The sequence below is a fragment of the Erigeron canadensis genome, chromosome 3 (genome assembly GCF_010389155.1).
Source record: "Erigeron canadensis isolate Cc75 chromosome 3, C_canadensis_v1, whole genome shotgun sequence".
Lineage (NCBI taxonomy): Eukaryota > Viridiplantae > Streptophyta > Magnoliopsida > Asterales > Asteraceae > Erigeron > Erigeron canadensis.
Genome location: NC_057763.1, coordinates 40,232,921 through 40,376,731, shown reverse-complemented (window position 1 = coordinate 40,376,731; position 143,811 = coordinate 40,232,921). Strand labels below are relative to the sequence as shown.

At 32.7% G+C, this 143,811-nt stretch overlaps 19 protein-coding genes and 1 long non-coding RNA gene across 25 annotated transcripts; 10 read left to right on the top strand and 10 right to left on the bottom strand.

Annotated features, from left to right (window-relative positions):
• The first annotated feature begins 820 nt into the window (after positions 1-820).
• On the top strand, positions 821-1,756 carry LOC122592136. The gene is made up of 2 exons (XM_043764344.1): positions 821-1,087; positions 1,136-1,756. The coding sequence occupies exons 1-2, from the start codon at positions 821-823 to the stop codon at positions 1,754-1,756; spliced, it is 888 nt and encodes a 295-aa protein (XP_043620279.1).
• A 13,570-nt stretch (positions 1,757-15,326) lies between these two features.
• On the bottom strand, positions 15,327-18,402 carry LOC122592441 (probable purine permease 11). Of its 3 annotated transcripts, XM_043764667.1 has the most exons (4): positions 18,244-18,400; positions 16,272-17,345; positions 15,738-15,825; positions 15,327-15,643 (listed from the first exon to the last, which is right to left on the bottom strand). In XM_043764667.1, the coding sequence occupies exons 1-3, from the start codon at positions 18,251-18,253 to the stop codon at positions 15,785-15,787; spliced, it is 1,125 nt and encodes a 374-aa protein (XP_043620602.1). In that variant the 5' UTR covers positions 18,254-18,400; the 3' UTR covers positions 15,327-15,643; positions 15,738-15,784. The 3 variants fall into 3 exon arrangements, with proteins under 3 accessions (XP_043620602.1, XP_043620603.1, XP_043620601.1); XM_043764668.1 differs by having other exon boundaries at positions 15,327-15,819; positions 18,244-18,402; XM_043764666.1 differs by having other exon boundaries at positions 15,327-15,825; positions 18,244-18,399.
• A 5,477-nt stretch (positions 18,403-23,879) lies between these two features.
• LOC122594404 (putative invertase inhibitor) lies at positions 23,880-24,654 on the bottom strand. Its single transcript, XM_043766867.1, has one exon. It carries the CDS (start codon positions 24,631-24,633, stop codon positions 24,082-24,084), a length of 552 nt encoding a protein of 183 aa, XP_043622802.1. The 5' UTR covers positions 24,634-24,654; the 3' UTR covers positions 23,880-24,081.
• Positions 24,655-26,037: 1,383 nt separating this feature from the next.
• On the top strand, positions 26,038-31,360 carry LOC122590956 (protein TRIGALACTOSYLDIACYLGLYCEROL 4, chloroplastic). Its single transcript, XM_043763131.1, has 5 exons — positions 26,038-26,432; positions 26,914-27,160; positions 28,565-28,949; positions 29,671-29,927; positions 30,790-31,360. The coding sequence occupies exons 1-5, from the start codon at positions 26,152-26,154 to the stop codon at positions 30,985-30,987; spliced, it is 1,368 nt and encodes a 455-aa protein (XP_043619066.1). The 5' UTR covers positions 26,038-26,151; the 3' UTR covers positions 30,988-31,360.
• A 791-nt stretch (positions 31,361-32,151) lies between these two features.
• LOC122590955 (myosin-binding protein 1-like) lies at positions 32,152-35,144 on the bottom strand. Its single transcript, XM_043763130.1, has 3 exons — positions 34,961-35,144; positions 33,680-34,670; positions 32,152-33,183 (listed from the first exon to the last, which is right to left on the bottom strand). Exons 2-3 carry the CDS (start codon positions 34,623-34,625, stop codon positions 32,504-32,506), a joined length of 1,626 nt encoding a protein of 541 aa, XP_043619065.1. The 5' UTR covers positions 34,626-34,670; positions 34,961-35,144; the 3' UTR covers positions 32,152-32,503.
• Positions 35,145-36,400: 1,256 nt separating this feature from the next.
• On the top strand, positions 36,401-39,230 carry LOC122594110. 2 transcript variants are annotated; one of them, XM_043766584.1, is made up of 3 exons: positions 36,414-36,463; positions 36,551-36,664; positions 38,574-39,230. In XM_043766584.1, the coding sequence occupies exons 2-3, from the start codon at positions 36,580-36,582 to the stop codon at positions 39,170-39,172; spliced, it is 684 nt and encodes a 227-aa protein (XP_043622519.1). In that variant the 5' UTR covers positions 36,414-36,463; positions 36,551-36,579; the 3' UTR covers positions 39,173-39,230. The 2 variants fall into 2 exon arrangements, with proteins under 2 accessions (XP_043622518.1, XP_043622519.1); XM_043766583.1 differs by having other exon boundaries at positions 36,401-36,664.
• Positions 39,231-39,693: 463 nt separating this feature from the next.
• Positions 39,694-44,912, bottom strand: LOC122592798 (E3 ubiquitin-protein ligase RLIM-like). Its single transcript, XM_043765110.1, has 6 exons — positions 44,673-44,912; positions 42,229-42,981; positions 41,199-41,372; positions 40,941-41,086; positions 40,718-40,828; positions 39,694-39,991 (listed from the first exon to the last, which is right to left on the bottom strand). Exons 1-6 carry the CDS (start codon positions 44,802-44,804, stop codon positions 39,907-39,909), a joined length of 1,401 nt encoding a protein of 466 aa, XP_043621045.1. The 5' UTR covers positions 44,805-44,912; the 3' UTR covers positions 39,694-39,906.
• A 1,393-nt stretch (positions 44,913-46,305) lies between these two features.
• LOC122592279 (ATP synthase subunit delta', mitochondrial-like) lies at positions 46,306-49,038 on the top strand. Its single transcript, XM_043764468.1, has 2 exons — positions 46,306-46,688; positions 48,459-49,038. Exons 1-2 carry the CDS (start codon positions 46,413-46,415, stop codon positions 48,801-48,803), a joined length of 621 nt encoding a protein of 206 aa, XP_043620403.1. The 5' UTR covers positions 46,306-46,412; the 3' UTR covers positions 48,804-49,038.
• Positions 49,039-55,471: 6,433 nt separating this feature from the next.
• On the top strand, positions 55,472-57,059 carry LOC122594283 (FCS-Like Zinc finger 3-like). Its single transcript, XM_043766755.1, has 2 exons — positions 55,472-55,707; positions 56,655-57,059. The coding sequence occupies exons 1-2, from the start codon at positions 55,592-55,594 to the stop codon at positions 56,824-56,826; spliced, it is 288 nt and encodes a 95-aa protein (XP_043622690.1). The 5' UTR covers positions 55,472-55,591; the 3' UTR covers positions 56,827-57,059.
• Positions 57,060-57,534: 475 nt separating this feature from the next.
• Positions 57,535-60,241, top strand: LOC122594407. The gene is made up of 3 exons (XM_043766870.1): positions 57,535-58,566; positions 59,146-59,380; positions 59,758-60,241. Exons 1-3 carry the CDS (start codon positions 57,539-57,541, stop codon positions 59,974-59,976), a joined length of 1,482 nt encoding a protein of 493 aa, XP_043622805.1. The 5' UTR covers positions 57,535-57,538; the 3' UTR covers positions 59,977-60,241.
• A 561-nt stretch (positions 60,242-60,802) lies between these two features.
• On the bottom strand, positions 60,803-62,333 carry LOC122593787 (protein ELC-like). The gene has a single exon (XM_043766236.1). The coding sequence runs from the start codon at positions 62,268-62,270 to the stop codon at positions 61,152-61,154; it is 1,119 nt and encodes a 372-aa protein (XP_043622171.1). The 5' UTR covers positions 62,271-62,333; the 3' UTR covers positions 60,803-61,151.
• Positions 62,334-75,922: 13,589 nt separating this feature from the next.
• Positions 75,923-76,240, top strand: LOC122592135 (prostatic spermine-binding protein-like). The gene has a single exon (XM_043764343.1). It carries the CDS (start codon positions 75,923-75,925, stop codon positions 76,238-76,240), a length of 318 nt encoding a protein of 105 aa, XP_043620278.1.
• Positions 76,241-78,165: 1,925 nt separating this feature from the next.
• On the bottom strand, positions 78,166-79,689 carry LOC122594515. 2 transcript variants are annotated; one of them, XM_043766962.1, is made up of 3 exons: positions 79,544-79,689; positions 79,350-79,429; positions 78,166-79,103 (listed from the first exon to the last, which is right to left on the bottom strand). In XM_043766962.1, exon 3 carries the CDS (start codon positions 79,062-79,064, stop codon positions 78,285-78,287), a length of 780 nt encoding a protein of 259 aa, XP_043622897.1. In that variant the 5' UTR covers positions 79,065-79,103; positions 79,350-79,429; positions 79,544-79,689; the 3' UTR covers positions 78,166-78,284. The 2 variants fall into 2 exon arrangements, 1 of the variants encoding a protein (XP_043622897.1); XR_006323023.1 differs by having other exon boundaries at positions 79,091-79,103; positions 79,329-79,429.
• Positions 79,690-80,066: 377 nt separating this feature from the next.
• On the top strand, positions 80,067-81,731 carry LOC122594685. Its single transcript, XM_043767109.1, has 2 exons — positions 80,067-80,196; positions 80,806-81,731. Exon 2 carries the CDS (start codon positions 80,817-80,819, stop codon positions 81,663-81,665), a length of 849 nt encoding a protein of 282 aa, XP_043623044.1. The 5' UTR covers positions 80,067-80,196; positions 80,806-80,816; the 3' UTR covers positions 81,666-81,731.
• A 7,738-nt stretch (positions 81,732-89,469) lies between these two features.
• Positions 89,470-93,078, bottom strand: LOC122591286 (ELMO domain-containing protein C-like). Of its 2 annotated transcripts, none has more exons than XM_043763527.1 (10): positions 92,859-93,078; positions 92,598-92,756; positions 91,537-91,646; positions 91,197-91,265; positions 90,977-91,092; positions 90,844-90,898; positions 90,561-90,681; positions 90,412-90,459; positions 90,185-90,279; positions 89,470-89,800 (listed from the first exon to the last, which is right to left on the bottom strand). In XM_043763527.1, exons 2-10 carry the CDS (start codon positions 92,704-92,706, stop codon positions 89,699-89,701), a joined length of 825 nt encoding a protein of 274 aa, XP_043619462.1. In that variant the 5' UTR covers positions 92,707-92,756; positions 92,859-93,078; the 3' UTR covers positions 89,470-89,698. The 2 variants fall into 2 exon arrangements, with proteins under 2 accessions (XP_043619462.1, XP_043619461.1); XM_043763526.1 differs by having other exon boundaries at positions 92,863-93,078.
• Positions 93,079-104,895: 11,817 nt separating this feature from the next.
• LOC122590515 (mavicyanin-like) lies at positions 104,896-105,751 on the bottom strand. The gene is made up of 2 exons (XM_043762713.1): positions 105,565-105,751; positions 104,896-105,288 (listed from the first exon to the last, which is right to left on the bottom strand). The coding sequence occupies exons 1-2, from the start codon at positions 105,719-105,721 to the stop codon at positions 104,897-104,899; spliced, it is 549 nt and encodes a 182-aa protein (XP_043618648.1). The 5' UTR covers positions 105,722-105,751; the 3' UTR covers position 104,896.
• A 7,355-nt stretch (positions 105,752-113,106) lies between these two features.
• On the bottom strand, positions 113,107-117,542 carry LOC122594094. Its single transcript, XR_006322925.1, has 3 exons — positions 117,340-117,542; positions 114,098-114,240; positions 113,107-113,462 (listed from the first exon to the last, which is right to left on the bottom strand). It is a non-coding gene; the product is annotated as an uncharacterized LOC122594094 (long non-coding RNA).
• Positions 114,060-115,544, top strand: LOC122594093 (flavanone 3-dioxygenase 3-like). Its single transcript, XM_043766569.1, has 3 exons — positions 114,060-114,305; positions 114,615-114,862; positions 114,977-115,544. Exons 1-3 carry the CDS (start codon positions 114,060-114,062, stop codon positions 115,542-115,544), a joined length of 1,062 nt encoding a protein of 353 aa, XP_043622504.1.
• Positions 117,543-122,003: 4,461 nt separating the features above from the next.
• LOC122591018 (RGG repeats nuclear RNA binding protein A-like) lies at positions 122,004-126,255 on the bottom strand. The gene is made up of 7 exons (XM_043763204.1): positions 125,787-126,255; positions 124,669-124,984; positions 124,452-124,517; positions 123,931-124,063; positions 123,103-123,261; positions 122,926-122,982; positions 122,004-122,494 (listed from the first exon to the last, which is right to left on the bottom strand). The coding sequence occupies exons 1-7, from the start codon at positions 125,971-125,973 to the stop codon at positions 122,300-122,302; spliced, it is 1,113 nt and encodes a 370-aa protein (XP_043619139.1). The 5' UTR covers positions 125,974-126,255; the 3' UTR covers positions 122,004-122,299.
• Positions 126,256-138,467: 12,212 nt separating this feature from the next.
• On the top strand, positions 138,468-143,069 carry LOC122592399 (oxysterol-binding protein-related protein 3A-like). Its single transcript, XM_043764614.1, has 10 exons — positions 138,468-138,721; positions 139,134-139,227; positions 139,358-139,474; positions 139,567-139,639; positions 140,154-140,272; positions 140,375-140,496; positions 140,761-140,937; positions 141,762-141,906; positions 142,015-142,193; positions 142,712-143,069. The coding sequence occupies exons 1-10, from the start codon at positions 138,648-138,650 to the stop codon at positions 142,956-142,958; spliced, it is 1,347 nt and encodes a 448-aa protein (XP_043620549.1). The 5' UTR covers positions 138,468-138,647; the 3' UTR covers positions 142,959-143,069.
• The last annotated feature ends 742 nt before the right edge of the window (positions 143,070-143,811 follow it).

The window sequence follows — 143,811 nt, the reverse complement described above, 5'->3', positions numbered from 1 at the left end:
AGTTGGGGCTATAATTAAGGGCTTGGGGCTAGAGCTTGAGGTTGGGGCTAGGGGCTGGGGCTTTTTTTTCAACTCTCTTCCTACGAGCTTTTATTTTAAAGACCTTTTGGGGCTTTTATTTTAAAGACCTTTTGAGGCTTTTAGGATTTTTTTGGAGTTGGGGCTTTTGATTTCTTATGTATTACCAAACAGAGCTATAATTTTTAAAAGAGCTTATTTTTAAAAGCTAAAGACTTTTAAGCTCTTAAAAACTTCTAAAATCCCCTTGCCAAACAGACCCTATATTTGACCAGTCTTCAATACTAATCCAATCACTTAATCCGTATTTATCTTTACTTGTACGAAAATCAAATAAACATATATCTACCAAATATAAGCATCACCATTACCACAGATTCACATGATACAAATCACACATCCTATATTTGACCAGTCTTCAAAGGGTAAAAGTTAATTAATGTCTTTATTATCCATAAAAGAGTCAAAATCTAATACATATACATTAATGATACAAACATCCTTATTATTATTATAGAAAAAATATATTAAAAAAAATAAAAAGGTAGGACAGACAGAGTAATTACACTACACTATACCCACTCTCAACCTCCTCCATGTTTTCTTCTTTCTTTTATATATCTCCCTTTTTTCATCAAACCAGAAATTTATAAAATTAATTCCGTACTTACATATATAGTTTCTCTTTCAACAATCTGTTTTCATCCTCAATTACAAAACAAAAAAAACTCTTTTGTCTCGCTATAATCACAATCACTTGCAAAACATATACATATACATACAAACCTATAGATAGATATAGATGAGGTGTAAGCAACACTACACCGATCTCAGTAGCATCGTCGGCGTCTGCGCTTCTTGTCTCCGTCAACGCCTCTTTTCGCTCATCGCCGCTCAGTCACAATTACAATCACAATCTCAAACCCTAGAAGATAAGATACAGAATTCCGATACACATCCGCCTTTTCCTCGCTCGGTTTCTCCGTATATCACTCGCCGCAAATCCGATTATTCCGTTAATAACTCAACTGTATGTGTACCTGATCACCGATTTTTTAGCACTCCACAGGTAGGTCCCACCGCTAATAGTTATAATTATAATAATACTAGTAAGAAGGAGAAGAAGAAGAAGAAGAAACAGCATAGTTTTATCAGGCTTTCGTTGATAACGAATTTATTTCGATCCAAAAAACGAAGCGAGTACTTGGATCCGGATCCGAATTCCGATCCTAGGGTTTCAGCTTCGGTTTTGAATTCTAGAGAAACGGCCACGTCAGCAATGTCTTCGCCGGCGTGGTTTACAAACATTAGGTCCAGTACTAATCAGAAGAAACAGCCGGTCGCTGGAGGTGACGTCATGCGGAAGCTCTACTATCCGGATCGAGGCATGTCGCCGGCGAGACACTCCGATTGCGGCGGTGCAGAAGACGAATTATACGACGGATGCAGTGGTTACGAATCGAGCGACTCACGAAAACAAACGCCGTGGAGAACGCCGGCGCATCCGTTGGGACGGCGAGCCGGCGCCGGCAGTGTATCTGGTTTGAATTTCTGCTTAAGTCCGTTAGTTAGAGCTAGTCCTTGCCGGTTATGGGGCCAGAAAGGAATTCCGGTAGTGGCGGTGGACGGCGGAGATATGAGATCTCCGGTGAAGCCTCATCTGGCTAGCACGAAATCATTCTGTGCTAATAGATCACGGAAACTTGCTGATTTTGGAAGATTTGACGCCAACCGTTGACTGACTGAATGAATACAATTTGAGTTTTATGAATGTTGAATGTACCATTTTGCCCTCTGGTACTGTTTTTCTTTCTTTTATATAGTAAAAGTGGTTGGTTGGCCGGGTAGGAGTATTAAATACAGGGAAGAAAAATCATATTGGAAAATTCTTGTATTTGTGGTTTGTAATTACGAATATGGAAATGAGTATAGATTGTAATTACAAGCGTGCCATCGTTTCGTTTAGAAAATATATAAGTCGACTGCCGGGGCAGAATGGCAGCTCATGGTTTGTTTAGTGTCCCTTTCTTCTTTTAAATGATGGGAGTATTATTATATCTATCCACTAATTTTTTTTATTTTAGATGAAGTTTTGATATACATACATAAAATACGTAATGTGGGATTGTGGGGTGAAGAATCAATATTTCAAACCCATTTGGGTACACGGTCATTTCTAATTAACATATTGTTTTTGTATGAACTGTGGAGCAAAGAGCCAATAATCTGTATGTTTAGTTAAGAATGGTTTTATGGCATTCTGTGTGGTAGATATGATGTCACTGGCATTCACTAATTCACCAACATTGATAGATATATAATTATTTCATTTAATTTTCTAAGTACGGTTTTTAAAATTTTGAATTGAGAATGATAAAGTAGTACATAAAATTAGATGACTGAAAATTAACATATGCGAACACTTGTCATCGAATATATGTATAGCAAGCATAGCATGTTAATTTACACACAAGATGTATGAAGATTGAATATATGATATTGTTCTTTTATGGATTCAAAATATTGTTCTTTTATCTATACTATATTATTAAATAAAATTCACTATTGATTTTTAACATTTAACTTAAAATATCAAGATAAATTTAGTAATTTTAAGTTTTAACAATATACACGTTTTAATGCATGATAGACCATACATCATAACTACATTACATCAATAACTTTCACTACTCATCGGCACCACCACCACCAATCTCTGCCGCCACCATCGCCGATACCGCCGCCCGTCACCGCCACCACCACCACGGCACCACCGTCACCGCCGCCATCTACATCTCCGTTGCAACACGCGAATACTTGTGGATTCAAATGTATCATTTTATTTGTATACAGTATATCATCATTAACTCTGATTTACTATTATAACCTATGACACTTCCAAATACAAGACAGTTGCATCTATTATGTGAATGTGACTTGTAAGGCCGGTTATTGTAAGAAAGAGAGTCCTAGAGTTTCTAACTTGCTAGCTCAACGCCATATCATTAAAGACTCTCTTCAAGACTATCCCTACTTATAATTTTATAAAGACATCTTTCTGGAAATCTTTCACCACATCATCAATTATTTATAATTTATCTCACAAAATACATATATATATACATCACACATATAAAATAAAATAAAAAATACCCCACATCTCATGTGTCCTCCAACTTCTCTAGGACGACTCTTGTTTGAAGACGCACCTTCAGGATGCTCGCTGTCTATAGTGTCTTGCGTCCAAGTGGTCAAGAACTCTCGCTGAATACTCTTATAAAAACTGGCCTAACTGATCATCTGATTTTCAAAACAAAAGTGTGATTTGATATATTAACCGGGAGTATGTACCACGCAATGTCTCAAATGTACCAAAATAGATAACTTTAAAGTACCCCCTCAAGTATGAATTGTCTCAAAATAAGTTTTATTTATAATGCACGTATTTAAACTTGATACTAGTCAAATTTGTCATGTTGTTTCACTATGAGGGACAACACGTTTTAAATTTTTTTATACAATGCATGTCTATGGCTTTCAAAAGTGAACCAAACTTTATTAATGATATGAATATCAACTTTATTAGACTGAAAGGAGTGGTAAAGACTTTTGCCGACTCTCGTCCCTTGTCACCCAAAGTCCCTCCCCCCCCCCCCCCCCCCCCACACCACCCCTCTTGCCCGACTTGTGTTTTGCCCGACTTCCACAGCTCGCCCCTTTGTGTTCCAAAGTCAGCCAAAGTCACCCTGAACACCACCCCACCTCGCCGACTTCTCCTAAATCCACCCATTTTTACCTTTTTTACATACAACACTTCCCTATCCCACATGCCACGTGGCACAAGTCGCCCCACTCTCCAAAATCCACTCATTTCCACCTTTTTTAAGGGACAACTCTTCTTACACCACATGGCGCAAGTCGCCCCTCCCTCCCTTTCTTCCCACTCCTCTTAGTCTTAGTATGTAAGGAGGGGGTCAAAGAGGCTTCTCACATGGGACTTCTACTATGTGGCGGAGGCTTCCCCCATTAGTTGTCCCTTTTTTTAGTGAGACAACTTTTTGGGGTACTAGCTAACATTCGTACTTCTTTCCTAGACTTCTTCTGTCTCATTACAGGAATGTGGATAGGCCCTGAATCAGTCTGTTCGAAGCTACTTATTGTTAGGCTCTCGCACTCAAAGAAAAACACTACTGAAAAGGGTTTAACCCCTTTAAAGCAACCCCCCCCCCTTTTTTTAAATTACTAAATTATATAAATAAATAAAAAAACACAATTTTATTGATTTTTCACACATCACACAACACATCACAACTAAACAATTATTTCAAATATCACACAACACAAGTGAACAATTATTCCAAATATAATACAACTAAACAACTAAATGATTAATTTTTTCTAAACTTCGGATTGCTTCGTATCAATTCCCACTCCTCCACGTGATGAAAACTGTTTCGAGATACCGCATTGTACTCGACCAAAGTCCTTGCAACCATTGCATGTGTTAGTCGGTGCGACCTTAATTCACACAGTAGAACATCATATCGAATTCGTGAATGTCTCTGCGCATTCGGTGCCATTTAGCGGCCATCCCATCTGAATCTCGAAATGTCGATGGTTGGTTTTCATAAGCGAGAAAAAGATGGGTCACTTTCGACCAGAGCGTACGTTCCTTTTGATAATTTTTGCACAACGGGTCGTGTGACACCTCGACCCAAGCTCGTGCCAAACTTATTTCTTCGGACCGAGTCCAAGCCATTTGATTATAGAGAGGTAAAATGAGTGAATTTGAAAAATATAGAGAGAAAAATGGAAGATAAAAGTATAAAAATGAGGAGTAAGTATCGAGTATTTAAAAAAGTTTAATTTAAAAAAACAAAAGAAAAACAAAAAACAAAAGCCTCAAACGGCTAGTTAATGAATCAAATTTTAGAAAACCGTGTGGCTACAAGGCGATGAATATTGATCGGCATTCAATTTTTTTGGCCAAAACAGTCACTCGGGGCGGTGTAGCGGGCGGCGGCGAGCCAAAAGCCCCCCAATCCATACAATCTTACATTTACATTAAATCAAGAAGATAGTTTTGTCAGAGTAATTACTTTTTGGAGTTTTTAGCCAAAATGGTGTGTTTAGGAAAAATAATTACCAAATTGGTGTGTTTTAAATTTTTTTTTACCAAATTAGTGTTGTTCAAATAAATATTTGTCAAAATAGTGTTTTTATAAGTTTTGACTTCTTGACCACCTTTCTTTTTTTCTTTTTCATTCTCTCTCACACACAATCTCACAATCTCTATATCTATTGATATAGTGTTATGGGGTTTTATCATATATCCCCCTTCTAAATATCAAAATAACATCTCTCTCTCTCTCTCTCTCTCTCTCTATATATATATATATATATATATAATTTTTTATCTCAAAGCGCATACGTGACATGGTTCTTTACTCGCCACATCATCTTTTTCCTACGTGTCGTTTTTATGTTAGTTTATCTAAGAAGATGAGACGTGTACATGGGTCTCTTTCTAAGCTCTTATTTTATCATGTTATTTTATATATTTATAATATATATTTTTATTCTTTTCTCAACTATTTTTTATTTTCAATAAGATGTAACCTGATTATACATTTTACCTATATTCTCACTCCATTAACATCAGATGTAGGTGTCTCCTTAACAGGTTTCACTTAAAAATGTAACAACTTTGTCCGGAATCATCACCGGTTATATGTTTATGTTACAAAAATTTCATTAAGAATTATAACTGTTCTTCAAAGATAGTTAGTTTTTATATTTATTTATTTATCAAAAAAATTTGTCCCCTCATGCAACGCACGGACTAAAAACCTAGTTTAATTATATATACCCAGTTCATATCTTAAAACTCTCAAATTAATCCATTTGATTTATAATATCATTAAACTCTTAGAGACTATAAATTATTATTTACCGATGATTATTGTATCCATTTGATAATTAAAAACTGTTTGCAAGGTGTTAATGTTCAAACTAAATTGGAACATATACTGAAATTTCATTAATAATTATCATGTATATGAATGAACACGCTCCTACGTACAGAAATACAAAGACGGCAATAAATCTTATTAATGCATCATTGATACAAGCCATCGACGATATCCCTAATCTTAGAAAACCTTTAGGTATGTATATCAGATTGTAGATCTAATATTTGTTTATGTGTATTCTCGTATAATCGAAAACAATCCGTTACCACTTAAAAGGTTCCTTTCCTTATTTATTCGGGCATGTTCATTTTTCAAATACAAAATATTATGACTAGAAAATATGGAATTTCATGTTCAAGATATACAAATATAACTCTATAAAGATTGTGTGTGTGAGAGAATAATGAATAAGAGAGAAAGGAAGAATAAGCTAAGTTTATATAGCGAGAATACAAAACCTGTCCAAGACACACTCTTAGCAAATATTTTTTTTTTAAATACACTACTTTGGTAAATATTTTTTAAAACATACCATTTTAGTAATTATCTTTTATAAACACACCATTTTGGCTAAAAACACTTACTTTTTGTAGGTCACAAGTTAAAATATTCAAATCAAATATAAATGATTAGTCTAAATAATAAATCAACCTAATAATCAACTTACCTCGTGAAAATTGACGAATCTAGCAAATAGCAATTACGAACAATAAAACTCAAAGAATCATCTCGAATAAAACTCAAAGTAAAAGTTAGCAAATACGAACAATAACGTTACATAATCTTGTCCAAGATGATATAAATATCTAATCTTGTCATTACATAATTCAAGCACATTTGTTTCCAAGAATCAACAAATATACCATCTAATACTATCTTATAAAGTATTTTGTCTTTTTCTTTTTTAAGAAAAGATAATTTGAACTACCCAAAATGTCCCTATTATTTGTTAACTAATTTAAACATCTATACCTTAATATACCTACCTATGATAACCTTAAATCTGAACCACTCATTTTTTTCTCTTATCCATAAATCATTTTAATCTTCTAATTCATTCAAAATCTTTTATCTCAAAAACCGTATATCGATAAATTATAAAAATTGTATGGGTGTTCTTAAAATTTCATGCTCTTTCATTAGACATGTCATTCGATATACTTTCGACGAATTTTTAAATCCGAGGGCAGAGCCCGTACGACTAAGACATTTGGCTATCATACTCTATAACTTGACCGTCACCCCTAGGTATCATCTCACCGCCACAACGCACGAACACTATCTCTCATATACATGAATACTATAAGAATGGGGTAGCTTGAAAAATGAAAACAACTTGTTCGATAATATCTATATAATGATATTTTTCTATGCATACCATATAATTGTCCATTCTATTATAAAAAATATTATCTGTATATATAAGTAATAAATGTTAATTCAATCTTAGAGATTTATATATGTCAGCCACACATGAACCGGTGAACCGGTAATCTTAATGCATTTTGTATGGAGCTTTTTATAAAAGGTTTTATGAATTTTTTTTTATTATTTCATAAAGTTTTTGCACAAGATTTTATGTCATTGAAGCGAATAGCTTTTGAACAATAGGTTAAAAAATTTCTAAGTTTTTGTAAGAATTTGACATTGTTTCTATATATTCTTTGTTTCTTAATTAAAAAATAGTTTAAAGACTTTTTTTTAGATTTAACTATTGGAGCGATAACTTGTTGAAAACTTTTTAAAAACACTTTTAATCAATAACTTGACCATTAAAGATGCTCTTAGGGTGTTTGGTATGAAAACGGAGAAAAATGTATGATTCATGATCCCCTTACTTTACAATTTAGAAAGAATGATAAGAATGAAAATTTTTTATTTTGAACTTTTGATTAAATTTATCTATTAATCTTACTTATATTTTTAATAATAAAGTAATTAACTATAAAAAAATGTTATTTCTTTAATTACTTTTATCAAATTTTTTTGTAATTTTGTTATATATATTTTTTCAAAATTTTTATTCTTTTTTTATTATACTTTTATTATCTATTATGTTTTTACTTATTATTAGTCGCTCATATACGTTGTGTCAAAATAATTAGTATGGAGAAATATTTAATTAGAATGTATACATAATGGTGTATTCATGAATTTTAATTTTTTCAGAGATTGGAACTTAATGTTAAAAAAGAAAAGTATTTACAAACAAAAGCTTAGTTGAAATTGGAGTGGTGACCATCCGCATAAAGCATTGCCTCATCCCTCAGCCACCGTGTATATATGTCTTGTTTCACCCTTTTTTTTTTTTTGAACTACTCTTATAACGAACATATATTATTTTTTGTAATTCAAGTGTGAGTGATTAAAAGTTTCATTTTTCCTTTAAGTAATTTTAACGCTAATTTTCTTTTTGAACAGGCGACAGGTTATATAAAGGCATACATAAATGTCTATCTGACAATAGAAAGTTAGAATCAGAAGATATCATAAATATATTTATTTGTGTAGCTAGGAACTTATCATGCTAAACGTACTTTGCATTTTTAAATTTTGATGTGCAAATTTATTATGATTCTTTACAAAATAGGCCAAACTTAGTTTATCTGATTGATTTGTCTTTTCTGTCTAAAATTAACAAGTAAAGCTTTACTCGTTTATATGATTAAATTAAATATATATTTTAAACTATAACAATATATATATATATCGACTAATTTGGTAAAGTTAAAAATATATATTCCAAATTTGATGGTGCTATATGAAATTCAATTTTTCTCTCTTTTATATTTAACTTTTGATCAAGCAACATTAAAATTTTAAGCATACTTGTATACTTATTGAATTAATCATATAATTTTTTTTTATGTCACATAAATTTATTTATTTGATCTCTTAAAGTCAATAAATCCTACACCTGACCTCAATATCTTATGGAAGTGCGTAGACTGCGTAGCCAAACTTTAAGTTCGTGTAACGATCGCTAACCGACTTTCCATATTGACTTGATGGTCCAAATAGGTTAGCTCTAAATTTCATTGTATTTAAAGATTAATAATTGTCCCTCTTTGATACTGACCGAAAGAGTAGAACTTTTCAGTCTTTCGTCGTTTTCTCTTGAACTACTACTTAAAAAGCAATTCAATGGCAGTACTAAATGTAGTTTGTGTAAAAAGTTAAAAACTAAAGATCAAAGGAGACACCCTATCTAGAGGTGCAAATACCAGTTAACCGATTCCGGTTATTTTTTTTTTTAACCGATTTCGGTTATTTAAAAAAAAAAACCGTTTACGGTTAACCGGTACCAGTTAATAACCGGTTTGGGTTTTAAAAACCTATAACCGGTGTAATCGGTTTCGGTTAATAATAACCGGTTAACCTAATAGGTTATTTTTTTAACCGCCCACTATCAATAATATATAAGCCAAAAGGGGTTTTCTTTTTCAACATAAAACAAGTTGTTCCGTCCGGATCTACCCACAAACACCACTGATAACACCACTTCTCTTCATCATCATCTACCCCTCATGACCGCCACATATATCGATGTATATATATATATATAACTGGGCGGTTAGTGGAACACAGATACACACAAAGGCACACAACCACACAGTACGTAATATTTTTGATGATCTTGAATAGGTGATTTAGTGGAGGATCTTGAAGAGGTGATCAGTTGGTTCTTTCTCCGGTCTCCGATGCTTTTTTCTTTCTTTCCAGATGTATGTGACTTCATTTTTCTTTTTATATCTCGATGTATATATATATCACCCACTAAGTGGTGAGTGGTAAGTATAAAATAGAAAACAATCCCAATTATATATAATTAATCGATTAACCGGTTAAAACTAAAAATAAAAACCAATTATCGGTTAACCGATTAGGAATCGGTTTTTGGTTTTGAAAGTGCAAATCGATTACTAACCGGCGGTTTTTCCTAACCTATAATCGGTTTGTACTGTATCGGTTACGATTATAGGTTAACTTTCGAATCGGTTCGGTTAACCGATTATAGGGTCCCTATCTTCAAAAGGAGGGATTTCTCAAATTATTTTTCTCAACTTGAGTTAAATTTAAAACCGCATTGAATACAGATCATTTCATCCCGTAAAGATTATGATGTCAATAAAATACTTTCATTTAATACGTTACATGATTCAGACAACTATAAAGATCGAATTCTTGTCTCTCAACTTTACATATGAATGTAAGTTATAAGAGGATAATATATAATTATAAGAAAAGGCTTTTTCAAAAATCATTTTAACTAATTAACATTTTATCTTAAAATAACTTGTATTTCTACGAAAATGAAATATAATCTATAGGACACATGCGATATACTTAGAGTTATTTTATAAAGCTTTTGAAATATTAATTTTAATAATATAAGTTCAGTGATTAAGAAGTACTATGAACATAGATGTTCAGAACTCTCCCATGACCGCTATCAAAAATTGAAAAGCAATATTTTCATACATAACAGGTCCGGCTCCGAGAATTTATAAACGGGTAGGACGAGTCAGAAAAAAAACCTCCAAGTTGGACGAAGTTATACGCAACGATTTATATTGTAAAAACCATTTGTATAAAATGACGAAAAAATTTATAGTATACTAAAAAACATAACAAACGTTAATCTTCAAATTATATGACATGTGAAAAAAAATTCAAGAATTAAGATGAAAAAGGAGATTTAACAAATACCATATGATATTACTTTATAGTTTTAAGAGAATTATTAAGATAAATTACAAAAATATATATCATTTTACAAATTATATTTAACCTTATACATTGTAGACATCATATTAAAAAAATAGAATAATATAATACTCTTATTTAATATTATTACTTTATTGAAGAGTACTTTAGGTCTACAAGAATATTAGAATAGCTTGCGGGTTGCGGCCTACATTTCATGATTGAAAAATATAACTTTATTTATCCATAAAAGATATGTAAGTGTTTTTTTTTATGTTAGTTAAATTATATGGTTTAAATTTTGGTTAATTGTTAGGATTTGTAATGTGCTAAGTTAATTACACACACATATATATATATATTTAAATATACACAAAAAATAAAACAAATTGTGCCCGTTAAAAAATCGGGCCTTGACCCGTCGTCCACCATGTCCATCCCCATAACCGGCCATGATACATAGGCCTAAAGATTTCTTATATATACTAAGTTGTAATTAATATACAACGAACATTATTAGCAAGACACCACAAGTCCACACCGCAAACGTAGTATAGGGAATGTGAAACATTGACAGTCTTGTCTCTACCTAGGTGTAGAGAAACCGTTTCCATAAAAATCCCCGGCTAAAACGTGAAAATAACAGTAGAGTATAAAGAGTTGTGATGGACTGGTTATAACATCCTTTTTAATTTATAACTCTATTGAGAAAAGAAAGACATTATATTTCAATAACTTTTTGAATACCATGTACATAGTGTATTGAAATAAAAATTAAATAAAATTACAATGCATGTTAAATTCATATCAAAAATGGAAAAATAGTAATAAAAAGTTGACGAGTCTTTAAACTAAATACATTATACATTTTGAACAAAATATCATTAAACAAAAAAGGAAATTTTAAGACTCGTATTAGAGAAGGTTCAAGATCACCTTACCCTCTAGCATTGGACTTAGAAGTGATCGACACATGGAATCCATTTAGTAAGTACCAAATTTATAAGCAATTTGATGGTCTCCTAACACCCATAAATATTGCATTATTTATTTGGAGAAAAATGATTGTTGATGCATCATGCATGTTCACAAAATCAATTGGTTTCCTTTTGGACATTCTTTGAACTTAAACTTTGATTACCCCACCAATATCATTTGTTCATATTGTCTAATACTTACAAAGTCAACTTTCACGATAATGAACATATTCACTCTTGTTTCTTAAGCTGGAATTGATACCAACATTTATGCCTTTTCAAATTTTACAAACCTAAATAAACTTGATTATAATGTCACTCATTTGAAGTATGAAAGTTGTCTATTAGTTTCAAATAAAATGATAAATCAACATAACTTATATGTCTAATAATAAACCTTAAAGTCTTAAACCTTAAGAAGTTTATACGTGTATTCCATTAAGTCTCTTATTAATCTTATTTTTAAATCTTTCCGTATGTCTCATATTTAGTTGATGTTAGTAACGAATTTGAGTGCAACTTACATATCTAAAATTATTAAAGATAGATAGGTAATTTATAATAATGATCTTAAATTTCTTTTCCAGATGAGTTTGTTTTATAAAAATCAAAAGAAAAGAAAATGATAGAGATAAATTTGAGTCCAATTGTCAATGAGATTGATGGTCAATTAGTAAAATTTTTGACCTTAGGGTATTTTAGCAAAATTCAAAATTTATTTTTTATTTTACCTTTTTAGCAACTAAGGAGCTTGAATAAAAAGAAAATAAAGTTAACTAAGGTAAAACTTTTACCTGAAAATTTGAGTCTAATTATCGCTTTAGTTGGAAGTCTTTTTCAAGTATTTTATAGACAGTGTTGGGGGATGGCTCAATGTTTTCTCCACTATGAATGTCAACACATAAAGCCACTTTCTTGTACTCTTCATCCTACTAATTAAGATGTTGAAAACTTTTATTATGATTTTGAAATATGGTTGACATTTTCTGTAGACAATAACAACATATTGATATCTTTGAGGTTGATGTTCGGATTATTTGACAAGATCTAAAAAGTATAAATACTCAATGAAACAAGAAAAGAACCAACATTTCTCCTATGTTAAAAAAAAGGTAAATATCACTCGAATCATCATAAACTCGGTGGAAAACAATTTCATCGTGCCATGAAATACAACATATGACATTCGTGACACCTCTCATGTCTTATCTTCGACTGGTGTTACAGAACGATATATCATCTGCAATACATATATATCTTATAAAGGACGATATTACAATTATTTTTTTCTAATATTAACGTCACCTATTTAAGTCTTATTTTTAAAAATAACTCAGGGGCCATCTACGCGATAATGACAATCCAAGTTTATTGCAATTAAATTTGACCAAACAAAAATGATGTACACATAGTTATGATTTTCTATTTTACAGGATAAAAATATCTGTAATTTTAACTTTTCATTAAAAGAAAAAAATCAATTCGAAATATGTGTAAGTTAGTATATTGTCAAATTTACCGTTGCAAACTTGCAATTGATATTAAATAATAATAATGTATTTATATAAACAATTTGTACTATACCACTATACTACTTATTAAAATAACACTCCTCCATGTTAAAAGTTATATAGAGAAAAAATTGTTTAAAATGTCATCCTTTATCTATACTATGTAATATTCACCTAACAGCTTTAAAATATTTTCATACACTATCCTCTTAACATTAATGATTAATTTACATTATCAATTCTTTATCTTTTAAAATATCTCTATTAACCCTTTAAATTAATTACTTTTATATCAACTATCTACACCACTCGATGTCGTCTCCACTACTAACAGTCGCTCCCACTACCGCACCCTCGTCGTCACGACCACCGCCACATTTCGCGGATACGGTGCTAGTTTTTATGTAAATAACAATGTACACAGTAACAAAACTTATTAATTAATTAGTCCATAGTCGATAAATCTGAAAAAGGGAAACAAGAAGACAATAAAGTGAATGTGATTAGTGATAAACTGATAGATTTTTTTTATAATGAACAATTACACGAGCTCAAAAATGACTTTACACGAGCCCAAAAATGACTAACGCCCAATACGAAACTATCTGTTTTCTTAAATGAGGCCCAATAACAAACTAACCCTGTATGGCTGTACAGATAACTAGACAAGTGGTATGCTCCAAAATCATATCAAAGAATGAAAGAATCAAAGATTGCAAAGTTTTATCACTTATCAACATTGTCTATGTAAATTCTCATAAATATTCGATTTAATCATAGCAATAATCATAAAATGTATTTATATTTGACTTTAATCAGTTGGTTAATCAAATAATGATAAAATCTGCCCAACAAGACCCTGTCGAATTGATATCAAGTCTACTAGTTTTCTTTGGGTGTCAAATAGAACATACTCAACCAGGATTGGATGGTTAAAATTAGGGGTAAGTACGGTTCGGTTTAGGTAGGCTTTTGACTAAAACAAAAAAACCAAACCGTTATAATTCGGTTTTTAAAAACTAAAACCATTGGGTTTCAGTTTTTTCAGTTCGGTTTTTAACCACTTGTGGTTTGGGTCAAATTGAACTTGAAAAATTTACAGTACAAGTATAATTACACCATAATTAATTTCAACAAGTTTTAACAAAAACACTACAACAATGACAACAAATCCATAAAAGTAAGTTGTGCAAACTTCAAACAAGTTTTATATATAACCATTTATATCTTTTACGTGCTATTTAATTGTACATTTATTAAAGCAAATCAATCTTGTTGTGTATTTACACTTAAAACATATAAATGATCTTATTATATACACCTAAAAATGCAAATATATTAACATACTTACCAAAATAAATAATAAAATGATATAAATATAAAATAAAGTAAACAATATATACTTTTGGTTTGGTTCGGTTTTTACGGTTCGGTTTTTCATTCGAAACCAAAACCGAACCAAAACTTTCGGTTTTTAGAAAACCAAAACCAATGTTTTTTGGTTTTTTCAGTTTTCGTTTTTTTCGGTTTGGTTTTCATGGTTTTTTCGGTGTCTAGTTTCAATCTTTAATTGTAATCTTTGAACTCTTTGTGTAATCGGTAGCTCGTGGCTAGTCACTTCCTTCTAATAAATAAAACTGAATTTAAGCAAATACAATGAGCTGGTTTTAACGTGAGGGCTATGTTCAGTCTTTTTTTTAATAATCATCTCTTTGCTTGACCACCTGAGTATGTCGTTTTGACTGTTCACGTATATGTGGATTTGCGCGGGTTTAAATCTCAGACTGAATAGATGATTGGTATGTGAAATCGTTTTGGGTTCTTGAGTATCAACATTTTTTGTATTTGTTTCAATTTTGTTTGGATTACTTCAATCTATACTTTACGCTGTTGCTTTTAGGCTTTAGTAAACTAGATCAACGTTGCTCTGATGTCTTCTAAACGGATCACACTTGTTATGAGCTTTTCTATCTCCATCCATCCAAGTTACTTCCAGTTGAAATGTTATAATGAGGGAAAAATGGTTTAACTTGGCCTCAATACTGGCGAGATCCGGCCTTAACATATTCGCCTAGTCAAACTATTTGGTCTAGTAGACTGGTACAATAAATTTAATACTCGTATCAAAATTGACTTCACAATTTACACAAGAGTTCGTTCTATTCGTCTGTGACAGAAGAAGATTTCTATGGTTCCTTTTTACAATTTCATTACAATTCTCCATTTGTAACCATTATAGTTTATATAATATACTTATACATCTTATCAAATACGGAGCATATAAAATCCAAATTACAACAATAGCAACACTCTTTTTCCCACGACAGCATTACCTGTTAAGAGAAAACCTACTACCTCCATTGATCTATTTTGACTCTATGGTCAAACGAATTGTATGAGTTTTCAGCTTGAAATCGACTACTATTGATTTTTATAAAAACATGTAACCAATAGGTTGCTGTGACAAAACAGCATCATGTTAATCTTTTTCCCAAAATATATGAATTTTCAATTTAAAATCGACTCGTTTGACCCCAAAAGTCAAAACATACCTCATCTTGTGCATCTGGAGGTGCAAGTTTCCTGCTTATGTAGATGCTCAGTCTAGCAATGGTGAAGATGCTTCTGATAAAACTGCCCCTAGATGTGAAAGAAAGAAACTAAAACTTAATCCCAAAGAACCATACTCACTTTCATGCTTATATCAAAAATAACGACTAGCCAACACGCGTTTCGAATTACCCAAATGCCAAAAGGCTTACATTAATTTCTTTTTACTAAGTCATAGGTTCATAGCTACAGTTTTCATTTCTTATCAATAACTGCAATGTAATTTACCTCATGGTTGCTGTGATTGGTAAAAAATGAACATATGCTGCTACATCTTGGTAGTACATTTGATAACATATGAAATGGGAGGGGGAGGGGAAGCTACAAAAAGTCTAAAAATCCATGAAAAAAAAGCTAATACCGAAAAACCTTCTATGAATAATCCTTCATAATATCTTACTTAAACTGAGAATTCTAATAATAAGATTAAAACTGAAAAAAGGAAAAACTTCAACTTGGAGATTTAGGTTGCATACCAGTAGCATCCGTTTGTTTCCTCTTATCCGCAAGATCATCTAAATAATTCTGATAAATGTAAGTACAGAAACCCCAAATGCCCAGTAGCATAGCAATTATCTTTACACTGTTCATGTTGTCATGAAACACAGCCACTGCGGCCAGAGGTGTCAGAGCCAATGAGAGAGTACTAATCACATTTGAAAACAAAGATGACACCACAAAAATCAACCCCACGACCCCAACCGAACACACTTGCCAAGCCACAGCTGTCCATACCAAAGTCATCACATAAGCCAAACCCCCCTTGCTAAAACTGTCCATTTCACCACTCAAAGTCCTCCACTCACCGCTAGCAAAAAGACCCACAGTAGAAACACAGGTGGCAAAGAAGGATGTATAAATTTGAAGCTCAAGAACCACAGAAAACGTTTCCTTTTTAATGACTTTTTGGAAGGTAAGTTGCATGATGGAAAGTAAAAGGGAGTAAAGTGCAGAAGCACTAAGTGTAGCTATGAAACCAAGAATGTATTTCCCTTTTGTGACTCCAGACGGTTTATCAGAATCATCATTAGTTGCAATCAAAGCGGCAGATAATGAAAGATTCACCACAGAATTAAAAATTAAAGCAGTAAACTTTTGGGAATTTATGAAATACGAAAATATTGCATTGAACCCTAATTGGGTAGCACAAATAAGTGAGTAAGTCGAGGCCGAGAGGTATAGTAATCCCACAGAGTATAACATATTGTCGCCAGCAATTAGAGCACCAACAACTATATAGATGACAAAAATAACTGGTAGTGAGAAAGACGGGGCGGATGTACTCGATGACTGTTTAGATGATGGAATAATAATATACGGAATGAAAAGGATCGGGAATCCTATGGTTTGAACAAGTGTAGCCATCCATTTACTATTTCCACCATGGTCATAATAAAATCGACCAAGAAGAACAGCAGCAATTTGACCAATAATGAGAAAAGATACGTTAAAGGCAACAAGAAGCCACCATTGCCAGCGTTTGAGCTTCGCAAGTGGCAATAGGCTTAACTGAGTAGTTCCGTTGTTTACCACAACTGAATCTTCTTCATCTACAAAAGAAATGACCAAATATGCAACAAGACGGTTAATACATTTCTACAACATTACTCAAAACAAACAGAAGTGCACATGATATAGCTTTCCAAGTTACATGCTTTTTTAGTTATATCCATGGAAATTGCAATACGCAAACGCAAACCTCTTCCACTTGATATTTTTATGTACATGTATAACATCTACGACATCCGCATATCAAACTAATTTTAATCCTGTAAAGATAAGTAGGCATTCTAAAATCATATAATTCTGAAAATACTCGACGGAATCATCAACGAAAATCATATTTTACAAAATAAAGTTCAGTTCGATTATATTATGTCAAGCTTCATTAGCCCCATCCCCAAAAATTATGTAGTCAGTTTTCGAGGTTATTTGACTCAACTTCAATACAAATGTTTTTGTCTTTTTGATTCAGAATAAAAACTTGAGGCATACTACAATCCAAACACGTTGTACTAATGGTATGTATTGAGGTTAACAACATAAATTTTTATGTACCAAACTATCAAAAATAAATAAATTCTTGGTGGGCCAAAACAAACCTATATATAAAATAAAGCTAAAGAAAAAACATGTGAAAAAAATGATTTTAACATAGTTATCCTTGACGTCATTAGATATGGTATATTTCTCAGTTCTCAAGAGGTTTAAAACTGTGAAAAATGAAATTATTAGCTAACGAAAAACATGATATGTAGTATATTTCACAGAGTTGTAACACAGTTGACCTTGAAATTTGCAAAACAAAACATATACAGGCAATTGAGAAGAACAAGGTACTTTTATTATAATGATTGTATTGTAAATTGTAATATGTATATACATAAATAGATTCGATATATACGTGACGAAAAAGAGAAAGAGTAAAAGGGAAAGAAAGAAAAGAACCTGGCAGCATGGTGAGAAGATCCGTGTAGTTTTGAGCCAAAGATTTCTGGAAAAATTATTGGAATTGAAGTGTGTGTTTCGAGGTTATTTTTATTAATTAATTAATTTTCCTTGAGAAGGAAGATGACATTTAATTCTGACTCTCACCACTACTAGTACCATCTCCTTCCATTTATTTGATTTTGACAGTTTTTTTAAATTTAAACAATATACGAGTAATTGTTTGCACGATTCGGCGACAATGGATGGTGATGACCGCGAACGGATCTTGTCAGTGATAATGTCGGTAACTGGTGAATAGCGTTAATTATTGACATGATTAGGCGGCTGGTATCCCGATCCGACTTTTGGTAATTAAACCAGATTATTTGCAGCGATTATCCAACTATTTGCAGACAGGGGACCCCTTATTTTTTGCAAGATTTACCATTACAGAAAGGGGGGTCTGCACTATTTGCAGCGATAAGTGATTATCGCTGCAAATAGTATGTGTGGTCGAGATACCAAAAAAGCTTGATTGAGATACGATGTATACATGTAATTAAGAATATAAGATAATGGTTCTTTTAATAGTTAAGGAATAAATATTATAAATTAATTAATTAATTGTATTTTTGTTTTATCATATCTTTTAGTTGTTAGGAATGTTGATAGTTTAGAAGCATTAACTTGGGAGTTGGGAAGAGATGAAAAAAAATGCTATAAAGAATCATCATCGGATAAATATTTAAATTGTATATATATATATAATAGTAAATATATGCTCAACGACATGGTCTACTCATATATCAACTCCAATTAAGATAAAAATTCATTGTAGAATAATCTTTGCTCCAATTCTGAGTGCGTTTTTGCTAACATCAAAATTTTAAACCAATGAACTTCAAATACCAAATCCAGCCTTACTATTAGTTTACATTACTTTCATAATTTAGTCAGAGATTACTATTTGAATAATTATTTTATATATTCACAAACTTAATTTATATACAAATACATTTTTTTTATCACTTTTAAATGTCAAAGTATTATTTTCAGAAATTATCTATAAAATTAAATGAAGTATTTTTGATATAAGGAACAAGTATTGAACAGTGCTAACAAAATTATTTAAAATATAATGAAATTATCATAAATTATGTGATTTAAAAAAACCGTACACATATATAATGGTACTTATATCTGTGTAGTTGTATGAAATATAAATAAGAAATTGACATTAATATCTAGGGATGATCATAAATTCCCAAATTCCGATCCAGTACCGGTACCGTCTCGATCCCGGTACCGAAAAGTGGTACCGCATCCCGAGTGGGACCGGTACCGGTACTCACTTTTGAGAGTTTGAGGGATCGGTACTAGATGGTACCGGTACCGGGAGTATCCTGAAGAGTCCCGACTAGCTGATGTTCTACTCGATATAATAAGAAAAACTTGGTGTTTTTGATGATAAATATCATATATATGTTTAAATAATTCGATTGGTGCTAGTAATTTTATCACCAGCAAGATAAGGATTTTGGTTTTTTTTAATATGTCATGTGTTCAACTATTGTCTCACCATAATCTGTACATACAAATTGTATTCCAATATTTAAAAATCATAAACAAGTATTTACATTTTATATTGATGAAGTATCAATTATTCATGCCAGCAGCTAAGTTGGCAGCTTGCCATACTTAAGAAGGGAGGATATGAAAAAACTTCAATATTAGACGAGTAGAAAGTAAAATATGCTTTTATCAGATGCATAAAGGACTCCATAAGTTGTCAAGACAACGGTAGCTTCGGCTATCACTCTTGAGTCATTTGCTACTATCACCGTCATAAATTCATAATGAACAAAAACAGATATACTTCTTTAACTCATTATTCTTACATGTGTTTAGTGTTATAATTTATCTTTCAGTATAAATGTTTTGTCAAACTCATCTTCATACATGTATTTAGTGTTATAAGATATAAAGATTATGTAGAAATATATTTGAATATTTTTGTAAGCTTCTTTAACTTCCTATGGCTATGAAAAAGATTATTCATCAGCTTCGTGTTCAATTATTTGTATAATCGGGACTAGTCGGGATTGGTACCGATATCCCGGTCCCGTCCCGGTATGGTACCGGTACCGGTACCAATTCAAATGGGACCGGGATCGGTACTCACTTTTGGTTAAATTTGGGATTAGTACCGGGACGGTACCAGTCCCATGCCCATCCTTATTAATATCTGCTTCATATATATCATATATAAATCTATCTCTTTAGGGTAGTTCCTAACAATCAATATATTGTATGCTATTGTGATCGAATTATCCTTGTTATGCCTAGCTATAGATGGCCTAAGGATTACTAAATACGAGTACATTTGCTATAACACTAAACTAGATGCCTATTAACGGTATAAAAATCTAAGGTTGGAAAATGATCGGCATCTTTGTGTTTGACCCTTCAATGTGGAGTTGGGTATTAGATTCTGAAAGAAATATTGGACTTCATAATACAATTAATATTGTAAAATTGATTGGACGATAATTGTTTTTTTCTTTTTTTTACAACATCTTTTGTTTTGGTTATGAGGTAGAAAGAAGAAACCCATTTAAGTTATGTTGATTCTTACTTCCTTTTTTTTAGTCTTAAGAGGACATTAGCCCATTAAGTACGTCAAAATAGATAAAGCCCAAAATAAAGGTAAAGACAATCAAATAAACTGTTTCATTATTAAGTTATCAACAGTTAAGCACAATGGTCCAAAAATAGATCGAGTTATTTCTTTTGCATCAAAATTGCGCAGTCGACTAAAAGACTGGATGTATCATGGAGTTAATAGTATAAAATACTTAAGGCCCTATTCTTTTTTTACTTAATAATTAAGAACTTAATGCATTCAGTCAAATTTTATGTTCTTTTTTGACTTAATGAACAAAAATAACCGTCAATTACCTATTTTTTACTTAATACATACAAACATTATTTATACATTTATCCACTTAATACATTCAACACTTAATGACTGAAAAAAAAAACGGACTTCATGTATCTTATAATAAATATATAAGATCTAACTTGTTAAGATGTAATAATGAAAAGCTCACGAATTCAAGTATTATATATAATAAAAAAAATTTGGGGTATTATTATTATTTTTTTCCCCTCATTTATAGCAACAAGTCTCTTTATGTGAAGAGTGAAGTTAAGTTGAGTGTGCTAGTGATTCGTCAATGATATAAATTTTCAAATACTATAGATTGGAGTATAAAATATTTCAAAACATGAACTTGAGGTTTATTTTTACATTGACTTTTGTCCAATCGCCCAAAATGACTCCCGAGTCTTTTTATACACACCCGTAAGAATTTTAATTAGATTATCTTTTGAAAGTTGACTATAGTGTTCATAACTAAGGTTAAACTCACAGTTAATAAAAAAATTTGACTTTAATTAACACTTAATTTCTAACTTTGTATACAGCTTAGAATTCTTGACATGGAAAGCTAGCAATAAATTAACATGAAAGTCTTTGTGATTAATTGATATCTTTGATGTTTATTCATAGCTAGTAAGCTTAATATATGGAATTATCTAAACGAACCTGCTCCATTATCCTATTAGCTAGTGTTATAATTCATCTTTAATTGCTTGAAATTTAATAACATCTAATTATATTTGAGAGTTATAGTTGATCACCTCTTATGTATATCTACACTACTCTATAAAACAAACTACCCCTCCCCTTTAAGTAATTAAGATTTTAAAATGACCATATATAATACTCTTCTCCTTTATTCATTAATTTAAATATCTTCACCTATTTACCTATAACACCTTTAATGAAATAAATTACAACATAAATCCTCCAACCCTTAAAGAACCACAATATTAACCCCTCTTAAATTAATTAGATTACATTCACCACCACGTCACCACCACCGCACCGCCGCACATCGCCGCCACCACTGCCGCCGTCGTCACACCTTCGTCGCTACCATCATCACCGCTAAATCGTGCGGGCATCCGTATAGTATTTTGATAGAAAAATCCAACCGTGAGCACAACGTTTAATATATATGAAAATAAAGTAAACAAGTAGCTAGCTAGTCTACTATAATATATAAATTCTACTTTTTTACGAAAAAAAGAAAAAGAAAAATCAGATTAAGTAAAAATCTATTGTAATAAGTTAAGGGATAAGTATCTTGTAATGTAACAAACTTTGAACGAATATCTATAGTAGGAAATAACTAAAGTTGTATGTATTGTATGTAAACAACTCGAAAATAATGTGTATTGTATGTAAGAAAATGTATTCAACCAATGAAAATCAGACAAGTGGCACCTCTATATGGTTGCCACGTATGTTATCTTACATACAATAAACATTTTTTAAAGTTGTTTACATACAATACACAAAACTTTATTTATTTCCTACTATAAACATTCGTCCAAAGTTTGTTATATTTCAGGATAATTATCCCATAAGTTAATTTAATGCAATTGGCATGCAATCGTTCTTTTAAGTTTTTGGTCGGAACAACATGATGGACATGTGTTTTAACATTTGTTACTTTTTCCTAAAATTTCCTAGTTAGATATTACTAAAACCCTTTTGCATAAAACGATTGCTTAAAGTAACATATATTGTGGTTTCTAAAGCCCAAATGAAATGATTAAGTTGTACACTTAAAGCACACGACAAAATGAAAATTCTAACAAAGCTATCTTGTTTGAATCAAATTGACCAAACAATATTTTGTTAATTATTTTTCAACATACATATGAAAGTGGTTTGTAATTTTGTATTCCCCCACATATGGTTAAGTAGTAGCATATAATTAAGAGTAGATACACTGGATATATATGCTTGAATCACGTTTTGTGTCACAACAGATTAATTGTATATCTTCTGCATTGTATAATAGAAGATAGTAACAACTTTAACTTACGGGCAGAATATATAAATATATCACATGTAATTGGATCTCGCAAAAAATCAATTTATGTCATGTTCATGATCTTCTCATGCTTCTTCTTGAATGACACTACAAGTCGTATATATAGAGCTTTTGCGCGCTACTCGTATATATTACAGTACCTTCCTTGAATGATACTACAAGAATATTGACATTCGACAAGGAAGTTCTATAGCAAGGACACCATGTCCTCAATAAAGTCCGCTAAAAGACAAAAGAAGCTAGCCTAGTTGATTTTCTAATTTGACCAGACATTTAGCAACAACTATGTCCTCATAGGGATTTTTCTTGTAGTGTGATAATTAATTCGTCGCGTATTCCAGATTGATCATATCCTTCGTGAAACTATATATAACATGCCAGAAATGATGTAATTCAATATGATTATACATACATACATCTTTAGCTTTAAGTACAACTAGCAGATATGATAGCTTGTTTTATACTGTAAATCAATTTCAGTTACGTTGTCGTCACTTAATGTCATACGATGAAGATGATCGAACAACATTAATGTGATAACAATTATATCCGTTAAGTCATATAATATGCCTAAATCTATCGTAACATGAAACATCATATATATTGTGTTATAGAGTTCTTTAAAAAGTAATAATTAAATTAGATAAAGTGAAATTAATAAATCATTACAGCCTTAAAATTGTCACCAAAACAACGATGGGAATAACAAATACAGTATCAGTCTAGGATTATCCGACAATATGAAAAGATTAAAACAAATTAAAGAACTAAATGCAACCTTAACAATTAATTAACGTTGTAGTAAAATAAAAAAAATGCACTACTAAAGTTTAGTTTTAATACATATGCCAATGATTTTCCATGATATGATGTTTAATTGGTTCGAAATCTATTGTGAACCACTCTGAATAATATTCATAATGGAAAGTGCCATAGCGGACAGCTGAAAAGTTGCATCATTTCGCTTAGTCAATGGCGAAATGACACCCTTCTTGTCTTTGAACCCGTCTTCGCAAGTGGTGGTCGCATCCATAACCGAACTTATTTGCACATTTGCATCAAAATAACGTTTGGAATTGTAACTCTTCATGGCCTGTTTGATAGCCGGGATAGCGTCAGAATAAAGCTCAAAACAATCATTCAAACACGCTTTCACGTAAGGATCAAGCTTTTTGGTGTTCTGAAGTAGTTGTTTGATGTAACACCTAGTGTCGGTAACGTTATACCTTACTAGCCTAATGGACATCATGCCGAGGCCTTTAAGGTCCGCACAATGGCTAGCCGGTGCAGCTTGGAGAGAAGTGGTGCAAAATTGGAGCTTGACATTGGGGTCTTGTAGTGAGGAGGTTTTGCAAGTTTTGTATATGAGATCTTGGCCATTAGTGTATATAAAGAATAAGGAAAGTGAAAGGGCAAGAAAGAAAGATGAAGAAGAACTCATTTTTCTTGTGGGATGTCAAATATGGACAATGTTTCTTGGTTTTCTTGTGAACAATGAGAGCATTTTATACTAGGAGAAGGGGTGTGTGTAGAGCAAAGCCAAAGATTAAAGGATCTCGAGGAAAAAGGGCATTCGATTTTTTTTAATGAAATAGAAACATAGAAAGTTAGAAAAGAAATACTAAGATTTACGTTAGGGAGTAGAAAATATAGAGGTATATTGTAAACTTAATCATAGAGTTCCACTTTGTAAAGAAATTTAGTTTATGGAATGTATATAGATCATCATAAGTCAAAATAGTAAGTGATGAAGATCCGTGTAGTTTTGTGAACAATGATCAACCAAAACTTTTTCTTTCTTAACAACTAATTTATTCTAAGTTGCTAACTATTAAACTATTTCAAACAATATTACATTACCTCATGCCAAGGATTCAAGTATTGAACCTTTGTTATTACCCAAAAAGACAATGACTTATTGATTTGTATCAAATGGGATAACCTCACGTTGATAACTCAAAATTCAATTTTCAGTTAAAGGTGTATAGTCTCGAACGAACTACCTTTCAAGTCACTTGTCAAAACAAAAAAAACTACCTTTCAAGTCAATAATTTAATGAAATTTCCAGTTCAATAGCGAGTGGTATTTTAAGTAACCAACTCCATATTTGACTTTTTTTGTAGGGTTAAATATATCTTTATCAATTTACAGTATCCTAAGAATCAAGAATATATACTAGACATCAACTAATATTTCATCTCAAAAATCTCAAGATTAAAATTTTTGAAAATTTGATATATACATTAGTAAAATTAATAATGGATTATATATATCATTATTTATGAAACTAAAAAGGATGTTTAATAGAAAATATCAAAAACTTAAATTTATCGTGAAGGTATATATGTATAAGCAGATGCGGTACTAGAAAAAAATCACAGAGGTGGCAAAATTAAAAAAATCCGTGTAATATATATATATATATATATATAAAATGACAAAATCTATAAAAATTTATTTAAATCAATAAAAATTTGAAAATACATAACAAAATCTAAATTTTGAAGGGAACATTTGCCCCCTTTGACCCTCATGTGGTACCGCCCTTGTGTATAAGAGAAGGGATAACTTATATGATCTTTAATATCATGTAAATATATAATGTTTTACTAAAAACTTTAAATTAATTTAAATGACTATTTTAATAAGTGTGAAAATTGATATAAGTATAACACGATAATTATTTTCCCATATGCATAAGGAAGTGATATTTTTACGATAGAACTTTGCAATCTATAACAAATATATAAATTTTTATATATAAAATACAACGACATGACGTAAGTATTATTATAAATGAAAAAAATGTGTTATTGGATATCATTTCCCATATACACGACATGTTTCTTTAGACGTTAATCAACACAAACCCCTCAACCCCTTTTCCCCAAACCCTCCCTTTCTAAAAACCCACACCTACATACACACAGTAACAGATAAGAAATACCAAAAACAAAAATGGCAAATTTGAGAACATCAATGGATGCATCGTTTTATGACCTGAACATAGCAACCCCTCAAACACTGACAGCCTCTGCAAGGTCAATTCCTGGTGAACCAGTCCCTTTGGATGGAGCATATTCAAGCAAACTTCTTAGAATGCAACAATTGTCACTTTTGGGAAGAGGCTTTCCGTTGGGTCTAATTCCTTCTTTTGCTCCACCTTTATCTTCACATAATAAAGATTCTGCCTCTTTATCTCTTCAGACTATCTGGCTCAAACAACCTACTGAAAATTGGTAAAAATATATTGTAAAGTTTTTATCTTTTTTGTTTATCTTTGTCGCTTAAAATGAATTGTTGAATACCCATTTGTTTGCTTTTGTTACTTCTTTAGGTTCTTTTTGTGATTTTGAAAAAAGTTTGACTTTGTGAAAGTCAAAGTTGGAATTTCAAGGGTTTTATGTGATATTGGTTTGGATTAATTTTGGAGAATGTGTTTTAGGTCTTTGTTACTGTGTTTTATGAAGTTAATGGTATCAAATATGTTCATAATATTTTAAGGTTTGTAAGTTTTTTGGTAAAGTTTACTTCTGAAAGACAAAGTCTTTACTAGTTCTTTCATGAGATTATTTTAGTTCAGTTTCCCCTTTTGTTGAGTGTTTAATACTTTTTCGATATGTCTATAAAGATACATTTTTTGGTAATTTTTTGCATACTGTCACATTTCTATTCAGTGTTGAAGGTTATTTACTGTGATTATTGTCATGTGATGTGAAGGTGGCTTGGACTGGTTGGGCAGCTTCGTCCAATAAAGCTGTTATCTTCGGTTAAAGCGGAAAGTTTTCGAGCGGATTCGGCTATGCCTAGATTTAAACGTGTTGTCAAGAAGTTTCTTGACAAATCATTCTATTCTCTTGGTTTATTTTCCCACTTGGATTTCAGTGAATCCACTTCTCTGTTGGTAAATATTGAAAGGGATGGTCAAAGTGAGAATCGACGTACCAAGGCCGTTGTCTTCCACAAGGCAAGTCTATTTTTACGATTTCAATTATTTTTTAAGGCAAATAGAGAATATGATCATTAAACATTCACTGGTTACAGTGTATTGGTGAAGATTTTAGGGCTAATTCAATGAAGCTACCAAAACTTTTATGTAAATTAGATTGACTAGGCTAGATGTACTGTGCAGATTTGGTGAAATAACTCGTGTTGATGCTCTTATTATGTATGCACGTAAAATAACCAAGAAAATATCATGAACTCGTCGTCATTTTATCTATTTTTATTGTATTTGTACTTTTTACTGTGAGCCTTGTAACAAAGGTGGAAACTTGGGGATTGTATGTAAGATGATGGTAGATTGATATTAGCTAAATAGTATCTTATTATGTATTTACTTATATTCAAAGTTTTTCTGGGAATATTCATCAAGCTCTTGTGGGATACATGTCATGGCAAGCATGTTTGAGTTCACAGGGATAAAGATTTCTATTTGCGAGATAAAAGAAAGTGGCCGAGAACAATAAGAGGGATATTATTTTATCTCATGGCATAGACAATAAGCAGTGATTTTGAGTGATGTTTACATGATTTGGAGATTGAACAAGAGTAATGTTTTTAATAAAATGAAGTACTAGGGGTTTCAGTTAAGTGGCTCATGCAGGTAGAACATTTCCTGTCTACTTATTAACAACACTAGTCTAAACTGTATGATCTTATATTTATATCTCCAATAGGACAACTGAATTTTCTACAAAAATTAGGTGGGTGCCTTGCCATAACTTTACATCATGATATTCTCTACTTTCTTTCTTATGCCATCAATAAAATCTTTTGGCTGCAACTCTAAATGATATTAACATATCTAAAAAGTATCTTGGGACTCCTTTTAGCCATTTTTCGTACTCCCCTTTATCGGATGTTGAGTGAAAAGAAAACGAGACCAGATTATTCAAATATTATATCTTGCTACTTCCATCCTTTCGTGGTTCTTAAGGAGGTACTCTGCAATTTAAAAATGATCATATGTTATGATATCGAGAATCAGATTCAGATTGCCATCAGTAATAAAACTGGGTGTTTAAGATAGTATTGGATGACTGTTTGGTGTCTGAAGTTGTAATAATCAGATGTTTGAGTGTGTTGGAAAATTTAATTACCTAAGAAGTTAATCGATAAAAGAACCAAAAAGGACTGTATTGAGAACATTCTGTCAAATGGGAGTGGAAGTCTCTCAAATAATGTTAAAAATTTGCTAAATGGGTAATTATACCCTTAATTAATCACTTTTATTGCTGCTGGTACGAAGCAGAATCTTTTTATCCTTACATCCCTTACTAAAAGTTGTTACTTCAGAATCCAAATCTGTATTTACGTTTTTGTATAGTGTATACATAATAAAAGCATTACTTTTCTACACGTAGTTCAGCTTCCAAATCATGATCTTACTTTAGAAGCTGCTTGGCCTGAGCTTTTTGTGGACCGCAATGGTAAATACTGGGACATGCCTGAGTCAATATCACTGGACTGCCTGTCTCTTGTGTCTGATTCGGGTTTACGCTATCGCTTTGGCATCCATAAAAATGGTGGTTCTACTAAAGCACTTGACTCCTTCGAAGGTGAAACTCCTGCTTCTTTGAGACCAGGAATTTGTGCCAAAACTGCCTTTTCGTATGAAAAGAGTAGAGACCTTTGGAGAATACCAGAGACAAAAGAGGATCTAGGCATAGTCAAGACCAAAAAGGGTGAATTCCGGAACATGGCCTATGATTTGCGTATGAAAGAACCACATGCTGCAATATCCGGAATTTTTGGTAAATATCTCTGACTTTAAGCGAATGCATACTATGAATTTTGAAACAATGCTGCCTTTCTCATTATTTTCTTACGTGTCTTGCACTTTTCTTTTCTTTAGTTAGTGGTGGCAGAATGGGCTAGTTGGGTATTCAGTGATAATGGGTAATTTTAAACAGGTCAGGCTGACCTGTGACATTGTCCACTACGTCTAAAAGGTTTTATAAACAGTCAGTGTGTATAAATACGACTGCAAGTATCATATTACTTCCATAATTATGTGATTTTGCTAATAAAATAATTTCGGAGGTTTTAGTGTTAAAACAAAAGTACACATTTGGTAATGCTTAGACCCATTTATGTATTAACCATTTTTTGGTGAGAACCACGAGAACTTCTAAACTATGTATTATATCAGTAAAACATAATAAAAGTTCATATGAGAACAAAAAAATTTTAAAAACATCCAAAATACGTGTTACTTGATCTTTTCACATGTAATTTTGCATGTTTTTAACATTTTCTTTTTGTTCTCATATGACTTTTCAAATGTGAATGAACTAAAAAACGTGTGATGTAATATATAGTTATAAAGTTGTCACGGCTCTTGCAATAAAAGGGTTCTCTCATGAACCTTTGTCCCTGTTACTCTTTTAGAAATAAACCATAACCTGACCCATTCCCAGCCTCTAGTTAAATCATAAGATATTTATCAGCGTTTTAACTCAACCAAAATGGTAGGCGGTACCTGCGAGGCATGGTTAAGTGGAAAGGAGTTAGACACTTCATCTGCCAAAAGAAGTCCATTTGGTGCAGATCTATTTGGCTCAGTTTGTTTTGCTTTGCAACATGGAAAGTTTAGAAAACGGTATGGCGACCTAACACGGTTTGATGCTCGTTTAGACATGTCCTCTGCTTCAGCTCTAATCAATGGCTTTTCAAATACTTCAAAGTCTTCTTGGGCTTCTCCCCAACTAAATTTGATCCTACAACAGCAGGTACTATCTTTGCTCCAAAACAAAAAAACATTCTGTTTTACTTTGAGGTAAAATTGTCGACATTTAACCTTCAAATTCAGATTTCTACCTTGTTTGACTATAAAAATTCATGTTTCCTTTGGACCTTCAAAAAGTGAGACCTGCAAAATGCAAACCAAAAATGGTTTTTAACATATATTTACATTCTCGGGAAAACCAAAAAACGTTTACAGTAAAGAAGAAGTAAATAATGGTTATAAGGTTGTGATTTTTGACCTTAAAGTTTTCACGTTTTATAATTTGGTTTATGAAAAAGAATGCGATGACAGATTAACTTGAATGAGCCAAAGGGTCCAAACCTTGCATAACATAGTTTTGGTTTTAGGGTTGTCATTAGCAAAACCCCATATGAAGTATTATGTTGTGAAGATAGAAAAGTCCTGTCAAATGCATTTTGCTTTTGTTGTCAAATACAATTGTTTACGTAACAAAAGGTTGGTACTGATTTGGATTAGGTTCCTGTTCTGGAGCTTGTCAACATATTTACTTGCAAACTACTCTCAACTGACTTTTGACATTAACTGACTTTTATCATCCACATTAAGCATCAATGCATCAGATCTTACTTCACGTGTTTAAATAGTTGGTGTCTGTATTGTGAGAAAATATAGATTGGATTTGGAACGCGGAGTATTTGAAAATTGTGCTCATCTAAGGCTAAATGTGCTATTAGTTCTACTTCAAATTTATCTTAATTCGAGAAAGTTTCAAGAAACTTACTTCACAGGTTAAAATAGTTGGCAATGATCTTTTTAGAAACCCTGTAGCAAGTGCGGTTTGAAAAGGTACCCCTTTGAGACTTTGTTTACATCTGTATATGCAGGTTGCAGGACCTCTTGTTTTTAGGATAAATTCAAAGGTTGCATTTGGGTCTTCGAGTGGAGGGTGTGGTCCACATATAGAAGATGTAATATATAGCTTGAATTACTCAATGAGGTACCTGGCATCTGGTAAAGTGGTAGCTTGGTATTCCCCAAAGAGAAATGAGGGGATGGTTGAGATGCGAGTTTTCGAGTTTTAGGTACAATATAAGTAAGCCCTCTTTTATATATGTTTTGGTAAGAAGTGGAAGTAAGTAATTTTCGAGGCGTAGGTATGCCATTGTTGAGTTATATTAGCATCTTATTTTTTGTTGGAAGTTCAACTCTGTTGAAGATGGGAAGATCTTAACGTTAAAGAGCACAAGCTTGTTGTAGTTCTGGGGATATCAGTTGTCATGGATTATGTGATTTGATGTAGTTTCTATGAAAGCCTAAAAATAAGTATTGCTGGTACCAAAAGAAATAATACGGTCTCTCTCTCTCACTCTCTCTCTGACACCCACAAGTAGTCTTCCATACCTTGTCATCTTTTGCCAGAATAATGTTGAAATGCAATTGAATTAATGTTTTGAACTAAGGTCATGTCTGCAACATGGGTGTGTTACTTGTTTATGGTCTTTTACTTACGGGGAAAGGTTAATTAGGAGTCAAAACCGATTGTTGGCCATGTGTCTTCATGAGTCATTGATCGCACAGATGACGATCTTGACCTGACTTAAAAGTGCATTGATTTAGTTTCCATTCGAGTGATTCAAATAACTTCACGAAGGTTGATCAAACAGATTGAAAGTTGTTTGATATGTGTTCTTTGATACATATAGCCCTAGAGTTTGCTTCATTAATATTTCGTTGACTTTGATTTAGGCTCAATGTCTATAGAAAACATTCTATTAAATTTCATATTTCATTAACTTTAGCCTCCTTGTCTTGGCTATATATATTATATACATGGACAATTATCATTAATATATGCTTCCATTTACATTTTCTGTTAGAAAGCATAAAATGTATTTTTCAAGTTACTGTGTCATTGTTTTAATCAAATTTGTAGCCTTTGGAACAAAGAATATTGTTCTACTTAGTGTTTGTGCTGTACGCCATATATGGTTTTATGATGGATTCTGCAAGTGACTATCCACAATAGACTTGTAGTATTTGACATTAACTTGGTGTTTACGGCCGTTTTACAGAAAAAGATCTCCCATTTTGCAGACTAACAAACACTAATTACTACTTATCTCGATGATTCATGTCCATACAAACCCATGAATGACATCGGGAATAATGTTGAAGATTATGGAAACATGCTCCAAGTAACTTCATTGCTCACACCATATTGTTTAGTATAACATCTTGAACCATGATTATCTTCTCTATAATTTTATATATTATTGACAACAAACCAACAATATAACAAATATTAAAGTAACTTACAACATAATAAAGCTTTTATCACTTGGCCGATTCCTTTCATATGTAACCAAACCTTGAGAAATCTCAACAAAACTGTACATCCTGTATCAATCCATAATGCCTTTCCCTTGGAGGCAGACGTAAGAAAACCATATAGGGTTTGAGCTCAACCACCGTGCACCCTAGTGCACCATGTCAACTCGGCTATAACAAAGGTCATAAGTAGACAAAACCCCAAGGGTAAATAAGAATGTAGAGATAGAATTACCTTCCATGAATCATAAATAATATTGTTTTGTGAGTTCAATCTCTAATATCTTCGTTTGTTTTTGTAAGGAGGTCTTCCAACTCTTGAATTTGTTTATCCTTTTCTTCAATAAGATCGTTTGCTTTTTGTAAGGCTTCACTATCATACTCTGCTTGTTCTTCCATCATCCTTAAAGATTGTAAAGCTTCTGTATATAATGCAGCTTTTTCTTCTTGTAATCTAGTAATCATAGCCATTGCTTGATTTGTAGCCACAGCAGAAGCGTTTCTTTCTTCCTCTAATTCTCTATACAATGCTCCCATAAGTCTTTTATCGTGTTCAACTTGTCGTTTCAATCTATCGACCATACTTTCTCCCTCAATCTCACTCAAAACGCTTCCATCTAATGAAAGATTGGACTCGTTTCTTTCCAAAGAGATTCTGCTTTGAAGGAAATGCATACTCGTTAACTCGTCACTGTTAAAAGATAGTTTGGGACTTATTAGATTGTCATTAGATCTATGTGGTAAAAGGATTTTTAAATCTTCATTGGCTCTTGCTGAAGAATCTTTGAAGGACCTCTGATCAAGAAGCTTCCCAGAGAGTTGTCTTGCTTTAGTGCTTATAGCAAGCTTATATGCATCGCCAAGATCCAGATAGTTTGATACTTGGTGGCCATTTGTAGTTGCAGATGGATCACTTTCAGTCATGGGATCCTTGATCGGTTCATCTTTTCCTGGTGGACCAGATACAAAAAGACTTCATGTCAATAACTAAGTTTTGGTTAGTACTTTTGTTGATGATAGCAAGTTTGCCTTTTATTTCTGGAGGCATATTCAGTTTTGATATTCATTATTAGTAAAATTTATGTAAATGTTAAAAAAAAGAAGGTGAACAGTAGACCTTTTAGATAGTCATGCAAGGCTCAGTTGATGTCTGAAAACCCTAACCAGCCCACAAAAACCCGCCCCAAAGCGATAGAATACTTTTTATCATCTCCATTGCAGATGAAAGGTGGTGTTTGGATGTGCATTTTGAAAGTAATTATGTAATATTGGAAAGCAGGTTTCTTGCAGTTAGCCAATTATAATGAAATGGATAATACAAAACAGATTATTCGACTCCTAATAAGCAGATAATCATATTAAGAAGTAAGTTACCAAACAGTAGACACACATGCTTAGATACCAAATTCAATGCCAAACACTCTTTGAAAAGGAGATCGAACTTACTTGTATCTAGAAACGGATCAACGGGAGTTTCTACATTATTGGACGACGGAAGTAGAACCTCCTTGAGGGAGATTTGCTCAGTAATCTGAGACATATCTTCCTTACTACCCTGCCATTTAAGTTCCTTTGAATCACGTGTTGCAACAGTTGTATGCCCATTATGAAGATAAGGAACTTCAAAATGTGAAGCGGACTGCAAATGATCCCCGGGAACAAGAGCATGGGCACTTCCATTATCAGAAACAGGGTGTTCTAATTCATTATCAGAATTAACATCAACTTTCTGATATTTAAACTCTGAGGAACTGGCAATATGATTCTCTCCAATGTGGGAAGATTTAAAAGATTCAAGAGACTCATCCACAAATATGTTTTTTTCATTCTTAGCATGCTCCCCATTCATTAATAGAGATTCAGAATCATCATAATGAGCTGTACTTGCAGAAAGCAGGTTTTTCACGTAGTCTTTTGAAAGATATTGGTCATTGCAACAACCACAGATTCGTGAACCTATAGAATCACGGTTGCTATCTTTATGTAAGGGGTCAGATTTCATGTTTCTGACTAACAATCTGAGAGTTTCATCATCCAACTTGTTACTGGCAAATGACAAAAGACAATTTTCACATATTCCATGAGGATCAACGAGTCTATCATGAACATGGCAAAGAACTACGGAAGATATCTCGGATTTGTGATGATTACATATCGAATCCCTGTGGATTCCTTTATTATCCCTGGCTAGAACGTGATCATATCTTGAGCAAAGTAGACATGGACCTTGAAGTTGACAGTAGGATGCAAACTTTGCGATCAAATACGTGAAACATGCATCGATGAATAATAAAAACATTAGCAGCCATTCAGAAACTGCAAACTCTAACGCCTTTGAAAGATTGTGGAAATAGTTTGGTGACTGGAAAGAGGAGTTATTCTTCGTACCCATTTCAGATATGCTGGTTTCAAAACAGATAACAATTCCAGAATCACCCTAAAAAATAAGTTTCAACAATAAAACAAGTAAATAAAATGTGATTATAAAGAAACTCCCAATTACTGTGATATAAGATTGCTTATTAGGTTATTGAGTTTCTTTTTTTGTAAAAACTAAAAAAGCAATAAGGTAACCCAAATAAGCTTATGCACTTAATTGGGAGCTTAAAAAGCTAAGCATATGAAAGCTAACAAGTAATAACATCCAATATCGTTGTTGTAATAACATAAATATGTGCAGAAGGAAAGTCGGCAAATATTATTAAGATTTCAGTTATAGATCAATACCTGGTTTATACGAAGATCAAGATTCGAATCAAATGAAACACTATGAATCAAATTTGAGATAAATTTCCAGCGTATGTGCACCTTGTGTGTGTTTCTGAATGAAAGCTACCTAATAAAAAATTCAATCCAAATTGATGTATAGAAATGAAGAAGAAAGTCGGCTACCGAAAGTTAAAGATGACTAATTGTAATTGGTTGTTAACTTTCCAGTCAACTTGTTTTTGGACATTATATATATCAACTTTCTAATTTAATGATATGAAAATTGATACTCGTATATTCTATTAAAAAAAAAAGGACATTTTAACCATTTGATCAAAGATATTTAGTAAAGTTTAATGATGAATTAAGGAATTATACTTCAACTTATTAAAACGATTATATTTTAATAACTTTATCTAAAAAAAAAAGGTTTACTTTTAAAAATCTTAACCGGTTCATATTATTTTTGTAACTTTTATATGATGGTGTTGTATAATATTTTTATGCTTCGGAGAATGTTTGATAAGAATATTAATAGTGTAAGAAACTAAAATAAAATGTTAATTTGTCTTTTGAAAATTACCATGCATAACGGTAAGCATTAACCGATAGTTTTAAGGCTTCATTCTTGAGTTTTTATTTATTAACCGAAAGTTTTTAAGGTTTCATTCTTGAGTTTTTATTTTGAGGGATAAGAAAAAAAAAACTTTAATATTGAAAATTTTTTTAAAGGAATAAAAAGTTTAGGGAAAGAAAAGTTAAGGCATTTTAATTCTAAAACTTCTTACCAAAAATGAGATGATTTGGAAGGAAAGTGTTATAATCCATTAGAAATTACTAATACACCCTCCAACCAAAGTTATAAAGAAAATATTAAGTGGGGCATGATTGTAAAACTTTTTTTTTTCTTTTCTTTTCCCTTCAAGTCAAGAATGTGTTTTTTGATATATATATTTTTTCCCCTTTCTTCCACTATCCAATTTTAAATAAAACTTGAGAATGTAGTGTAAGTATTCTTGGGGAATGAGTTAAGCATACAATGAATTTTTCTTTGTTTTTGAGTTTTTCTTAGTGAGTATTGATTGAAAGTTCAAATTTTAATTTAAATCTAAAAAAGGATTTTTTAAATTGGAGTTACATGACGGGTTTGAACTAGTTAATGCTATCTATTTTATTGGGTGTATGAAGTCATTTTCACTAGCCAGACTACTAATGATGGTCAGCCGAGTTGATCAGATGCATTTTGGATTTATCGATGATAAAACTTGATTTTTTTTCCGAATACTTATAAACGTGTAAACTTTACCATTATACGGTGAGATTTAGTATGCTTTTAAAATTCATCATTATACGGTAACCGTAAGATTTCTGTTAAACTCAAATGCCTAGTTGTCATTTGCTAGGTGGGACCCGTATTTCCTACTTTTTGTCCAGAAAACCCTCCCTCTTGCAACCCTCAATCATGTCTACCCTTTTCTGAAATCCAAAAAATTACTACACCTTTTACACTGGATAAAGGCTGTAAGAAAACCTCCTTTCTTGAAATCTCGTAACCTTTTTTCTTCTACATTCTTGTCTGCATTGCATTTCTATCTTACTTCATCTCAGGGTTTTGATTATTATTGCAACATTTCAAGATGATGATAAATTTTTACTGCTTCCAATGGATAATTGCTTTGGGGTTTGTGCTACTTGCTGCGAGTGTTTCTTCCAAGAATCATGGTAAAGTTAGTATTTTTATCTCATTAAACGTTGTTATGATTGTGTGTTTTGTGTATCTTGGTTTCCCAGCTAATATTTGTGAGAGATATTTTCTTTATTTTTGCTTCTTGTGAACTTATGGATAACTGACCCATAATCGATTCCTCACGGACTTCTTGTGAACTTTAAGTATAGCTAAATTAGGTTTCAGATTTCCTAATAAAAATGAGACATTGATAGTGGTAACCTTTTTTCATAAGATATGTTCATATTGTGTTACCAAAACTACACAAAAGCTAAGGGTGCGTTTGGTTGTATAAAATGTTTTCTAGTTTTTCATTTATAGTTTTCTAGAAAATTACAAGGGTTTTTGTTTTCTAGAAAATAAATAAAATTTTTGAAAACACGCTCTAATTAAAAAACTAGAATACATGTTAGAGATGTGAGTGGAATGAGAGGAATGAAATGAAAAATGAAAATGAAAAATAGAAAACAAGAAAAAGGTGTTTTCAAGTTTTCTATGGAAAAATGGAAAACTTTGTTTTTTGTTTTCTTAGAAAACATTTTTAGAAAAATATGATTAGAACGCGTTTTCTGTTTTTCATGTTTTCTTGGAAAACAAAAATGGAAAACAAGGGATGTTTTTTACAACCAAACGCCCCCTAAAGTTTGTAAATCTTATCTGAAATATGCTAATACTGCCAGGCCAAAGACTGCTTGGTATTAGTCTCATTTTATATATACATTCAGATTCTTTTGAAGAGTTGTATTACTGCTTCAGACTTTAGGAATGTAGGAGCACATGAGATAGAATATTGTTTACGTTAAACTGGTAAATGAAATTAACCCTCGATTCAGTTTTGCTTTTCAGTAGGGTATTAACAGTTCAAAAACTGTCAAATTTTTACTGAAAACATAGAAAAGCTAAAGCCTTTGCTGCATATGTGACTATATAGTTTGTGCGATTGAGTGTTGGGTTCGAGATCAGTGATAAGCAAGTCTTTGGTGGATTGACATGTGTGAGACTAAACTGAAATCAGAGATAGTTTTTTGAAGTTCATTGTCTGATTTCGTCCAAATTTGTGTAAAAGTTAATCATTACATTAAAGCAATCAAAATGATCTAACAGTTTACCTCTGTATAAGGTTGAGCTGAAAACCAAATGAGTAAAAAAATAATTTAAAAGATAATTTAGACGATTTAAGAGACACCACGGATCATGACATAGGACTATAGGAGTACTGGTGTATGTGGGTTTTTATCTCTAATGCTTAAGGGGGTGATTGGATGTGCATTTAATGAGTGTTAATAGTGATGTACAAGAATCAAATCTACTACTTTTATTTTAGTTTTGATCATTAAACTTGCATTACATTAAGAGACCAATATAGCACATGCATATACACATAAAGGACCCATAAAGACACCCTACAATCTACCAAAAATGCTCGATAGCTAGGTACTGATACTTGGGTAATCTTACTTTTAAATGTTTCTTAGAACTTGATCATTTTGATCCTAATTTATCAGAAGTTCAAAACTGAACTTGCCAGATATTGCAACATCCTCCATTTTAGCTTGTATGAAACCACAATTTTGAATCACATTAATCAGGTGTATTGCATATTTAACCACCGCTAATATACTACAGTAAATGATACCAGAATTTATGGGATCCTTTAATAGCACCCCATGTCTCAGTTTATGTTCGTATGGTTACGTTCAACCTACTTACCTGTTTTTTGCTTCGGTTTCAGCTTTTTGATTGTTCTTTTCAATTCTTTGAGGTGAAATTTATCCCCAGTCCTTACAATTATAAACTCTCTAACTTATTTGGGAATTTTCCAAAACCCGACAATTCAAACAAAAAATGAACATCTTGTCACAGACTCACAGTGATCAATTTATGTTATGCTTCTTGATATTACAGGAAATCAAGCAAATAACCTTGTTGACATGATCAACAACAACCGGACATCAAAAAGACTTCCCCAGTTAAACAACAGCCCTGGTCTTGGCTGCATGGCCTTGCAATACATAAAAGAATGCAGAGCCAACTGCAGTCAAAACAACACAGTGAACTGTAAACCGCCAGAAAGCGACTTCACAGAAATATTTGCTCCAGATTGTGGGGTCGAGCTTCCTACATTTGGCACAATCTCGGGAATTATTGTAGGTTGTCAACAGAAGCATCTCGACCTTCTAGAAGCCTTCTCACGCGTACTCATCAACAATAACAGAACTTTGTCCCTTATAAACAACAAGACACATACTGAAGTTGGAGTTGGGATTATACGGGCAAAAAGACATAAAGGTCCCTACTTTTGGTGTGCTTTATTTAGCAGCAATGAAAGAAACACTTCTTTTGTTCTTGAAGATCTTGGCAAAGGGATTGAGCAAAAGGAAGGGTGTTATAGTGGGACTGGGATTTCTTGCAGCTCAGGGGAGCGAAACAGTTATTTTGTATTTGTGACCAATTGTGTTTGGACATTGATTTTTTGTTTTCTTGTAGTAGGTAAAACTAGTTAAGTTGAATGATCTTAATTTGAAGTATCTGTCTTTCATTAGACTACAAGAACATTGGAAACATTATGTTTGTCCATCTCACTGGTCACTACTCACTAGGTGCCGCAAAATTGATGGGATTTGCCACAAGTTAAATCATATCAAAAATTAAAATTGCACATTACCAGCCAAGGTGTGGGTTCTAATCCTATTGGGAGCAAGTGTTACACTGAGATGTGTGAATGTCTTTCAAAGAAACAAAAAATAGTGTGTTCGGGTGTAACATGCAAACATCTTCTTGTCTTCTAGCAATTTTTGGATCTTATGAACTTATGAGCTAAATATGATATAAAAATCAAACTCATTACATCATCATGGCACATTATGGTTTGCAAGGTACTAGCAATGTCTACAAAGCCAGAAATTTACATTCAGGGTGGCCGGACAGGAATTTATATTTTGTTGGTGGGTCAATCAGCGTTGGACAAAACTAATTACTTAGAAATAGTACTAGATATATGAAGTTTTATGGATACTGTCGGTCATGGCCAATCTTAGCTTCCATGTAGTTCCACCATTGAATGTCTAAAGTTTTCTTTCAAGGTACATGCTTGTGTATTTCAGCTAATAACCAGAATATTAGTGTCGTGAAACAGACTAGATCAAGAAGGTTACAAATTCAGAAGATGTATCTAAGTCTTCAATATTTACATACTATGTTTCTGTGTGTTTACACGTGCATATATACAATTGCAGCATCAAACTGGCAGTTCTGAGCTCGAGACAGAAGCCTGGGAGGTTGCAGGGGTGTCACAAACGTTGCACCTACATACTGGACACACACTGAAGCACCACGACAAGTGTAAGAATAACAAGAGAAAAGGGAACAAGTTGCATTTAGAAGTAGGAATATGGACCAAATTACTTATGCATGGTCGATTTGGATTATATTTTTATCTTAAGTGTCAAATACATCCGCCTAAGAATGAAACAGAACAAAACTTGCCCAGTGTATATCTTTCAGTGCATAAGTCTAAAATCACTTTACTTGAATATATAGATCATCGTTGTAATAGCAAGGCATTAGTAATCATAATTAACACAGATTGTTAATTTATAAAGTCCACCCAACTTGACCCAGACAAGTATTATTCATCTCAACCATTACCCAACCCACACATTTTTGCCACCTCTAACAACATTAGAAGGTTTATTCCAATTTTTCTCATTAATAGAATACAGATTGGGTTGGGAGGTCATATGGACCAAGGGAATATTTGAATGTGCCATTAACATGACATTGCGATAATTTCTGCGCAATGCCGGTAAAAAGACTTTCCAACTATTCTAGGTTTTAGATCAAATTATGAGGTATATTTTCGAACTCTTTATAATAAAGCTAAAACAGATAGCTTGTAAAGCAAAACAAAAGTAAGTTATTTCGGTATGAATACGCCTTTAGGACCAACCCCGCTAAAAAGCCAGAACCAAACCAGAAATTATTTGATTCTCAGTTTTCTAACTCTTTTCAAGATTTGGTTTCAGTAAAGATATGGGAGTGGAAAATACCCGTTAACTTCTTTAAGCCATTTGTCGACACAAGGGGCATGATATTCGTGTTGACATGGAAGAACCCTTATTTTATCTCCTTCCTCATAATCAACCAAACATATGTAGCACCTGTTCAATAATTGCTTTATATTTGAATCGCACATGTGGCGAATTTGCTAGCTTTGCGAAAGGAGAAAAACCAATTTTAGAAAATCAATTGTCCAAAATGTCAAGGACTTACTGTTGCACATAGTTTGGGCCGCTTTCAGATGCATTCATCTTCTTGTGACTTTTAAGGAGAAATGAATCTACAACAGACTCTGGTGCAGGTAGTGAGAGCATCGGCATTGAAAAGGATAAAGGCTGCCTGTGGATTTCATCCAATACCTAGCAACACAGGAGAATGCTGACTTTTAGTTACTCAAGAAGTTGTTTTCGTTTAGTATTGAAGAATGTAGATAACCAACAGAAATAATGATTCCAATAGTTGTGAAATTACCTCAGACAACGCCTGAGCAAGCAAGACCACACGCGATATACTTCCAAAGGAAGCAGTCTCTTCACCAACGAAAGACCGGCCACATGAGCATCTACCTTCACGGTGCAGCCCAGATGCACAAAATCTAGTTTGGTGTTCGTGCTCATCAAAGCTACCTAAACCTCTTTCTGACATCTACAAATAAAACCATGAGTTTCTCTTTAATTAACACAAATAAAAGACTTTAAAAGTTAAAATTTGCAACAGAATAATCTTGCGTACAGTTTGATCGTATATAATACAAAACTTTTCACGACGGAGAGAGGTGGGGAAGGGGGTGGTTCCTCAATTTATTGGGGTAACTTCCTTCTACATCTGTTCCTTTGTGGTTGTTGGTAAGAGGTAAAAAGAGATGAGAAGTGGTATTTGGTCTTTGATGATTTGACAGCTTACCAAATTGTGACATTACAACCTAAATTCACTAATGAAATATGAATTTTTGAAGAACTATATCCTTCTAAGAGCATTTTTCTTGTCTAGTATGAGCCAACTATCTAATATAAAAGTCGTGTTCAAGTAGGGTACGTTGCCAAAACATGTTGTAATAAAGGTCAAAAATCAATCAAAAACTATACCCAACCCCGCTGGTGGCTGGGTATGGGGAGGTGAGATGCAGTAATACATGTGAACCTACTGCATAACTTAAGTTATGAATTGGCCGATTTAGGTCATTTATATATTGGGTCAAGCAGCGAAAACAGGAAAAATATTGAATAAAAAGAGAGCTATTAAATGTGTCAAACGTCCGAAGAGTATATGATGCTAAAACCACAAAACATTATAAAAAATATTAGGTTATTGTAGATTTGTAGAGATTATATAAGTTATCACGAACTATTTCCAAAAAATATTGGACAAAAAGTATTTCCAGTGAGCCCAACCATTTGAGCCACCCAAAAAATCCTTTCTGTCTGTTACACAACCCGACCATTTTACAAGTTCTAACAAAAAATGAAAGTGGCTGTGTGTGCGAGCATCTAAGAGCACATACCTGTGATCTAAAGCGCATTCGCTCTTCGTTTCTACTTCTAGAATAACCATGTCCACGCCAATCACGACCAAGATCACCACTAATATCCAGAAGCCATCTATCACGGGATCCTAAATCATCCGCAAGTCCCGTTGTTAAAAGAAGTGCTGGAAAATCACTTTCCCTTCTATAGCTACGTCTCGAAGAAGCAGCCCCAAAGAGTCTCCCACCATTCCTTCTTGCTTCAAGACTATCAAGATCAGAAACAGCACCTGAGGACATATTGGGAGACACACTCACTGTATCAACAACAAGGATCCCTGGTCCAGAAGTTGTCAGACCACTTCCAAACATCCGAAGGCTTAGGAATGAATCCGAAAGAACCAACAAAGCCCGTGTATCAGAATCCACATTTCTAGTTATATCACTATGAGTTTGCCCTGAGTTTTCATTGGAATCAAGATTTTCTTGAATTATACTGTCAGATGAGCTCAAACTACCATCATTCACCACACTATGCGAGTCTAAAGCAGAAACCAAGTCTGGCCCATAATTCCCAGAGACTGCTTCTTGGATCGGTTGGCTTTCATAGGAAGTGCTAGCATTCTTTGTGCTGCTATTACAGCTTTCAGATTCTTCGGGTTCTGTCTCAGAGGTTTTAGAGCTTGTGCAAGCAGGTTCAGAGCCAAAGATAGAAGAAGACAAGCCTGCAGTGCTTATAGATTCGACACTAGTAGGAGGAAGATTTTCTATAGAGTTTATTGGTGATTCCAACTGCAAGTAATGGATAAAATAGAATGTCAAATACCAAAAGATCAAACACAAGATCAGTCAATAAAACTGATTAATGTACATATAAACAAAAGACGCATCAGCCATAAGGTAACCTGTTATAGAGCAATCAGCAGGGAATCTTACCGTGACTGCTTTGGGACAATAGAAATTACAAACATACCCTTAGATGCCGGAATGAGTCATAACCAAATTAGAATCATACCCTTATGATGATGGCAACCTTATTTTGACTGGGTGGCAATCTAACAGAAGAATCACACAAGTCAACACGACATAATAAGGTAATACCAAGAATTATTGGTTTCGTTGTTTCTAGTCTAAACCTCGCACTATATCTTCAAAAATTAAACTACCAGTTTTCTCTTACTGTGAAAAAACAAAAATCCAATGCAGAGTATATTATGTGCATCAATGCCAAAAGCCACAAGGCTATATTTGCAAAATTGACTTAGTGTATTCAACTTCTATAATTTCTATATATGAAAAGCTAATATTTTCATCTTGAAACAGAATCAATTACAACTTATTCCTGAATCCGTCACATTGTCACATAATTTAAATCCATAACTGACTTAAGTTTAACCGGATAGCAGATAATTACCAGTTTCATAGGATGCTTGGATGTAGGCATAAAACTAATTACTGCAACTTAAAATGGTCTATATACTTCTACTAACCAAATTTGAGTAACTTCTACTCCAACTTTGAAGGATGTTTATCTTTTTGAAACTTCTTTCGGGTTAAACCACTAGAATAGCAAGGTACTTTTCTGATTGTCCCTTTTTAACCACCTTATTTTTCACATTTCACAAACCTTCCAATTTCCGAAATTTGTCCCTTATATCCCAAGACGCAAGTATGGTCAACCAGTAAAATGTTGCTTGTAAATTGTAACTATGTTTCCCTAAAAAAGATTTAGCTTTTGACAGACATCAGTGGTACCTTATTTCCGGGCCGGACACATATTGTTAAAAATGGACAACATTCGTGCGAAACCATATAACAAGAACTATTATCTAATATCTAATATCTAATACTATCTTATACAACATTTTGCTCTTTTTTCAAATCTCAATTAAGTAATTGAACTACCTAAATTAACCCTCTTCTTTATCACTAATTTAAACATCTCTACCTAATATAACTATAATACCCTTAAATTAACCATTCACTCTCTCATCTATAAATCATTTTATTCTTCTAATTCATTCAAAATCTTTTATCTCAAAAACCGTATATCGATAAATTATAAAAAATTATATGGGTGTTCTTAAAATTTCATGCTCTTTCATTAGAGATGTCATTCGATATACTTTCGACGAATTTTTAAATCCAAGGGCGGAGACCGTACAGTTAAGGCATTTGGCTATCATACTCTATGACTTGACCTATCACCCCCACCATCTACCATTGCAACGCGCGGGCACTATCTCTCGTCGTTATAATAGAAATAACAAAAAAAAAGGAGTTTAGCTATCATCTAGTTAGTCCTCACAGCTATAAAAACCATATAGATATAGATAGATTTCTCATAATTATTTAACCAACAAAAGAAGTTTCTTGCAGTCAAACACCCTAAAAATGATTCCAATAATAAATCAAAGCATCAACAAACAACCATCAAATTAACTTAAAATGATAACGATAAATATATAGTTATAGATATATACCTCTAAAATAGGGGAAGGAGAATTGTTGGTAAGACCACAAAGTAGTAAAGAAGATATTTTTCGTTTAGTTCGATGGATTCTCGATGGCTCAGATGATTGACCCGGACCGATTCGACTACTGCTGGAACCCATTTCAGATCACACCACCCAGATTGATTATCGCAGGTTTTAATTTTGTGTGAATAACAATTATTGAGCAAATTTAAATTTTTTTAAGGAAAAAAGACAAGAAAAAAAAAAAAGTCGTCGTGTTGTCCAAAATGGGGATGAGTTTCGTATGATGGTTGGTAAAAGGAATTTCTTCCTTCTACTATGTTTCACTTTTTACCCCTCATTCTTTTGGAATTTATCTCTTTGTATTCTAAACTTTTTCTATTCATTAGAGTCGAGAATCGAGATTTTGTAAATATAAAACTCCCTTTCTTGTATCACCAAACTATCACCCATTGCATTAATTTAGTTTGTTTGCAATTGTAACTTTTTTGATACTCGTATAATATTTTTTGTGAGATTATCCAAAAAGGTCAAACATCTTATTAAAAAAAAAAAGTCATAATAACCAAATTTTCCTTTTTTGCCCTTTGTGATTTTTTTATATAAGTTGCGATTTTACAATCTTAATCTTAATATATACTATAAGATAGTTAAATTAATGACTTATTAACCAATCAAATCGTTCAATTTCATCAAATTGAGTTTCGTTTATGTCATCATTTAGATTAACTATAAATTAAAAATCCTGATAATCATTATCCAAATATATTATTATATTTATATTTATATTAATTTGTAGAAAAAGTCTCATTAATTTATACTTTTTTGTTTTCCATCAATAATTTATATTTTTTAGTTCTCAATACTTAATTCATATTTATTTTTAACCATCAACTTGAGATAATTTTTAAAAATTTACAATCATTGAATTAACTAAAAAAATTTCAACATATGAAATATTGTCTACAAAAAATTGTTTCAAAACTTAATGACTTATTAACAAATATTATATTAGATTTTTATAAACTAAAAATATTAGTATTTACTTTAAAATTTAATAGAAACATAATTTAAACTCAAGATACATATACCAAACATAATAACAACTGACGATGTATAACATCCTTATTCTAAACATAATGAGAATCATAGAAAATGGAACGATCATGAAACAAAACAAAATTTAATAATGATAATATCGTAAACCCCATGTCCAGTATTGGACACGAGTCTAAAATCTAGTTCTTAATAAGTTGAATAGTTTGATATATTTAAGATAGTTTTAAATTATTTAGATAAATCCTCATAATGTATTTTTTATATGTAAAAAAAATGCTTTTAACATGAATATATGATATGAAGTGAAGATATTATAAAGATTATGAAGAGGGTTTTTGGTGTTGTATTTTTAAAATAGATTTTGCGTTTTCAAAACTATGTTTTTCGTAATAAATAATCATATCTTCATCCAAATACTTTCTACATAATTTGTGTTAATAATCAAATAATCATGTAGCTTCAAAAATCCCTTGAGATTGGTTAAGAAGATATCACTACTAAAATTGTTTTTGTAAAAAGGGGAAAAACACCCTACGAGGATTTGGGGTACTCCTACTAGCCTATTACCCCCAAATCCATTCTTCATTTCATTTCATTTCTAAACAAACAAAACACACACACACACACACACACACTCGGAATCGATATTCACCTGACCTTCTCACACCGAGCGATCTATACCTAGCCATGCTTCGCCACCTATGTTCCCGCATCATCATCAATCGCCCCACCACTTTCTCCGCCGCCGCAATCCGCCGCCCGTTCTCGACGGAAGTAGCTACCGATCCATCGGCCGGAGACGATGCGTTTATAGAATCATGGAAGAAAATGGTCCCAAATATTGATCCACCAAAAACACCGAGCCAATATATGGCAACTCGCCCCCCAACACCTTCCTCTTTGCCCACTAAACTCACTGTTAATTTTGTCCTTCCTTATTCATCTGAACTCTCCCAAAAAGAGGTCAGCTGCTTGTTTATCAGATACAATCTATATATTTGTGGTTTGAATATTTAGGGTTAGGATTATAAGATGACTCATCCAAACCTAGGCAGGCTTGCAAATAATGTGACTTAAGTTTAGTTGACTGAATAGAATACGTTACCTCCCAAACACTATTTTTGAGCAAAATGAGTAAAAAACAATAGGTCTCAATTTCGTTAAACCTATTAAAGGCAAGGCCCCAAGCATGATGAGGTGACATGGCTTTAATACGCCGAGATCCACTTAACTTTTATGTGATTTCCCCAACCTACACCTCAAATATCTGTTTCTCTGCTTAACTGTGCTGAACTCTATTATCTGTAAAAGTGGTTCACAAATAGTGGCCAAAACATATCAGATCATAATCACTAATAAATGGCTTTGAAATACCATGCAGTCTCATGAATTTCTACCACGTCTTAAGTTATGAAATTCCACTATTGAGTACCAGACATAACAGTCAGGTTGGAGATGATGTGGAACAAAATATTCATCTTGATCACACTCATAGTCATAGGGAAGACCCAAATTCTTGTGTGACCACTGACCAGCCTCTCACCGGCCACTAGTTAGTATGTTGATTTGTGATCGTACGTTTGGGATTCGGTTTAATGTGATATATGATGTTCTAGAAACTAGGCTAAGTTCTTTACAACTCATCTCATGGTCATGATTGGGATTCGGTTTAACGTGACATAGGATGTTTTGGAAACTAGGCTAAGTTCTTTCCAACTCATCTCACAGTCGGTTCAAGCAGTAGTGGGTAAAGTTTGATCTTTGGGCTGGACAGTCAACTGACATTTCATTCTTATTCAACTATTTAGTTTTTGTTTTAAGTATGTGTTTTCAGGAATAGTTAAAGGACCGAGTAGGTGAAAATATAGTTAAAATTAAGCCTAGAAAGCAGGTAGAGGCTCGTTATATTCAGATTATCAAGGTATGAAATTTTAATTAGCGTATATTCCCATTTGTGAAGAGAATATTAACCTCCAAGTGTGATATTTTCTGTTAAACATGCTATCTCTTAGTGCTCATCAATGGGCTTACATACTCGGGCATTACCTTTTAGCAACATCATAATCGTTTAATCATCAAATGATTCGACATACTGCAAGCACATTGCAGAATATGGTAATTGATCACTGATGATCCGAATATATTGGCAACAATGAATGGGCCAAAATGGTTATTTCTACTGTAAGGGTTGGGTTGGGTCATTACATGGCACTTTTTAATCAAAATTTTGAACTTGTTATACAAATAATGTCTCAAGTATGATTATAGAGATAAAAAATTTAAGTTATAGTCTAACTTTCCAAGTAAAATGATTTAGGAGGTTTTGTCTTTAAGAGTTTTGACCTATTTCTTTTCAAGCTCCCGTTTGGAGATTACATTTAATCCAATTTGATCCATCCTTATAATGTATATCTGCTGTAACCAGGACACCTGGCTTTAGCTTTTGAATAATTATTGTGATTGCTGAAGGACCATACACCCTATCTTTGTCCAATTCGATTTTGAGGAGTAGACAATTTTGTGAAAGCTTTGAGATCAGTTCCCTTATTTTTAAAATCTTATATTTGTTCTCTTTTTCGTGGCTTCTTTTCTCTCACAAAAAGAAAAAGCATTTCTTGTACTTGCAGAATTGAAGCAAAAATGTACAAAGTTTTTTTTAGCATAAGATGATTAACTTGTTATACCAATAAGTTAATGTAAATTTATTCACCATCTGATCTTGTAATGTTACAGGTTGACATGGTCATAGTTCCCGCAACAACTGGGCAGATGGGTATTTTACCAGGACATGTACCAACAATTGCAGAACTAAAACCCGGTCTTCTCTCAGTGCATGAAGGAAATGAAGTGAATAAATATTTTATCAGCAGTGGCTTTGCTTTTATTCACCCAAACTCTTATGCGGACATATTAGCCGTTGAGGCTGTTCCCCTTGACCGACTTGACCCAGCCCAGGTACAAAAAGGCCTAAACGAATTCACTCAGAAACTCAGCTCAGCCACTACTGATGCAGAGAAAGCTGAAGCCCAAATTGGAGTGGATGTTCATAGTGCTCTCAACTTTGCTCTTACAGGTTAGATTAAGGTGTGAGTACTATGATTTCTTTTGTGCTCATTTAATAATAGTTCTCTCTAAACTTTCTTGTGGCCAATTTAATGGCTGCTTGGATATGTCATTGGGAGGAAAGACTCGCCGTTTTTGCTTGTTTGTGGCGCATATGTTAAATGTGGGATGATGTATCACATTGGATATCATATGTATTTCTTGTTTTTGTGGAAGGTTGGAACAGAATGCTGAGAAATTATATTTGCAAGTGGTGTTCTCGTAGTAACTGGTAAATTCACCTGTTATGAGTAAATTAAGAAAGCTAATTCTCTTGTAATCTTCTTGACAAACTGACTATTGCTAGTCATTTTTTTGAGATGTCCAGAGTCCTCTGTAGATATAGTTAGATGGACAATTTGGTCTGTAAGACCTCTTTTCCCTAACCTCAAAAAAGGGATACATAATCTGAAATCTAATCAGATCGTTTATATTTTAAAAAAAAAAATATATATATATATATATATATATATATATATATATGTAACCTATTAAACTAATATATCTATGCTCTGCACCATTATTCTATTCTATCTAACAATAAATGAAACCGCTCTTTTTCCCGATTGATGAAATGACATACCATAAACTTATTCTTTTAAATTCCATATTTATGTATTATCAAATCATTGTTTGATTTTCAACATAATACTTGTTGTAATTTTGACTTTTTTGTTTTTTATAATAACAAGAAAAAGAAAGAGAGAATGAAATCATCATGAAAGATATTGTCTTAAAATATTTATAGGAATAAGAAAAAGAAACACACCGTTCTTCTATTTATTTTAAAAATACTTCTTCCAAGTAAAAGAAAATGGCAAGTGAGTGTTAACTTTCTGATCTCATGTATCGTTTTGATACCTAAAGCGCACAAAACTTATGTTGATTCATCATTCTTACACTTGTGTCACAAGATTTAGTTTCTTCGCTTGCCTTTGATAAGATTTGAACTTGTGATTTGTAGTTTCCATCTGTGAATATATATGGTTACATGTTGGTGCTACGAGTTAATTTATGATCAGTTGTATATTTTTTCAAAGGAAAAGATAGTTGTAAATGAAAGTATTCTTTTGCGATAAGTTTTAAGAATATAATACATGAAACAAACAATGCTTTTTAAGCAAATTTATATATAAAAAAAAAATACCTTAAGTTGACTAATTGTGAGAAAGAAAACAGGAGGTTACTTGTTTGTTGCAGCAAACTATCCTAGTTATTTTGTATAATCTTTAATTCGTAACTTTTAATTATAACAACATAATATTAGGTTTCGTTGCATTATGCGAATAGTGTTAATTACTCTTGTCCTTTTCACCAAACACAACTTATCAGAATTGCAAATACAAAAAAGCAATAAACCAGTATAAAAACTATTCAAAAAGTAAACTAATTTTTATTATAATATAATATGTATATTTATATATAAAACTAAGTCTTTTACCCGCACGATGTACGGCTAATTAAAACATCATTAATGGATAGATAAAATATAAGAAAAATAATCTAGATGCGGACATTGATAATTATTGAAAATGTTTTGTGTTAATCTATACAATCATATCATTTGTTGACCCTTGTATTTTTATATTATGGTTTTTAACAAAACCGGTCAACAAAAATATTAAATAACATGCGTTGAATTCGGACTCGACTACATAGGTTATAAAAAAAAAGATTATAACATATTATTAAATAAAATACATAGCATAATGAAACTGAATGTCAAAATGATAAGGGTCACTCAACAATTTTCATAAATGATTGTAAATCAGAAAAAAAAAAAAAAAAAAAAAAAACACCAATCACATACACAAAAAACTAAAACAACCCAATACTTATTTTAATAAAATAAAAAATAAAGTAAATAAAATTTTCAATTTATTCTAATATACACCGTAATATAAGTAGGGTCACGTTTCAATAATCAAGTAGCTATTCATAAAAGTTGCAATTAATTACACGTGATCTTTAATTTTAATTAGACTAAAAACAAACTTTTAGCTAAAATAAATATATTTTAATACTTATTTAGTATTTAGAAAATACGTAAGTCATATTTTATTTAATATTTAAAATAAATTTAATTTAAGGATACAATAAAATTATCAAACAAATGTGGAGATGCCACATGAGATTTATCCTATGTGGTAATGTTATACGGAGTAAGATAGTTTTAGTTGAGGGTGTTTTAAAATCGTCCGGATAACTACTGCTTTAATATATAGGGTTGTATTCACATGGATCCTTAAAAAATGGTGTGGAAACCAAGGGACTAATCTAATCCCTTGTATCAACCATCATCAAAATCCAATCAAACATGATTGGTTACTCCGGTGAATTACTCCGGCGATATTGTTCAATCATATTTGATTGGTCAAGCCAATCAAGCTTGATTGGGTACTCCGGCGACACTATCTAATCATATTTGATTGGTCAAGCCAAATCAAGCTTGATTGGTAATCATTAAGACACTAACGTCGTCGAATCTTCTCTGGCGACTTCTCCGGCTAATCAATTCCGGTGAATTACCTTGGCGACATTATCTAATCATATTTGATTGGTCAAGCAAACCAAGATCACTAAGACACTAACGCCATCGAATCTTCTCCGGCGATACAATACAGGCGCCGACGATTGTACGAGGTCACAATTCACCCAACAGGCTCCGCCCTTGTCGTTACCGGCGTCGGCGCCGTGGCTAGGAGAGGGAGAAAGATAAATCGAGCGATTGTATGTGCTTCTGTTAGTTTCAGGGGTGATCGGAGATGATGGTGGTGGTGGCGGTTGTATCGCCGGAGAAGAAGGAGGAGGAGGTGGTGACGACAGTTGTATCGCCGGCTGGAAAAACAGGAAGGAGAGAGCGAGAGTGAGTGTGTGTGGTGGTGGTGGTCGCCGGTCAGAGATAAAGGTGGAGATGGCGGTGGTTCAAGATCCCGTCGCCGGAGATGAGACCGTCGCCGTTGCCGAAAAAGCGGGGGGGGGGGGGGGAGAGTCTGATTGTGTGTGGGGGGGGGGGGGGGGAGGAAACGAGGGGAAGGGGAGGGGAGAGAGGGTATTTATTTTTGAGGGGAAAATCCAAATGCCAAGATTTGTCCTCTAGTTTCCAAAGAAAATTCAAGCCTCAAATGAACAATTCTCTTAATATATATATGAACTTTAGAAGACAATTCAAATTAAAATTACGGATATAGTATTCATATCCATAAATTAAATAAAATGCAAGTCTTATCACACATATTCATTTTTTGTATTAATTGATTCTTCACTCAAGTGATACTCATTATCTTACAAAGAAGACTAATATAAATTTATAATACGCAGACTATTCTACTCTTTATACCTCATATTTGAAAAATCCGCCTTTAAAATTCAAAGCAAATGAACTATCTAAATCCTTACACATGATATTGATCACTTATTTGACAAAAAAACATATCTTTTGTTGTTAATACAAAGTAATTTAAATCTATAAAAGTTTATAATCAAAAGTTGGATTAACGATTTTTCCATGAATAATGTAAAACAAAAGATGACATAATTTAATAAAGAACATAAGAAAAACAAAGAATAAAGGTAATAAATCTGAAATTGGTGAGAGTTTGATAGAGGTTTTTTTTTTATTTTAATATGTATCTTCGTATATGATTACAAATTCCAAATATAGATAGATATTATGAATGAATAAAAGCAAATCATTATTAGAAATCTAAACATTAATATGATATAAATTATTGAGAATAATAATTAGAAACTTACGGAACCTATATATTAGAATAGTGTTTTATATAACTTAAATTATGAAATAAATATACTTTAAAGATCATATGATCGAGAATTGTTTTAGTATGATCAAGATTTGTTTTCTAACTTTTTTTATATTTTATTTCAAATTTTTTATATCTAAATAAATAAAATATTGTAAAAAAAAATATGGAGTTGTTCTTACCTTATTCTGTAAACTAAATCAGAAAACTTACATAATGTGAACAGTGTTATCATGTGTAAGGATAACACATAGGATTAAGCAACCTAACAAAATTACTTTTTTTAATAAAGAAAATGGATGTGAACAGTGTTAATTTTGTCATTTTGTGCCTCTAAAAACTTCCGTATATATAAAACCTTTGTGAATTATAAAATAAAGATTGCTTTAGATGGAATGGTTGAGCTCTTGCTTCTTAGACCACTCACATCCACAACCTTTAAGGAGGTGAGTTAATGAAAAAAAAAAAATTTTAAAAGAAAAAGTCACATAAAATAACAACCTAGGGTGGTGTCATGATTTAAGGGAGTCACTCTATTTTAGCCACTTGTCACTTTATGATTAGTTAAAATTTATTTATAAACCTTATTGGTTTTTCTTTTATATCTTTCATTTTATAATACTTTATAACAATATTTACTTTTTTTAATAAAAAAAAAATGGATGTGAACAATGTTAATTTTGTCATTTTGTGCCTCTAAAAACTTCAGTCTATATAAAACCTTTGTGAATTATAAAACAAAGATTGCTTTAGATGAAGTGGTTGAGCTATTGCTTCTTAAGGAATAGGTGGTTGGTCCAAGTCCCACCCTATGTACTTTTTTCAGATTTTTTTCCCCATCTTAATAGAACTATTTATTGGGCCTTGACTAGCCTATATTAAGATTTGATTGATTTTATATTATTAGACTTTTTTTTTAAAATATATTTTTTTGGGGTTCATGTTAGGACTGAATCATTATGACTTTAATTAGTTCACTCTAATGGTTTTTTTAACACTTTTGTTTTAGGATTTTATTTTATATTTGATATGACAAATTTTATTGATTTTTTTGCTCCAAATATTTTTCTTTGAGGGTTTATGTTAAAATTAAACCATTTTGATTTTAATTAGTTTATCTTTTTAATGGTTTTTTTTTGTTTAGTTTAACACTTTTTTGGGGGGGATTTTGATTTGTATTTGATATGATTAGCAGAATTTTATTTGTTAAGTGAGATACATAAATAACAAAGAAGGTGATCCTTACATGATATCTTTTTGCCATGCACAATAATATATGCATACTGTACTGTACAGTTATATAATGAATACAGTGTTATATATGACTAAAAAATATTATGTAGCGATCGTTTTCCAAATAACAAATAGAAACACGATAATTTCAAGTCCCGCCCCCCTAGTTAAATAATATCAGAGTACCACTTGGATATCTTTGTCAATTATTATTCTTCATTTACATATATTATCTTGGAAAAACTTAGTTTGTCATTATAGATTTGACATAATTGATCTCAATTTATTTTATATATTTATATGATAATAATAATAATAATAATTTGAGTGTGTGAGCACGCAAATCATTATTGAGAATCTATGACACAGCAACTCGTAATGACTATTGTTTTATTGTAACATCAACAATGTTAGAAAATTAAACCGTTTGAGTATTAGTGGTTTGGATACCAACCGGTTTAGTATCAAAAATCATCCCATTAGTTAGCATTTTTTGATATATTACACGAATGCATACCGATATTATAAAACTACTCATAGTTCCTTATATACAATCCGTGAAAGTATTTATTCACTTGTTAGTCTTCGGGAGACAAAGCCTTGTCACCTCACTCACAACTCAAAGATAAACTATTTCTTTATTAAAAAGTTATTATTATAGGTATAACTGTATAAGAATCAAATATAAATGCACTTTGATATACAATTAACTAACATTGAACATAGCTATGGACTATGGTAATGCTGTACATAACACAAAAACGGAATTTGTCGTATGTGGCTAGCTAATTAAGGAGGACGAATGGAGACAGTGAGGAGGTGGTAGACATAACCCGATGCCCATGCCCCTCCCAACCAACCATTCCTGGCCACTGACCCACTGCCCCCATGCCCCCTCCATATGTTCTCTTTTTTTTTTTGTATTTTACTTATTCAAGGTTCTTTCTTACACGTAATTTGAAAATCCCAACTCACAAATTAATTGCTTACCCATCAACCTAACACAACAATCTGCATCTTACGAACTTGCTTTTCACTCTTATTATCATTCATCTATATACAACCCAAACAAACACGAATTTTGAAAAGCAAAAACAAGCCAAAAAATTGCCACTCTTAATTTCTTGTACGTTGGGACCAAACTGGCCTTCAAACAATCTGCGTACATATAAAACTCTCTTGTTTAAACATTAGATAAATATTTTGGTGGTGATCAAAATAACTCACATGCGATCAACGAAATATCTAAGCCAGATCACTTGAGTTGAAGACTTTTCCGGCCAAGTCGAATAATATTGATTTTATAAACCTAATATATGTTTTTTAATAAACAAGAGTTAAAAGATACTCGTATATAATTTTTTTTATTAGAAAATAACTTAATGACAAAGCAAAAATAATATTCCTTAAAAATAAAAGTTTATTTAATGAAAACTTGAAGCCTAAAAAGCAAAACTAAAAAGATTCATCCCCTTGGGTTCATAAAAAAGGAAACCTGCACTACATACCACCTTAAGACGAGTGGCCCATCTTGCCTTATCACACGTGTCAAGAATATACTCCGGGCCCCACCCTCTACTCTAATAATATTCTCCGTAAATAAATATCCTCCTCCCTCCTTTGTTTGCATCAAACAATCCATCTGCAATTCCTTCTCACAAAATAATTGAACTTGCTCCATCTAGCTAGCTAGGCTCATTTTAGCAACCACCATAACCTAATTAGTTCAGATTCTTAATTAATTAAAAAATATATATAGTAATAACAATGAAGGCTGCTATGTTATCTTACGCCGGGTGTGATCAAGAGCAGCCACATTTTCTTGAAGCCTGTAACCTTTGCTCCAAAACATTGGATCATACCAGTGATATCTATATGTACAGGTATTTTTTTATTCAGTTATTTTTTCTCTTTTCTCTTCATATTCATGCATCAACGGATTGTACATTATGCATTATTAGTTGAACCATGACAATGTTGCTTCTACAGCATAAAAGTGTTGTCTTTACTACTGTGATGCATACATAGCTGATAGCTAAGCTAGACAAACAAATAGTTGTGACTTGATAAAGAGTTGTCCCATGTGCATTTGATGTACTTAAGTACTTTTTTTTTTGGAATGGCTCTTTCAGTTCTTTATTGTTATTCTCAAAATAAAGTTTAAGCTTCTAGCTAGTATATACATTTATTTGGATTTTATATTTTAAACAACTTCTTAAAAATAAGCTATTTGGAGCCCTTAATATGCTATCTATACTTGAGGAAAATATATGATATGTACACAGTAGTATATATTTTTGCTAATCGTATGCAACAACTTACGTGTAAAATACACATGATTGTGTACGATTAAAATTTGGCGAAGATACGAAGGACCAAAGGAAGTTTTTAGACCATATTTAACAATATATTATATATTATTTAAGGATAAATAAAAAGTTTTTATGTGTTTTTATCTCCTCAGATACAAAACATAGATGAAAAAAGGGAAAACTTAGAACCCCAAACTTTTTTAGATCCCTCCAATACTTTCGTTCAAGTTTCGCCCCGGCATCTAGTGTCAAAGTATATTTGTTTATAAAGGGTATACTTTGATACTATCATATGTGTGTGATTGTGCATCAATATTTGTGCTATATAGATTCCATTTCAATTATTCTAATGTAAATCAACTTGTATAGTATCAACTAAAAAATATTGTAACCTTTCTTTTTAATCTTAAGAATGCCACAAAGTACTTTATTATTCTTATAATATAATTGTAGTATGTACAATTTTATGTGTACCATGTGAATTCCTATATTGAGAATCTTTTTGAATGTGGTTACAGAGGGAACACTCCATTTTGTAGCCAAGAATGTAGACAAGAACAAATTGGAATTGATGAGGCAAGAGAGAAGAGATGTAGAAGACTTTCCAAGAAACATACTTCTGAAATCAAGAATCCTACAAGCACTACTAGTAGTTCTAGTATACAAAGTGGAACTCTTGTGGTGGCTTAAAAGTAGAGCAAAATCATATCAAAACCTAAACTTGTGGTCTAGTTTGGTGTTATATATATTCTGGTGATGATTCTGGTTAAGTATAAAGAGAGATATGAGACGAATTAAGCTTGGCCTTCATAGTTCATTGAAAGATCTCCAACTTTGATCTTGGAAACCATGATTGGTTGAGCATATATAAACTGTCTTGTATGTGGCACCCAAATGAATCAAATGATGGATAATTAAGTAGCTAGTCTTTCAAGTTTCTAAGTGTTTGGCAGTAATTCACCGAAATAAAGTAATTAATAACCATTTGATATTTGAGTAATATAGACTGTACTTGTTTTTGGTAAATGGCCGGTAAACAAATAATGTTTTTGTTTAATTAGTCTTTCATTTAGAAACATATATAGGATATGTATCTTATTAAAGAAAGAAAGAAAGATTGAAAGAAAGAAGATGAATAAAATAGAAGTGGCTCCTTGCTTCAAATTTAATCATGGCGCACACACCATTAAATCAAACGTAGAATCCGCTCTACTTCACAATATGTTCTCTTTATGAATCTTTAAGTTTGTGGACAAAAATAAGATTACAATTTCATCAGAAAATCTTGCTTCAATATCAAAAATCTTTATCAAGATAACAAAAAATTAATTTCCTCAAACAAACAAACAATCATGAACAAGTTCATTGACAAAAAGTCCTTAACTTCACATGATCAGATTTAATGCATCAGAAAAAACCCGAATTTCATATAGGAAAAGATAGCATTGGTGTCTCTTCCGATCACAGAACAACAATCTCTTGTTCGATATCGTCCGACCATCCATCATCACCATCCTCTTCTTCTCCTTTGTTATTAGTATTACCATCAAAACCAAATGGTGCAAATTTTACTACCAAGGTGACAAATGCAAATTCTAATCACCAACACGAAATCATAATCAAGAATGACCATGATCATATAGATACACCATTAGCAACCAATTTCTCCTCCAATTCAACGTTCTGTACCGAAAATAATTACCCAAAGAGGTTTTCCGGTACTAAAGCCATTATAATTCACCTCCTACGCCGTCTTTGTTACCTTAGACGTCTTCAAAATCATCTACGGTTAATTCTTGTGTTATCTGTCCCTTTTTTCTACTTCTTAGTTTCTCACCCCAGTCATTCGTTTGTGCTTGATTTCTTATCTGCTTTGGCATTTTCTTCAGCATTATTGTTTTCGTTAAATCTTGGCCTCCCTAAACTCCCTTCTATCCGAACATTACTTGCTAGATCATTTCGGGTTAAGTTACTTTCATCTTCCCATTCTTCTAGACCTCCATTGCCGGTTTTTTGGTCAATTGGGTCAAAAGCAAAAGGGAACAAGAAGAGAGTGAATTCAGGGTGTTGGGTGCAAGCATATAGTAATGGAGATGTGTATGAAGGTGAGTTTCATAAGGGAAAGTGTTCGGGTTGTGGCGTTTATTATTATTACATGAGTGGGAGGTATGAAGGTGATTGGATTGATGGAATGTATGATGGTTATGGGGTTGAAACATGGGTGAAGGGAAGTCGGTATAGAGGTCAATATCGACAAGGGTTAAGGCATGGGTTGGGTATTTATAGGTTCTATACTGGTGACGTTTATGCTGGTGAATGGTCTAATGGTCGTAGCCATGGATGTGGAGTTCATAGTTGTGAAGATGGTAGTCGTTATGCAGGCGAATTTAGGTGGGGTGTTAAACATGGTCTTGGTTACTACCATTTCAGGTAATATCTTTAGTCATTATTGCTTAGATCATTTAGTGGATTTTTTTGATAATTCACTTATGAATGGGTCGATATGGGTGATGCTATCTCGCTAATGGGTCAAATAAACAAAATCAAGAAAAAGGATTGGTAGAAATGGAACGGGTCAAGGGGGTCAAAAGTCGCCCAGTGGTTAATGCTTAGATCATTAGGTGGCAATTTTTGATAATTCATTTATGAGTGGGTCTATATGGGTAATACGAAATCACTAATGGGTAAAATAAAAAAACACAAATATGGAAAAAGATTGGTAGAAATAAGTAGAAATGAAACGGGTCAAGGGGGTCAGAAGTCACCCAGTGTGTAATTGTAGCCCTGTCCTCACAGCCTTCTAAATCATTTATCCAATATGGTTTTTGTTACCAAAATGTAGCACATATTAATCATTTCAAAAACAAATACAGGGTCAATCCCTTCATGCGACACAAATTTTTTTATATGTGTTGACAACTTTACCCTCACAAAAAATTTACATGTTTAAGAGTTGTGCCACATATCAAATACCGTGGATTATAATTTCAAATGGTTTTTCTTTTGCAGGAATCGGGATATATATGCTGGAGAGTATTTTGCAGACAAAATGCATGGTTTTGGCGTGTATAGTTTTTCAAATGGACATAGATATGAAGGATCTTGGCATGAAGGAAAAAGGCAAGGATTCGGTGTCTACACTTTCAGAAATGGGGAAACGCAATCTGGGCACTGGCAGAATGGTGTTCTTGAGATCTCACCACCACATCCTGATTATCGTGCCAAAGTGCTTAATGCCATTCAGGTAATGCATCTCTGACTATCTTGCATTTGTTATCATACTTTCAGGAATTGATATTTTTCAGTCCATTTACATATGAATGCTTGGTTATACTTTATCTCTAATCTGTCAAAAAGCTTATAAGTCACCCAAAGTGTATTTTTAATGCATAAAATGACTCGGTCTGAGTAATCATATTCCGCACATTGACTTATTATATAGGAAAAATGGACAAATTTGATCAACCCGGCATGTTCTAACCCCTGCTTTAAATAACCCGTTAACGAATCCATGTTGATCTGCTACCCACCCACACACTCGAACTTTCCATTTTTCACTTCATTTTCTTGCATTTTTGCGCCTTTGCGGGAAAGTTTTAACTTGGTTTTTGGTTATATCAGGAGGCAAGACGAGCAGCAGAGAAAGCATATGATGCAACTGCCAAAATGGACGAAAAAGTGAACAGTGTGGTTATCTCCGCCAATCGGGCAGCTAATGCAGCTAGAGTAGCTGCAATAAAAGCAGTACAAAAACAAATGCACCAAAGACGAAACAGCGACGAGCTTCCTATCTCCATGGTGCAAAACATTCATCACCTACCAACCCAATTGACTGTTTGACTTATATGAGGCAAAACAGTCTCAATGTTGTTTTAAGCATTATTCCAAAAGAAACGATGATACACAAAAATCCATCATGAATCCCATATCTTACAGTGAATCCTGAAGCAGTTTTCAGCCACTTTTTGACAAGTTCCCATTTATTGGTTGATGTACAGGTAGGTAGATTAGTTAGTAACTATTGAACTCGAATCAAATCATCTGTAAGCTCCCTTGTACATTATACGTGGTTTACTTTGAAGTTGTTATTACGAACTATTGATGCATATGCTTTTTTTCCCCGAACGCATCTATGTTTGTCGTTAACTTTGCTGCAACTTTAAAGTTCTATATTTATCTTTACTTTTAACTATGTGCTTGTCTATTTATAAGTCATACTCGTAAAATGTAATTTTATAAACACTGGTTTGAAATAAGCCTACTAAATCGTTTTATTGACTTACCCAAGCAAGCCCGTTTTGACTCACATCCTCACAACCCATCCATTATGAAACCTGTATATTTTAACATTGTGATATACCAGCAACATTGTGCCTTAGCTTCGACAAATGAGTAATAAGACACTCTAAATCATACAAACTATGTATACGAGGTTTAGCATGTCTAAAGAAGTCTAGATATATGTTTTGAAACAGACTATCCAAGTAATGAACCCTAAACCTGTAATCAGTTTCTAGTGTCTAGATAACCTACTCTTGTGCTAATGATAATTTGAATGTTTAGCGATCAGACAGTCAGTTTGATACTAGGTTGCAACCAAAGTAACAATTAGATGGAAAAGCAAATTTACTTAATTACATTATGTATCTAATACTACTTCATTAGATAATCAGAATTATTACTAAACACTAGATACCACCAAAAGAGATAATTACAAGTTAACCCAATCGAATCACATCCAAATACTATATTCTGCAGGAAGTTTCATTACATCTGATTATCTCATTTGCAATATCGAAAACCACATACTCCCTTTCAAAAAGCTCTTCCAGTTACACTACTGTATTATTTATGCTAGCAATAAGGAGCTAAAGTAATTCAATTTTGTTGTTCTATAACAAGTCTTTAAAACTAAATATGAAATGAATTAACAAAGATAACGCAATTTTTTATATAAACTCTATCATGAAAGTGAAGCTGCACATACCACAATACGACAACCAACGAATGACCGTTCAAACGACATACGAAGCCGATGCCCTGGAGGCCATACTAGTAACTTGAGCTTGCATCTGAACATCCCGAACCTTAGCAGCAGTCGCCCGATGAAAAAACTGTTCACGCGACAATGACCTCACCCGTTTCAAATAAACATCAAAAGCTATCACCCCTTGTTGAACAACTTTATCAATCGCATAAACCACGTCTTCAATAGCCAGATCAGCGGCCGTACACTCCAACATCTGTTTGGACAGCACATCCACCGGCTCAAACGCCTCGTCCACATCAACAACATTCAACAACTCCTCTTTGTTCACTTTCACACATTCTTCAAACACATCAATATTCATCAAAACCATCTGTAACTGCTGCTCCAAGGCCTCTTTTTCGTGATGCATCTCTCTCAACCCTTTCGTTATCTCCTCTCCTCGTTGCCTTAACACCGATTGCGCCTTAAACATTCCTTCCATTTCAACCTCACTTTTCTTCCTCAATTCCTCCACATCCCTAAATACATCCACCACCAGCTTATCTATCACATTCCACCTATAAACCTCCCCCGGGTCCTCCGTCCGAGGCCGTACCGACTCGGCCAGACTAGAACTAAGTTCAGGGTTTAAACTAGGGGTTAGACTTACACTAGGTCTACATTGTGAATATAACGGGGGATCGATAGCGAAAAAATGAGACAAACGATGAACTAAATCAACAAGATTAGAGCTAAGATAAACCCAATTAAGCAAATAATCAATAGAAACCAAACCACAAGGATTAACAAAAGAATGTTGCCTTTCAATAACCATATCGCGCGTGGGATTCACGAAGACAAGAGGGGCGTCACGAGGGTAGGATTCCATAAGCCAGATAATAACAGGGATGTTATAAGTAACGTTTTTAAAAACCATAGGGACAGTTCCGTCAAGTTGAAGAAGGTTAACGGAACGGCCGTCGTTATGAGTGAAAGTAGCGATTTTAAGGTCAAGTGAAGGGGAAGATTCCGTTAGAGTAACGAGGTGTTGACGGATTAGCCATTTATTGTCTTCGGCGTAAGGGAGAGCCAAGGGACTAGACTGTGATAAGACGGAATTTAAGAATTGTACGGTGGGTGGTGACGGTGGTTGTGGGTGGACCATTTTTTGTTGATTTGATCGGAAAAATAGAGGTGGGAAGAGGGGTGGCGGTTTTGATTTGGAATTTCCGGGTTTTTTTTTTCCTTAAAAGGCGTTTGGATGGTGATTATGATTTATGATGTTTGATGATTTAATTAAGGGATTATGGCACCAGAGTGTAACCAACTATGGCCAAAAGGTTATGTAATGTAACCAACTACTTGACTAGCTATATAGTGTAACCACCTTTATTTTTTAGGTTATGTCATGTAAGTTACCTGCTATTGCAAATTTCCATCCGGTTAAGCCAAAAATAAAGTTAGGAAAAATGACACCGGAATGTAACCAATTATAACCAAAGGGTTATGTAATGTAACCAACTACTCAACTAGATATGTAGTGTAACCACCTTTGTAATTCCACTAAAAAAAATAAAATTATAAAATTATTCATTGCTTTTGCTTATTTTATCTTCTTCATTTCATCACATTGACTATGCAACACAACCCAAAGTAAGAATCTAAACCCAAATATATTAACCCACCTGATTCATCGTATCATCAATCAATATATCATCTTCTATCTATCATTATATATCTATAACTATATAAATTTCTCCTTCGCCGTCGTAGACAAATGGTTTCACCACGCCGATTCATTCTATAATATTAATCACCACACTATACCATGATCAGATATCTCAATGGGTTTTGCTTTATTGGATTCCACAACTATTGTCAAAGATCCGAATGGCAATGGCTCAACGAATGATGCAAAAGCTCAAAAAAGTCCGATCATGTCCACAGAATCCACTAATGTTGTTCAGTGTTGCCGGAATCTGTTGCTGGTTGGTGGGATCTGCTACTGCTGCTGTTGCCGAAATCTATTGCTATTATTCACTATTGCTGGAATTTGTCGTCGGAATCTGATGTTGTTCTTCACTATCGACATAATCTAGTGTTGTTCTTTGCTGTTGTCATTCACCATCTACTCGATAAATATCCATCTATTAATCTAGCCATTTACACACAAATTTGATTTCTCAATAAAGCCCACAAATCTTCAAACTCAAATTGATATAAAAGAAAGGTCGCTTGTTGTCGGAATCTTCAAAATCAAAACCGCCAGATCGAAATCTTCAAAATCAAAATCGGTGGTAATGGTGGTTGAAGGGTGGTGGTTGTGACTGGAGGTGAAAGTGAAAAAAGAAAGAGATAAAGAGAAGAGGTGTATATTCTATAACTATTTATATATAAATAATTAGAATATATATATATATATATATATATATATATTCTTAATATATGTGACACGTGACTCTCCTTTTTAAATAAAAAAAGAATAATAATGAAAGTGGTAACCGGCAATTTGTTTCCCATCCGGTTGCTTACATTACATAACTCAAAAAGCAAAGGTGGTTACACTACATAACTAGACGAGTAGTTAGTTACATTACATAACCTTTAGGTCATAGTTGGTTACATTCCGTTACCATTATCCCAATAACAAGAGAATAAAAATGAAAGTGGTAACCGACAACTTGTTTTCTATCCGGTTGCTTATATTTCATAACCCAAAAAGCAAAGGTGGTTATACTACATAGCTAGTCTAGTAATTGGTTACATTACATAACCTTTTGGTCATAGTTGGTTACATTCCAGTGTCATTATCCCTTTAATTAACTAAAAAGTTTTCTAATCTAATACTCGTACAAACTACTTTTACACTTGTCCATTCCATAGTAGTCGTTTATTTGATTTCTATACCAAGTCATTTCCATCTTTAAAATTCAACTTAAAACATGATTTAGTAAAAAATAAATAAATAATCATCCGTGGATATAACGATCATTTATAGACTATGACCAAAAAACTTATTTTCATTGTTCCTTGATGCATTGAACGCAAAACAAAGTTTCCTGACATTTATCATCGCATGCAATAGCTTTGCTAACAGAATAAAAATTTTCTAGTCAATTTATGACAAACTTGCAGCTGTTAGGGGTGTTTGTTACTTTGGTTAATTTATGGTTTCTTATTTTTTATAGTTTCTTTAATTTGATTGTATAAAAAGCCCAAATTGATAACCAATACGCCTGTTCAGCTGATCTCATAGGCTTCTAGGCACTCGGCACAACTCAAATATTCGCAGGTGCGAATTATAGTAGGAATAACGATTGTAATATCAAATGGGCAGATTGGATTTGTACTCCTTACATGTAAACTCAAACTCGTGTAATTGTATACCTTGTTGCAACTTACTAGCTAGATTAAATGAATTTCTATGATTTTTTATTTTTTTTTTTTAAAAAAATTTGAATTGGCCTTTTCATCTCTCAATATTTTAAACTTTTTCCAAAATATGAGGAGTTATAGTTTATGTCTAAAAAATGTTTTTTTCTTTAAAGATTGTACCCATTACTAAAATAAATGGATTCTTGAAACTTTTTTCTCTTTTTATCATATGATTACTAAAATAAGTGAAAGTAGCGATTTTAAGGTCAAATAAAGGGAAAGATTCTGTTAAAGTAACGAGGTGTTGATGGATTAGCCATTTGATGTCTTTGGCGTAAGGGAGAGCAAAGGGGCTAGATTGTGATAAGACAGAAGTTAAGAATTGTGCGGTGGGTGATGATTGTGGTGACGGTGGTGATGGGTGGACCATTTTGTTGATTTGATCGGAAAAATCAAGGTCGGAGAGAAATTCTTTTGATGCGGTATTAATTTGAAATTTATGGGAATTTTTTTTTTTTTTTGTTTTTAAAGGCGTTTGGAGTTTGGACGGTGAGTATGGTGGTTAACAATTTAATTAACTTTTTTTAGCAGCAAAGAAAGTTTAAAACTCAAATTTAATTTTTAGCACATTATAATTTTTTACTTTTGTATTTGAAGTTCTAATTATTAAATTTTACACATCATCGATACGTCAAAACAAAAGAAAATTATTGAAACAGAAATATAAATTATTATAAATTAAAAAACATAACAATATATTTTAATTAAAAATACTCGTATATGTTAAAAAATAAACTTTGTAGTATAATACCTTAATTATAACCCTCTTTTTACACATTATCATGCATATTAGTCACAACCGGACAAAACTAACGAGATGCTACTATGCTAGTAGTTTTTAATAGTCACACAATACAGAGGCTATAGAGATGCCAAATAAATAGTAGCAATACAAATGTCTTGATTTCTTATAACCTAATTATTAATTTAGCTATCCATATTTTTTATACACTGACTAACGTATTCTTGTTTGTTGTCTTTGTTTGATGACTTTTTTATACGTAAGATTATATTAACTTTTTATGAAATATATTAAGTTTACATCCAATTTATGTATAGAGTTCCTTAGAGTAAATAACCCCTCATATTTGTTTTGCTTCAACTCAAAACATAAGTTGTGTTAAGTGTTAGAAATTTGGTTTTTATGAATACAGAAAATTAAAGAAATAGAAAATATATGAACCAAATTGAGGACGTGATTATCACTATCCTTAAGGAATATTAGCCCCTACTATAAACGCTGGTGGATTCAGACTAGTTTTCTCTCAGGATTCACCCCAAATACAAAAGATTAAACAGCGTTTTTTAATCTTTTTCTATGAACATTGTGAATATGTGTTTGTATCAGAGAAATAGAAGAAGAAAAGATAAGATAAAATACGTCCCCTATTGCCTCTATATATAAGAGTTTTGACAGTTTTTAAACTGTCAAAAACCAACCCAAATTCAGTTTTTGATAACCACCCAAAAACGGGTCTTGACAAAGGATGCAAAGATATATATATTTTAGTTTCCCTCCAAATAATCTTTCAAGCTATTTAAATATGACAATCAAACCAAGACTTATAAACCTACTTAGACTTTTATCTTCTATCAATGTGGGACAATACAACAAACACAAACTAACTAATAAAGACCATATCTAACATTAAGTAACTTAAAAAATTGCTAAATGCTAAATGTAAAATAAATTTTAATCCCTTGATCGGCCATTGCGTATAACTGCGTATAACTCTTGATATTGGCCGCTTTTAAAAAGGGAAAATCCATCTCCGTGTATAACTCTTGACCATGTAGCACTAGTATTCCTTTGTTAATGTTTTGTTTTAGTAGTAGACGTTCATGTCTCATAGAGAGGAGGTTTCAAGTTCAATGTTGAACACAAAATTAGTAGTTTAGATTATTACTAGATTTTAGACCCGTGTCCAACACTGGACACAGGATTTACGATATTAACAATATTAGATCTTCATACATTTAAGTCATAAAAGCTTACAATTTTTTAAAAAAAACACGGTTTTGAGTGTTATATTTTGCAAGTTGTAGTATAATAATCATAAGTTCCTCACTGTCATTATTAGCCTAGACATATTGATGTAATTGTTTGTCGTAGTCAAGGAAAAGGGAGGGGCCGGGTTAAAAATATAAAAAGTTGAAAGACGGGTGTAACAAAGAGGTGGAGATATAGAGAGTTAAATAATAATTAATAAATACCATATCGTTGGCTTTGGTACGAATTTGCATCATATATATATCGAGGGTGTTGAACACCAAGTTGATACATGCATCCTTTGGTTTGATAATGGCAAAGTTTTTGATACATAATCTTTTATGTGTCAACAATTTTAACGAAACAATTATTAATATACAACTCCCTTCATTAATTACACAAACTAAGAAACGTATCCATATATACCTTGAGTCAGGTTTGAGAATTATTGATTTATGTATTAATTATATATATTACTATCACGCGCGGATCCAAGATTTTGAAAAGGTGGGGGCAAAAAGTTTTATGCTAAAAACAACCAAACTATCTAACTTGTCAAACATGTGTCGAACAACATTTTTACTAGTAAATATTAACTAGACCCGTCCAGAGTTTTTGATGTCTAGGGCGTAATGAAAAAAATTGTGTTATTAGATTAATAGACAAATAGCACATGATTAATTTTAAGATGTTGTGATCTAGTCAAATTAACCAACTTATTTTGATGATGATTTTTTTATGTAAAAAAACTCTTGCATACTTTATCCATATATATGATAATATATATATATATATATATATATATAGGGTAAGTTTTATTGATAACCATTCTCATATGAACATACTAGCTTTGTATCTGCGCGATGCGACGGGGCATAGGAAAAAAAACGTTGGTTAATTAGTGGTACCCACGCGATTACCAGATCACCGTACCTATGGCTTTATATGTTTTAGACGGTGGAGACGACAATGGTTTTGGGGGGCGGTGGCTATGTGTGTTTTAGAGGGAGATGGTTCCGAGGGGATGTATGTGTGTATTTTGTTCTGGGGAATGTATGGATGTGTTTTTTGTATAATATGTGAGCATCTCCAGGGAAGGGAAGAGAGACAAATTGGGCTTAAGGTTTTCTTAAGGGTATTTTTGATATTTCAAGGATTAAAGTGTTTGGTGGTAGTGTAAATTAAAAGGGTAAAATAAGGAATTTAAAGGTAGATTGTTTAATTTGAAGAAGGGTAATTTGTTTATATATGGAGTATAGAAGTAATTATAAGTAGAACTTGATAATTCTTATATGAACGAATATGTTCACATATACCATTTACACATAAACATCAACTTATATTATATAAGTTCGTATGGTTCTTCTAATTCAACTAGTATTCACATGAACCTTTATAAAAACATAATTAGTTAGACTAAAAATAATGGGGTTTGAAGGTTTTATTTGTTTTTCGTAAATTCGCATAGAATCGTAACAAAAGAGTAGGTCATTGACTACAAAGAAATGTTTTAATCTATTTTGATCATGCCTCTAGATTTTGCAAATTAAAAACCAATAAATCAAAAGGTATAATGTATATTGTCAGAAGTTATAGGGGTAAGACTGCAATAATCCTTTTTCCAATATTTACAAAAATCTGGTGGGTTCATTTTCTTTTTTTCTTTTACTTTATAGGCTGGGTTCTTTTTCATTTTGGGGTTAAAATCTAGATAAAATTACTATCAAATTGCTAATATTGGGCTAATGTGGCTGGGGTCACTTTCCCCTCTCTCTAATGCTTTGCATCCGCCATTGATTACTATATTGCTATATATATATTAGCTACAAGCCTAAAAGATATTTTTATAAGCGGCGGATTTAGCTTGGAGGCATTGGGGGCAAATTGCCCTGAAACGACTAGACTCGATATATGAAAGAAACGAGAATTTTTTATTTTTTTTTTACGGTATATACCCACTGCGCCACAGTGGGGGGGTACATCCTCCACTACGCCACAATGGGAGCAAAACACCACGCAAACCAGAAAGTCCGCACTGCGTCGCAATGGGTGGATGCAACCCCCACTGCGCCGTAGTGGGAGCAAAGTGCACCCCGGACCAGAGAGTTTCCACTGCGCCGCAGTGGCCAAAATCACCCCACTACGCTGCAGTGGGCACCAGTTCAACAACACAACATATTTTTTTTTCAACCTTTGATCAAACCTATAACCTTCCAATTTCAAAACCAAACTTCATAAAACACAGTTCAGAGATTTAGACAAGTATTTGACATGATTATAAACATAATTACCATATCCCTATGATCCACATTCGTCTACACAACTATATGGGTCGATTACCCATTTTGACACCTTCCAAACCAAAATATACAAACTTGCAAACTCAAAAGACCTTCACTTGACCATTTACAGAAATGTACCAAAACATGACCATCAAAATCCAAATATGTACCAAGAGCCAAAGTGATGAGGGATATCTAAGTTTCGAATCAAAAGAATGCCATTCTTCCATGAATGGCTAAATACCTTCAAGATCAACTAGCAACTTCCAAACAATGCTTCCAATCAATCCAACCTAGTTCTTTCTTCCGGAACTACCTATAAAAATGGTAACAACTGAAAGGTAAGCGAATGCTTAGTGAATATGCTTGCATATAATCATATAAACGAAGGAGGGCAATGCACAAAGGACTGTTGCATATGGAGTACTATGACACCGTCGTGCCATATCCATAATACTCACCTTTGAGTCAGGCATTACATGGATCCATATAAACAAATTATTACAATCACAAATCAAATATCACAATAATAATGCTCTACATGAGCCTATGGCCACCAATTAGGCTTGTAATCAAACTCAACCATAAACATGGGACTAACGCCAAATCAATTACCACACATGGAATCTGCTCAATATCATATGGTAATTGACCCGACGAATATACAAAGATATGCAAGTATACTCACCTCCTTCGCGACACAACAAACAAATCAATATAACCGCAAAAGTAACAAATCAAGCTTTCAACCTATCAAGATATCACAATACTCATATAAGACGATATTCACATTCCTAGCTATTTCAACATAGCCAAGCTAACCATTCACTAGCATTCCTAACCCCTAATCACCCCATTAAGTCATTGAGTTGCTTACTTACAAAATTCTCATATTAATTCCAGAAATCATCATCATTATCAACATTACATCACTAAACTAGCAAATTCACCATTGTCATAGTTGAAATTTCACTTCCATTATTCTCATTATAATAAATTTCAATAAGCAACTCAATAACTAACTCATAAAATACAACAATTTGGGGAAAAATCATATAAAAAAAACCCATTACTAGCAAAATCCTCAAATTCTACCTTTCAAGAACCCTAATTCTTAGAAAGGAAAAGAAGTTAGGTTAAGAAATCAATACCTTAAAGAATTCAAGAAACTAAATTAAGATTTAGGTCACAAATTTCTCCTCCTCTTTTTTTTCCTCTTGGATTTTTGGCCATCACCTCCACTAACACCACAAACCCTAATTTTAAATTTCTATTTTAATTGAAGATGATTAATGTTATAGTTCTTGGATGGATTACTTGGATTGCATGAAAGGTTAGGATTTAATTGAATTGAAATGAGAAGAAGGTTAGAGGAGAATTCTTGAAGAAAATGGAATCGTGACTAAGGAAGGGAAGGACTTGGCTGACACACTATGGGGATGCCACGCCCCATTCAAACTTTTGTGGGTATTTTACCGGCTATCCGTTGAAGTTCCAACTAAATTAACCCCATATCCAAAAATAAAATACTAGACACTTATTTTAATGTCAAAGTTACAAATAGGGTTTTTTATTACCTTAAAATTATTGGGGTGTTACATGCCCCTACCTTTTTTTTTGTTACTATGTAGAATTTTTAAATTTATTTTATATTTATACTTAAAATTTTGCCACTAAAAATGAAAAGATACTAAATAAATAATAATATATAGAAACATATTTTATGTAGGTAAAAGCTTATTGTAGAAGTGATTTATTAATTTATGTTTTAATAGTGGTTGTGTTTAAGGGTAAGGTTTGCAAAGAGATAAGGAAGAAGATGATATACTTTTAAAACATACCATACATGTAAGTATGTTTTTTCTTTTAAACCCCTATACTTAAAGAAGTGGTTATATTTACTTTATGAATTTATAGACAACTTTTTTAACCCTTACACCTTTATAGACAACCACTTTGACCCGTAAATTTTTTAAGTAGATTTTTTGTTTAAAAAAAAATATTAAAATAATAACAATAATTCAATACCTTATCATTAATTTTTATTTTTTTGAAATAACCATATTCTTAAAAATAATTAAATTTGAACGTCATTTTATAAACTATTTAGTATATATTGACTTTTAAAATTTTGACTTATATTTTACTAGTTTTATATATATATATATATATATATATATAAAGATTTAACATTTTTTCTATTAAAGCAAAAGTGAACAAAGTATTAAGCTTCTAGTTTAAGTATGTCTCAATTTATTTGATATTTTATACAAAATTTAGTAGAGACTTCTTCGAGTGACTCATTTTAGGCATAATAATTTCGAGACCATCTTAAATATAACATATGACTTTTAAATTTGACCTCTTACAAAAAGTACTCTGGATCCGTCCCTCCATTCACCCCACCCTATCTTCTACTTATAATTTGAGTAATTATAACGTTATAGGTTTAATTATTGCAAGAGTCATAAAAATGTAATTTGATCTTTTTTTTATATTTATCTAATATAAACAATAATGTTAAATTTGAAGTAAAATGATAAAAACTCTAAAAGATGTTGTTAATTAATGACAGCATCATGAGTTGTACGTTTTTGTGTGTATAATAAGTTTTATATATTTATCAATATATTTAGCTAGAGATAAGCTTTTATACATATGGTATCATCTTTTTATATACGTAAACCGTTTCATTTTAGTGTGTCATGTTGACTAGCTTTGACCGTAAATAACTTTGTTTGTGCTATATATTAGTTGATGAAACTTATATGAACGAAAAATACATTAAAAACCCAATCCATTCATATATTTTATATCAAGTGTTACATGACACAAACAAAGTTATTTACAGTCAAAGTTAATCAACATGACAATTAAAATGGGATGGAGGGAATATCTTTTTATACTCGTATATGTTATTGATACCATTTACACTTGTTATTAACAAAATTCAAACTTTAATTATAGTCCCAACTACTATTTTTAGTCGTAAACAATATATCAAGAAAATGTTGAATTTATTAATAATTGGAAAGTACGAGTAATATACTATGTTTAATTTGTTTTATGTATATCAGACCTCTATTTTTAAAATTTTTTTTTGCTAATTCATCAAAGCTTATTTGTTTATGTTGAACGACACATTTGAAATAATAAGTATTACGAGGTATAATATCAAAAAGTTTAATTAAACACTTCTCTACATATATATATATATATATATATATATACTCACGTTCATATTATATATATATATATATATATATATATGGGAAAAGTGAATATAAGGTTGTCCGGTACCTAAGCTTAGGTGCGGAACCCTCACATACTAATATTTTATTATTTATTGTTTAATGAATAAATGTCCGGGCCCCCATGATTTTTATGGTTTAAAAAATTAATATGTAAGTGTCTTACATCTAAGCTTAGGTACCTAACAACCTTATATTCTCATCCCCATATATATATATATATGGGTCATACCGAATGATCGAAAAGATAAGTACATAGTAGTAATAGTTATGTGAGTGGTGGAGACGGTGTTATATAGTAATTAAGTAGCTTAGTTAGTATACTAGTAATAGTTAGATAACGAGTATATCTTTAAAAGTTTTTATTTTTGTGTCTTAGATTGGTTTTTCTTTTCATTATTACGCAGTATATGATCATATGGTTGATATGATTCTACTATCACATCATGCAGATATGATGGCACCGGCCATCTAGTTTCAAACTAATATTCCCCGACTAAAAATGGAAAAAAAAAAAACGTTTACAAAACATTCCATCCCACCCTATCTTTTATGGCAATGGCCATCTGGTCTATATACGCATCTATGTATCATACCAGGTCATCGTCCCATTTCCATATATTCCTTCTAGCTAAGTTATATACTCATCATATCTGTTCAAAACTTTTCTTATCCATATATCCAATAGACCAATTCTTGTAGTAATTTAGGTTACAAAATAGTGTTTGTTTAGAAACGTGTTTGTTTCTGAGTTGTTTGTTTGTTCAAAAAACAATATCATTTCTTGAAAGATTTTATTTGCCGTAATTTATCTTATGCTTTATTATCTGGGTGAATTTTTGAGTTGATTAGTAAGAAAAACTTTTTCTTCTCTCTCTTTTCCTTTCCACTCATGCTATGTATGTTCTTAAGTTCAAATTAATAAGAAAAGAAATGAAATGATATGATAAGAAGAGATGAGATAAGATCCTTACAAATCATCCTAATAAAGGAAGGCAGATTTTTTAAACAAAAACAACTAAAGTTTCCTTTCAATTCTATCAAATCATTTCCTTTCCATCTTTAAAAAAACCCTCAAGAACCCAACTTATTTTAAAATCACTTGGATTCTTTTCTCTTCCTTCCTTGCAAAAACCCAAGAACACAGTGTTAAGTTAACTAAACAATACACACTGTATGGTTAAGTTTTTTTAAGTTAGGGGGAAAGGATTGGGAAGGAAAAAAATAATAAAGGCATTGTTAAGTTTTAAAATGACCTGAAAAGGAAATGAGAGGAGAGGAGAAAAGAAGTAGGGGAAGTTATAATTACTTTTGCTTCAAGACTTTTTCCTGTCATTTTTGTTGTCTTTCCTTTCCTTTCTTTTCATTTTCTTTGTATCCTTAAGTTATCAAAACAATACAGTGTTGACATGATGAAGCAAATTTATGCCGAAGAAAGGGCAAGAAAGGGGAAGGTTGAGCTGGTACGCGAAAAGGTTGAGATCGGCCACGATTATCCGTTTGAGCCGGGAGACGAAAACCTTAAGATCGAGGAGCCACGTGATCGAGACTTGGAAGATGATCGATGGAAGATAGAAATGAAAAAATTGAGGTGTGTTTTTTGGGTGAAAGTGTCAAGCTGATGAAGATGGTAATTTAAATTAGGGTAAAAAACCTTTTTATTTTTTACAAAATCTGCAACGGTCAGAATTCAAACCAAATATACCCGTTAATAGCTTCCAACGTTCACATTTTCCACAATCCAAGACTCATGCCTAATCATCAATCTATGCCTAAATCACTCAAGCCTAGACCATGCCTTGACGTTGGCGGCAGAATTTGCCGCTAGGCATGGACATGCCTAGCTCCATACTTCTCCCATTGCCATCATTCTTACTAGCTAGATTTTGATGAAATTCTATGATTTTTCATTCTTTTTAAAAGATTTTTTAATAGACTTTGTCATGTCCCAATATTGTAAACTTTTTCTAAAATACGAGAAAACATGAGTTGTAATTTATGTATCAAAAATGTTGTTTGCATTTAAAGGATTTTACCTCTTACTTAAATAAATGAATTCTTTTGACTTTTTTCTCTTTTTAAAGTATGGTGATAGTAATATTTTTAAAGAATTAAAAGTCTAAAACGGTCAAGTATGCATTGCATTGTACTTTCTTCTTTAAGGACACAAGTTTATTCCATTCTAGTATGAAAAAAGTTTCGGACTTTTCAAAAGGCAAAATAATATTATAAAAATTGGGTAGTGGATTTCTAGTTTTGAATGGGTAGTTCGTGGTTTTTAGAGGGTACACTATGTTCTCTCGTTTGTCCTAGTCCAAGGGCGAGTCAACATGAGAGTTCAACTTGTCCCAAGACTTGTTTCCCATGACTCGTTCTTCCTAAAGCTAGTCTTATTTTTAAATGTTTATGGGTGTTAAATTAATTAAAAAAATTTATGATATATAAATAGTGAGTCTTAGACTAGTTATGTATTGAGTCTGTTTTAAAAAATTAGTCCTGATGTGATGTTGATATTACGCTGAGGCTAGTCCTTAGTCCTACCATAGTGTAAAGTGTAAGCTTTTAGAGGCTTTTAACGACCCTTCATTATCTTTTTATTACTTTTATATTCCGAAGGGTTATTTAATTTCTTCCCTTATAGTAAGTTTTTGGTACATGAACTTTGAATTCAGATTCTTAGCTATGATCGATGTGACACAAGCATTACAAAATATAAAATAATAAGTAGTAAAAATGTTTTTGATAACGGTATAAAAATGTTTTGTATAGTAACTTTATATATATGTATTGGTAGCGAAAAATTATTTAATTTTCACAATTCCTTGTTCTAATTATATGGAGTAATTAATTAATGGTCTGATTTTACAGTATGATCACAGATATGCAGAGACGGAGCCAGAAATTTTTTTGCAAGGGGACAAAATTAAAAGTTGTTTATCATACTTATAACAGTCGTATCCGAAAATGAAAAAAAAAAAACAAAAAGGGCCTATCTCGAAAATAGAAAATGGACTCTCAAAAGAATTTGTTATCTACACCGGGTCTAACACTTACATTTAAAAATACTAGTTTTTTTTTAATAAATAATGACCACACGTATCGAACAAGGTCTTATTAAATGAAAACGTATTCAATCATATAATGCAAGAAACCCAAAAATATACTTCCTTGGATATAATTAACTTTATGATAATTATAATTAATTGTATATGATAAATATACTGTGTATAATAATTTGAAAGAAAATACATTTTTTATAAATAGTTCCACTATAATATACTACACATTTACATACTCAAACAACGAAAGTTTTTTCTTAAATTATATTTCATTCTTTCTATTAAAAATTAAAACAACTCGAGTTTTTTAATACCTTAATGAAAAGATCTATCTTAAAATTACTGCTCGATGACCAATGAGATCCAAATAATAAGTTTATGACAAGTTGACAACGAAGGTAACATTTATATATATTTCCTACTTTTATAAAAAAATTTTTTACAAATATATCATTTAAATTTTAAAAAATTACATTGTATTAAAATTGGAGTTGGGCAGCTGCAGCCGTCCCTGCAGATATGTATCATGGAACCGGCCGGGTATGACATTGCATTGAATGAAGCTAATAATTCCGGCCTATATACGGAAAAAAAACTATATGTACAAGCCACCCCCACCCTACCTTTTACCAACAATATATATGATGATGGCCAGGGCTGTATATACGACGTACAAGTATATATTATGTATAATAAAATAATTATGTACGTATCCACCAGGCCACCGAACCATATACATTTCCTTCAATTGATCTTTCTAATTACACACCAATATATCACTAATATTAATCATATAAAACATGTCAGACCACGACGATGGATCATCTTCAGATGATGACAGCGGCGATGACTCCTACTCCTCCGTCGGTGGTCACAGTTCGGAACCGGAGGTGAACTCTGAGAATGAAAGTGCGGAAGCTTACGACGACTTCAAAGACAATGATCACGAAACAGATGGTGATTATCCAGAAAATTCTATTGATAGTCAGGATAAATGGAAGGAAGAGTCCCCTGTCATTTCCGGAGATTATAGTGTTGTTGCTTCTGCTGCTGCTGATGATGACGATGGTGGTGGTGATCAGGAGGATGATGACAAGAAGGCGGAAAAAGTACAGTAGTCGTCAATCTTAATGTTTTAGTTGTTTGTTTAGTATGTTTAATTAGTTGGTACGTATTTGATCATTCGGTATATATGTTTCTTTGATCATGAATGTTGTATATATTAAGTAGTACTTACGTAAGAAAAAAAAATCTTTTTTTTTTTAACTCTTAATATCGTTTTACCTATCTGATCATACGTACACTAGTTTAATTGGTTTATGGGTTGTTCTTTAGTTTCGTGGAATCCCAATTTGATAACCAAATCAGACTTAAGACTCGGATTTTGGCATGTGCCAAGTAGTAGGCGATTTCCAGTACGTGCATTGGACCGACATATGCCCAATGTCCATGAACCTCGCACAAAAGCAAAACCAGAAAGGCTTGTCATACGGGTTTCCCTGCTTCCTCCATGACTTGAACAAGCCCATCACTTTTAGAACCAATCTCCCACTTGAGCACCAACAAAACACTCGCTAGCTAGGCTAGCCAAAACTATGACCATTGACCACAACTGAAAAAAAAAAAACCTAGCTTCCTTAGAAATAATAAAACTATAAACACACCCTGCAGAAACACTAAAACAAAACTACATCAACCCCAACCCTCACCAAGGCTAAAAAATTTACCCCCACAATTCAACCTTCACTTCCACAAACCAAAGTTGATAGTCCTAAACTTGGCATTCTCGATCAAATACCTACCATCCTCAATTTCCAAGAATCAAAGTTTTTACACAACTTAATTAGCAAAAAAAATGGAATGTACTAATCAACTTTGAACTTCAAATAAAACCTGAAGGTGTATCAAACTATCAATATCATCCGTAAACCGTTACAAGAAAGGGTAAAGGTCTAATTTGTCTTCATATGTTTAAAAGCTTTACTGAAATAGTAAGTTACACGCGCTTACATTGGAGAGACATTCATCATCGTCTCTTACAACATATCAAATTTATAGATGATAAAATGGGTAGCCAAGAAAGTCTTGACTCTCGACAGGCACATGAAATATACTTGTTTGAACTATAGTAATCTACAAGCTCTATCTTTAGAGAAACATTCCTCATTGTCTCTTCAGCAAATCGGCATTACAGAATAAAAATTTGAATGGGAAGGGCATTGCACGTATAAAAAACTTATAGGTGACAAATGGGATGGATCATGCAAGTTACATCACACAACCAAAATGACCTGTTTCCACCCAAAAGTCATTTTAAGTTGTTACCCAACCCACCCATGTTGCCATATGATCAACAGTCATTCACTTAGACCAATATGAAGGTAATTAACGAAAAGTAAGGAAATACAAGGTTTGGTATTGCAAAGTCCAAATCAAAAAAAGGCACCTACTATACACGATACCAAGAAATGTATATACTCAACAACGCTAAAATTTGTTACGGATTTAACAGAAACTATGTACCATCAGTCCTTAAGAAGATTGGTCCCCGACATTGTGGGTTGCCCTTTTGTTTTTTTCGACAAGAGCGATCAGATTCATAATTGAAAAAGACTTGCAAAATTTTGACACTTCATCCATTGATCCATTAACTAATTTTCATTTCCTGCAATGCATTTCCTAATTTCCATGCTTCTGCAAGAAATAATTAATCCAAGGATATCTACTTTATGTTTTTCTCCATCAAATTCAAGAATCTGAATCCTTTTGAGATGACAATCCAAGGTTCTCCTTGCATCAACTTCATCTAACTCCCAAAATCGATGTTAATATAGCATTTGTTGTATTATGCAGAAACATAATTTGTTTCAGATTGCAAACTTGGCTGGACACATTCCAAATGTTTACCCATATTAACCCAAACCCACTAGCAAATCCCCCTGTTCTGCCCAGGTATATACTTTGAGATATTTGTCTCTGCAAGTTTTTTCTACACACTTGTGTTTCCTAAATCCTATTATATGTGAAGGTTAGAAATCATAAATACAAAGTATACCAAGTTATGTGTGAAATTATTGTACCAACTACCAAGCAATAACATTTGAATCAAGAAAAAAGAACAAGTATTTATATCATTTAAAATTAAAAGTTGGCCCTCCCTGGTTACATGCTAAGGTTTACATGTGCCACCAAGTCAGCTAACTCAACATCAAGCGCGTTTAAATCATTGCTTCCCAATTTCATGTGTTGAGGCTTTCGGTGACCAACATTGCGATGTAGTTTCAGAGGTGCAGTTTTCTTGAAGTTAATCTTACGCTTAACTGCCAGTTTTGTAGTTGATGGACCATCTCCAACTGGAGTTTTCTTCGCAGACACACCATGTTTATCGGATTTATTCATCAGAATCCTCTTAAAAAACATTCTCCATGAAGATGGGAGTTTGTCCATAATAGCAACTATCTGGAATGCCTCAGGGAGGAAAACTGAATCAGCTTCTAGTGTCTTTACAAGATCCTGGAGCTCGTGCACTTGCTCTGTTACTGATTTCCCATCAACCACACGAAAATCCAAATATTTCCGTACTAGATTTTTATTCGTCTTGGGCTCCTTGTCTTTGAAGCGCATCTCCAATGTTTCCCAAAGTAGTCGTGGATTTTTACTGCTTCCTAAAGCGTAAAGATTGCAAAGGCGGTCAGACAATGAGTTCTTGATGTACTTGTAACATAAATCCTCGTCCTCTTTTCGGAGCATCCGTCGTTTCTCGATTTCATCATTAGCTTCCTTCCCTGTTGGGTCTTGTGGAATCGGGATTAGGTTTGGATCAAGAACATAATAGACATTAAGCGAGGACAGCAGAAACTTCATTCTGCCTACCCAGCTGCTATAGTCGAACCCATCAAGCTTGTCCAGATTTACAAATTCGGAAGAAGCTCCATGATCCATGTATATCACTCCAACTAATTAAAGAATGCTGAATCCGTCCTAAATTAAAAAAAATCAAATGGCATATGCAAAAATGAAGTTTTAGTACTAATTACGTTATGCAAAAATTAATGATGGTAAACAAGAACAAATGTGAAATCCAACAAGTATATTATGTGTAGCCAAAAACAAGAGGTTACATATACGAGTACATAATTTCTTCAAGTTTAACCAAAAACAATATATACAAACATACTACTGGTATATATGTCTATGTATATACACCTCACTAAGATATAAACTCACAAACAGATAGACCAACGTATGTATATAATCAATCTTTCTGCCGATCGAATGGCCGGCAAGAATGTTCTGTTTAGAAATTTCTGTAAAAAACAATTAAGAAAATTACTGGCCGGTATAACATAATATCTGTGTAGTTACTTAAATAATTACTGATTAAACCCTTAAATCAAAATTCAAAAGCACCACATACGTACCCGAACAATCCGAACACGTGCCAACTTTTGCGGCACTGCTGATGTAAGGGTAACTTCTAGGGTTTTTATGTACGTGTAATATACGATTTATTATATAAAGCATACATATCTTATTTATTTCTTTTTTTCAAAAGTAAATAGGGAGATTTTCCCATTTTTAAAACATAATTACATATATGTATGTCTAAATTAAGTAAATATATTTTATATTTTATATATAGAGTATACATATCGTCTGTACGTGTTTATATGCAAGGTCGGGTATTTGATAGATTACCGAACACGTTTCAAAAGTGAATATTTTTCAAAACTATTTTAAGCAACTTTATTTAATGCATCTATTTTAAGCAACTTTATTCAGAACAAATTTATATTGTGTGAGTCCTCCAAAGCCCAAACCCATCATTGTTCCAAACTAGAGCCCAATGCATGACCCGATCCATGTATCAATAATTCCACGCAATATATTTAATGCCTTTAAGGCTTTAACCCAAATTTAATTTTTGCTTTCGTTCGTAACATAGACGATTTCGGTAATCAATTAGCCGACCTTGCAATTATAATTTCACATTCACCACCAATCAAAACGATTTCTTTTTTAAGGAATTGATCGGATCGTGAAATTGTGATAACTTGGTTCCTATTATCATCGGGTAAGAAATTCTATATTTGGGTTTTTAAGAGGTTTTGATTTTATTTTATTTTATTTATATTTTATTTGAATACAGTTAAGTGGTGACCACGGGTGACCATGGCAACCCCACAATTTCTATAAAACTCTATATTTCTAGTACTTTTCTAAGTATTTAAACAGTTTTAAGGTAATTGGCAACCCCAGACTAGAAAAATTGAAATTTGTAGTTTAACTTTACACTTATTAGTATTATGAAAACTGTTCGGCGACCCAGGATAAAAATCCTGGCTCCGCCACTGTTTGAATACATCGTTTGTTTAATTCATATGCATGATACCTAGCTGTATGCTTGGATTTTGGCTATCATCGTTCGCTATATACTTGGAGTAATAGTTTGTGATATATAAGTTTTTGTGAGTGTGTACATATACGTGATATGTTTTGAGAGGTACACGATAATATAAAATTTCAAGAAAAATCAAAGGTTTCAAATGTGTGTGTATATATATATATATATATATATATATATACGAGATATGTTTTACACCCATCGTTTGTTTTAATTCATGACATTTGGACTCCCTATGAGCATTCGTTAATTTGTTGTTTTTATTAATTAACACGTCAGATCTAGGTGACATGGATCACGGTGCTTCGAATTTTCAAAAGGTGTACGAGTTTGATGGGTTCAACTATACCGGCTGGGTCGACAAAATGAAGTTTCTATTGATCTCGCTCAAGGTATTTTATGTTCTTGACCCGAATTTAAGCCCAATTCCTGAAGACCCACTTGGGGAGAAAGCCGATGTAAAAGTAATTACTGATTTGGAGAAACAACGGATACTACGCAAAGAAGATGAGGCTTTATGTTACAAGTACATCAAAAAGTCGTTGTCTGAGCGCCTTTGCGATCTATACGCTCTACGAAGCAATAATGATCCACGACTACTTTGGAAAACATTGGAGATAAACTTTAAAGACAAGGAACATATGAGGAACAAACATTTAATTGGGCGATTTTTGACTTTTCGTATGGCGGATGGGAAGCCAATGAGGGAACAAGCACAAGAGCTCAATATTATTGTACAAAAACTAAAAGATAATTCAATTGTCATCCCAAAGGCCTTCCTTAGAGTTGCTCTTATAACCAAACTCCCACCTTCATGGAAAATCTTTACTGAGAGAATGATGAGCAACAAATATGACCATCTTTCCTTAAGGGACCTGATGAAACAAATTTATGCCGAAGAAAGGGCAAGAATTGGGAAGGCTAAACAAAGTATGAGCGCTCGTCCAAGGCTTGTGAAGAATACAAAAACTACTCCAGGAGATCATGGTCCATCAAAAACAAAACTCCGAGTTAAGAATAAGCCTACCAACAACTTCAAGAAAATTGCACGACATTGCAATGTTCGCAGTGCTGAAGCAATGAACGCGATCGATGCTGAGATAGATGACTTGGTGGCACTTGTAAATATTCGAATGTAGTAGAGGATGGATGACCTACTTTAATTTGAAACTAAAGAATGGTAATAATTTATTTAGTTTTCATGATGATGCAAATGTTAATTTACTACTTAATTCACATGTAACATTATTATTTTCTTTTTTTCTTTTACAATTTTCTTAATTATAGTATATTTAATTGAATTAAAATTAGATTTTCATTTGCCAAACACCAAAAAAAAAAGAAAAAAAAACTAGCTGACCAATGCATACTTTATCAACCAGAGAAACTATGATTACATTTTATTTTCATGCTTCCAAAAAGCATGAAAAAATTTCCATGTAGATTTGTCTCCACTGGTTTTAGGACTGCAAAGCTAATCAAACCGGTGAAATGATATATGAACTTGGCTGAAGTTGTTTGTATAGGGCCTGTGTATAGTTGATGACAATGTGGACTCAATGGCGATCTTGGTGTTGTTCTTAATTATTGTATATGACTATTGAGTATTGACTACAAAGTAGGGGTTTGTCGTCCATGCCCAGATGCATGTATGATATTATTATGACTGCAGGGGTGTTTGTGCGCAACCGCTTTCTTTATTGATCTCTAATGATAAATTTTCCCGCTTGTGGTTGACGGCTTTTCCCTGTTTGTACATGTCTTAGAGCTTCATAATCGAGATTTAAAGCGAAATTTGATGCATATTTAATAGTGTAAGGGCAGTCTAATCTAAGGTGCGCAGTGCTTACCAAGACACAGAATGAACAAAATCATTAAATTCTTTTCACCAAAATCATTTATAAGATCTTATTCTCGAGAGCAATCTATGTATAGAGAAGAAACGGAAGTCCACCAATACCTGATTTGCTTATGATTTCAAGTTCGAAAGTCAAGGCTTTTGAGAATTGGTAACTTGCTCAATGTGAATTCTGTTAAGGTGTCTTGCCCAAAACTTGAGTTTCTGAAGTATGCAAATTCTAGTTTTCATTTGTTTACTAAAGAATCCCGTGATCCTTGAAGAAGGCTGTGATTTTTTTAAAGAGAAGCCGCAAAACCAAAATTTCATCTAATTTAGCCAAAATCATATGCACGCTGTGTGCTAGTTTTGACTTGGAATTAATTGATATTGGGCCTATGTAAGCCCAAATATCTGGGCTATCTATTTTCTATTTGGGGCCGAAATCAACAAAGAAAAGAAGCCCACATGTAATTATTGTTTTGTTTGGTGGGTCGGTTAGAAGAGAAACGTGAACAACAAGTTGAAAGCAAATACATATAGATGGAATTGATTGTTTTTTTTCTTGCGAGAATTAATTAGATTTCGGAGAGGGAGCCGTCAAAGATAAAGACCTAACTTTCGTGAAGATAAACACCTCACTTATTGTTAGTACGTGGGGACGTGAGGTGTGGTGTACAGCCGCAAGGCTTTTGTTTTGGGTAAAAGTCGAACAGCAGCAGCAGAAATTCCATAGCCAAATTATTCTCGTTCGATTTCTAACTTTATTATTATTATTATTATTATTATTATTATTATTATTATTATTATTATTATTATTATTATTATATTAATTGTTTATTGTAAGACTATATGATGACTGTAAAGGGCACGTTTAGTTGGGAAAAACATTTATTGTTTTTCATTTTTGATTTTAAAGAATTCATGAAAAACAAAAAACGAGATCAAATCATAGTCTTTCACTTTTCTATGGGAATTTAAAAAACATTTTTTTATTATTATTATTTTCCACATTTCATTCTCCATTTTTTAAATTTTGAAAACCTAAGAGCCCGTTTGGTTCTATTCCATTTGATTTTTGAATATGGAAAACTCCTTTCATTTTTTAAAAAATTAGAAATAGAAAACTAGGAAATGTATTGCACAAACTAAAACTGTCATGTTTTAGATTTAGTAAGATAAAGTGATATGTTTGAACAATGGTTGCATATTTTTATTTCAAGTTTACTTTATTCACGTTGAGTTGAGACCTTAATGAATTCTTTCTTATTACTTATAATTATGCTTGTTGGTAATACATGTGTGCTTTGTCGATGGTGATGAAAGTATATATGTATGATTTCAATTGTTTGTTTATGAGTAATTGGTGTTAATTCATAGTGTGATAGTAAACAACATAATAATAATACTAATGAATTTGTTAATTGGGATTAGCGGTTGATCACGTTTGTTTCATGTAAGCATAATTGTTAATAGATAATAAAAACTAAATTGATTGTTAAGGGAAATTGTATTAAACGTTGTTACTAAGTAGTTAATTACTAAAATAGCGGTGTAGCGTCAAGGTCCGCTATATGCTATATTGTTTATAGCGGTGAGATAGCGGTGGTATAGCGGTAATGAAAATATTATGCAAAATCTATATACATATAATGCTTAATATTTAATATTTAATAAAAATATCAATTAATATTTTAGACTTAATAGAAATAGCAAAAGTCAAGCTTAAAAGTGTCAATATTTGAAACATTAGTTAAAAATTAGTGCTTCTTTCAAGTTTTGGGCAAAAGAAAAAAACGCTATAGCACCGCTATTTTACCAATCTTTGGACCGCTATAGCACCAATAGCGGTAAAATAGCGCTGCTAATAGCGGGACCGCTATTTTGACCGCTATTCTGGCCGCTATTTTACCTCAGGTCCGCTATCCGCTATAGCACCGCTATTAACTACACAGCGTTGTTGGTGTCAGTTTTTTATAACAGAACCTATTAGTTAGTTAAATTTGATAGAGTATAAGTTTGTTGTGCGCCAATTAAGTACTTAGTTCAAATCTAAGTTTTATTATCAACGAACTAGAATTTGGTTTTAATTTAAATGCAACCGGAATTATTGTGTTTAAAGTAGATGATCTTTTAATTTAATTGGTCGCAACAATCTTTTCAAAATGTTTTTTAATTTAATTTAGTCTTGAATCTTAAAATGCTGGGTCATAAAAACTTTTGGGTTACTTATCTACCTTTCTATTCTCTATGTTAATTAGAGGAGCTACTACCAAAATATTCTGTTGTCTAGTGAAAGTTTTGTCAAGAAAGTTAACATAAAATACAAGATTTGTCAGTATTTTCCAAGAAAGATAACGTTGTCATAATTAGATTGATTTCTATCAGATTTTTCGACTCAATTCTTGTACGAGTAGTAATTTTGGTTACAAAATAGTGTTAGTGGAATTCGTTATAATTTCCCAGCCATGCATCGATCCTTGCATTTCTTTGCCATGCCTTAACCCTCTTTTATTTTTTCAATACTATACGCTCTAGCTACTACATTACAACTTCATGGGAAGTTGGGAACCTTTTTGTAAAATATACTGTATTAGTTAATTTGGACATATAGGTTAAACGTTAATTGAAGTCAGACTAGAATTAAATATGTAAAGTCGGATTTTACTTAGAGTGCAAGTCAAGTAACCGACTAATATGGAATGTCTAGTTTAAAATAATAAATCTAATTTGGATTAGACTAGAATAGATCCTAGAATATCCTTTCCTCTATATAAATAGAGAAGGGGGGAGCCGATCCTTTCCTCTATTAGGAGGGGGGAGCCGATCCTTTCATACCATCAAAGTAAACACCTTGGCTAATAAATAAAGTATTTGGATATCTATTTATCGTGTCTATCAACTATTTCGTTTTTCTTCTTGGTCGGTTTTGTTGGGGTTTTTGGGTCGAATAAAAGCAACAGAGAATAGAGATCGTGTTGGCTTTCTGATCGAAAAACAATCAGCAAACAAAGAATTATTAGTTGGTGATTGGTTATAGCTAGGCTAAATAGCTCACAATATTTGACTAACTAGTAGGAATTGTTTATCTTTACTTGGTCGATCATCAAGCTGCTTACATTCATTAGATTGTGTTCACATGGATGGGAATTATTTAAGCAGCTCTAAGCCATTAAGGTGGTTTTATGAGTTTTAACTTAGTTGTATTAGACTTTGTTAAGGTATTCAAGCTTAAGGGTTAAACTAAGGTTTGTTTCCTAACACTTTTATATATGTATGGATAGGGGGTTTTTGTAGATACATGTTTGTTTATGAGGTTTTTGCTTGTGTTTCTACTAAAAACAATATCATTTCTTTTAAAGATTATTTTTCTCCAAAATTTTTTATTGGCCTTAATTTACTTTGTGCTTTGTTATTTGAGTGAATTTTATTTTATGTATATATATATATAGGCTTGACTATTGAACTCTCTACGAGTATTCGTGAATTTTATTAACTAACACTGTTGGATTAACAGGTGACATGGGTCATGGTGTTTGTTCCAGTTCTGAAAAGTTGGACAAGTTTGATGGGGGTAACTACACCAGCTGGGTTGAGAAAATGAAGTTTCTGTTGCTCTCGCTCGATGTATTTTATGTTCTTGACCCGGCCCTAAGCCCGATTCTTGAAGACCCAGTTGGGGGGGGGGGGGGGGGGGGGGGGGGGGGGGGGGGGAAAGCTGATGTTACAACTATTAGTACTGATTTGGAGAAAGAACGCAAAGTAGATGAGGCTTTGTGTTTCAAGTACATAAAAAATTCGTTGTCTGACCGCCTGTGCGAACTATACGCTCTACGAAGCAATAATGACCCACGACTACTTTGGAAAGCATTGGAGGCCAACTTTAAACCCACGGAACATGTGAAGACCAAAGAGTTAATCGAGCAGTTTTTGGCTTTTCGTTTGGAGGATAATGGGAAGCGAATGATGGAGCAAGCGCTCGAGCTCCATGATATTGTAGCCAAACTAAAACACAATTCAGTTATCATCCCAGAGGCCGTCCACATAGTTGCTCTGTTAACGAAACTACCACCTTCATGGAAGAGGTTCACTCAGAGAATGATGAACTATGATGTTTCCTTAAAGGTCCTGTTAAAGCAGATGCGTTCTTTTGAAAGGGCAAGAAAGGCAACGGGTACACACAGTATCACCGCTCTGAGGCCAAGGCCTGTGAAGAATGATACCAAAACTACTACTCATCCAGGAGGAAGCCATGGTCCATCAAAAACAAAACAATTTGGAGTAAAGAAGCAGCCTAACAACAATAACTTCAAGAAAACTGCACCAAATCGCAATGTTGTTTATAGTACTGATGCAATTAACACGATCGATGCTGAGATAGATGACTTGGTGGCACTTATAAATCTTAACATGAAGTAGGCCGGGGATGGATGGATGACCAACTTAATTTTAACGCTAATGAAGAGAGTAATATTTTGTGTGTATTTTCATGATACAAATGATGTTACCCTAGTTTGTTTATAAAATGCCCACATTATAATTTTCATGCTTTCAAAAAGCATGAAAAAATTCCTTAGTTTGTTTATAAAACTCTTCACATTTTTTACCAACTAAAAATAAAGACTTGAACAATCCATTTTAATTTTATATTTTTAGATTTGCGTATGTAAGTCTCATTCTACACTTATGTAAGTATAGAAACATAAAGCTTGTTTACATTTAATCAAAAAGTCATTTGCCACACGAACTTTCCTCACGCAAGTGTAAACATGAAAAAGTTGGATGTTTACAAAATAATTTTTACATTGAGGTTTAATCATTGGATAGATCGACGAACTTTTCCTTTTGTATATGGTTGCCCATTAAACATTTTTATTGACTTATATTTCTCACAAACTTATAAAATTTGTACATGATTCACCAATTTTTGACATGTTATCCTTAATAGCCGGTTAAGTCATTTTTCTTTTATTAAAATTGTGACGTGGATATTAAGTGGAAAAAAATAAAGAGTTTAATCATCAGATTACCAACGAACTTTTCGATTTGTACATTGCTTACTGATATCTTGCGTAGCATAATCTTGTTGCTAGCATTCAGGTGAACTTCGTAGTCCCTTTTTACATGTTTTCACGGGGCTGAAAGGATACAAAATGTTTTATTAGAAATTGTGTTTATTTGATATGATATTGTGGCAACCTATTTTGACTACATATTGATAACCTACTTCGGATACATTTTTGATAACATGCTTTGGATATGTATATGATTTCATAATTTGGATACATGTTTGATTTACATTATGGATACTTTTGGATGCATTGGATACATGTTATTGAGCACGGCTGGTTGTTGAACCATAAGTCCCTTCATAATCAACCTTAGCCTGATACCGTAAGTGTTGTCAACCTTGATAAGTCCATGGCAACCTTATGATTATGTCAACTACGATAAGTCCATGGCAACATTGTGATTATGGCAACCTTGTGATTATGGCAACCTTGAGTATACACATTAAATGCATCAAGTTAACCTGACAACCTAGACTACAATACTACAAACTCATCAACCATTGTGTTGACGCTTTTAAGTATCCTTTCAGGTGCACAGGTTAGAGGTGGATGAGGGGAGTAGCATGGAGCCTTTATAGCAGACTTTGGACTCTAAGATTTCTTGTTGCTGCTATATTATCTTATTTTCTCTTTCGTGTTAGTATGGCATTATGCCTAACCTTTGATCCCCTGCGTGGGAGTTGGATTATGTTTTATTTATGATTGGATTTATGTTGAATGTTTGAGTTAATTTATGCTAAGACCTTCTATATTTTGTGGTTTCATTTAGTCTTCTTATGTAATATCCATGACACATGTACTATGCGTCGCATCCCGAGATTTCTGCCTTAGTCGGGGTGTGACAATATATCACTCTCCGTTTGTTAATATCACTATCCAATTTTACTGATATGCTTTGATACAGGTCATATAACAAATTTTAATAAAAGTTACCACAATAAAAGCAGCCACCAATACAGATTGTCAGATCTTGTCTTGTCGCCCGGGTAAGTTTGTCATTATCTATATTTATATTATATTATAAAGCAAATCCACTTTTAAACTTTTAACTTTTCAACATTCAACATTAAATCTCAACCACTCATTTTTCTCTCTCCTCAAATCTCAATCAATCATTTTTTTCCTGTCTCTTCTATAAATACTTTATTCTTCTAACTCTTTCAAAATCATTTATCTCAAAAACCGTACATCGATAAATTATAAAAATTATATTGATGTTCTTAAAATTTCATAATCTTTCATTAGAGATATTGGATATACTTTTAACGAATTTTTAAATACGAGATCGAAGCCCATACGGCTAAGGCATTTTGCTATGACACTCTTTGACATATAACCTATCACACTCTATGATCTATCACTCTCACCATCGCCGTCGCAACGCGCGGGTACTTGATCTCGTATCATTAAATAAAAGAGAGGGGTCGTTTATGAAATTATTGTTTGTGTGTTTTAGGTAAGTTGACTAAGTTCCAATAACTTGTTAATATGCCAAATGAGAGGGGTCGTTTATGAAATTAACTTAATAAACAATTTGGGCTAAATTTTTTATTAGGGGTGAGCAAAAACCGAACCGAAAACCGATAAAACCATAATAACCGAAAAATCCGAACCGAAAAAGCCGAAAACCGAAAAAACAAAAAACCATTGGTTTTGGTTTACTAAAAACCGAAAGCACATTGATTATAAACAAACACATGCCAATTGAGGAAGACTTACACAGGTGGATCAGCTTAATAAATTAACTGTTGCTAGTTAAAAAGACTTATGTACATAATTCAGAAATAAGAACATGTGACAGAAGGCACACAAAATGTCAGATTCATAATGTTCTAGCCACCTTATTTTCAGGGAGATTTTTTCTTGTTTACTTACGAACATGTGGCGTATTAAGGTTGTAACCTGTACTGCTGTACATGCGATAAGTCGCTTCTATACCAGGGAGTTCGAAAATCAATGATAAGACCCTTATCCGCAATGAGTACGCTGCAATGACAGTTATAAGTTCTATGCAGATCAAAACTACATAATTCGTTAGAAAATAAATCTTTTTATTCTATGCAGATCAAAACTACATTATCTGGTAGAAAAGTAAATCTTTTTAACAGTTGTAATCACCCCAGAAATTACTGCTTACTTTTACATTATATTATGAAGAAAAAAAATCAACTCAAATCAAGCAGTTGGCGCTAGTAAAGCACTTTTCTCAATCGTAAATAGTGAGAATCCACTAACATATTGTTGAATCAAAGGGACTTAACTGCTATCGACTAAGTAGGTTATACGATGGTAACTCTTCAAGTCGAGTTATGTCTTCTTGTAAAAGCTCTCTTTCAAGTTGACGACGTGTTGACTTCATCACAGCCTACAATTGCAATTGAAAATGTGCTTTAAATTATTTTAGTTTGTTTAAAAAGCACACATAATGTGTCCTTAAAAAATCCATCATTTCTGTTTCTGTTCTTTAAATTGCATATAATCCGTTAACACTAATTAAGATAGTACTCGTAATTTATATCAGGGAAAATTTACATATATGAGCATTAATAAAAGGACTTATATTAACGTATTTCTCGGATCATATGTTGAAAAAAAAATTGAAACAGAGATCCAACGGAGTATAAAACATACTTCTGATCGTGATAATTTTGGATGTTTTTTACAGGAAAGACAAAAATGGTAAGTTTGGTCATAGATATGTGCCTTGTGAAGCCCTACTTAAATCATCATATGAGAAAGAAACACATACATTGAAATCCATATACGACGCGTGCATGGCAAGCCACTGATGATCCATTAACTTGAATGTAATGCAATAAAGAAGGTCAAACGCCGATTCATTTTCTGTGAGGTAAGTAAAGAAAGCAAAACATTTAAAACAAAAATTATCATTTATCAGTCCCAACTCCCAACCATGGATATACAATGATATAAATATACACACACAGAATGAGCAGGCACAGCAGATGAATATACCTGAAAGCAACTTCAAGAAGGTTGCTCCCACAAAACTTTGTGGTTTTTCTACACAATGAAAACATTATCAGTCCAGAAAAGCTGAAAATCTTACATTCATCACTTTTGGAACACAATTTGAATACAATAATCACATATATCTAGCAAACCTGCTTCAAGATCCAACATCTGAATAAGCATGAATGTAATGTTCACTCCGGCTACAGCAAAAGGATATTCCCACATGGCCCGGACACCTTCCTGTTTTCGGAGAAGATCTTGGAATGATTTCTGCAGAAGAAATACCATAAACAAGACATGTTTCACAAGAAATGAAGAATAAGTTATTTCCTGTAGATAAGTTAAAAACGGAAAGAATTGTCAAAATAAATGCAGAAGAAGACATTTGTGCAAATACACTCGTATCATGAGAAAGACCAAGGGGAAGTATACCGGGAAATTTCGGGCAAAATACAATAAGTTCTCCAGGGATATGAAGCCACCGCCCCTGTCACAAATTTCTAGGTCTTAAAAATTCAAAATTTCTGATAAAAGCTCACAAGGAGAAAAAGGAAATATGATTTACCGAAAATCAGTCGAAGGATCTTTCCCTTGCCAACCCATTTCCTTCCACTGGTCAGAAATTAAATCATGTAGTTCCTCTTCAGGAAATGAAGCCTTCCACAATGCCCTCAATGCTTCCTACAACATACATAAAATTGCAACAAGGTTGAGATCAACCCCTCGGTTTTAGACTTGATACGATAACAAGACAAACAAATAAAAGCTATCAGTAAGTTATATACCTGATGTCCTGGAATTGAACTATCATAGGCCACATCTAAACGATTTTGCAGCCTTAGTAAACAATGTTCCTAGCAATGCCAAATCAATACAGATGTTCAGAATCACATGTCTACACTAGATCAATTACATCTGTGCATATATATGTAGTTAAAAAGAAATTAACAGAAATGGTTATGATTATTTATAAACAGAACAAAAACCAAGTATGTCACAAAAATTATAAGCCATGACACATTTGGCCATAAACTCAAAAGAGTAACTATTTCAACATCATGAACTACTAGGCACAACTAAAGTTATAATTCGCTTCGATCATCTTAACAGGATTGATGTCTTTACCTGTGCAGGAGTCAAATCAAAAGACGGGCGAGAGTCACCTTCTCTTCCCTGAACACAAACACATGAGAGGCCTCTGCCAAGCCACGCTGCTGAGCCTGCAACAACCTCAGCTACACATAAATGAGAAACATTAGCCGATGTAAAGTTCACAAGTCTCACATAAGGTGCTGTTTGTTGCTACTAATGACGACTTAAACGATCAACACATAAGGCTACAGCAGCCAACAAGGACTTAAAATCAAACTAATTTGTATGACTGAAAAGAGATCCAATCTAAATTTTCTTAAAAATGAAACATTATCCAATCAAATATATTCTGTCACAACTGAATAAGCTATTTAAATGTCTATCTGTGTGTAAAATGATTAGCCATAAGCTTGTAACTAATGATTTTTTAAACTAATCATCTATACTTAGTATTTACTACATACTAGATAAAGCATTTACCATTTAAGATCCCCACCCTCACAATCACAATCACAATCAGATTAAACCATTTGTTTAGTATCTATGCTACCAAACACCCCCACCTCATCCTAAATTACATCCATGTGACCAAACACCAGTATGCCACCTTATCATTTTAATATCAATGTTACCAAACACCCACCAGCCATGTTACCAAGCATCCTCTCTTACGCCATCCTCACCAACAGAAAGAACTACAAGAAACCACTGGAAATTTCTAGAAACTGCCCGAAAACTATTTGTCCCTGCCACTTAGCACTGGTGCCATGATACTAGTAATTTAGAGGTCGTCTGAGATTTCATTTTCAAAACTGACTTTTCTCTCTAGGAAAACGCAAATGCTCAAGTTCCTGCCAAGCATATTTTTCTAATAAAATAAAATAATCTCTTCAAAACGCAAATATCATCAAAATCTCTCCAAGACGCAATCCCATACAGCCTCTTAATAAATATAAGTGAAACAAGCAAGGTGAATTCACCTCATCATAATTTAATGAAAACGATCACGAATCATCCATAAAACAGATCCGAATTTCGACAAAGTAACTCATACATATAGCTAAAAATAGAAATACAAAAATGTATGTATATACCTGAATTAGTATTATTATTATTATTGTTACAATTGCTTCTATAGAAATTTGAATTTGAAATCCTTCTAACTGCAACAAATGATCCTCCACCTCTATCTTCCATCACCATTTACACACACACACACACACTAATTCACCTTCATTTCCACCATCACAAAACTGCAAAATAAATCCGATCAGTCAAAACTATTCACAAAAAAAAACTAAAAACTAAAAATGAAGGAGCAATTAGTAAATATGAAAGAAAAGAAAGCAGCTTACTTACTGAGTGAATTAATATTGAAAGGAAAATGTTGAAATTAGCAAGGGTTTTAGTGGATCTAATAAACCTAATTTGGAATTGAAATCAAAAGTAGCTCATGTAGGTGCCTGTATTGAAATACGTACAGAGTGTGTGTATATATATGTTATAAGGAAGAGAGAAAACTGGTGGTTGTTACTATTTTCTTTAGTATATCTCTCTCTGCATTTTATCTGTATAGATATAGGAATAATGAATATGAATATTATTATTATTATATATATGCTGTTGTTTGTTAGTTTGTTGGTGGCCACCTCGTCGGCCTGTTAGGAAGGAACAAGTACTTGCTTTCTCTCCCCCTCTGTATCCATATCATCATTACATATATTTTAATATATTATATATATCTAATACTCAATAAAATTATCAAAAAATAATGTTAACAATCAACCTAAAATGTTAATTGTCATTATTCCCAACAAGATTGTGTAGAGAATGAAGTTAATACGTGAAAGCCATTTTTATATACTTTGCCTGGAAAATTCTTTTATACTCGTATTAATCAATTTTGTTGGGTATATAATTGAAAGATTCACTTGAATGTTTTAATGTAGTTTTATAAAAACGAGCATATTGCCCGCGCGTTGCTGCGGCTAATAAGGTGTTTAAAACATATAATGAAAATTAAGTAGGTGAGGGAAAATGGGGTAGGGTTTTATGTTTAAGTAGTGATATTTTGGGTATAAAAATAGTGCTGAATTTTTAGAAATTCAATACTCTTTATAAAGAAGTATAGATATATCATATATATATATAGAGACAATTATTTTAAAAACAATAATGTAGTCAATTTGGAAAAAAAAAGGGGAATCTATAACATATTATTAAGAGAAAATAGCCTAGATAACCAAAACATATCTTAAATATATCAAAACTTTTTTTGAGTTTTCAAAATATATTCACAAAATCGCAAGGAGGACTTACGGGTTGCAAGGAGTGTTTGCGATTCGCGAGAAGAGCGAAAGTTTTCCTAACAATAAAACTTATCTCGTACTTGTGCAACTTAATGAAAATTGAATATTACAAAAACGCCAAAAAACCGTTAAAAGTAGTAAAAAATATATATATAATTAAAATGCCAAAAGTCATAACAATATAATCGTTACGCTGATACAAGAGTGGTGATAAAAACAGTTATGCTATCCAAAACGTTAAATCTTGGGTCCATCATTAATTCGTGGTATTGTAATTTGGAGTTTGCTAAACATAGTCCTTAAGGCTGCAGATAAGGTGCATAAAATATTTGTACACTTGTTATAAATTTCAGGGGTGAGATTTATAATATGGAAAGTACAACTTTTTTTTGCATGTTAAGTATAGCCCTAAGGGTTGCGTTTAACATTTCTTTGTAATTTTAATCGAAATCTAGTTCTATTTTAATCTATCTGATAATAATAAATAAAGAAAAATGTTAAATAAAGCTCTTACGGTCGCACTTAACATGCATAACAAATTTGTACTTTCTATATCAAAAGTACAACCCTTAGATTTTTTGACATTTATAAAATTATTTAATACACCTTAATTTTAGACTGCGTTTAGAAAAACATATAAATAAAATAGAATCTTAAAATACTTATGAAAAAAGGGCGAAGGTTTTTAGGTACGGAGATTACAACTCAAGAAGTGGACTTGTACGTATATGATAGTTTGCTCAAAGTTTCACATTATATTATATCATATATTAAAGAAAAAAGTAATTGAGTAGTAATTTAAATACTAGAAACTCAGTTTTCTTATTAAAAAAAAATGTTGAAATTAAAGTTTTATATATGAAGAACAATATCATTCATATCAAATTTATTGTTAAAAAATAAATATACGAGGTATATAATTAGTTATAAAAAGTAAGTAAGTAACTGCTTAGTGCCGCCTTCCGCGGGTTTTGAGTCCCAATACCTTGACGGTGTATGGGGGAGGTTAAGATGTAGGCAGACCTTACCTCTACCTAAGTAGAGAGGCTGCTTTCAGTTTCTACCTAAATCGTAGAAAAGACTCTTCAACCTTTGCATGGGATGAGGATCGAACCCATGACCTCAGTCTCCAGAGACAAGGGTGTTTACCACTGATCCAACCATGTTGCTTATATATAATTAGTTATACATTACGTTAAATTTATAAACCTTTAATGCATCAAAATAATGTTTGTAAATGTTTTTACAGTGTTCTTAATTTAAAGGTGTTTTTACTAAAAACACCCTACAACTATAGGTATGAATCACATATATGCTAGATGCATCCTAAACTGAAAAACCACCCTACAACTATAGGTATGAATCACATATATGCTAGATGCATCCTAAACTAAAAACAAAAGCCTCGCTTTTTACGTTTGAGTCCAAAATGCCGACTTAATATCACGGTACTTGTACTTTCAAAATTTCGTTTATAAGTGGAAGTTGCATTTGTCAGAAGGTAGTCATTTTAATGAGACTGAAAACAAAGATTACGGGTTGCTTAAGGCAGCTGATATCCCGACTAGACTTTTGGTAATTCAACCAGACTATTTGCAGTGATTACTGACAGGGGACCCGTTATTATTTTGTCAGATTTGCCATTACAGACAGGGGGTCCGCACTATTTGCAGCGATATAGTAGTTGTGGTCGAGATACCAAAAAATAATGGTTGAGATACGGTGAGCGTTGCTTAATTGATACTTTATTAGTAATAAATCTAATATTTATAATATTCTTTTAGCAGTAGAACTGGGAAAAACAATTTACGAACTGAATGGAAATTGAAATTGTTAAAAGTGTTTAAAAATAAATAAATTCAAACCATTAAAAATAGCAAAATAAAACTTTTGAACCGTCAATTGATAACTAGACTAACTAGTTATTGACTCCGCATGTTGTTGCGGAGTGCATTTTTTATACAATAAAGTTTTGGCAAATTTATGTCAAATATTTGAACCCAAATTTTAAAAATGACAACTAACCATCTAGCAATAACATTAAAAATATTGTAAAGGATTAATAGGTCGTATAAAAACACAAATAAAACTATATTAATGTTTTAAATGTTTTATGAATGTAAGACGTAAGCATGATGAAAATTATTATACATTAAAAACATTATATATATATATATATGTATAAAAACATAAGAAAATAATCAAAAACCAAATTTTTAAAAGTAAAAACATAACTTTGTGCAAATTGTATGATGAAAACCAGAGAACCCAGAAGTTTAGTGTCAATAAAAATGAAAACAAAATTTTTGATGTAGGATAGAAGTTAAAAGATGAAACTTTCATTAAAAAAAAACTAAAGATGTAGCAATACAATAAAAGTAATGTAAAAGAATATATGTTAAGATGCATAAAAATATAAACAATAACTATATTAATGTTTTAAATATAACATGAACATAAAACGTAACGATGATAAAAGTTATTGTATAATGAAAACGTTATATGTATAAAAAGACAAATGTAAATAATCAAAGATCAAATGTTTAAAAGTAAAACCGTAACTGTGTGAAAGTTGTTTGATGAAAACATAAGAACCTAAAAGTTTAGTGTCACGAAAATAAAAGCGAAAACTTTTATGTAGGATAAAAGTTAAGAAATAGGAATTATAGGGGGTTAAAACAAAATTTGGTAAAAATTTAAGGGGTTAAAACGAATTTTGATTAAAATTAGTATGTGCTTTAACAATTTGTACATTTCATACATGAGGTACTTATACATAACAGAGGCAGTACCAGGAAAATTTCAAAAGGGGCAAACTTAGAAAACTTATGAAAAATAAATCTAAAAGGGGGCAAAATGTTAAAAACCTATAGAAAATTTTTAAAATTTTCTGAAAAATTTAAAAATACATAACAAAATTTAAATTTGGAGGGGGGCATTGGACCCCTTGCCCCCCTTTAATACCGCCCCTATATACATTTACATATGTTTTTAGTGTATATATAATGTTAAAAGAAAAAAATTGGTTTAACTTGGATAACGAGCTTACCGGTCATTTTCAATTTTTACTTTGTCACGGTTTAGTTATGTAGAAAACATTAGATTATGTTTGTTTGAGTGAATTTAGTATCTTGAAATAACTCGAAACCCACAGAAGAACATATACTACGACTCCACGAGGATGTTATATGCATATCGGTGTCGTAAATTTAGATTATGATTTATGAGTGTCTTTTAAGCATCTACCAATAAATTAAAACAGAATTGAGATGTTTTTTTGTCGACACTTGACTCATTCTATGACTACACGTGTCCCTTTTGAATTCCTATTTTTTAGTTACCTTATAACTATCAAATACTGATATTAATTTTTAATATATTTTCATATAAGTATATATATTGTATATAAAAATTAAAGAATGATGGTCGATCTATCTAAATCTATCTACATGACTATATACCCTAAGAGTTTTTATAGGGAAAGATTTAAGATAATTATATTCTATACCTTATATTAACTTTTAATTTACTATATATTAATGGTTTTATAAGGAATTAGGTATTCTCATATGTATTATGTACGATCAAAAGGCTTCTACAACTTAACCTGTATTACTAACATTAAGTAATGCATTTCATATTTATATCAGTATAAACTTTTTTTCTAATTAATATATGAGTACGAGTATAATTAAACTTTCTATAACTTACACGTACATTTGGCTATTGTATTAAATTTTTTGTAATTTTTTATTTTATATGTAATAACGTTTCATCGTAAACTTGATGTTATGATGTATCTATTATCTATTCGTATATAACACACACATATATATATAGTCAATCTGTATATCGTACGGGCATTAAAACTAGTATATATATAATATATATGAATCCCACTTTTGTTCTTGTTATCATAAACTTATAATCAATAGCCAAGTAGGCAAGTACAATAGCATTAATGAAGCAAATATAATGGAGAAACCGACCACACACAAATGGAATTTCCTAAAATGGCTTTCTCGATCTCTATCGATCGGTGAATCTTTTTATGAAAAGAAAAGAAAAAGAATGGATCATGTTCGAACTTTAATTTTGTACTTTTTTTATAACGGGAATAAAAGTTTATACTTTTAGGATAAAGCTAGCTAGTAACTTGTTACAAGTCTACAACTGCTATATGAAGTTAATTATCACATAATCGTCAACACAAGTTGGTTACTAAAATTAATCACTTTTAATTCAAATCGCACCCTCACATTCTAACACTTTTACTAATACATAAATTTAGAAAATCTGTTTTATCCATCCATCTAATAAATAAAATTGTTGCAATAAAAGCATGAAATCAACTGGGTTTGATTCTCATGCTCAGAAAAGCTAGATGTTCTTTTCAACCTTTAGTAGAACTTGGGTTGTCTACATCTCACATCCCCCATACACCGTTAAAGACGGTATTGGAACCCAAAACGGCAAAACTTGTAAAAGACGGTATTGGGAATTTGGGAGTTACTTTTATTGTGCAATAAAGGGTAATTGGGGGGGGGGGGACCCTAGCCCCGGTACCACAATTGGATACCCATCGACTCATCCCGTATGAGCCTTATGATGTCGGTAAAATACTTTCATCCTAATCCCTACATGATCTGGGCACCCCGAAGGATCGAACCCGCGTATTTAAACTTCACATATGGGTCTAGACTTTATTGGTATCGGGTACCTTAAAGGAATTATTTTTTGTGCACATCGGGGATCGAACCAAAGACCTTAAGGTCACCAAATGTTTGCCTTACCACTAGGCTAATTCTTTGTTGGTCTTTCATTGTGCAATAAAATCATGATAAAACTTTTTTCCGATGTATATGATGTGTCGTCATTTTAGAGACTGATAGAATTTTCGTAAGGTAATTTTGTCATTCCTATTTCTATTTGCATCATATATATGTTCTCAAACATTGCTTTAATATATACGCTCACAAAACTATTAAAGAATTCCGTTATGAGTAAAGTTAACAAAAACAATGAGATCGAGTAGTTCACAATCGATCACATGGGATGTGTTGTAGAATGAGGGCCTGTGGATGATGAAAGGTATTCATGACGACCTTTAATTAATTTTGTACTTTGCTTTTGCTGGTAACCATGCCTTTTGCTAAAAGAAAATTACATGGCCGAGCATGGGTCTCAAAAAAACAATGGAGGTTTCCTTGCTTCCTTTTCACTTTTGCTCATGGAAGCTTGGGACCATTTTTTTCATGTGTGCTTTTAAATTTAAGCCTCTTTTATCCATTTACGAGCATGTGGGTTCTGTAGGATGTGCTAGCTACTACTACTTATTGTTTAATTAATAACGGTGCATTTAAAGGAAGTTAAATACTAGCTAGTTGAAGTTAACAGTGACCCTCAATCCGCCAATGAACATGGCTGGTGAGTACGGTTTTTCATCTCATGGGTGGTCATGCGTTCGATTCTTACGGGTAACATGTCTATGTTTTTCTTTTTCTTTTTTTTTTTTTTTTTTTTTGGGGGGGGGGGGGGGGGGGGGGGGGGGGGGGGGGAGATTTCACTATGAGGTATTTCATGCCCAATTAAAACAATGTAATACGAGTACATCTTAAATGACACCATTATTGTATGGTAAGTTGAGATGATCAATATGAAATCAGACTTTCTAATAAAAACAATGAACCTCATTCCAATTTATTAAGGTACCCAGCGAAAAAACTAAAAGTATTTTTTAATTTTTTAATTTTAGTACCTAAGTAACCTTATCTATATTATCTCCCAAGTAATAACGTTATTCCCATCAAGCCAATAGCGTCGTCCAAAAAACCTACTTTATGATAGATAATAATATAATAAATATGACTTGCAATGGAGTAGATTTAGGCCCGATATGACACAAATAAGAGAATCAATTTTACCCAATGAAATAATCAAGGCAGTTTATTACCCAATTAGAAAGAAAAAAAAAAGGTAATATTAATCAAGACCAAAATGTAATATTAAGTCGAAAAGAATTTAAAATAAAATCGATAAAATGATTGATCATTATAATTCTGGTTAGGCTTGCATTCCTGCTGAAACCCATGTTCTTTTAGGTAGGATGTTAGATGTTTTGTCACATAGTCCTTCGTGAAAAATATCGGATTATATGAGAGAAAAAAAACCTCTAAAATGGAGTAGCAATTGGGCATTCTATGATTGAGATCAATGTGTTTCTCTTTTTAGGAAACAAACACGCCCAACTAGATCACTCATTGGGCTGATGGGTCTAACACTAAATTCACACTTTAGTTACTTTTAACGACAAGTTCAATTCATTAGCTCATAAAATGGGTATCGAATTTGATTCATCTAAAATGTATCACAACTGGAGATTCTCTTAATCTCCACAATCACTATATTATCTGACTTCGGGAGTTTTTTATTTTTTATTTTTTTAACAACAAATATGGGTTCAGCGACAGGTATTTTCATATACCCAACTCCAACTTTAGAAAAACTCATATTTAAGAAAACACTTATCTCCATTATTGGGAGCATTTTAGTCACACTAAGACCTCAAGGTCTTTGGTTTTCCCAAACATCAATCCATCTATTTATGACTAGAGGAGTATCGGAGCAATGCGACGGCAGTAATGGCAACGATTGGTAGTGGCGGTGACGGGTGGCGGCGGTAGCGATAAAGGTGTGATTATTAATGTAAAAAAAAAAAATTAAAGGAGTAAAAATATTATGGTTGTTTAAGGTTACAGTTATTTTTGATATAAAAAAGTGATGATTTTTTTAAAAATAGAAAAAAACAGTTTGCTTTATAAGAGATTATAGATTCGTAAAAATCATGTGTTATTGATTCATAAAAGTAGACACGAGGCGGATTGATTGATCCGTAATAAAACTAAGGGGGTGCCTGGTTGGGGGGTTTTGGGGGTGGGGAATGGGAAAGGTAATGAATAACTATGCTTGGTTGTACAAAGCAAAGATAATGAATGCTTAGAAGAGGGTAATGAGGCATTACCCAACAAATTGAGGGGTAAGGTAATGATTACTTATAAATCTATCCTTCTCACTCACTCCTCAACAGGCAACACCACACACTAGACGTCCAACTTCTCCTCTGGCAACCAACAGTACCACCGTCCACCCGTCTCCAAACCGCTAACATTCTCCACGCCACCACCTTCGGCAATCATATCAACTAGACAACCACCACCATACTTAACTCATTGAAACCCAAACCCACTTATATCCACCACCGTTACCTGTGCAACATCACCATCATCACCACGCATACCACTACCAAACACCGGCCTATAAATACACTCACCACCAGCGGCCGCCACCACTACCACCCCTGTACCTCCGACATCACCTCCAACAACCACCATCGAACATCACTTTCAACAAACCTCATCTGACATCCGCCACCACCAAGATCTACCATCCTACAGCCGCCACCATCAAGAACCACCATCCTACAACCGCCACCACCAAGAACCATCATTCGACAGAGTGATGGTGGCTGAAGATCGATGACTTCTGGTGGGTGGTGGTGGGGGTTGTTGAAGATATGCATTATTAGAGAGAGAGAAAGAGAGATGGGACATGGCATAGTATGTATAATGACTTGATATATACGAGCATTAAAAAGGAATCCTGAAGCTTTTTTTATTATTATTATTTAATTACTCTATAATGATAGTATTCCCTATCTATTCTTTTCCCTTACTCTTATCCTTACCTTTACCCTTACCTTTTTATGAATCAGGCACCCCCTAAATGTATTATGCTAAGGGCTTTTTAATAATTAACATTATTTTACGTGTTTGTTTCTCTTATAAACTTTGCTAGAGTTTGAGTTCTTAGTTCATGAATGAAACATGTCCGTTGAAGTTGAAAGTGACTTGGACCCAACTTATCCGATCTTTAGAGTATTCTTTCCTTTTTATAAGCTAAACTCCTAAAAGTCGTAAATGACGCATGTTTATAAATAGGTAAAATGTTAAGTACACTTTTAGGGAGTAGTGGAGTATTGTTATTAATATGCATATAAAAGAAAATGTTAAAATTCAACCCTTTAAACTTTATTATAGAGATGTACAACTATTTATACACATTAACGATAATTTATAGAATTGTCAATAATAAAACTTTTATAAATATTTTGGTTTTGATACTTCTTTAGTTTACAAAAATGTAATATTATCCCACTTATTGTATGGTTTATACACCACAGATGATGTTCCTGTGAATTTTAACTTTGTGTATGTTCTTTTCTTAGTAGTTCGGCTATGATTGTAGTTACTTGTTGCATAGTTTTAACTTGAAGTTAAATTTTTCTTATAAGTGAAAAACTATATGGTCTCTTTACCTTAGATTGTGTTTTTATATTTTATTAATTTATGTACTCTTGCAAACTCAACTTCAACTTAAGTAGGATGAAAAACAAACCCGTACCCGCTAGGGATATTCGAAACCCGATATTTCGGGCTGGGTCCGGGTATGCGGGTCGGGGGGGGGTATGGAGATTGTTTTAGGTATTTTGCGGGTTCGGGTTCGGGTTCGGGTCCGGGGATGGTTTTCATGAAAACCCGCATACCCGACCCATATTGCATTACTCTATAACAAATAAAAATAATAATACGACTTCGTTGTTAATACAACATCCATCATTTTGATCTTATGCATCTTTGACATTTAAGTTACCCTCCTCAATCTAACTTACTGTAATTTCAAAATAAATACAACTTTGTAAATAAAAAATATAAAATAATAATATACTACCAACACATTAATCCAGACTAACTAAAACTCAAACAAAATTACTGACCTATTGAGTAACACTATTCAAAGATTGGAATGCATCAATCTATTATTATCGAACGTATAATTAATTCACAGATGCACCAACAAAACACTTAAAATAGAAAGTAGTACTGAAAGGTGATTTTCTTTATATATTATATACTTCAAAGTATAATTTGAAGCAACCAATGTCGAATATTAACCGTGACACTTTTTTTACAGTATCTTTCAAACTAGGCTTCCATGAATAAGTAAATCGGAATTAAAAAATAATAAAAATATAATGGATCCCTAATTACCCGTGGGTAAACCCGTCACCCAATGGTTAGTAACTAAACGGGGACCCGTCGGGTCTGGGTCCGGGTATGGGACAGAGATTTTTAATCGGATCCGGAATGATATTAACCCGGCTCATACCCGGCCCGTTATCCCAAAACTTAGTTTCAAAGGATTTTCATCCATAAAAAAATTTAAGGATCTTATCAAATCAAATTAAAATATTAACTATTCTAACATAATATCGCAATTTACTTTCTCAGTTCTCATTCGACATGCGGAGTATTTTGTATGTTTTCATGAAAGGTAAAGGCATGCGTATGCTGCTCGATGCCTCAATCACATAAGCTAGTAAGCCACGCTCATGAAGAACCTACATTGGCAAATATAAAATATCCCATAGGGATATATTCACAACCTAAATTTGTCATCTACAACAATTGTCTGTTTTAGACAGTCGTACACTGTGCAGTAAATACATGTAATTGTTGTATATGACAAATTTTTGTCGTGAATATATCACTCTCCATAATTATAAGGGTTTAATATCTGTAAATGCAATTAATTATAAACAACTGTATATATATAATATGAAAAACCTAAAGTTGTGTTCATTGTATATAATGAACTTTCGAATCATGTACATTGTATGTATTCAGATATATGTGAAAACCATATAAGGTGTCATTTGCAAGTTTTTGATTGGTCGGATACATACAATAAACAAGATTCGATAGTTCATCACATACAATGAACACAATTTTAATTTTTCTATACTACAGACATTCGTCTACAGTTATATTTACAGATGCTAAACCTTTGAAAAAAATAAAAATTTTATAGTTAGTTATATAACTTTGGGAATTTCAGTATATATTGAAGCCCATTTATTGAGCATGGGCTTACTTTTTATCAAGCCCAGTATGGAGTCGGTGGCGGGCTTTTATTATTTTTAAGCGGGACCTCTACTTTTCTAGGATTTGTCTGTTTTGAATCAAATATTGATATGTACAATTTTTAACGATGGTGAGTGACGAAAGAAATATACTCCGGTTCATAATTGTTAAACTCTTATGAGTCACGAGTCGACTTGTTAAATGACTTCTTTTTGTCCAGACTCTTACAAGTCACTGTGTGAACTTGGACCGAGTCATATCGCAAACTAATAATTATTGTAGTTTGATATGCTATGGTTATATATTATAGTATTACATTTATATTTCTATATTATGTTGTGTGTTATTGATGTAGTTTGATCATTTATTTGCGAATTTAGAGATAAATTATAAATTTATGACTCAAAACTATTGAATATGTAAAGTTTTAGTAATCTATTATGATAATGGACTTATATTTTGCTTCTAAGGACGTCATACATATATAATTATTATACTATATTATGTAATATCAGCAAATGTCCTGATTCTTACGAGTTGAGTCACATTCCGAATCACGAGTTAAAAAATTATGTTTTCAAGTTGAGTCAAAAGTTAGGAGCCAACAACTATGCTCCAGTTAGTACGCTATTAGCTATGTTTATTTAAGTGAAAAAAGGACTCAATTTCTCCAAGTAAGGCAAAACCTCATTAGTCTACCATTTAAAAATACACAAAAACAGTACGTACTCCCCCTTTTTGGTTGAGTTATTGACATTACATAAAGAGAATGAAAGGATAGTTTGGAAATTATATTTTATACATCAAGTCCTTCAAGAAATATTTGGCTCGATCACTTTGAGATCTCTATATAAATGATTGATTACATTGCATTTTATTTTTTGCCTTGCCTGGTTACTATGTTTTGGCCTTTTGGGATGCAAGCAAATTATAATTTACAGTAATTAACAAATCCATCAACAAACATTTTATTACTGTATTATATATTCACCTTTCCAATTCACTCGCTAAACTAAAAGTAAATTAAATTAAAAAAAGAACAAGCACACACGTACAACTCTTGATAACAATAAGCATAACCAATAATTAAGCACTGCCTCTTTCCTAGCACATGAGCACAAACAATGGTGCCAAAATCAAAGAAAACCCAACAACCATATTATGGTTTGCACTATTGGCGGACTTACTACTAGGCGTTGAGGTTGACGGTGTAGATGGGGAAGTTGTCGAAGGCGGTGTTAAGTTGTTGTCACTACTACTAGGCGTGGTGGTGGCTGGTGAGTTGCTGGAGCCTGGAGATACCACGTTGATTGCGAGTTTCATTCCCGTGCTGCAATGGCCAAATGATGGGCAAGCAAAGTACATTGGGCCTGGTTGGGTTAGCTTGATGGTAGTTGAGCCGCCCGTGTAGGAGCTGATCGCGTTGCTTGTTGCACAATTGTCGTAATCGTCTTTAGATACAACATCCACACCATGACTACTAGAGTAGCTGAATACTGCCCAATTAACAAAAAAATAAAAATAGTCGTAAAAAGTGTACTTTTATCGCGATAAATAACAAGAATATCTTTCACTTTATTTCAAATTTGGTCACTAGGCTTAAAAATCAGACAACACTTAAAATCTTGTTATGCTAACTACTCTTAGTTAATTATCCACTAGTATAGATCAGAGTAAAAAAGTTTTTCACTACTCTTATAGTTAATTATATATCGACTAGTTTATATTGATACTTGTTTATTTTCGGACATTATATATAACCGAAGACTTACAAAGTGTGTCCCCGACATTGAACGTGTTACTAGAAGCCCATGTAGTATAATCTCCAAAATTTGTCCAGCCACTGCTATCTCCGACGATGTGTTGCACCGCAAAGGCTGAGGGTGCTGCAACGACTAATGTAATAAGTAAAAGCGTAACGATTGCCATATTTAACCTGGTTATTATGTCTAAAGTTATGTTATGAATGTGTTCTTTATTGCGACTAAACCCTGAAGAATAAGCAGTTTATATAGGCACATAAATGAATCAGTAACTACAATTTAAAATCTTGAACTTTTAAAATATATCACATCATGTACAATAATATTAGGGAAAATGATCCGTACTGCAGACTTTACTTAAGCTTAGGTACCACCATATTAAAAAAAGTTACAGATTAAACCTTTGAATTTGATAAAAATACATGAGCTCCCTCTGAATTTTACATAAACCCCTCTGTATTTTACATAAGATAGGTACTGCATGTTTTAGCTAATCTTTCCCCGTAATAATAATTGTTTCTATATATTGTATGTGGCAGATGGAATATTTGACTAATTCGTGCATACTTGCTACAAACTACTCTTACCTAATGCTTTTATGAACGAACTCTAACCACTCCCTCCCCCACATGAAGCATTTGGAAACTTACACAGTCAAATAAACTTTTGTTAGTAATTCATGGTGGTTCATTTGAAATAGTTAATTTAAGTTACCATATTCATTCTTGATGGCAAATAGGAACTTTTACCACTAGATAAAGAATCGGGTGCCTGGATTTAAAAGTCACCAAGTACATATTGAGTTGTTTACGGCCTCTAAAAGAGTACTTGTATTAAAAAGTTGAAATATTATTTGATAGTTTATGCTTGTTTTAGGTCAGTTTATCTATACGTATATATCTATATTTATACTGGATTATAAAACAAATAGCCCTGTATAAAATTTTAAGTTTCAACATTTACATTCATAAAATGTTTCTCCTATCTATTTTATATTTACTTAACTATAATAATATTTCCCTATGCTCAAATCTCAACCACTCATTTTTTTTCTCTCCTGCATAAATCATTTTATTCCTCTAATTCATTCAAAAATCTTTTATCTCAAAAACCATACTTCGGTAAATTATAAAAGTTATGTGGGTGTTCTTACAATTTCATGTTCTATCATTAGAAAGGTCATTCCATATACTTTCGACGAATTTTTAAATCCGATGACGAAGCCCGTACGGCTAAGGGCGGAGCCCGTCAGGTAGATCACCTCATCACCGCCACCGCCATTCATCACCACCCCGTCATCACTGCCGCAACGCGCGGGTACCTTTTCTCTCGTTATATTATAACGCAAATAACCCTGTCTAAAATTTTAAGTTTCAACATTTACATTCCCAAAATGTTTCTCTAATCAATTCTATATTTACCTTAAATAACTATAATATCATCTCTCTCCTCAAATCTCAACCACTTATTTCTTTTTTCTTCCCTCCATAAATTATTTTATTCTTCTAATTTGTTCAAAATCTTTTCGTACATCGATAAATTATAAAAATTATATGGATGTTCTTAAAATTTTATTTTCTTTCATTAAATGTGTCATTCGATATACTTTCGACGAATTTTAAATCCGAGGGCGGCGCCCGTGCGGCTAAGGGCGGAGCCCGTCAGTTAGATAACCTATCGCCGTCACCGTCATTACATCACCACTCTGTCATCACCTCCATCATCTCCACAACGTGCAAGTACCTTTCTCTCGTACAATTAAAAACATGGACAGGTACATATTGGTAGCCAATCCCACCAAACAACCATTTATAGCATTATCCTAAAAGTATAGATTTGAGATTCTTTGGAGTTAGTTATTTATAGCATTATCCTAAAAGTATAGATTTGAGATTCTTTGGAGTTAGTTTCCATCTTACTGATCAAGGTCTCGATCAATCAAAATGCGATATAAAGATAATAAAGGCTTCATCATCAAGTAAGATTAAAGCCTCACTATTGTTCTCCAATCGCAAATCAACTTAAAGGGGATAAAATCATGAAAGATACTAGTCCTAGACTTCGATAAAAGTGACAGTGAACTCACTAAAAGTGCATAAACTCTTTACACTCTTTTGTTTCTCTCGTTTGGCTCGTTTGGCCGAAGGTCTTTATGGAAGCAGTCTCAACCTCTGAGTAGAGACAAGACTGACTACATCTCACCTCTCGAACTCATACTCCGCTTTCAAAGATTGGGTCTTGTTATTGTACTTACTAAAAGTGTCACTAAAAACTAATTTTATTGATAATTTCTCTAAATGTAGGTATATTATATAAGTTTAAATGTTTTAGAACACATAACTCAAAGAAGCATTTAAGCTTCCGTAGTTCCGTGTGCTGGTAAGAATAATTTCATAATTTCCCCTTAATATTTTTAAACATCTTTTATATATTTCTTTACTAGTCCTAATACCCGTACGATATACGGTAGCTATACAGATTGTTTTATAAAGAAATTTGAATATGCCACAAATATAATTTGCGAATTTTAAATAAATTGTGATTATAATAAACCAATGACCAAAGCTAAACAGTAATGATAAATATAATACTGTGTTTTGTATTATATAATAAGCTAAACAGTAATGATAAATTGTGATAAATATAATAAGTAATAGGAGTTGAAAATTGAGAAAGGAAAAAAACAATTTTAATAAGGATAAAACGATCAATCAGATAAGCTTATAATGTGTTTTGTATACATAAGCTAAGAGTTAGAGATTAATTCTAAGTTTAATAAGGTAATTGAATCTATATACAATTTGAAAAAAATTAATAAAATAAATAAATTAAAAAGACACATGTCGATCAATAATTACGCCATGTGTCATTTTTAAAACATGTCAATCATGTTTTAGTTTATTGGAAGATGGTCATCTTCAAGCTGATTAACGATATATTATCGAATAACACTAAAAGGTTTGTTTATGAAAGAAAAAAAGAGAGATATGAAATGAATGTCTTCTACAAACATAATATATATAGTGAAGAAATACCAACAAGGAATTAGCTTAGTGGTAAGGCAAACACTTAGTGACCTTAAGGTCTCAGGTTCGATCCCCGATGGGGACAAAAAATAATTCCTTTAAGGTACCTGTTACCAATGAAGTTTAAATACGCGAGTTCGATCCTTCGGGGTGCCCAGATCGTGTGAGGATTAGGATGGAGGTATTTTACCGGCATCATATGGCTCATACGGGGTGGATCGATGGGTATCCAATTGTGGTACCGGGGCTAGGGTTCCCCCCATTACCCTTAGTGAAAGGATCAAGTGAGAACAACATATATGGTGAGAACCACTAAAAATCTATCTCTAAGGGCAAAGGGATACGCCCGTACATGCTACCATCTATTGGATCACCGTCCATCAAATCCATATCATTCCCATATGCGTCCGGTAACAACCCCTTTAGAACGGATGAGGGCAACGCCCGTACCGTATCCATACGTTTCCTTAACACGTAACCATATGATTTTTTACAAAAAAAAATTTTTTTTTTTTTTGGAATGGGTCTTTGTTAAAAGAAAATAAAAAATGAAAAAAGGTTTCAAAAAATGAAAACTAAAAATTAAAAAAATAAAAACCACACAAAAAATGAGAAAGAGGAAGGAAAACTAGTGGTTCTCACTCTCCATATAACGTTGTTCTCACGTTAACCCTATATATATATATATATATGTGGTTTTTCTCATGGATAACATTACATTACACGAAGTTGAGTAGTCAAAACGTATTGAGGCCCAAAACCCGTGGATAAAAGAGTGTTACTTACTTAATTACTAGTGCTAAAAAGAGTAATAATCCTATTAACTCATCTTTTGCAATATATATATATATATATATCTATTGGGGAAATGTTAGGTAAAACATGCAGTGCCTATTTTAAGTAAAGCAGAGGGATTATGTAAAATTCAGAGGAGTTTATGTAAAATTCAGAGGTGGTTATGTATGTTTATCAAATTCAAAAGTTTAATCTGTAATTGTTTTTAATGTGGCAGTACTTACGCTTAGGTAAAGTCTGCAGTACGGGATCATTTTCCCATATATTTTCTTACATATGAATCCCAAAACACCGTTAACAAGCCCTCAATTCATGATTTTCCAAACTTGCATCATTCTTTCATGCATATATAGTGTTACTAATTCATACTTAAAATACATGTTGCCACAATTATAAAAGACCATGAATTTGTTCATATATTCGAGACCGACCAGTCTTCATGCATCATTCTTTCAAATGTAACTAATTATACTAGTAGTAGTAGTATTTTAGAAAAAGCCAAAAATGGCTCTGATGGCAACTCCAGAAATTTGGCCGAGAAAACTCGCTATAGTTAAATGACGTTATGAGATATTGCCAAAATATAAGGTAACCCTTTTTTCTGTTTAATTATATAGCACCACCATCGGTCAACCACTTTCAGAGAAGCGGTTTTTGGCTCTATATCCAAATTAAGATGTGAGCAGACCATTTTTCCAATAACTTAAACTGGTTGGTGTTTGAAAATGGATGAAGTGGTTCGTTCAATAAGCTAGGTCGACATCGACTCGAAGAGTGTTTAGAATTGAGTTTTAGATTGATTATTTGATTATTAAGTTCCTAAACACATATAAATCAAAAAAAGATACTTGGCTGAAAAAGTAATTGTTTGTGTTTTTATAAAAAGAAAACGCATGTTTAGAAAAGCAGTTACATATATGGGCACATGTTTTTAAAAACGTAGTTTTGAAAATGCCCACCAAACACCCCTAATATTAACTTGTATTTTTAGACAAATGCAACTATTAAAATGCATGAATTATCTAGTAAATGATCCCCATAAATTCCTCATTGGATGGGATGAAATGGAGAAAAAAAATGAGAAATAATTTTCAATTAGACTAAAAAATGAGAATGAAAACATACAAAGAAAAGTTATTTCGAGTCTCTCCATTCCCTATCATATGGGGGGAAAAATAGGTAAAAACGGAAAGTTTATTTTATTTATTTTTGTGTATTTTTAATGAGATTTTATGTATTATAACTAATTATTTATTGAATGATAAAGTAATTAAGTTAACATATCATTTTCATGATTAGATCATTCAATAATATACAGGTTTATACTTTGTGAAAAATTGATGTTTGAGAAAATGTTATTAGGTATTCGAATCAAAAATCTATTGTTAATTATCTTGTTCTTAAATGTATTCAAGATTTCAAGACATAATTTGTTGTCAAGAAATCCTATTAAGGTACTTAGGAGTGTAGGTAAAAGGGAAATGATAAACCCTCCTAAAAAAATAGCTTAATCATCCTTTTAAAAAATAGCCTACCTCCTAAAAACCTTAAATCAAAATAAGGGTAATTCACTCATTCTCTCTCATAATTTCATCATTTGATTCCATCAAGTGTCATTATCATATACTTAAGAAAAAAAATTTTAGAAGGATTGGTTAGGAAGATGGATCATTTTCCAGCATAAAAACATGGCACATCGCTTGTTTGAATATCACTTTTCTAACCATTTAACAACTAACTCGCCATTAAAAAAACAAAACGAAACTACATAAAACTGAGGGTTAATTTTTCTAGTTTAAGTCTTATCTTTAGATAAGATTTCCAATTAAAAATGTATTCTCTTCATACTACCTACATGTCTATATCTGGATAAACTCAAAAAAGCGCTTCCCGAATTGTAACAAGAAACTATATTTAGCTATGTGACGTGATACGTATATCGATACAATCGACTACTTGTATAAATTCTTCTTTTTTTGATACCACTTGTTTCCCTGGTTTGTGATTTTATATCTATTCTTGACACCAGTTGTTATGCGTCACCTGGTATTGAGAATTCAATACCACAATCAAAGGAAAAAGTGGTTTTTTGGCTCCATGCCGAAAACAGTATACAAACATACGAGGGTTCGTTTGGTGTTTGACCAAAAATAGCTCACATAGTAGTGATAAAAAAAAATAAACAATGGATACGGGGCATGTTGATTTTGTCGACTGTTTTCAGCTTAAAACTTATGAATAAAATGTTTATACGTCTTATATTCACATCAATGTATGTACTACAGAAGTTAAGTTGTGTTCAAGATTCTTCGCAAAATAAGTTGATGACCATTACCCTCTCTTCTCTAAGTCTGAGTTGTGATACCAAAGTGTATTGAAAATAGGTCTACTGATGAAGTAAAAAAAGAACGAGAAAACATAACACTCACAATAGATTTGGAAAAAGGGATATCACCAAGACTATCATATTAACAAACAGAAGTACAGAACCAATACAGAAAATATAAAGAGGTTCCAAAAAAAAAACTTAATATCAAGACCTATGAACACATCATACATCTTGGGATATAAATATAATTTGAAATAACTAGAAAGCAACAACAAAAACGATCATTGATCTTTCAAAAGTGTAGGCGTGTAGCAAATCCGAAAAACACCAGTTGCCCAACTTTTATACAATCAAGGAAACCATCACCATGTGGTGTATACAAATTCAGTTCAGGCATCAGTAATGGACTAATGGCGGATATATTCCAGACTTCTAATACCATTACAAGTACTTTGTTACCTTTTCTGTTTACAACTATGAAACTAACCAGAGAGGATTTTAGTACTACATGTTTGGTGCGGAGTTTATGAAAGATTTTTAGAGCTCAATAAAGCTTTTGAGAGCTTAAGTATATGATTATTAAGGTTCCCTTCTCATTTGGGGTTTTATTTGGGTGTTATTTGCTTCGAGCTCTAAGTAAAAGGTCACTAATAATACAAAAGCCCGCCCTCAAGCAGCATATGTAATCACCAGATGCCAGAAAGTTTGTTACTAACACTTTTGTGTTTAACTTGATACGGGTAATAAATTTATATTAATAAAAAGTAGAGCGTAAAAAGCCTGTGCAGTCTGCACCCTATACAAGCTGTTGATATCAAGTGTAAACATTACTAACCAATAAAAAAGTAAATATGGACTGAAGACTTACCTATAGAAATAGATGTTCAGATACTTACCAATCTAAAAAAGAAAGTGCATTTTTATAGACTAATATAGAACAGCTTATTTGTTCTCAGCGTAGTCTTCTAGATAGAATTTCCTTATTAGATACGTGGCACCCAGCTTTGGTCCAACAGGTCAACAAGGTCCAAATACACTTGAACAGGACAGTTTCTAAAGAAAAAATAACATGACAAAACATGGAATAATAGGTTCCGGCTCTACAGTGCGAAAGACAACTGATAATGCAAGTTCATTTCTTTTAAATAATCTTGATAAGAAATAATGGTAAAGGGATGTCTTCTTACTTTATCATAGTTTTGGGATGTTTCTGCATGTCTCTCCGGAAAGGCGGAAACAGATAAGGTAGGAATTTAGATTCAATGAAAAAGTTGAAATTTGTCTTTTTAGGCAACATGGCAACCCAGATAATAATAAATAATACAATTGGGTTGCAACTATGGTCAACATCATCAATGAAGGCTGATGAAAGTAAACATTATGATTAATAAAGAGTATCAATTCCTTGTAAAAATATTAAATTTAAATAAACTACTTGTGCAATGTTAATAAATTCTAACAGAATTTTTTTTTTTAATCATGTTAGTTACCAAAAAATATAAAGTGAAAGACTATCACTTCAACCTTGAATAACATAGAAACCAACTACGCCTAAGTTAGGTACTGGCACACAAGATCTTGCCAAAACTTGCAGGAAAGAAGTCTTTGCATTTATTAACGTTAAATACAAACAAAAATATGTCGGAAAACATATATGAGATCCACTTGCCTTATTTCTGCAGATTGAGAAACACCGCCAGGGAGATTTATCGATGTAATAACTTCACATAGTCATCTGAACTTGTTCTTGATTATCCCTACAAAATTCAACATTTTTAATAATTTTCTGATCAAAAAAAGCGATTTTTCTTTTCTTCTTTTACATGGATAGGCTAATTAAAAAAATAGGCCCCAAAGAAAGTTACAGCAGAATGCAAGATAACACATAAGTGACTTGCTGCAACTAGGTAATGTGGGATTTAATTTGACACGATAGACTAATTTGAGGAAAAAGTGGATACCCCAATGACATGTTTAAGAAATATTTTTGTTCCGTAGCCAAATGGATAAAGAAAACATAAGAATTCAGTTGCTAATGTATAAGTGTGTGAGAACACCAGAAAGGTGAAAGAAGCCGACTTTGAATAGCCTAAATATAAACAATTGGACCCCACACCCATACGTATGAGAGATTGCAGTTCTTATACTAAAGGCTACCACAGAATAAGAAGGGTGCTTTCCCCCTAATATATTTCCGCGGTAACATTCATAGTACTTGTACATAAATAGTATACAACTATAAACTTTAATGACAATAAACGTAGTCATTTTCGAATATTCTGGCTTATAAATAGACTGAGATTTAGAACAAAATTTCAAAATCTTCAGATTTAACTTTCAAGGAGATAGAGAGAATGGAAGCAAAGAGGGAAATGTCATATGATTCATTTACCAGCGTCATGGCACTTAACCAAAAATGTGAAGAAAATATACCCGAAAGGTATATTCTTCCTCCTATGCAGCGACCAGACCCTAGCCTTGTTGATCACATTTCTAGCGGCCTCCCCATCATTGACCTTTTGATGCTGAAACACCCTGCACACAAGTCCCAACTTATCGATGAAGTACATGCAGCATGCAAGAAACTTGGTTTCTTTCAGGTATTCAATTAAGTAAAAATTTACACTTAGTATGAGAATACATACATCGGTATATAGAATCACTTATTGGCTTCATTTACGTGCTCTTTCTAGGTTGTTATGTGTCAAATTTCACTTTTCGAGATAGCATAAAAGGTAAAGAAAGGGATTTTGGTCAAAGTTACAAGGCGGGCTAGACCTATATCATTATTTATAAAATTATATACGAAAAAGACAGTAGAGAATAACTTTCGACGTAAATATAGTGCATGCATGCATTTAACTATGAGACTTTATTTTGCTTGGATAAAGAATGGTGTCTATTTTAAGGTAATAAATCACGGAATTCCTACTTCGGTCATGAAAGATGCACTAGACTCTGCTGAAGAGTTCTTTAACTTGCCAAATGACGAGAAGATGTGTTTTGCCTCAGCTGATGTTCACGAGCCTGTAAGATATGGCACTAGTGTGAACCATGGAGTGGATCGAGTGTTCTATTGGAGGGACTTCATCAAACATTATGCTAATCCGCTGTCAGAATGGACCCATCTATGGCCATCGAATCCTCCAAGTTACAAGTAATTGAACTTTTGACTTCTATTTTCTTTTACATGCAAAGATATAATATGGGAAATATAAGTGTCATCGCATGTTAGAGTTAGCATAACTCATAGTACTAATTTTCCTTGAAGGGAAAAGATGGGAAGCTATGCAAAGGCAACACATGTATTACATAAGAAGTTAATGGAAGTAGTTCTTGAAAGCCTGGGCCTGAATACCAATTACTTGCATGATGACATAGAAGAAGGCTCACAAGTAATGGCTGTAAACTACTACCCATCTTGCCCCAAGCCGGATCTAGCACTAGGGATGCCACCACACACAGATTATGGTACCCTAACTATATTGAATCAAAGTGATCAAGGGCTTGAAATCATGGATCAAGACAACAAATGGCACTCTGTTCCATTTATCCAAGGTTCCCTAATAATTCAGCTAGGGGATCAACTTGAAGTAATGAGCAATGGAAGATATAAAAGTACCCCGCATAGAGCAGTCGTGAGCTTGCAAAGGAAGAGGCTGTCAATTGCAAGTCTTCATAGTTTGCCTTTAGAAAAAAAGGTAGGGCCAGCACCACAACTAGTTGATCAGCAACACCCTATTGCCTACAAAGAAGGAAGTTTTGGTGGATTTCTTGATTACATCTCCGTTAAATCTCTATCACAGGGTAAGTACATTGACACGTTGAAGAATCCATGAAAGATGGAACGTGAAGTATAACAGCAACAAGCACCCAAAAAAGTCGTTATAAAGATTGTTTTAAATGAACACCGTCATCTGTTGAGATGTATGGTTAAACGGGGATACACTAAAGATCCTTTTGACGTGCGTGCCTTATAGTTATATACTTGTGTGACTTAGTTGCTGCCAATCAATTAGATTTCATGTTTAATTTAGTATTGAACTTATGTTTTATCAATTGAATAATAAATCTCACCTTTTTTTCTCTAGTACTTACATTCCTTCTGTAAACTACTATCACGTTTAATTTGTTTACGTAAGGCATAGCATCACTCCAACACACAGTAAATGAAGATTGTTGCAACTCTTATTAGATGGCAGGCTGGCAGCTTTATCTCTGTTACAATACACTGCTTCCAAGTATGGTAAAATACTTTAAAAGTTAAAACCTTAAGAAAATCTCATTGTACATTATGGCTGATTCCTTCTCATTGGATAAGGGACACTAAGGCCTTGTTTCTTTTTTGACTTAATACACAAAAATAACCGTCAATTACCTATATTTTACTTAATACACACAGACATTCTTAATGCATTCAGCCACTTAATACACTCAGCACTTAATGACTAAAAAAAGAAACGAGCCCTAATCCTTTACAAATGTCCCTGTAGGCCAAAAACTAAAAGCCCAAAAGCTGGATCGACTAATAGTTCTCATAGTTATATGCATTAAATATCTAAATTCATGTTTCAAGTCAATGATGTTTTACCATATATGTCCAATTGTCCATACTCCGTATAACCTTTTAAGGCAGTTAAGTTGTTTTTTTGAGCCAAACAACTAGTCCCACCCTCTAAAAGATCCTAACCTCCACAACTACCCCACAAAAGAACGAATCCGTACTTTCAGGCGACGGATGCCAACTTGATTCTAGTGGGACGTACAAACACCCAACGAAGTCAAAGGTTAGGATATTGTTTCCTTATAAATCAACACAAGTTGATAACTAGTGAAACACAACAAAGCAATCATCACTCTGCCATCTTAACTATGTGCTAAAACCTATAGACCTAAAGTATTCCGTATATCTCAAGAAATTTCCAAAAGAGAGTCAACAACGGCCGGCATATTATCAGATCTGCCGTTACTAATTTCGACTTTAAGGCAGTAAAGTTAGTTGTCGCGCAATTAAAACAACCATTCCCACCCTCTGACTGATCCAACATACCCCACTACCCGTCTACCCCACAAAACAATTACGAAGCCATACAAGGTCAAAACTCTGGGTTTTTTTCCCTTGAAAATCGACACAAGTTAATATATGGTGGAAGCCTAATACACCAATCATCACTCCGCCAACTTACATTCCCACAAATTAGCCGAACAGAATCAACAACAGAAGAGCATATAACTAAATCAAGGTTGTGGTTTCTAATTTATAGTTTTCCATTCGTTATCTTCTGCAACAATTTATGCTAAATACTATCTACATAGATCACAACATCATTAATAATGTATTTCTACATTGCTAAGCTCAAATAAACACTTCAAACACTTAATCCTTGTAGTTTGATCCTTTTCAGATAAACATTTTATCTAAAAAGTAACATCACAGAAATATATCTATATGTGTGTATCTATAAACCTTCAACTAAATCGGCACACAAAAAAAATAATAAAAAAAAATACACAATTAATTAACCATTAAATCATTATAAGTAATAATAAAAATGCATAATTCAGGACTATTTTGAGATCAAACATTCAAATTTTTATAAATATATGTAAGGAATATGATTTAGAGATTATAACCTGTTGTTGTTATACTTTTGACTGGTTACTGCTTTCCATCTTTGAGCTCAGAGATTACGATCGTCTTCTCATTAGAACGGTGATTACATATATAACCGCCGTCATCTCTTGCCTGATTGGTTTTACGCCGAGCCGGTAAACACCGTACCCATACGGTTGTTTTACTGTCTTCGTTTTTTCCTTTATTGTTTTGTCAAAGTTGAGTTATTACGAGTATTGTCTATATCTATTATCTCTACTATCTCGACTTCATTATCTCTACCTCTAATTTTCTACTACACTATAAATCATTTGTTTCCTCTATTTTTTCAATTTTACACAAGTAAAAAACCTAAAATACTTCTATTACTTATTCATAATGCCCAGAATAAATCTCAACTACTCTTTTTTTTTTCTCTCATCAAATCTCAACCAATCATTTTGTTCTCTCCTCCATAAATTTCTCTAATTCATTCAAAATCTTTTCTTTCAAAAACAGTAAATCGATAAATTATAAAAATTATATGGGTGTTCTCAAAATTTCATGCTCTTTCATTAGAGATGTCATTCGATATACTTTCGACATTTTAAATCTGAGAGTGGAACCCGTACGACTAAGGCATTTAACTATCACATTCAATAACATATCACAACCTATGACCTATCAGTCTACTATCTTACCACCGCAACACGCGGGTACTTACTCTCGTATTATAAAAAGCAAATTACCCGTCTAAATTTAAAGTTTTAAAATTTACATTTCCAAAATGCCCCTTGTCTATTTTATATTTACTTAAAATAAATACAATAATACTTTTTCTTTCTCACTCCTTAAATCTCAACCAATCATTTTTTTCTCTCTTTCATCCATAAATCATTTATTCCTCCAATTCATTCAAAATCTTTTTATCTCAAAAATTATATGGGTGTTTAAGTGTTTTTAAAATTTCATGCTCTTCTCGTACGGTTAAGGCATGGCTAGCACACTCTATGACCTATTACACTTTATGACATATCATCCCTACCATCTCACATTCGAAACGCGCGGGTACTTACTCTTGTTTATATTTAATCAAAAAAAGAAAGTTGTTCAGTTTAAAAAAAAAAATTAGTTTGGGGAAAGGTTTTAAGTAAAGCATGCAGTACCTATCTTAGGTAAAACATGGGGAATTATGTAAAAATCATGGGAGGTTATGTAAAATTCAGGGGGGCTGTGTATATTTATCGAATTCAAAGGTTTAATTTATAACTTTTTTTAAAGTGACAGTACCTAAGTTTAGGTAAAATCTGCAGTACGGATCATTTTCCATTTAGTTTCCAGGGGATTCTTTCAAAATATAGAGATGTTATTAACACAAATTTATTAACAAAAACATACGGGTGCGGAAAATAAAGAATTGTAGGTTTTGAAAGCGATTCATTTTCTTAAGTTATAGAGGTAAATAACTTTTGTGAGTGAATGATAATAAATATTTAGATAATGAAAAAAGGACATATACATGCTTCTATATATTACAAAGATAAATTTATAAAACAAATTTATAATTCATGTCTTTTAATTATTTTAAACAAACACATGTAATTTCTTATTTACTTTTTTAGAAGCACTAAATTTAGGTTCTACTAAAAGATATAGGCGTCTCCAATAAGAAAATATTAAAATTTACGAGTAAAATTTAGCTTGTTTTCGTGGAATTCTAAAATAGCCATGTCTCTTTTGTTTTTTACGTATCAAGGAAACTTACGATGCTTTTCAATGATAAACTCTTTTTTTTTTTTAAATGATAAAATATACTGCTATAATTTCTATTTAACTTAATTATTAGGATAGGACAGGTTTAAAAGTAGGATAAATACAATTTAAAAATTACACGAGTCATACCCACTGTTGTCAAAAACTTACACTAACCGTACCTATCGTTGACAGCTGTCTATTTGACCGTTAAGTCAAATCACGTGTCATGCATGTGAGGTATCAAAACTGTAATTTCGTGCATACTTTAGGTACTATCCTTGTAATTCACTATAAAAATAATTATTAAGAATTTTAGAGTTTTATTTATACTTCATTTATTAAGTTGGGTATATATGACATTTATTATAAACAATAATTTTTATAATGAAAATTATATCGAGAAAAATAGTTGATACAAGAATGCATTTATTATTAAACATGTCATTATTATTTTGTTATATGTGTATAGTGAATATAACAAGGATGAGAACCATCAAAACCACTAAAATTTTCACTTTTATATTATTATTATTATTAATTTATGATCTAATCTTTTTAATAAAAACCTATTTAAAAAAATATATAAGTTTAAAAAGCAATATAACTTTTTCGTATGGTTTGTTGACATCCCCCTCAGATTAGAGGGGTAAAGCAATATCGAATACTCGTTACGGTTTTAAAATATATCTCAAAGTTAGCAATTTGTAGTATTTTGTGTTTAAAGTTTCAGGGCTAATCGTTAGTCTAATCTTATAATTTCTAAGCCTAAACTTGTATCGTATGATGACATCCTTTTATAATTTTTTTAATTTTTATTTTTGAAATAGATTTTTTTAAAATAAATATATGTGTGTGTGTGTGTGAGAGAGAGAATTTTAATATAGAATATTTACCTACTTTAATAAATGAAATATAAATATCTTAATTAATTTTATTAGGGTGAATTACACAAATGATACCTGAAGTATACACGAAATTACGGTTTTGATACCTCACATCCACAACACGTGACTTGACTTAACAGCCAAATTGACGGCCGTCAGTGATAGGTATGGTCAGTGTAAGTTTTTGATAACGATGGGTATGGCTCACGTAATTTTTAAATTGTAGGTATGACCAATGTAGCTTTGAACAAACTTCAGGTATAATTTTTGTAATTTACCCTTAAAAGTATTATATCTTATGAATAATGTTTAATAATGAGAGTACAATATCTCTAAATATATATAAAAGAGAAATCTTAAATCGTAATTGGAGAAGTATGAACTCTTAGATGAAGTTCAACATTAATTAGAGCCATTAGATCAAATGATGATATCATATATCTTATTTAACTTTTTTAGATTTAAATTTATTTTAATAAATTTAATTGATTATTATTTCCTTATTTAAGTTTGTAGACATTATTAATTAATGTTTTTAATAATATAATTATGTAAACTTATATTTTTATATTTTATATCATTTTTTATCTTTAAAATTAGTTTTTATTTTTTTTACAATAAAACATTTTTTTTTAAATGTAACACGTTTTTATCAAATTATATTTTTGTATAGTTATTTTATCAATATACTAATAAAATTTGTTATAAGGATTTTTTTTATATAAGATTTTTATCATATAACGTTTTTATTAAATAAATATTTTAAAAACCGGACCGGATGTCAAACCGTTCTTCTTAATAAAGAACTAAAAACAAATATGGAGTAGTAAGTTATCACAATTTTATATATTAGAAAAGTTGTATGAAAATTGCAATGATATTATGCATAATTTTAAATTAGATTAACACAACATGCAATATATAGATTGATAATTAAACTGCTTAGTAATTTTAGTGTAAAACTAAATTATTCGAATAAAATGTTAAAGCACAAGTACAATGATAATGCAGACATATCCGGATAAATGAAAGACATTCAAAGAAACGAAAACCTTACTTAGCGAGACCTCTAATAGATGATGTATCCATTTTTCAACTGGCTGGTCACTGTTATCCGGAATCTAAACAACCACTAATGTAACTTTATGTTTTTTAGTGGTTTAATTCTTACCTTGTTAAATATTTTTCAATTTATGATATTATAAAAAATTAACATGTCATTAATTAGTTTTTATCCATACCTAAACAGATTAAACATAACCACCGTATCATTAATTCAACAACAACAACTGTACCAAATCCCTGAGATGGGTATGGGGAGGTGAGCTGTAGGCAGTCTTACCTATATCCAAAGGTAGAGAGACTGCTTCCATAAGGACCTCCGGCCAAGAAGATGTAAGAGTCGTAAAAGGGTAAAGTGTTTATACCTGTTTGTCGAGAGCATGATAAGACGATATACCTATCAGCTGGGTCCACTGGGTATGGCTACCTTAAGATTAGGGAAGGGTCGCTAATGTACGACCTAACAATACCTTAGCACAGAACATAAACTCAAGAAACCAAAGTACGCAAATAACAATATAAAATGTAGGAACATAATAAACAAAGTATTCGGCAAGGAGCTCAAACAGAGGGAACATAAACCGTCAGGAATATCCGTATCATTAATTCATTTCCCTGTATTAAAAAGAAACTAAAGATTTGAAAATTAAAAACGAATATCCGTCCTCTACCCTCCATTATCACTCCTCCTCGGTGTTGCTTGTAAAGGTCTAAAGGACTTAACTTACGCCATGCGTCATCGCTAGTTGAGGTTTATGTTTAATTCCTCCCAATTTAAGTTATCACTGGTTCGTTTGTCCATCTTTCACCTGGACTATTCCAGATTGTTAACTTGAAAGATTTCAATTATCATACCACAAAAGAACGGACTCAAAACAGTAAATACGCATATAATTCTTAATAAATTTACTCCCTCTATAAAGCTAAAAGAGCCTAAATCCATGCCGCTTTCAGGATGATTATCTAAAGCTGCCTCAAGATTCAAGAGTATGCACATCCAAAAATTGCAAAAACCGCCATCAATCTATTCCATAACAAAAATGAGAAAACAAGTATCTCAAAGTACCAAATAAATCAGTCTTCATTTGTCCCAAAATCTCTAAAAACTATAATAAAACAAAAAAAAAAAAAAACACTTCTAAATCGAATTCTGACACAATACAGGGTACACATGAAAAAGAAAACAGATGTACACTTCTGGGACGTTTTGAATACATAGAACTCCATTATTCTAGTATGCTTCTGCCATTCTAAAAGTGTTGGAAAGATGATGACAGGAGAGAGGCAGAGACGGAGAGGCTCACTTGCCACCTAAAGTAGGAAAGTGACTTGGATCTTCAATTTTTGGGGCCTCAGCAGCATAGCTAGATGAACCACCTTGGTTATAACGTCCACCGCCACCTCCGCCTCTAGGACCACGTCCACGCCCACGGCCACCTGAAGAGAAGGATCTTTCACCCGCAGCAGGTTTCAAAAACTCATTGATGCTGAGAGACTGCAAACACAAACGAAATTAACATGCAGGCTAAAGGTAAGCATCTGACACATATTGACATGTGATTGAATTGATTTGTTTATGTTTCATCCTACAAGATTGAATGAAAAATATAAAATGATTTTTGCAAAGTTGCGATATTATCCAACTCATTATGGAATAACTAATGATTCTTGTAATCTTATTTGATGTATTGTTATTTGTAAAAATTCAATAGAAGTGAACAAAACATAGTTTCAGGTCAACACGTCCTTGACACATTATCTCCCATTAGAAAATGACCTATATGACTAATTGCCCAAATCCGCCAGACCTGGCCCATTCTGCTCTTTCTAGATAAAAACTAAATTACTAAATATTGGATGCTGCTTCCTACGCCTTCACATCTAAGGGTAACATGACAATATCCACAAACCAATAAATAGCATTACCTTCTTAGTTTTATCTTCTTTCTCAGCAATCTCTTTACGCTTTTCCTTGTCAGTGCCCTATTAAGTGATAAATTTAAACAAACAGGTTAACACTTTGTAACAAGTTAAAAAACATACATCTAACCTTAAGTTAAAGACTGGCATATGATTAAGAGATAAATAAGTATCACCACACACCAGTTTAGCAAAGATCTCATTGTTGCTCTTCTTGTTGGAGAGCTGTTGCATGGACGCGAGCTCTTTGTCAACTTCCACCTTCCTCTCATCAGTCTTGAGTGCCTCTAAAGCTTTCCTCTTCTCCTCAAGAACCTTTTGATATTCTTCAAGAGTCATCTCCTGAATTTAGCATGTCAGTAAACATACAGATAAAAAAAAGACCATATTAATGTCAATAGGCATGTTTAAACTGAGTGATGACCATAAAGTTGAATATGAAACAAGAAATTGTTACAGTACATAATGATATAATTGGTCCATACACAAGAACTGAAGCATGTTACTTTATGCAAAAACTAATGATAGAAGTTCGGGACTTGGTGCTTGTGTACTACAATACAGCCAAGATATCTTTAGCACAAGAGGCAATATCAGTTTAGTTGGAAAACGGTCAATTTGGTTAATATCTTACCTCAAAAGGTTGAACGAGTAGAATTTATAAACTTAACAAAATTTGAAACAGGTAAAAGCCAGTCTCGTTGTCCTCCCAGATTTCAACTACATATAAAAGCATTGGCACATCAAGCCATATGAGCCTGTTATTATACAAAAACCATTAACCAACCCTCCCCACGACAGATTAGGTTTAACGGTTTGGACCCATTAACCAACCCACTCATGATGCAATTTCGAAGGACAATCAGCTGGATGGTAACATCTTTCAGCTAGCTTTCTATCCAATGTATTGTCATGTATACCCCATGAAAATTGCAACCCAAAACACACTTCAAAGAGACTAAAAGGTAAGCAACCCAAAACACACTTCAAAGAGACTAAAAGTGTAATCACCTTAACCTCTGGCTCTTTCTCCTCGGGTTCATTTGCAGCATTCTCCTTTTTCTCATCTGTTGCCTCTTCCTCAGACACCAGCTTTTCAGAAGCCACAGTTTTCTCCCCTTCATTCACCACTTCCTGGGTCTCCCTATAAGAAGCATAGTCAAGCCTTGATAATAGAAGAAAACATGTAAGGTGGTAATTTCAACCCATTTACCTATGATGGATCGATTCGAGTTGTATAAAAGTTTATTAAAGAAAAAACGGCCAGAAGCGTAGTTTTAACGCATAAAACCTCTTAAAGCACTTTGTGTTTGATTGATGATTGCAATGAGATAGTTTTGAGAATCACCTTTAACGCTTTATTAATTGATAAAAAGAATTTAGAAAAATGATGTGTTTACAGATCAACCCAACGTGAACCGGCCCATTCCAAATGACACTATAATGAGTTACAAGTAATTAACCAATACACCCATTTTGCTATATAAATATTAATGACAGCTCTAAAGACTAAATGAAAGATGAATGTATACTGAATAATTTCATCTTCTTGAGTTCCCCAGTTCCCACGACCAGCTCCCTCGCGCTTGAACTCATTCCTAAACATACAGCATTAGAAATAATTAATAAACCTCATTAAGTAATCAAACAAATCTTTCAATCCTATTTTTCCATATAACAAAACAAAAAAAGATCGGAAATACTTTCACACCAACTGTCAAAAATTATAAAAATGAAAGAACATTTTACCCTCTGCCTGTCCCACTACGTCGTTCATATGGTCGACGAGGTGGACGATCTCCATCCTCAACATCTCCATTAGTAAATCCACCACGACGACCACCACGGAAACCACCACCACCACGAGGACCACCATAACCAACTCGTCTCTCATACCCTTTTCCAGTATCAGACTCCTCAACGGCACCTTGATCACCAGAAAACCCTCTGTTACCAAACGAAGTCTCGTTGCTACCTGAGTCTCTATTATACCCGCCTCCACCACGTCCCCGTCCATAACCACGTCCACGCCCTCCACGCCCACCTTCATTCCTAGCCTCTTTCACTGTTCAAAAAGGATAACATTTTCAAAAAACCATACGAAAAAACCAGACAACACATTAAAAAGTTGAATTAATAAAACAATGTAAAAAACAACTAGTCTTTCAACACCAAAGAGAGATAAAAAAAAACTATCAGTATGCAAAAAAAATTCAACTTCGGCTTATTTTCTTCATACTAACCAAAACACGAGATAAATAACAAGACTAATAAGAGCACCCGTATGGAGCTCAGCATCATCAGGTATCCTATAACGACACATAGATGCCTGTACTCTAGTAATACAAACAACTTGTTACTATATATATATGCACCAAAACAATAAACATATCAATCCTAAATGAAATGAACAAATACATATATAACAATAAGATGGTACTTTAGCAACATAGTAACATAAAAGCAACAATCTTTTTACACCAAAGACAAAGAAATATACTATCAGTATGCAAAAAAATTCAACTTCAACTTATTTTCTTCATACTAACAAAAACTCAAGATGATAAAGACTAATTAGACCACCCCCGTATGGCCCTCGGCATCATCGGGCATCAACGATACATGGTTACCTGTGCTCTAGTAATACAAACAACTCTTTCACCATGTGTCTATAACCATAAATCTACATCCAAACGTATATATATATACATATACATATACATATATCCAAAACAATAACATATCAATACTATCTGAAATAAACAAATATATAAATAACAATAGAATGATATTTTAGCAACATGGTAACATAAAAGCAACAATCTTTAATCAAATAGAAACAAAAAGATAACTTCTTTAATACTCACCAGCCTGAGCTGGGGGAAGGGGCTTGGTGGGAAGTTTAGCCGCCGGCTTAGCCGCCGTTTTACCGGCAATAGCCGCCGCCGGAGCCGGAGCTTTCTTGACAGGTGCAGAAGCAATCTTTTGCACAAGCTGTGAAACGTCATCGTTATCGTCATCGCCAAGCAAATCAAAAGGGTTCGCCGTTGCCATTTTCTTATGGTTTGGTATGAGAGTAAAGAATCCTTAAAGATATTAAAGATTTCTTTTTTATTTTTGTAGAAAGTGAGAGGCTAGTTCCGATTAGAGATTGCCATATTTAGTTGAGATCGGATTAGTTATAGTTGAGTTAAGTAAAGGAGAGTTTGTGAGTGAGATAGAGAGAAAGGGGGGATGAGATAAAAGGAGAAGTGGGTGGGTTTGGTGAAACCCTAGCCGCAATGTAGTGTCAGAGAGAGAGAGAGAGAGAGAGTGTGTGTGTGTGGAGAAGGTAAAATGCCAGATGAATCAATCATCTATCAACTGTATCTATATATCTATCCAATCTCAGTAGATTTTGTGTCAAAGGGGGCTCAAAATGGTAAATGGTAAATGGTAAATGGCATCATGGGTATATTTTGTCAAACAGTTTTACCCATGCCAGATGTTAGCCTAGTCAAAACATCGCAGTCACGAATCCAAAAGTTTTTGTTACCAAATGATTTTTATGACATTAACAAAGGTAGAATTACTTTTATGAATTTTAATTAAATATTTTATTGTGTTATTAATTACTTTTAAACTATATAAATTCATAAAAATCATAAAATAGTGTTGTCATAGCTATCATTTGACCACCAATAAACATCCATAACTCATTTTATTCACGAGCATGATACCCACGTAATGCGGCTGCGATGACAGTGACAGTGATGTGATGGCATCGACGGATGGTGACAACGCCGACGACCGTTGCTGGCGGCAGATGCGTCAAGTGGTGTATGTATTTGATATAATGATATTTTGATTTAAAAGAGTAGTGGATATCTTTTAGAAGATAATAGAATTGTGTAAGTTAATTCATTAAAGGTAAAATGGTAATTCGCATGTCCCAAAAATCTTAACTTTTAACATAGGGTTGTAATTTTTATATAGTATTATAGATAACTCTTTTGTTCATGTACTTCATGAAAATTCTCAATAAACAAATTAGAAAAAAAATTAACTTGATAATGACACAATTGTCTTAAGGGCATCTACAATGGTATAGTTTCAATTGTTTTTTTTTTAACAAAAAGGTGTAAGAGGTTTTATAAAAAGTTATCCTTTTTAATGGTAAAAAGCTTTTCAAAAGCTTTTTGTTAATTAAAATACATTAATATAGCACAAAAATAGCTTGAAGACATAACCTATAGGTTGAGGAATATTAAGTTTTTCATTTAGTCTTTCATTTAAACAATTATGTTTTAAGTAACTTTAAGCTTTTGAAAAGCTTTTTTCCATTGGGGATAAAAAAAATTTTGTATAAACCTCTTACACCTTTTTTACAAAAAAACTTTTGAAAACACCTCATTGTGGATGCTTTAAGTAACCTCTTTTTTTGGAAAGAGTTTTAAAAAATTGTCTGGTTGTTCTTAATAAACTAATTTACATCTTAAACTTTTATCTTAATAATTTACACTCTACATTTGTCTTCAATACCATCTTTACATCAACGCATTTCCATCAACCCACACAACTCGAGACTACCATCACCAATAGTCGCTGCTATGGCCACTAGTAGTCGCCACCACCAAATTGACATCACCTCTACTGCCGTCGCATTGCACCGGTATTGTGCTAGTGCGAGCTAACACATTTTAAGTCTATAATCACCATATCAAAATATAAGATATTAAACGTGTGTATTTAAATAGCTAAGTAAGCAAAAATATAGTTTTTATTTATAAATTTGTCTTTGTAACATGTTAGTTAAATGTTAGGGGAAACATATATGTTATTTCCAATATTAAATTCAAAAGCACATAAATTAAATAAAAACACATTTCAACAATAAAATTTATAAATACAGTAAACTACTAGTGTGGTAGTATATTGGTTGGACATATGTCTCCAAAAAAATAAAAGTCCCAGAAGGTCAGTGGCAGATCTAGAACTGGAAACCGCGTGTGTCCGAGTTGATACATTAAGTTGACAAAAAGAATGATTAATACATGTTGCATAGCGTGTGGGATCAAATCCTTCACAAAATATAGTATTTATCTGAAAACACTATCAAATTCCTTCCAGTAGTCTATGAACACGTGAATCTTAAGATCAGCTTAACGGGATACCTAACAAACTATAACTAAACAACGATTTTGACTAAGAACCGAGCCATCAAAACACTTATTTTAAGTTAATTTGTCCATAACATGCGTCCATGTATAACCATAACATATGTCCATGTGAAAAACTCTATATACTATTTAAATGAGTTTGGAACGTAACATTGGTCCATGGGCACACTTGACTTACATGTAGAACCGCCTTTGCTGAAGGTCACATATTCACTTCCTGGTTCCTTAAAGGAAACTCAAGCAGTCACAGAGGCTCACCTGATATGACTCCAGGCTCAAAAGCGAGTCAGCTATTGGGATTAGTCTTTTCACAAAGCAAATATGAGACCCACAATTAAAATAAAAAATGAATACAATAAGAAAAACAAAAAACAACATGAGTAAGTTGCAAAATAATCATTAAAATTAGGGCGTTCCCAAACGTGTTGAAGGTTGCGATGGGTATATCTTTTCGGCTTAGTAAGTCATACTAAGAAGCAATAAACTAATACCCTCAAATTATTGACCATGAAGTTTGGTTGGATGGGTTGTAATATGGATGAGAGGTGTTAATCGAGTGTCGATTTCCTTCGACACATATTATGCATTATCATATTGCATATATGCATGATTCGCGAGAGTTGGTTTATAGTCCAAGTTTTTGGTGTTTACTAATGATGGTCGATTCATCATACGACACACTAAATACTTGTTCGACATATTATCTTGCTAATAGAGACTATTTAATGTTTTCGGAATCCGGACACATCTAAAACCATTTAAAATGAGGGGAAAAGAATATGCATTATGATTTCTTATACCTTTGACTATTCGCGTGTACATGGATCTTGCCATCCGATGTCATCGGAAATTAAGCATGTTGAATAACTATTCCAACATTTGAATTTTTTAAATATCGAATTTGGATCGTACAGTTTTTATTGTGTGCATCTATATTGACTTCCATTATTCAGATCAATTGCTAGTTGATAGAAATCTTGCCATTTCTTTTCACTAGCTTTTTCTATTTACAAACCTTCCATTTCTAATTGGAAATCCATTGTCTTTGCAAAATTTTGATAAAAAGACAAATGCTTTTGTCTCACTAAGACAAAATTCACCTACAAATGCTTAATCAAAAACTTGTTTCATGCCTTCATAATAGGGATGTGCAAATGGCCCGACCGGCGAAAAACCAGCCCGGCCCGCGACCCGAGAATGCATGAAAATCGACACCGTGACCCGACCCGTGAAGGTCCGGGTCGGGTGCGGGAGGGTCGCGGGCGGGTTACGGGTTTTCTTCACTTTTTTTCGGTTTTTGCCTTCACCCGACCCGGCCCGGCCCGACCCGGGTGACCCGTGAAAACCACAAATGCATGACCCGTGACCCGGCCCGTTTGGGCTTCGGGCGGGTCGGTTCGGGCCGGTTCTGGGTCGGTTCCGGGTCGGGCGCCGGTCAACGGTTTTTTTGCTCATCCCTACTTCATAATACTCATTATGACTTTTTGGGATTCAATTAAATCAAATAAATGACTTTTATTATTTTTGCAATTCCCAAGTCCTCCCATGAGGCGAGAGTTCGAATCTTGCTTAAGGGCAAGGTTTACCTTAATTAAACGTTGTGCCTTCTATGGCGGTTTAGTTAAGGGTTTTTCTCCCTTGTGGTTCCCTGACTTCGTGAATCGGTCGCTAGTGACTGTTTGTCCGTATGGATGTAACGGCTAGTTGTCTCGTGACACGAACGTTCAAAAAAAAATGAAATAAAAACAAATTAACTGTTCATATTTTTTTTGTTCCCAAACAAGAAACATAAATTATATAGTTACCGTGTTTTTGTGAAAAATTAAATGGAGGGAAATTTTGAGAGGGCAAAATTTGTGAAAGTTTAATGTGTAAAAAAATTAGGTGAATCACTTAGCAAAAGTATGTAGTCAATAATACAATACAATGTGACAATCAGATGGAAAATAAATTAGGAAAGGGTAAATTAGGAATTAGGTGCAAAAAAAAAACTATTAATAGTAATTATGTAGTATATATGGAAACCAAAAAAATTTTTATTAATTTATTAGCGCCTGGTGACCCGACCAGTATTTTAGTAACTCGACCACACTTAGGGTTACTGCAAAAAGTAAATAAAACAAATTTACACTAATGTCTGTCAAGTCAACAGTGTACGGATAAATCCCTATATATGTTACAACTTCGACGAACCTTTCACATTCATTTTGATTCGCATTCAATTCCTTTCATTTTTAGTCTCATTCTAGTGGCATTTTTGCACCCATTCAGTTCGTTTTCATTTTTACGCTTCACATTCATCAGGTATATGTAATATATGTTTATATATAGTAGGTATATATATATGTTTATTAAATTTTTCATACCGTTTATGTATATGTATATATATTCTAGATGGATTTTGAGAGTTTATGGGGAGAAATGGGTGCGGAAGGTTTTCAGTTACACTTAGAAGAACCCGATGAAGAATTTGAGATGCCGGAGGTGGGCCCTCATTTTGATTACGACGGTAAGGCTTTCCACACCAACGAGGTATCCTTGTTAACTTTTAAAATCACCTATTTACGCACTTAATTTTTTATACCGAATATCATTAAACAATTTATATTTTAATACTATTTAATATGTGTTTCGTTGTTAAATTGATTGCATATGTAAAATGTTAGATATTTATAAGTATATATAACTTAATGATAATTTTAAAAATAATTATTTTAGGTGTTGAATTCACACTAAGAACTGTTCAACTGGGCCAAAAGTTGTAACACCCTAAGAATTTTAAGGTAATAAATTAACCTTTTTGTAGTTTTGACATTAAATTAAGTTCCTAATATTTTATTTTTGGTTATGGGGTTAATTTAGTCAGAACTTTAACGGATAGCGGATAAAATACCCACAAAATTGAGAAAGGGGTGTGGCATCTCTATGGAGTGTCAGCCATCCTCCCAAGTTTATGAGTCATATTTGATGTGTATTTTCTAGTCTTAAATTTCTAAACACGAAATACCTAGCTACTTACTACTACACACTTGCGGGCAGTGGACTCGTTCGTATGCAGTATAGTTGACTTGGTAAACCGAGGTCGAACACAAGGACTTAATAAGCAATTGTTACAATAAAGTGATTCAGATTAAAAAGGGGGGTTTTGTGGCCGAATTGCCACTTTGCAAGAGTTAGTAAGAAAAGTCAGTAATCCCGTAGGATTAATTGCAAAAGAATAATTGTTGTTGAATCTTAGCAAAGATTTAAAAGGAACACCTACTTGGATCAACTCACATGCCAATCATCGGGTCTAAATATTACTTGCATTTGTTGAACGACTCAAAAGGTAGACAAGATGAACTCCCGTTATACTTGAAACTTTAACTGCTCAAAACATAATTATTGCTCCCGCACTTAATTTCTACTCTAAATAGTTAAGCATTAAATACCTGAGTTGATTTTATGATTTAATCTTTTAAAAACTTTCTCCTGAACTGCTTATTCGCCTAATCAGATCCCTCTATCATAAGCGTTTACACACTCAAAATGAATTTAATTGTTTAAAATCTTTATCGTTGATTTCTCCCGAACTCCAACGATTTTAGGTTAATTATAGACCGATTAACCATTTCATAAATCAATTGACAATGACATAGATTTCTCCCGAACTTCTAATTACAATTATCAATCAATTAATATAAAAGTTAAAAACAATATTTAAATCCAAATAAATGTGGATCTTCGATTAAACATATAAACCTTGTCCAACACTTACAAGCAATATTAATTCGACCCTATGACATGCTTACTACCCAAGCGGGTGCTAAGGATTTAGATACTCATATTAAAAACACAAGAACAAACGAATAGAGAATAAATCATATTATACCAAATGATTGAAGATAATCCGGTAGCAATGATGATTATAATCCAAAGCTGAAAAGATGTAAAACCCTAACAACTTGTTTGCTCCAAAAGCCTAGAATTATGAGAAAACTAAAGAACTTTTATGCCAAAATTCGTCCCTCAAAGCAGAACCCTAATCGTCTATATATACAAAATTCGCGTGTAACAGCCGTTAGTAGAGTAATGGCCGTTACCTTTGAACTTCCCTTGTAACTGCCGTTACAATCCTTTGAAAAACTAACTGCCGTTAAACTCCTTTGAAAAACTAACTGCCGTTAGTGGAGTAACTGCAAGTTACAGGAGTTTCATGATTTTCCTTTGTAATGGCCATTACTCCAGTAACGGGAGTTACAAACTCCAGGATTTGTTTCCTTTGTCTTTCGCTCGATTTCAACCGAATCTTCCTCCCGTTTCTTCCATATATCATCGAACTCAACCAATTCATTCTTCTAATCAATTTCCAACCTGAAAACACTTAACACACCTTCAAAGCATCGAAAGTATAAAACTATAAATATAACGAATAACTGGTCCTAAAATCACGTGGGAAATGGTATAAAATATGACACATCAATATTCCAATTACCTTCATCTGTTCTTTCTTTAATCTTCTTCTTCTCATTTCTTTTAATCATTTTCAATTCTTCAAACAAATCAAAAATCTTCTAATTATCAACAAGATCAATAACAATCTTCTATGATTCAAGAAATTGAAAAGTAAGGGTTGGGTTAGGAATGCTAGTGTAATATTGAAAGGCTAGGTTGAGTAGCCAAAATTAGGGGTGTTCATTATTTGGTTTCACCCGGAAAACCGCCCAATCCAATTGGATTTGGGTTAACTGGGTTTGGGTTGTTTGGATTTGGTTGGTTAATTGGTTATAACCGAATAAAAGTATCGGGTATTGGATTGGTTTTGGGTAAAAAAATAAAATTTGGGGCCCAAACCGAAACCCGATAAGTTAATATTGATGAACTTGGTTATATATATATATCGCGTAGTCATATTGTAAGTATTTTAGAATAGTTGTAGTATGATATCATGAAGACAACACCATCACTATATTTATGTAGTTAATTTACTTTAGATATGTTACAAATTTAGTTCTAATTTACTATCCATGATAAGTCGTTATATATATTTAGTTTAATTTTTGAATCATTTTACATTTTCGGATTTATTGGGCCCCAATCCATTTAAACCGAATGTTTTTTGGGTGGTTTGGATCGGGTGTTTACATTTTTGGATTGGGTATTGGTTGGTTAAATTTTTATTTAAGACCCGATTAAACCAAACCGACTAACCTTATTAAACCGAAACCCGACCGTTTGAACACCCCTAGCCAAAATGGTGAATATTGTCTTATATGCGTAGTTCATGGTATGATAGTAAATACCATTTTAATGCTAGTGTAATTTTAAGAATTTTTGAACTCGATTTAGCACATCAGGGGTCTTCATTACCACCATCTCCGCCATGATAAGTAGTCATTTATACTGCAAAATTTAAATCACATTATACACATTTTAAAAATACATGATAAGTAGCCATATATTTATATTGACTTTTATACTTTTAATTTTATTTTATTCTCTTTACTTATATATTTACTTGTGTTTTATACCTAATATAGTTTACTTATACGTTTTTTCTACGTAATCTTTAATATTCTTTTTATACTAAATAGCCTGGTGCCCGCGTATTGCAGTGCCTATACAGTGATCACAATACAAAACATGTGAGGGGATGCGACGACGATAATTGCGAAGCAAACACTTGTGTTACTCCATAAAAATTACCATGATATATCGACTTCAAACAAAGGAAACGTAACCGTTTATTATAGAAAGAAAAACCTTAGTTGATGATGATGAATCCGGCGGCGGTGGTTGGTGGCGATGAATCCAATGAGAGAGAGGGGTTGTGATTTAGTGTGTGTGTCGATTTGGTTAACATATGTTAACTATTAAAGAGATTAAAAAGATAGAAAAAATGAATATGAATTTGTTTTATTCACTTTTTGCAGCAACCCTCGCTGCAAAAAGTGAGTGGTCGAAATACCAAAAAAGAGGATCGAGATATAGGCTGCGTTGTTATTATGTGCCTAATGGGCACACATTACAAAAACACTTCTTTTTATTAAAATTAAACAAATGTATATTAAAAAGGAAAAGAAGAAAAATAAAGTCTTGTTTATGTTAGTTTGATTTTATTTACTGCCATACTTAACATAAGTAAAGACAATGTATGTGTATAGCTTTCCCTTTTTTTTTCCATTTAAGAAATACTAGAGCGGTACCCACGCGTTGCGACGTAGGTGAAGGTGGCGACGATGGTGGTTTTGTAATGGCGACGGCTGTGGTGGTGATGGATGGTGGCGGCGAGCAGCGATGGCAGTAGCGGTGACGACGATGACAAATAGTGTTAGTTATTAATGTACTCTGGTTTTGATAAAATGTTTGAAACTTAAAATGTTAAACAAGACTATTTGCTTTATAATATATATAATATAAAATAAAATGTTAAACAAGACTATTTGCTTTATACAAGTAATACATTATAGATAATACATCTTTTGTCTTTCTTTCTGGGTATATGATTATATCTTGATGGTGGAAAACTTAGTAATTTAAAAGTGGATGTTACGAGTTTAATTGTTTAAGTACAATCCAATATATATACGTAGTGTTGTTATGTCATGACATATTTTACCTCTCACATGTTAGATTAAACATTGACCAATAAAAATAATCAGGTGGTCATTTACCTTTCTTAATTTCCTGTAACTTCAGAAACGATTAATAAACTAATTATTAATGTAGACTAACACGAATATAGATTAGTTCTCAACTTTTCTTTTTTATCAGTTTATTCATAATTTATTAACTCTATTTTAGATTATAATAGTTACTAGTTAATTAACCCGGGTTTAACCCGGGCATGTTAATTAAAATTTAAAAATTATAAAATATATTAAAAAAATTATGTAATGTTTGTTCTTAAAACATTATAACTTGATATAAATCTAATAATTCTACTAACACAATAATTATCTAGTTAATAAATCAACTAAAAAAAAAATACATTTTGTTTGTAATATTATATAAGAGAGAATTTTTATTTTTATTCTTTATATAAATGATTGATATTCTTATTAAATATGTAAAAAAGGGCATTTTTTATTTTATTTATATATGACATCATAATTAAATAAAAAGAGTTTTAAGGTAAAATATGGATTTGCCACCTTAAAAACTTTCTAAAATTACCTATAAACACAACTAGCTTATCAACCCGGGTGATACCCAGACATTATTATGATATTTTTTAAAATTTTAAAACATATAATCGTTATTTACGTTAATTAGCATAAAAATGATAAACATGATGTCAAAACTCGTAAAGTCACAACTTTTTTTCCCTCCCCCTGCCCGCCTCACCCGGTAAATGCTCCACAAAAGCCCAAGAAACCTAAAGCCTATAAATCTCACGCCCGAGAGTATCAAACCTGAGACCTCACGGACAAAAGTCCGGGCGTCCAACCACGGACAAACCTAAAGCCGGTAAATTTTTTACTTTTTATTTTATTTTTATTATTAATTAATGATGATTAGGATTAGTGATTATGAATAAATTAAATGACATAGGATGCTTAAATAGTTAGAAAATATTAAACATTAAAAGAAAATAAATATGTGATGTCATAATTTTGTTATTATATGGAAAGTATGAATTGTAGAAAGCTATAGTGGTGTCACATATGAATTTTTCTAAAAATATTACTTCATAACAATTTTTTTTTATTTATATATAAGATTTTGTTTTATTATATATAGAGATGTTTGAAAAGAAAAATGACTTAAAAGAAAAAAGAAGAGAAATCTTAAAATTTTGTCACATAAAAAAATACATAAAAGCTAAGCAATAAATCCATTTTGAAAACCTAATATTATATCATAGTCATAACTCATCCTTCAACCGTCAGTAGTTCAGTATTATCGCAAAGTGCTTACACGTACTACCACCGTTAAATTTGCAATATAATGCAATGTACCTTGTGATACATTTTATATAGTAGATAGATAGATTTTGATGCTTATCCACAAATTTGGTATACCCCGCAATAATCAAATTACCACCACTATACATATGGAGATAGCGACATCTAATTGGCATCAAGTGGTCAATATTACATCGTTATAAACCTCCAAATTTGTTGGGCTTAATATTATGGATATTAGGAGTAATGAAGGAATGAATCCACATAGGTGCATCGATCGATTTTTTTCTAAGTGGCATTTGCATTTCTATATGCTTATTTTTTACTGCACTTTTTTGAGTATCATTTAGAATCATACCAACTATAAAACAGAATGAATATTTATTAAAAAAACATATGTTTTGTTATAAATAAATAATGTATATAAAAGTAAGGGGCAATCAAACAAGAACATCCTTAAAATAAGAACATGGTGAAAACATTTACACTGTATTCTCGAGTTTTTATTAAAAGAAAAGAAAAAAGAAGATTGGATAGGGAAAGAAAGGATAGAAAATTACATAAAAAAGAGGCATTCTCGAGTTGAAAGAAAATAAAAGAAAGTTGATAGTTGAATGTATTATTGAGTTAGAAGGGAATGAAAAGAAAGGGTAAAAAAATACAATTTTACATTTATAGCTTTGTAGTAATTAAAACCTTTATATAAGTTTGAGGGGTATAATAATAATTTAACCACTTTTCCTTCCAAATCTTGCCAAAAGTGGCAAAAAAGTTTTGGGATCAAAACACTATATTTTTTCCTTTCTTTACCTTTCCTTTCTTTTAAAACAAAAACTCAAGAATACAAAAACTAAAAATTTATTACCCTTTCTTTTCTTATCCCCTCAAAATAAAACTCAAGAATGGAGCCTTAAAGTATTCATTTTGATGATTTAAAAGTGTTTAACAACACATTAATTTATCAAAATCAAGAAAATCATTTTTTTTGTTTTATGCATCCATCTTGGATGCATATTTATTAAAATGCATGCACAAAACAAAAAACGTTATTTTTTCGATTTTGACTGATTAATGTGTTGTGAAACACTTAAATAATGATAATTAGTTATACATTATATTAATTTTATGAACTTTAACGCATCAAAATAATGTTTTTAAGTGTTCACACCGTGTTCTCATTTTAAGGTGTTCTCACTGGAAAACCACTCATAAAAAGTAAAATATAAAATATTAACTAATGATTGAAATATTACATATAACTTCATAAAATAATTATACAAAAATAATTTTATTCCATTTTCTACAATTATTAAAAAATGAAGAAAATATAAATCGATTAAGTGTTTGGTAGAAGAGAATCATAAGAAAATAAAAATGTAATAGATAATGAAAATAGTAAGAAAAATAACAAACAAAGAATAAATATAAGAGAAATAAAAAATTTTATTTAATATTTAATATTAAGACATAACATTATCAAAACAATAATTTTTTTCCCACTATTACCCATTCTCTAGAATATGTAAAGAATGAAAATCACTTTTTCATTCTCAATTTCATTATCCGATGTAAACAAACAATATTAGTGTTTTTCTTTTTATTTCTCACTTTTCCATTTTATCATACCAAGCACCTAAAGTCCTAAATGAATGAAGTCCAAACAATTTGACTAATTGTAATATTGACTTATGCAAGCATATGAACAACGATACAACAAAGAGAGCCCAAAATTAAAATTGACATATCATTTTCTAACATCTAACTAGACACCTTATGAATGTCTAAAAAACTTCAAAGTTACAACGCGCTAGTTATTAAAAATGAGAAGATATAAAGCCGTCAATTAGACGCCTTAAAATTTTTGTCTCACTTCTCTATTTTAAAGTAGGTTTTTATATGTGATATGACGTCACATGACGATAGATGCCTCCATGAAAGGAAACAAGGAGGCCTCCGGTTGTCTTGGTTTTAATAGGATTATTGTCTGTTAAAAAACAAAGATTATCGTCATATCGTCTTGAAGAAAAAACTGAAAATTTCATGCGAATGACACCACATGGACCAATTTGCCAATCCGGTATTCGGGTACAACACACTCTTTGTACCCAAAAACAAACCACTTGAACCTCACGCATTAAAACTTGTACCTTTTCATTGTTCTTAACGGAATCAAAAACACACAACTTGCACTTTAGCCGCCTTTCTTGTAAACAACCCATCAATTCACCAGCGCATCACCAACTCAGACACCACGCAGTAGGACTTGTACATTTACCATAACTCACGCGCCAAACAGGCACGTGGACAACTCTACATCCCTCAATTATTCGCTGTTTTTATCCATCATATGACTTCAAAAAATCAAAATTAAGAACGCGCCAAGCAATCCTCTATTTATTCTCTTTATATATCTTTCCTTATGTATGTGTATTTCCTTATGTATATCTATATATTTAATTTTAAATTATAAATAATAATAAATAAAATAAAAAAATTACCACCGTTTTTTTCTAATAATAATATAATATTAATATATCATTGCTTCGTTTGATCTATCTGTAAAAGCAATTATTTTTATAAGAAAGATCTGTTTTGTTTAGCTGTTCACTATATAATTTCCAGCATATAAAAACCCTAATTTAGAAGAAGAATAAGCAAACTTAATTATCAGTTAATTATAATAATGGCACAGAAGGGTGGTGGTTTTTTTTCATCAATAGCTTCAAGTTTATCCAACTTTAAGAATCAAGTTAATGGGTAATTTACTTTATATATTTTTCATATATTTGTTTTTTTTTTTTTTTTTATAATTAAGCTGATTGATTAGATATTTTCGTGGTCTTGTTTAGCTGGATGTAGGAGTTGTAGATCCAGACTGAGTGTTGATTATATTGTAATGATCAATTATCTCGTAGTGTGTCGAGATTTTGGATCATTGACTGAAATGTTTGAAATATTTTTGGGTTTTGTGATGGAGATTAGGATTTAGGATTTTGGCCGGATCTCGTAATCTGAAATTCGTATCTATAGTTTGTTAGATTAGATGATGATGTCGTAATATACCAGGACATGCTGTTATATTTAGTAGATTTTCGGTTTATTGTGTTTTTTTTTGAGTTGGAAGAAAAGTTTTGATGTCTTATCAACTTGGATTTGTTTGTTTTGGTAGATTGCTTGGTTACGAGGGTTTGGAGGTTATTAATCCGGAGGGAGGAACGGAAGATGCTGAAGTTGAAGCTCAAAGAGGCAGATGGAAACAAGAGGTTTGTTATTCATGTTCTTTTTTGATTACTCAGTGTCTCATCAATTTGACGGATTTGACCCGCGTTTTGTTTTTGGGGATGAAAGCACTCACGGTATGTTACTTGTTTTGAACGTTGATTTTTTTGGCAGGACCGAGATAGTCATTGGAAGATGATGCAGAAGTATGTTGGTGCTGATATTACGTCCATGGTGACTTTACCGGTGCTTATTTTTGAGCCAATGACTATGCTGCAGAAAATGGCAGAGGTTTGTATTGCATCACCTATATGACTGTAGTCACTCATTTTATTCAACTTTTAAGCTACCGGTAAGTAATTTAATATATATTGTTTTTCCAGTTGATGGAATATTCTCATCTGCTAGAGCTAGCGGATAAATGTGAGGATCCACACATGCGGATGGTTTATGCTGGTAAGAATCTCTCACTCAGGCAAACTTGTACACACAGACGATCTCATATGAGTCGTCTTGTATTCAATGACCCATTTTCACTTATGTTTTCAAGCACATCTTTGATCTTTCTCTGCCTGGAAACATGCATGTAACTGAGGTGGCAAGATGGACGGGTTGGTAATATGTCAAAAGGGGGTTTACGTCAATACAAGCTACTTTTAAGAGCATGTAAAAATGGTGGGGGTTGCCCCACTAACACTTTTCAATCCATTTATTTGAATTTTATTTACAATCGATATATTAACTATGTTTACATAAAACCATATTATTATATGAATAATAAAAAAAATATAGATATACTTCTGAGTAAGACACCTATAAGAGGCGATAAGCCTTTACACTTAAAACCACATTCAACCCGCTTGACTAGTTTGTTTTTTAGCTAATTGCTCCTATGTTACCCGTTATCAAGAATTCTGTGCGCTGAGCCGCTGACATTTAATCTCTCCGTGTTATTGATGTGTTTTCACAGCATCCTGGTTTATATCCGTATACTATGCTTTGCAACGAACCTGGAAGCCTTTTAATTCAATTCTTGGTGAAACCTATGAAATGGTTAATCACGAGGGAATTACATTTATTGCAGAGCAGGTGAATTTTTGTATATGTATTTTAAGTTATGTCACCTGTAAAGATTTTCCATGATATATTGGCATAATATCCTGAAGACTATCTTTCTTATGCATGTATCAGGTTTGTCATCATCCTCCAATAAGTGCCGCACGAGCTGAAAATGAGCATTTTGTCTATGATATTACTTCAAAGGTGAAGACCAAGTTTCTTGGCAACTCACTTGATATCTATCCTCTTGGAAGGTAATCTCTTCTTAAACATTAACTTTAAATTTACCGAATATGCTTTTTTACATTCTTGTTAATCAAACAAAGCTCCATCACTTTTGGAAATCTTTTGGAAATCTGATTGTACTATCTTAACTCTTAAGTGCTTATTGTCACATTAAATCCTCTCAACTAATTATTCTTTCAAGAAACAAAGTGAATTTTTGCAGGAGTCCTACTTGATGTTTGCCCAACTGACCAATGGGTATATGTTACTGATTCTATAAAACGTTGATGCAGAACCCGTTTGAAGCTAAAGAGAGATGGGGTGATCCTAGAGTTGGTGCCGCCACCCACAAAAGTTAACAACCTAATATTTGGAAGGACATGGGTTGATAATCCAGGAGAGATGGTTTTGACCAACTTGACCACAGGAGACAAAGTAGTGCTATATTTTCAACCATGTGGTTGGTTCGGGTATGTCTCCTGACTTTCTTATGTTGGTGTCTATGGTCCAATAGTATGTGCTCTTTGTTGCTAATGCTTGATAACAGCGATTTGAGAAACATGTCTAATTATGGATGGGCAAAGTTAGGTTATGTGTAATCAAAAGGTCAAATCAAATTTGTTAGCTAAAAGGGTAACAGGTCTCCAAAGTCTGTTAAATTCATAATTCATAAATCCTCCCAATCCTTTTTATATTTTATATTTATAATAATCTTGTAGTTGTAGTCATAATTAATGGTTTTATACAATGGAAACATCTTTATTAGTAATAAGAAAAGCATATTTGCTGGTCAACCGGCCTGAACCGTTTAAACCTGTTTTGACAATGTATCCAATCCGCTGATGTTGCCGCCTCCAGTCTAGCTTTTTTCCATTGTCATATACTCATATACTCAAGTGTGTGTGTGCATATACGTGCAACATGCTCATTTAGAACTTTACTTTGGCTGATCCTTTCACGGGAAAGATGAAAGTTGATGTTTTTGCCGTAGTTCTTTGTACTTGTTCTATAACTCCCAGCCCACAGATACACATAAAGGTGCAGGGTGGTAACATCTTTTAATTTTTTATTCTATATTGTTGCTCAGTCAAGGGTCTCTTATCTATTAAAATAAGTGAATAACTGACATAATCTTCATTTGTGGCATTTCATTTTCTACATCTTGTAATGAAATTAGTACTACTACGCTTTAGTAGGCTTGAATCCACATATTTTGTTTTATGAATAAATTTGGTATGCTACTCTAACAGTCTAACGGATATAATTGAATACATACTATTTTCTTGATTTCTAGTGCTGGTCGCTATGAGGTGGATGGGTATGTATATAACTCTGCCGAAGAGCCCAAGATATTAATGACTGGTAAATGGAACACATCTTTGAGCTATCAGCCTTGCGATTTGGATGGGGAACCCCTTCCTAACACTGACCTTACAGAGGTAATATACTATAATATGCAACTTCCACTGAACTCGCATATTCTATTGACCTCCATTTTGAGAGATCTTTTGACCTATTTTTCTCCATCTTGACGGTGCTTCTTGAAGGTATGGAAAGTTGCTGAGGCTCCAGCAAATGACAAACATCAGTATACATATTTTGCACATAAAGTGAATAGTTTTGATACAGCACCAGCTAATCTATTGGCATCGGATTCTCGTTTGAGATCAGATAGATACGCCCTTGAGAAGGGTGACCTATCTAAAGCCGGTTCAGAAAAGACAATGTATGCTCTCTTTCTATCTCTATATCCCCCCCCCCCCCCCCCCCCCCCCCCCCACCCCACACACACACCGTGCATAAACGTCATTGAGGAGAAAAATGATAATACTGGTGAGTGATTGTTCAAGTGACAAAGGGGGTTTCCAGAACTTCGGATATGAGTTTAGGAATTATCTGATAATCGGTATTTAGTGTTCGGATAAACTTTTCTTTGTGATTATTTGATTGGTATGAAAAATAATTGTTGGATAATCAGATTCATGTCTGGTGTAACTGATATCTAAGGTTGAAATCAAAATTACCTATTCTACCCCTTCTTTTGATAAGTTTTCAGAATGATTAATTGATTAGGACACTCCAACATCCAATAATCTGGTTTTTACTATGGCAAACACTATAAGCATTATGCTCTACAGTCCGTTATTATAACTTATTTATTTTATTTAATTCAAACATAATCGTTCTTAAATAAACACAAGCACCCCTTGATATACAAATCTGATGATTCATGCTCGTTTTTAGTCTGGAAGAGAAACAGAGAGCTGAGAAAAGGACTCGAGAGGCAAAGGGTCAGAAATTCACCCCCAGATGGTTTGACGTGACGGAAGAGGTTTGCGTCACACCTTGGGGTGATTTGGAGATTTATGAGTACAACGGGAAATATTCCGAACACAGAGAGGCTGTCGGCGATGCAAATACAAATGGCGTGGACATCACGAAGACAGAGTTTAACCCCTGGCAATATGGCAATGTTACCGAAACCGAGTGAGTTAGATGATTCAGTTTCATCTTTATGTATGCTTTTCTAGTACACTTGGTTCTTTGATTTGTTGTTTAAATATGTTTACTTTAATAGAATTATAATGCTGAATTTTGGTTACATAGTATTCGGGTTATTTTCAGATTTAAACAAATCGTAGCATCAATTTGGTTTGATAGAATGGTGTGAACTTATTGAATATATTCAATCTAATTCATTCAGTGGTTCAATGGCTTTTATTTGTTACTGTATTAATAATATTAATTTGTATTATCTGTCGAGTAATTTCATTCCTCTTACCATCCTATTTTGTGCAACCACTTATAAGAGGTTGAATTTCACCATGCTAGATTGACCCAGGCCTGTCTCATGAGAGACGAATCAAACGCCTATTGGCTCACTTGGATAGTATTTTGACCAAATGATTTGCCTGCAATATTGAGTTTTTCTAAAGTTAGGCTCGTCCTTGAGTTTTGGTAGGAATTGAACCTGAGATGCTGAGATATGTTGCAAATGCCCCCCATTTATAGTACCAACCAGGATAACCATTATAAAATTCATTGACCACTTTCAAGTTCAACCATATTTAAGTAACTTTTGAAAAATTTTGTACTACTTTTAAGGAGTTCACAACGCCACAAGAGTAATCAAATACGAAAGATGATGCATATGTCTAGATGTCTTATCATCTCGTCCCAGAACATCAGTAAAATTAAAGGTTATTGCATTGCAAAAATATGAAACCAATGTCCCTTGCTAACCAAATATGACTTTTGATGCTTCTTCTCAACACCTAACAGTCTCACCAAGCACGAAATGTGATTGCTTCGATGAATATGAACCTTAACATAAAATGTTCCAC

Coding starts and splice junctions, on each gene's coding strand:
- LOC122592136 (XM_043764344.1), top strand. CDS start 821: ATGAGGTGTAAGCAACACTACACCGATCTCAGTAGCATCGTCGGCGTC. Junction 1,088..1,135: donor GATTTTTTAGCACTCCACAG/GTAGGTCCCACC, acceptor ACTAGTAAGAAG/GAGAAGAAGAAGAAGAAGAA.
- LOC122592441 (XM_043764667.1), bottom strand. Junction 15,826..16,271: donor GAAACAAACGGATGCTACTG/GTATGCAACCTA, acceptor TTTCACATCTAG/GGGCAGTTTTATCAGAAGCA.
- LOC122594404 (XM_043766867.1), bottom strand. CDS start 24,633: ATGAGTTCTTCTTCATCTTTCTTTCTTGCCCTTTCACTTTCCTTATTC.
- LOC122590956 (XM_043763131.1), top strand. CDS start 26,152: ATGGCAAATTTGAGAACATCAATGGATGCATCGTTTTATGACCTGAAC. Junction 26,433..26,913: donor AAACAACCTACTGAAAATTG/GTAAAAATATAT, acceptor TGTGATGTGAAG/GTGGCTTGGACTGGTTGGGC. Junction 29,928..30,789: donor ATTTGATCCTACAACAGCAG/GTACTATCTTTG, acceptor CTGTATATGCAG/GTTGCAGGACCTCTTGTTTT.
- LOC122590955 (XM_043763130.1), bottom strand. CDS start 34,625: ATGGGTACGAAGAATAACTCCTCTTTCCAGTCACCAAACTATTTCCAC. Junction 33,184..33,679: donor TGATCCGTTTCTAGATACAA/GTAAGTTCGATC, acceptor CTGGTCCACCAG/GAAAAGATGAACCGATCAAG.
- LOC122594110 (XM_043766583.1), top strand. CDS start 36,580: ATGATGATAAATTTTTACTGCTTCCAATGGATAATTGCTTTGGGGTTT. Junction 36,665..38,573: donor TGTTTCTTCCAAGAATCATG/GTAAAGTTAGTA, acceptor TTGATATTACAG/GAAATCAAGCAAATAACCTT.
- LOC122592798 (XM_043765110.1), bottom strand. CDS start 44,804: ATGGGTTCCAGCAGTAGTCGAATCGGTCCGGGTCAATCATCTGAGCCA. Junction 41,087..41,198: donor TTGCTCAGGCGTTGTCTGAG/GTAATTTCACAA, acceptor CTGTGTTGCTAG/GTATTGGATGAAATCCACAG. Junction 40,829..40,940: donor GGCCCAAACTATGTGCAACA/GTAAGTCCTTGA, acceptor ATTATTGAACAG/GTGCTACATATGTTTGGTTG.
- LOC122592279 (XM_043764468.1), top strand. CDS start 46,413: ATGCTTCGCCACCTATGTTCCCGCATCATCATCAATCGCCCCACCACT. Junction 46,689..48,458: donor CTGAACTCTCCCAAAAAGAG/GTCAGCTGCTTG, acceptor GTAATGTTACAG/GTTGACATGGTCATAGTTCC.
- LOC122594283 (XM_043766755.1), top strand. CDS start 55,592: ATGAAGGCTGCTATGTTATCTTACGCCGGGTGTGATCAAGAGCAGCCA. Junction 55,708..56,654: donor AGTGATATCTATATGTACAG/GTATTTTTTTAT, acceptor ATGTGGTTACAG/AGGGAACACTCCATTTTGTA.
- LOC122594407 (XM_043766870.1), top strand. CDS start 57,539: ATGCATCAGAAAAAACCCGAATTTCATATAGGAAAAGATAGCATTGGT. Junction 58,567..59,145: donor CTTGGTTACTACCATTTCAG/GTAATATCTTTA, acceptor TTTCTTTTGCAG/GAATCGGGATATATATGCTG. Junction 59,381..59,757: donor AAGTGCTTAATGCCATTCAG/GTAATGCATCTC, acceptor TGGTTATATCAG/GAGGCAAGACGAGCAGCAGA.
- LOC122593787 (XM_043766236.1), bottom strand. CDS start 62,270: ATGGTCCACCCACAACCACCGTCACCACCCACCGTACAATTCTTAAAT.
- LOC122592135 (XM_043764343.1), top strand. CDS start 75,923: ATGTCAGACCACGACGATGGATCATCTTCAGATGATGACAGCGGCGAT.
- LOC122594515 (XM_043766962.1), bottom strand. CDS start 79,064: ATGGATCATGGAGCTTCTTCCGAATTTGTAAATCTGGACAAGCTTGAT.
- LOC122594685 (XM_043767109.1), top strand. CDS start 80,817: ATGGATCACGGTGCTTCGAATTTTCAAAAGGTGTACGAGTTTGATGGG.
- LOC122591286 (XM_043763527.1), bottom strand. CDS start 92,706: ATGGTGATGGAAGATAGAGGTGGAGGATCATTTGTTGCAGTTAGAAGG. Junction 90,899..90,976: donor GATCCTTCGACTGATTTTCG/GTAAATCATATT, acceptor AATTTGTGACAG/GGGCGGTGGCTTCATATCCC. Junction 90,280..90,411: donor CTTCTTGAAGTTGCTTTCAG/GTATATTCATCT, acceptor CTTACCTCACAG/AAAATGAATCGGCGTTTGAC.
- LOC122590515 (XM_043762713.1), bottom strand. CDS start 105,721: ATGGCAATCGTTACGCTTTTACTTATTACATTAGTCGTTGCAGCACCC. Junction 105,289..105,564: donor CAATGTCGGGGACACACTTT/GTAAGTCTTCGG, acceptor TTAATTGGGCAG/TATTCAGCTACTCTAGTAGT.
- LOC122594093 (XM_043766569.1), top strand. CDS start 114,060: ATGGAAGCAAAGAGGGAAATGTCATATGATTCATTTACCAGCGTCATG. Junction 114,306..114,614: donor AGAAACTTGGTTTCTTTCAG/GTATTCAATTAA, acceptor GTCTATTTTAAG/GTAATAAATCACGGAATTCC. Junction 114,863..114,976: donor TCGAATCCTCCAAGTTACAA/GTAATTGAACTT, acceptor TTTTCCTTGAAG/GGAAAAGATGGGAAGCTATG.
- LOC122591018 (XM_043763204.1), bottom strand. CDS start 125,973: ATGGCAACGGCGAACCCTTTTGATTTGCTTGGCGATGACGATAACGAT. Junction 124,985..125,786: donor CCTTCCCCCAGCTCAGGCTG/GTGAGTATTAAA, acceptor CTTTTTGAACAG/TGAAAGAGGCTAGGAATGAA. Junction 124,518..124,668: donor CGTAGTGGGACAGGCAGAGG/GTAAAATGTTCT, acceptor CTGTATGTTTAG/GAATGAGTTCAAGCGCGAGG.
- LOC122592399 (XM_043764614.1), top strand. CDS start 138,648: ATGGCACAGAAGGGTGGTGGTTTTTTTTCATCAATAGCTTCAAGTTTA. Junction 140,938..141,761: donor CAACCATGTGGTTGGTTCGG/GTATGTCTCCTG, acceptor CTTGATTTCTAG/TGCTGGTCGCTATGAGGTGG. Junction 141,907..142,014: donor CTAACACTGACCTTACAGAG/GTAATATACTAT, acceptor TGCTTCTTGAAG/GTATGGAAAGTTGCTGAGGC.